The 144,179-nt window shown below is 32.6% G+C and overlaps 2 protein-coding genes across 5 annotated transcripts; both read right to left on the bottom strand.

The window, feature by feature from the left end:
• Positions 1 to 41,343: 41,343 nt before the first annotated feature.
• Chrac-16 (chromatin accessibility complex protein 1) lies at positions 41,344 to 42,761 on the bottom strand. Its single transcript, XM_088229176.1, has 2 exons — positions 42,491 to 42,761; positions 41,344 to 42,367 (listed from the first exon to the last, which is right to left on the bottom strand). The coding sequence occupies exons 1-2, from the start codon at positions 42,632 to 42,634 to the stop codon at positions 42,071 to 42,073; spliced, it is 441 nt and encodes a 146-aa protein (XP_088085302.1). The 5' UTR covers positions 42,635 to 42,761; the 3' UTR covers positions 41,344 to 42,070.
• A 3,067-nt stretch (positions 42,762 to 45,828) lies between these two features.
• LOC148279941 (arginine kinase) lies at positions 45,829 to 139,112 on the bottom strand. 4 transcript variants are annotated; one of them, XM_088229175.1, is made up of 4 exons: positions 138,639 to 139,112; positions 137,803 to 138,199; positions 55,006 to 55,187; positions 45,829 to 47,116 (listed from the first exon to the last, which is right to left on the bottom strand). In XM_088229175.1, exons 2-4 carry the CDS (start codon positions 137,844 to 137,846, stop codon positions 46,215 to 46,217), a joined length of 1,128 nt encoding a protein of 375 aa, XP_088085301.1. In that variant the 5' UTR covers positions 137,847 to 138,199; positions 138,639 to 139,112; the 3' UTR covers positions 45,829 to 46,214. The 4 variants fall into 4 exon arrangements, with proteins under 4 accessions (XP_088085301.1, XP_088085298.1, XP_088085297.1 ...); XM_088229172.1 differs by lacking the exons at positions 137,803 to 138,199; positions 138,639 to 139,112 and adding an exon at positions 56,477 to 57,654; XM_088229171.1 differs by lacking the exons at positions 137,803 to 138,199; positions 138,639 to 139,112 and adding an exon at positions 57,610 to 57,654.
• Between the last annotated feature and the right edge of the window lie 5,067 nt (positions 139,113 to 144,179).

The following is a 144,179-nucleotide window of genomic DNA, read 5'->3' as shown; positions in this document are numbered from 1 at the left end:
AAATATTGTTGATAATATTTTGTGGTTATCATATTACAATAAAAATCAATACAATGTAATAAAAATGCATACCACAAGTTATATTTTTAAAGTAGATTGGTTTTAAGTGTATAAATAATGAGATTTATTGTTCATCATAAGTGCGTATATATATTTTCTTCAATATAACTTGTACCAAGCATTTTATTTACTCTATATCAATTATCATTATAATGAACACAAAATATTTGGTAATAAATGTACTTGTTTAAAAATAAATAAATATATGACATTTTCTTAACTGATGGTTCTCTTTTCATATACATATCCCTCTAATCAAAAGGATTTTTTTTAAAAGCATGCAACCTTTGACTAAAATTTGGTATTAAGGTTTTTTTAAATCAACATTGTGTACATTAAAAATGCGTTTGTGTAAGTTTTGCGAACGCGCCAGCACTAGATAGTCGACCGATGCATAAGCGACTAGATTAAATTAATGAGAAAGAAAAACCAGTGATTTAATCCGTACATTTAATTAATACTATTTCATTTTTACTATTAAGAATCGCAGCAAAATTCATACGAACAAAAAAGCATTCTGTGTATATTTTAATACGATATCACTGTTGTTTAATTTTTATTATAATATTTATTTGTTAACACATTTTTTTTCTTTTTTTGTATTAAAAAAGGAAAAAGGAAAGAAAGATTATTAACAATTTGCTTTTTAATTTTTCTTATTTACTTTATACAAACTGTTTTCCATGATTTTTTTAATGCATTTTTTATACCTATAAGGTTACATTATGTCAATATTTTTATATTTTTTACTACGCAAAGTTTTTACTTTTGATTTTGCATTGCAGTATGCTTTTATGGTTTCTACATGTTTAAAAAAAATATTTTTTTTTGTTTATTTTTAAAATTATTACTGTGTTTGTACTTATCTGTTTTAATTTTGTAAATGCCTCTGGGCGTATTGTAAAATTAAATAAATAAATAAATTAGCAACTAACAAAGCAATAGTTATCTACTCGTATGTCACGCTCATTAGAGCTTCTGAGCACGAGAGAGACAGAGATTATTTTCATAATGCGTATGTCGTTCGATGTCATACCATACACTTATTTACATATACTACACAATGCGTTTGTGTAAGTTATGCGAACGCGATTCCGGCGATTCGGCGGCATCTTTACAAAGGACTAAATCGTAAATATTAATCAGTGTTATTTAAAAGGAATTTCATTAATATTTTTCTCCTAACACTACAAATAATGCCTTGCTTTATTTTAAACGTAATAACTACATGAGTTGTGTTGTTAAAGCTTACATAATTTGTAAATTCACATACCTAATATTGTACATGTAGTATTTAAATAAGATCGGCAAATATTCACACTACGATTTGCAATTTTCTAATATCCAAATCTAAGTTTGTTCTGTGTATTTTTAGTCTTAGGAAATATAACCACATTTCTGATTATCGTAGGCAACTGAAATGGCTCAAAATTAGACAGCGGAGAGACTATCACTCCCTCTCACTTCTGTTCAATGTACTTCATAGTCCTAACGCTCCTTAATATCTCCGTAAAAATTTCAACGCTTATCAGTTTACAGTTTACCAATTCGTTCTAATTCTCAAAGCACTCTCTTAATACTCATCCACGATTCCTCTTTCTTGTCTAACTCATATAGTGTCCATGCGGCTCCACTGTGGAATCATCTCCCATCCACTATCAAAGATGTACTACAGTATCTCTGTTTAAATCACGTCTGAAGATCCTTTTCCTTTTTTAATCTCTCCTTCTTTCCTCTTTCTTCTTTTTTCCTTCTTCCAATAGTATACATTTAAGGTAATTTATTTGCAAATACAGTTATTTCTATTTTTATAAATCTTTAGTTTTTTTTATTTATTTTCTATTGAATATGTTAAGTGACTTGAATTACAAAAATAAAACTTTTATCAATTGGTTGGTTGTAGAAATTGCCATTTGGCAATAAGGCCGCCAATGTGCAAATTCTTACCTTTTACTACTTTTTTTAATAAACTTTTTTAAAATATCACCAAATCTCTAAACTTTATTGTCAAATAAAAAATAAAAAATGTAAGTAGGGGCTAGATTTCTTATTGTCTATGCGCTATGTAGCTGCAAGACGTGCTGTAATCTAGCTCCTATATATCATAATTGGAGACGAGGAACAAGTGTCTCAGCCGTCCATGCGCTCTGTAGCTGCAAGACGTGGTGGGACATTTATTTGTTGTACAGCGGCGCTATATAAATTATCCAAATATACATATACATAACATTATGTAACAAAATAAAATTATATATTTATTTGAATACTAGCTTTTACCCGCGGCTTCGATCGTATAGTACTAGCTCTTAAAAGACTGTGGTAAATAATTCCTTTGTGCACGGTGTTGTAACATCGTGTTACCACAAGCAAAAGACGCAATATTCTAGTGTTCAGAAATTTAAAATAACTTGTAGACATACTGTTAAATAATTATCTATAATATACAAAAATAAACATATAATCTAGCCCTGTTATAGCAACAACAAAAAAAACATTAATACGCCGGTTATCTTACGTGCGTGAGTGCATCCCCCCTCACTGTCAATAACCGACTGAATCTCTTTTCTCACAAACGCGTTCACGGTCAACACAAAAAATAAAAAATGTGATTTTTCTCAAGCCGTTCCTTGATGTAATTCACCACTGTAATTGGGCCTCCTGGCCTGTTGTGGTGCAAAAAAACATATAAAATAATAACAATAATAATAATAAATGAAGAATAATAAAAATAAAAATAATAATAAATGAAAAATAATAAAAATAAAAACACCGACTACAAAACCAGACAACGACAGGTCATAAGCCCTCTAAATGACTCAATTTCCATATTCCCTTCTCATAAATGTTTTTCATCACTGTTGCAACAAATTTATATCTAAATTTTGGAAAGCATTTCAACATAAGCAGGAAAAATCCAATGAGAATTTGTTTATGTAACATTCAAAAGGTTCAATTCTGTCAATCGGTGTTGTTGGTGATGACACTTGTGCGTGCGGGCAATCGTTAATAGGTATCTCATTAATGTCATGGTCCAAAAATGATAACTTAATAAATTTACGCCATCTTGTTGGTTTGTGAGAGCTAATATCGTGTACCCTAAATACCCCAGTGTAGTACCTACATACCAGTGGCAAGCGGTGATTTTTTATACAAGTAATCTACAAAAAATGTTCATGAATTTGTACCTACATATGAGTACGTACATAATATTTAAGTGGCTTTTTATGGATATGGATGGATATTTTTTTAAATATATATAATTCCTCTGTACGTGTGATGTCACCGTACTCCTCCTAAACGGCTTAACCGATTTACGTGCGGTTTTCAGAGAAATAGAGATCTTTGCGCTGAGCGTGTTTGTAGATATTAAAATCTTTAATTGAATTTGTAAATAAGAAGTTAGGAGAATAAATAAATAAATGTTTTACTAAAAATGTTTGTTTTTGAATGTTTATAAGCATAATTTGTTTTTTGTGGATCTCAATCAGATTCTTTCCTTAAATTCTTTATAATTTCTACCCATTTATTTCTTTTTATTGGATTTTTGGTAACACTAAAATAATATTAAATTCAATACATTTTTAAAAATCGTATTCCTACATAAGTACACCACTTTGTTGGTGAGACAATCGGAGTTTGATGTTTGCAAAAAGAATGCTATATTTGAAAAAATATTTATTTTATGTTTTGGAATTCAACCATAAACAAGTACCTAAATTTAATATTTGAATATTAACTATTTTTAGTTTTGGAATTTAATCACAAGCAAGAACCTAGGTACCTACTTATCAATAAAAAGTATTTTTCCTAGGCAAGCCAACGTTTGGGCAGGACAACGTCTGTCGGGTCAGCTAGTTATTTATAAATGGCTATTTTTTCTGTGGTTCTGTGAATATCAACTCAAACAACATTTATTATTCATTTCACGATATACGAGTACGTAGCTTTATTCTACGCTTTTTTAATACAACACTTGTGAGCACTGGCCGATTCCTTTTAAAATTCATCATCATCATTCTCTTTCCGCACCTAATGGTGCATAGGGCACTGCAGTGGTACACCAATCGCAGCGTATCTTGATCATTTTTGTAACATGAAGGCAAGATGATCAGTCTTACGCTTCAGGTACCAGTCCAGGGACTGTGTAAAAACACCCTTTTAAATAAATATTTCATATCAACTATGTCGGGAATCGAACCCGAGACCTCTTGTATGGAAGGCATACGCGCTGACCATTACACCGCGAGGCCAACATTTACAATTAATAATGCCAAAAACGGCCATTTCACGTGTTGCATGTTATGTGATTTGTGACAAATTATATGTCAACGGTAGAAAAATATTTTCCCATAAACATACTTACTATAAAACATTATTATCGAAAGTCAAATATAATTGTGAGCTGTGCATAATCGCGTATTTGGACGATTCGCCCCTGATTCATACCAATCTACCTCACTTTAGCATGGACTTGTATTTTTATAAAATTTTTCCTTTATTTAAACCTTAAACACAAAAAAAAATTGCTCTTTGGCGGGCTTGCTGCTAAAAACAATGTCAAGTTAATCAGTCTTAGATTTCCGTTTTTTTTTTTAAAGTTTTTTTACAAGGTAACTAATATCGCGTGAAAGACAATGTCTAAAAGAGCAAAATTATGCGATTTACGCATTAAAAAACTTGTTTATTGCAAATGTAATAAAATTCCGAAAATAGAAGTTTTCCGCGCGGGAAAATCTCTTCTACGATTACAATATAATAGAAAAATATCACATACTACGAATACTGATAAAAATATACGAAATGGATTTAGAAAAATTAATTCCATTTTCAAAATCAATATGGATATTGTGGAGAAATATTTTTATACATAACTTTTAAAAATATATTTTTTTTAAAAATGAGTCTCTACAAAAACGCGATATGTTGAGCCTTGATAATTGTGAAGTCAAGATTCGTGACGATGTTTTATTTAAATTTAAACGGTCACAAACATAGTTCAAAATTTACCTGAATCGTGACGTATTAGGGGCGTGGCCACTACATCGACCGTTTTAGCGGAAATTCAAAATTATTTTTTATACTACTTACAAGGAGTAAAAAGTTATTTTTTTTACGCGACAGTATTTCATAGACTCTTATTTATTTAAAATTGTAATAAAGTGATATTTCCCTAAAAGGGTTGTATGTACCGCTGTACCTTTGTAGTTTTTTTTATTATACCCAAGGTTACTTTGTTGGGTTTTTTTGTCGTAATAAAGTTCTTTCAATACAATATAGATAAGGTCATTGTTAAGGCGTAACGAAAAGCAAACAAGACATGTTTGTGGGAATCCCGAAAATTCCGGAATTTGCCAAGTACAATTCCGGTTTTTCGGGGCTTGAAAACGGCAGGAATCCGGGACTGTTTTCGCTGATTGCAGCGCAAAAGCGCCTATTCGGTAAACAATTCACGACGCCAACCTTGCCGGTAATAGAACCCGGGACCCCGATGTTTGATCTACCGTGTCGGTAGGCAAGAGGCGAACTAATCTCGACTCGATTTCCTTTTGCAGGATATTTACCTGAGAATAGCCGTCGCGTAGAAAACACTCCAGGATTCTGGTTCTATTTCACACGCAGAACTGTAGATATTGTATACAAATAATATTATGTGCCTTGCCTACCTATTTACACGAAATCGAACAATGTCAATATTAACTAGCCAAAAATATTCGCATGCTAAAAACTTACCTCTGTTTATATAATTAATGGAAATCCATGTACTGATTTACTGATTTTTACATAAATTATTCAGGTATTTTTGTCTAACTTAAAACGATGACATAAGTGGATTGGTAGGTACAGGTACCTACGTGTGTAATTAAACAATCATATACAAATTGTTGAAAAGAGATACTTTACAGTCACATGGCATCTTTTCGCCTTCGAACCAACGATTTTGCATAAACCGAGAAATTAAATAGCACGAATTAAAAAGAGGCAATTCAAAAATATCAGTTTTTTTAAACATTTTTGAAGTAATAAAGGTTCATGAAATACTGTCCAGTAAATTTAATTTAAATTTGTAATTTTGAATTTCCGCTAAAACGGTCATTTAATTGGCCGCGCCCCTAATACGTCACGATTCATGTTTATTTCTTCCTGTCCATTCAAATTTGTTTAGAACATTGTCGCGAATTATGTTGCGTTTTTCTAGCGACGTATTTTTTAAAGTTCTTTTTTAAATTTATGAATAAAATCATTTTTCTACAATATCCATATTGATGTTGAAAATATAATTAATTATTCTAAGTCCATTTTATATATTTTTATCGGTATTCGTAGTATGTGATATTTCCCTATTGAAATACACAAACACCCAAATAACATAAACAAAGACGACGGATTGAAATTAAATTCAACATGGTAACTAGCACTACGTGCTACAAAAATGACACGGAATGTGCCTGCTGCCGATACAAATTACTAGTACATAAACACATATTTTTTTCGACAAAACACTCTGTTTACACTGAAGATTGCTCCTGTGCCTCGATTATGAACGCTATCTTCATCTGTATATATCGAGACGGTATACTTAACTTCTGTACTATCTGTATCTTACCTCGACATGTTCTACCACATCATATGATCAAAACAAGCCAATGGAATGACCGCAAACAATTAGTCCGCGTTCCTTACGTCATTAACATTTAAAATAGTTCTCATTTTTATTTTAAATAGCCTTCTGTAATAAAAAGTGCTCACTTCAAAGCGATTGTAAACATAAATTGTAATAAATCCAATTCAAGCAAAAAATGCTCGCTTGAACATGAATTTTGCATGACTTTTGGAATTTTGCATAATGAAAGGAAAAATTGCTCCGTGGAACAAAATTTTGTCACTTTTTTGAGGGGTTCTAGACTCGTCGGTATAAAATGATGTACTTACATCAAAACTTGATGGTGGGGGTATCGAGTTACCTTTGTAGTCGGTTGGGAGACTTTTATCTTCAACTATGACGTCATACTGAAGCTTTGTCATTTTAGAGCGTAGATATGTGTACCGTGACGTACGCTTCCCCTTGATTCATATCGATGTACCTACCCAAAACTTAAAGGTGGGGGGTTGGTAGTATATCTTTATAATCGCTGGAGGGAATTTATCTTCAACTATACCGTCAAGGTGAAGGTATGACGTCTAATCTTCCCATCATAATTGAGGCCCTGCAATGGTAACTGAAATGTCGGAATGAATCTAACTTAAACGGGATCACCCAAAAAAGATACATGTTCATACTATTTTACATTTAAAAATTCATTGCGTTTCTTTTTCATTATTGTCTTGCTCATTGTTGAGGATTGTGGTCTCAGGACGTCAGGCACTAGATGCATGATACGCTTCCATTACATCCGTCATGTACCAGGTTGATGGCATAGTTTATTGAGAACTCCGTTCCTTTATTTGATCGGTCTATCTTGTAGAATACCATCTTCTTGCTCGCTTGCCTTCAACAACTGTCCCTGTTAGCCCCAAGCTTTTTCAGAATTTTCAAGACAAGCGTTGCTATTTTTACGTAAAATACACCAAGCACGAACAGCGTGCATAAAAATATCAGGTATTATTTACCTACCTTGAAACACCGAGAACTTCAAGTAACGCGTTGCAAAAAAACACCATCTTAAACACTCATAAATAATAATGGTTCCTGCGCCGAATTAACCGAGTATTTTAAATTCACGGGAAACGGTTTCAATGGAAATATTCAGGTGTAATTTTGACATATCATTAATAAAATCGAAGTACCTGATTATTCAGTATTTATACGAGCAACATAATATAATGCGTAATGTGTTTCGAGACAAGAATTTCACTGGGAGCTAGTGAAAGAAATACAAATATTTGGGCAGGTATCGATTTATTGATGCACGAAGCATCGTAAAATAAAATTGAATAAAATGATGTATTGGGAATTTTAAGCATTTTTGTAATAAATCGTGTCATGAACGTGCGCTGATAATAAATAATAAACATGTTTAAGAAATATTTATTTCTATTATTTATTTTATTTTTTATTTTAAAGAAACAAACAGTCGACAATGATATAATAACATTAAAAAGATACGGTTCAAAGACAGATCAGCGAAGTTTCTAAATAAAAATCATACATACAAAAGGATGTGTTTATGTGTATTTGTATGAGACAGAAGCGAACCGTGTATAGAAGCGATTATGCACAGCTTACCATTATATTTTATTAACCATAATAATGTTTTACTATAACTTTATTTACAGAAAAACAAATAAATAATTACCAAATATTTAAAATCATTTCCACCGTTTGTATTTTTATCCTAATATAAATAAAAAATTTAATAAAGCACCCCCAGCGCCTGCGGTGAGCCAAGAAACTAGCCGATTATTCCATCTTATTTTTTTCATACAAATAAGTAAACTATATTTTGAATGTATTAATCCCAGTACGGGTTTTTTCTTCTAGATTAAACTTGCAGATTACACAAATTATTTAAAGCTTCTTGATTTGGAATAAAGTAATTTAAACATTATTTCTTAAGGACAATTTTTCTTTAGATGGTACTTTTGACATAACACCAGAAGTGGGGTTTTCTAGAGGGAGATGACATGAACTACGATTGTGGAGAGGTGCAGGATGATCCTCATCTGCTGCGATGTCCACAAATGCGCTTGTGACGATAATGATTTGAGGATGGCCACTGACAAGGCGATATCTGTCGCTGCACACTGGAGTGGCAAAGTCTAAATTCCGGACCCGATAAATAAGTAAGTAATTAAGTAATCATTGGGAAAAGGGAATAAAAAACAAGAACAAAAGAATATGTGGTAGATATAAAAATTAATTAATATCGATGCTAGTTTTCAATGGGGAAAGGGGAACAAAAGAAGAGAAAGATAGGAGTGGAAAGTATAAGAAATGTTTCTTAAGACACTGTAGACATCTTTGATAGCAGCGGCGACTTTCCCTTAAGTTTATTGGGTCAATGACACCCCACATTTTTTTACCAATTTAAAAAACATGTACCTAAAATATATTATAAAGAAAGTATGTAATATAATACTATTAGGTTTTGGATTTAAAAAAAAAAACATTCATTCAAATATACAGGATGACCGGAGATGTGACGTCCAAAGATAAAATGTAGGTGCCTCATATTGAGGGGTATCCGAATCACCCCTATGTATGTTTCGCGATTTTGCGCAGTTTTCGAGTAATGATTTTTTCAATAGATTTTTAAAAAAAAATTACCTTACCGATTTTTTTTTTGATTTCTGTAAGGTTTTTTCAAGATTTTTTTGTAACACATTTAAAAAAAATTGTACTTTCATGCATAACACAACCAGTTTCGTAACATTAACACTTTGAGTACCGGCCGAATACACATACAATTTACCCTGTGCCCGGCCGATTTCTTACTTCTTATATTTATTCGAAAAAAATTAATAAGTCATTTTTGTATGATAGTTTTGCCAACATTGGCCTTTATGGAGAGCCACATTGCAATGTTCGCACATATACCTACAGCGTCTCACTCCTTTTTTTGTGCTTTGTATCCCGGAGCCGTGTAAACACTTGATTATAGCAACCACGCGTTGTGTCCCGGTCTCGTGTTTTCATGTAGTTTACCAGCAGCGAAAAAGTACTAATAAAAGTCACTAGATATCAATGAATTCCACTTTTTTAAACAGCTGGTAAATCACGTGAAAACACGGGACCGGGACACAACGCGTGGTTATACTTACGTGTTTACATGGCTCCGGGATACAAAGTGTTAATGAAAGCTACAATTTTACTTTAGTAACTTTAAAAATTAGTCTCTAATACCCGTATGCAGAGACAAAACTTAAGGTGAGGAAAGTACAATCTAATTTCAAATGCAGAGAATAACCCGAAGGTGAAGACAATAGAATGTACTCTCCTCACCTTAAGGTTTGTCTCTGCATATGCATACGGGTATAAGTTTTTGTAATAATACAAAAAAGTGGTACTATTATTCTCTGAAATCAGTCATTAAAGATCCTGAGGTCGAAAATTCCTAAGGATAATTTCCTGTCCAGTTTCCTGGACATGGGCAGGACCCTCATATTGATTTGTAGCGCTGAAGACAAAGACGATGATAACTACATCTAAAAGCCAACATTTTTCCATCCACATCAAATGTAATTTACAAAAAATTACTCACATGAAAATGTTTACATTTCTCTTTGACCGAGTTTCGCTCGTAATTGCGACCCACAATCTTTAATGCACTTTAAAGACGAAATTACATACGTAAACTGACTTTTGAAAAGATAATTTGACATAAGTTATTTATTTTACCCACATAGTTAAGCAACGAAGGTTAAGTATGAATTCCGAAGATTTCCAAATGATTAATATGCATCTTAATTTACTTCAAATTACGTAGACAAAAAATAACACACAAACTGTATTAACTGAACGAAATAATTCTTTTTTTTTTTATCTGGTAAGGTATCCAAAATAAAACACTTTATTGGATTCAATTCTACTTGTATTTTTAAAAATATACGTGACACGTTTCGTCTTGTTTATAAACTAACTTAAATATCTACTAACAATAATTGATGTTAAATGTTAAAGGTGCATACAATTAATGAGGGTATTGAGGACTTTTATTTAGACCAAGAAAAGTAACGTCATCAAAAATCAATTAGGAAATACTGAGTACATTTTATTGGGTACATTATGAGTAGGTATATTAGGAAAGCATTGCATTATTTCAAATGTTTGTAGGGGTGGAGCATTAAAATCAATATCAGTTTCAGTGCTGCAGAGCAGCGTTTATTTTATAATTAAAAAATACATATAAGAATTTGTTACCCACTAAGTCTAAAGACTTTTCGGTGGGAATTTTTTTATTTTTATGACAGGTTTATATTAGATTTATTTTATTTGTATTTTACAGATTTATTTATAAACAGGCACTTTAAAGTATCTAGAAGATATTTCTTCAGTGTTTTTTTTTATCTGAAGATTTTTCATGTTAATGATGGTTTGTGGGAGATCATTGAACAATCTTGGAACACCGCAATTTAATGTTCGCTCTCCGAAGTAATTTGTAATTTGGGGAACAGACAGGGAGCCCTTAGTTTTTAATCTAGTGTTGTGAGTGTGGGAAACTCTTTTTTTATATTCCGGATCAACAAAGTGACCTACAATCAATTTGTAGTCACAAAGTTGTTTTACCGGCAGGACATTACAGAATTTAAAAAATATACGCTTTCGCCCATATGTTTCGCCTCACGGATTATGCTATCCGGTACAATCCCCCTCAACAGTCTCACCTGAATATCGTAAATTTTACCCAGATGAGACTGGAAGGTGAGACCCCAGACACGCACTCCGTAAGATATAATGAATTCAATGAGCGAGGTTTATATGTATCTTAACGTTTTGAAAGGTAGTATGCTTTTAATTTCATAAATCACCTTAATCTGTACCTTAATCTGTCGCAGATTCCATCAATATGAACACCCCAACTAAATTTACAATCAATAATTAATCCTAAATATTTATGATTATTTACAACATCTATAATAGGACAATTACATTTATCTGATCCTATATTTAAATTTGAATGAAGGCAAAAATTTATATGAGCTTGTATTTCTATTTCAAATTCACATTTAGTAATGAACAATTTGGTGAGGATACATGAACAATTTTAGTTTTTTTAGTTAATATTTAATTATATTTAAATATTATTTTCATTTACAAATGTTTGTTTTCAAAAATAGTTGAAACTCCATATTAGTGTTTTATTGTATGACTTAAATTTAATTATCAGGAGCATATAAAAATGCAGCAATAGACTCAAAAAGTTACTTTTGTTCACATGTAAAAAAGAGAAATCATTAAATAATGTTCGAAATACTAGTTTCCAAATAGAGAATCTTCAAATAATATTTCTAATCTGCAAGCTTGTTTTAAGTACTAAAAAAGCTGACTTGGGTTAAAGATGTAAAATATAGTTTACTTTTTTGTATGGAGAAATAAGCTGAAGTAATCGGCTAGTTTCTTCGTTCATGAGAACGCGCTGAGCGCACTTCATAAATACTTTTTTGTAGGAAGATATAAACGGTGGTGGTGATAAATAACAATTATTTAATTTATTTCCTTATAAACAATAATTTTATTTATTTTCCCATAAACATACTTACTATTAAAAATTATTATCGAAAGTCAAATTAGTAAGCAATAATATTTTCAGTTTGTCCAAATTTTTGTAGACAAGGACTGGATTCAACTGGAGGAGCTGTCAATATTAACATATTACAACAGAGATGAAGAACATTTTAGAGAAAATTTTCATTGTATTTTTTAGTGTTATTTTTTAGTAATTTCAAGTATTTTCATAAATAAAGGTTTCAGCTCTTTAACTTCACAGACATCAACAGGTGAAAGAATTGATAGAATGTAGATCTTCAAATATGGGCAGAATGGTGAATGTTACACAGTGCGTAAAGTGGCCACTTAAACCAGCCAATGGCAGGTCATAAGCCCTATAGATGCCTAGACTTCTATATTACCTTCTCTAAAATGTTATTTATTTATTTATTAAATCTTACAAAAATTATTTTTTTTGTACTCCCGGAGTACAAAAAAATACATATCTCTGTTGTAATATGTTAATAATGGTAAGCTGTGCATAGTCACTTATTTTGACGATTTGCCCCTGTAATATACAAATAGAGAGGTAGATAGAGATGAAGATGTTATTCGTGTTTGTAGAGAATATTGATGCATATGCAAAAATAAACGTAAAACGAAAACGGCAAGGGTATTTTTAATTTACATCCTTTGAAATGGGATGTAATCAGAAACACACCAGATACGATTGCGTGTGGGAGACTTATCGACGTGAATTTGTTATTATTTCGTATTACGAATTCATTCAATCATGTGTTTTGATCGAATAGAAACTTGCGATCGGATGTTGTTAAGTACTCGGTTATGCCTTGAACAATGGCAAACGTAACAGAAGACACGCCACGTGCCATTATGATTGTTACTGTGTTACGTAAAGCAAAACTTTAAATAAAATCTTATTTCATTTCCTCCGATCAACCTTGATACGTGGAAATAGGTAAATACAAGAATGTTCGCGTGCTTTTTACAGCATTCCTACCCGCCTCATCCGACATTTTCTTATTATAATATACCAGAAGGCGCGTAGACCCATGTTTGCATACATCGCACTGTGTCCAAAAGTCTGACATCCCGCCTGCGGGCATGCGTGAAGTGGCCGCGCAACGTTACCAGACCGCGAATAATATAGAATCATTACACAAATATAAGATAATTTTGAGTAATGTTTTGTTATGTTTTACCACAAAAAAAAATTACTACTTGACTATAAAAAAAAACAGACACTTTTATTGGGCAGACGTAAAAAAAATAATTAAGTAATCACTTAGTAACTAAGTAAATTAAAAACGTTTTCTAAGGTTTATCTAATGATTTATGTAATTTCTTTCCTTTCTAATGAAAGCCGGGCAAAAAAATCGACTGCCCTGGCAATTTTAACAAAATGTCTACCTTGTTTTATTTGACAATCTGACAGACGGTAAAATAATCGAATTTTTAAATGTGAATTCGCTACTTACACGTGAAATGTGATCCCACCCTCTTCCTTTTTAATCCCGGCTGTGCCAAAGTAAGTGCCATACAAACGACACAACACGGCATTTACAACATTGAATTTAAATCGGCAGTAACATCACAAGCAACGTCCACAGAGTAACTAATGGCCAAAACTCTCAAGACGTGATCACAATTTTTTTACTTATGGTTTTATTCCAGAGCCATTTTTGCTATACATACACAGAATCAGAGTTCTAATTCGTATACATATTCAAAAAAATAAACCCAACAACAAAAAAATACATACATACCTAATACCTACCCAGTATGATCAGTTCGTCCATAGATTGGATGGAACCAATACTTCCCTTCTCGGTACAATCAGCTTTTTATCATTTATTAAAATCAGCGATACGGTAACTAATAGTATTAGTAACTTCAACAAATAGATAGGAATGGAGACAGCTTCTGGAGGAAGTCGCCACTGATGATGATGATGTTTAATGGTGGTAAGGTGATCTGTCCTGCACTTCAGGTGCCAGTTCAGGAACAATAAAATATTTCGTTTTAACCAGCTTTAAAATCAATATTTTACGCACATGAGCCAGAAATCGAACCCAGGACCTAAAAAAATGCTAGATGATCGCGCAAACCACCACAAAATAAAGCGGACTTATCTTCACTCGATTTCATTATTCAGGATTTTTACCTGAGATCAGCCATCGAGCCGAAAACACTCGTCCAGGGTTCTGCTTTTATTTCACTCACAGAACTGTACACGCCTGGGCCACGATTATGAACGCTATCTTCATCGGTACATATCGAGACAGTATAAAGTAAAATCCATATTTATGTACAAAAATGTGTATATTTGTATAAAAATTTAAGATATCTTCGTTGGTAACTGTACCCTCCAAACTGCAACTGAACATATAAAAAAATGCACATCTATCATATTTTTCATATAGAAAACTTAAATTTACTTAGTATATAAAATTGAAGATAAATGTTTACTTCGCATTGAAATACCCCTAGACACAAATTTTAATATTTGAATATATTATGATATAACAGTTTACATTTTTTATTTATTTATTAGATTCAGTTTAGTAGAAAGAAGAAACGTTATCCACGGGATTATAGGAATAAAAATTTGATAATTAACATCAGTTGAGTTGATTATAACGAAAAACCTCGGTAATTTTTTTACCGTCTCATTGTAATCAAAAGGCCTAATTGATTTAGCTACACGTCGAATGTGAATAATACTTTAGTGGTGTTGTTACCACCTTTATGTAGGCACCTAGTTGGTGGCCTAATTTTGTGATGTACAAAGTTATGTGGGTGCACAGAATGAGAGCAAGTAAAACAGGGTACTTACGTTTTACACAAAGATTTATTCACGAAACTAAACTACTGAAGCTAACCCATTGAAAGAAGGATTCTAATAACTATATTAGGCAAAATAAAATGAAGTTGGTAAATCTAAATTGGCGGTAATTTTGTGCCTCGAAGACGCGTGCGGTGAGGTCGGAATCCGGTAGTTTTTTCTCTCAGCCGGTTTGGCCCGTTCGTACGCTCTACGTCGGCGTTCGGCAATGTTCGGCTCGTGCCGTCGTTGTCGACCCGCCACACAGCCCCCTTCCAAGTTTTGAAATCTGTTTTTCAAAACTGACGCTGTATCACCCTCCTGCCGCTACGCGTTGTGTATGCCGGTTGTTCTGTTGGTGTTTCCGTTTCTGCTGGACTGGCTCGTTCTTCCGCTGTCTGGAACGCCGGCTTGCACCTGTCCAGCGAAACCTTTTTATGTTCGCCATCCACGTCCAGTGTTACCGTCTTTTCCGCCCTGGTGATGACCTTGTAGGGCCCCTTGTAGTTCGGCATCAGGGGTTTGTACACTCTGTCGTCCCTCAGAAACAAGTGTGTGGCTCTCTTTAGTTCCGGGTGGATGAAAACGTTACCTTTATTGTGGTGCTCGACTGGCCTTGGTTTGACGTTTTGCATGAAATTTACCAGTTGCCTAGTGTAGGAGTCCGGGTCAATGTAGTCGTTCGTCTGCTCCAGGATGTCTGCTGGTAACTTTAGTTTGCACCCATACAGCATCTCTGCTACTGAGTGCTCTGCATTCGTGCGCAGTGTGGCCCTCAGTCCGAGTAGTATGGTGCTGATCGATTTTGTCCACGGAACAGGGTGGTGAGTTTTAATGGCCGTCTTCAGCGTTCTATGAAATCGCTCGATCATGCCATTACTTTGTGGATGGTAAGGCGTCGTGTTGGAGTGTGCTATGCCTGATCTGGAACAAAACAAGTTAAAGTCCGTAGACATGAATTGCCTACCCTGATCAGTTATAATTTTCTCCGGTACGCCGTATCTCGCAATCCAGTTGTCCCAGATGGCTCTGATGATTGTGTGGGTCTGGATATCTGCGATAGGGATTACTTCCGCCCATCGAGTGTATCGGTCGATACATGTGAGGCAGTACCTCAGTCCCTCTGATGGTGGAAAAGGTCCGATGAGGTCGACATGGACCACGCAGAATTTCTGTCTCGGCATGTCGATCTTGATGATCGGTGTCCTCGTGTGTTTGTTGACTTTGCTCTTCTGACAGGGTATGCAGGCCTTCGTCCAAGCTGCGCAGTCTGCTTTCATATTTTTCCAGACGCCTCTTTGACTGATGGTCTTGGTCGTGGCGTCGGCTCCTGCATGGTTGAGGTTATGCACTTGGTTGAAGAAAGATCTCTGTAGCGTTTTTGGGATGTACGGTCGCATGTTGCCTTTGTTGAGATCGAAGACGATTTCTTGTCCCTGCATGTTGGTTTTGATCAGGTTCAGAGCAGTGTTCTTGTCGTCCAAGAGTGCGAGTAGTTCGTTGTCCTGCCTTTGTTCTTTATGGATCTTTTCGAACGATATGTTTGCCTCTTGTTCGATCATGTCGATTCTTGATAAGGTATCGGCGACGACGTTGTCTTCTCCTTTTATGTATTTGATGTCCGTGCTGAACTGTGAGATGTAGTCTAGATATCTGAGTTGTCTGGGGCTTTCTTTGTCGTGACTTTTCCTTCTAAACACGAATTGTAGTGGTTTATGGTCCGTGTATATACAGAATTCTCTGCCCTCCAGATAATGTTGAAAGTACCTTACAGTCTCAAAAATGGCTAGTAGTTCCCTGTCGTACGTACTATATGAACACTGAGCCTTGTTCAACTTTTTTGAGAAGAAACTTATCGGTTTGTAGTTGATGCCGTCTGTGGTTTGTTGTAGCACGCCTCCGATTGCGTAATCTGAGGCGTCTGTCCACACTGACATCTTGCTGCTTTCCTCTGGGTAGCTAAGCTTAGTGGCGTTGATCAGCGAGTTCTTGACCTCTTCGAAATCGTGTGTAGTGACTTCGTTCCACTCTACTTTTCTGTTGTCATTCTTTTTTGCTCCCTTGAGGTAATCGTGTAGTCGTATCAATTTGTGTGCTGCTCGTGGTATGAATCTTCGGTAGAAGTTTCCCATGGCCAAGAATCTTCTCAACTGCTTAATGGTTTCTGGCTTGTTGAGGTTCGTGATGGCTTCCACTTTTGTTGGCGAGGGTCCGATGCCTTCAGCCGAAATTTCATAACCAAGAAATAACAGTGTTTTCTTGGCAAACTCGCATTTAGATGGGTTTACCACCATTCCATGATCTTGAAGTCGCTGGAACAAAGCTTTTAAGTGTTCCACATGTGTTTCTTCGTCTGGTGAAGCGATCAATATATCGTCGATATATGCGTGTACTCCTTCTAGACCTCTTGTGACTTCGTTGATGTGACGTTGGAATGTTTGTGCAGCGCATGATAGTCCGAATGGCATTCTTACAAATTCAAATAACCCGAATGGTGTGGTTATAGCTGTCTTTTTAATGTCAGTTTCATTAATTGGAATTTGGTGATATGCTCGTTGTAAGTCAATTTTGGAAAAAATTTTACCGTTAAATAAGTCATTGCATATATCGTGGATATGTGGCAAGGAATAACGATCAGGTACCGTCTGTGCGTTTAAGCTACGGTAATCGCCACAAGGGCGATAAGTACCATCGCTCTTCTTCACCATATGCAATGGAGAGGCCCACTCACTCTTGGAGGGTCTACAAATACCTTGAGCCACCATGTGATCGAACTCTTGCTTCGCCTGCCTCAGTAGTTCTGGGGACAGCCGACGAGTCTTACACATAACGGGTTTGCCACGGGTATCTATATGGTGGATTGTGTTGTGTTTATCCAGCCCTGCGTATGGTTTATTGATATCTACTAGTTGTGGATACTTCAATATGAGTGAGTGGTAAATGTTGGTTTTGTCTGTTAATGATATGGAACATGTTATGTTGTTGTTTGTGGAGATGTCAAATGCTCTGACTATCTTGCCGTTTGTATTGTCTACTAACCGTTTGTTCCTAACATCTACTAACAGGTGGAAGTTGTGGAGAAAATCTGCTCCTATAATAGGGCGTGTCGTATCCGCTATTATAAACTTCCATGTAAACATTTGTTTACATCCCAGATTCAGTGTTACCGTGGTAACTCCGAAATTCTGGATCGTAGTCCCGTTCGCTGCATAGAGAATTAGCTTAGACTTTTCTCCATGGCGTTTGTGTAAAGATCTAGGAATTAATGATATTTCCGATCCGGAGTCAACGAGGTATGACACACCGGTATCACGATCTTTAACAAAGAGACGTGTTGTGTTGGTTGAATCAGCCGCCTCCGCTATGATTCGACCATCTAGTTTTTTGAAGCTAGATGCGGTTTAAATTCACATGGTGTGACGCATTTCTTAGCTTGATCGCCAAATTTTGTGTGGAAGTAACAAAGAATAGTTTTCTTGTTATTTCCGTTGGCCCTATAGCTTGTTTTGTTGAAATTGTTGTTGTATTTGTTGTTATTGAAATTGTTACTGCTGTTACTTGTTGTGTGTTTGAATCTATTGTTATTGTTGTTGTGACTATGCTGTTTGTTGATTGTGTGAAATAAACTCTCTACCTTATGGGTTAGAGCTTGTACGGACTGTTCTAAACTACAAATGTTATTTTTATTGTTGGTACCTACTACCGCTACATTATCCTGTGTGTACACCTGTATTAGGCGATCTGCTATCGTCGCTTGCCTATCCCAGTCATCTTCGCTTATGGCTAAATGCGCTTGGATCGTCTTGGGCAGTTGTTGTATCCACAAGTATTGCAACGTCGTTTCGTCTATTTGTAAACCTATTGCTAGCGTCCGCATCTCTCTAAGTAGGCTGGATGGGTTTCGATCCCCAAGCTGTAAGGAAGAAAACAGTTTTTCTCTCCTTCTGTCCTGTGGACAGCCCATGCGTTGGATTATAGCTTCCTTCAGCCTCGTATATTTTGCTCGGTTCGGTTCCATGAGTAAAATATCTGAAACTTGTTCTATGTGCGTTTGTTCAAGTTTTGACACTAAGTGACTATAACGTGCGTCTTCTGAAACTATGTTTGCCAACTCGAATTGTGCTTCTATCTGTTTAAACCAAAGTTCGATGTTGTTCACCCATAGCTGTGGTAGTTTAACGCTAATCCTATCCGTGTGGAACATGTTGTTTGCTGTGTTGATATTTGTCAAGTCAGTGTTGTCCTTGTTAGCCATTGTTTACAGTTTAAAAATATTCGTTTTTAAAAAAAAAATTCAGAAAAATGTATGTAATAATGATTACAGTATAAGTTAAAATATTGAAATAAAAGTATTCAATAATGAGTGTAGTTGTATTAAAAAGTTAAGTTTAAATTATTAGATTTAAATTTAAATTTAAATTTAAATTTCAAACAAAAATATTTATTTTTTAAATGTCAGAGTCACTATTTGTTATGTATGTACTGTGCAAGTTATAGAAAAGAAAATTAAAAACAGAAAATTTAAATAATTATTTTACCATACGGCGGGACACATTTTCCAACTATTAGGTATTTGTATTCTCCAAGCCTGAGTGGTCCCCTCAATATTAATATTCCTTTTGATTGTCCGTTGTACAATATATCAAGTTTAAAAATGTTTATGGTAAAACTTCAAATCTGTAACACATAATAACATGCATAGCCTAGGTTAAAAATATAAACATATATAGTACAGTCACACGATATAATGTATATAGAAAAAAAGTATGGATACTAATGTCCACGTACTAAGTTAAACATTCGTCGGCTTAGCCGCCCGAATATCTGTTTGTTTGATAGTTTCAAGTTGTTTACAAAAATAAAATTTTACAAATTGCAAGTATTGTGAACGACTGCGCCAGCTGAAAAATATTTCCGATAGATTTCGCTGGTAAAAAAAAAACTTACTCCCGCAGTGCGTTCACAAGGAGAAAACTTTCGGATGCCTACGTCACGCTTGTCTCGCCATATAATATTTGTCAAAAATAATTATGTACCGGATTTTTGAAAAAAAAAAAAAAAAAACAAAATTTAAGAACTATAAATAACAATTATTTTCCGGTACCCTGTAAGTACCTCCACTCAATCTGGCACCCTATGTAAATGTTCGTGTGCATTGTTTGTGTGTTCGACTCAAGAAAAATAAAAAAAATAAAATTTATATGTGTTGTAGGAATGTATTACTCGGCGTGCGATTTTTGGTGAGCGAGTCGCTCGAACGTATTATATTATGTTTGTTTATAATAATTTTAGTTAAATTATGAATCACCTGTTTGAATTAATCCCGGCCGAGTAATATTGTTAAGAAATTAATCACAGTTTAATCAATTCACTAGTTACATTAATTACATTTACATTAGTTACATTTACATTGAAGATTGGTACCGACAGAAAAATTCACTCGATTCGCTCGGTCTTTGAAAAATCTAATTCTATTATATATTATAATTATTATAATATAATTCTATTATACTAAATTAATTAACCTTACAATAAGTTAACCTTGAAATAGATTAACCTTGATTAATTACAAATAAATTAAAAGTGCAATCAAATTAAAAATGAAATTTTAAATTTTTCATGTACCGACCGAAAAAAAGTAATTGTTGTACAATTTTGTCAAGCGAAGATATTTCTGTCTGAAATTTTGCGCAATTTTTATGGAATTTGAATGGGGTCACCGTGATTGATTGTTTAATGTTGTGTTTTCGTGTTCAAACGTCGGGGTATACCACTTTAGTGGTGTTGTTACCACCTTTATGTAGGCACCTAGTTGGTGGCCTAATTTTGTGATGTACAAAGTTATGTGGGTGCACAGAATGAGAGCAAGTAAAACAGGGTACTTACGTTTTACACAAAGATTTATTCACGAAACTAAACTACTGAAGCTAACCCATTGAAAGAAGGATTCTAATAACTATATTAGGCAAAATAAAATGAAGTTGGTAAATCTAAATTGGCGGTAATTTTGTGCCTCGAAGACGCGTGCGGTGAGGTCGGAATCCGGTAGTTTTTTCTCTCAGCCGGTTTGGCCCGTTCGTACGCTCTACGTCGGCGTTCGGCAATGTTCGGCTCGTGCCGTCGTTGTCGACCCGCCACAATACCTTGATTTCCCGAAGATTTACAAATATAATTAGACTCTTTGCTGATGTACCTTAGCCTTATAAGTACCTATGTATAATTGTGATAAAATCAACGACAAACATCGGTTTGGTACTAATGGCCCTTTTTTGCTGTGTGTTAATAAATAACCTAAACATTATATACAAAAGTATATTTAAACAACTGCGAAGCATCTTCATGGTAATGACACTATATGACACTATGACACCACGAACGGCGGAAGGTTCTAATTCAATTACATAATTTGAATCGACTGGCTGACATCTCAAGTGATGAAAGCGAGCTCATGTAATGTAAACAGGTAGGTTCGTTTATTGCATACCAATAAAGCTGTAGTCTGACAAAAAATATGCAAATCATACGATTCCGCCATTTTTAAACGCATCAAAAACAAATCATCCCATTTTTTATTAACAAAACAAATTTAGATTGAGTAGTAAAAATAATTATTCACCAAAGCAATTGTAACAAAACTAACTGCGATCTCACATGTTCAGTACTTGATATAACAGATAAAATTAAATATCTTGGTCTATAATGGAAAGACCATTTCAGTTAACTAGTTAAACAAATTAGAAAACGTATAAACATATTTATTGGATTAAAGAATATTTAAAAAATCAATCATTTAAAAATAGCTTATTACTCAATTGTACAATCTTTGTTACAACATGGTATTGTAGGATGGGGTGGTGCATATGCCAATATATTAAACCCTCTTAAAATAGTACAAAGATTAATTATTAAAGTAATTTTAAAGAAACTCTCAACATTCAATACGGAAAGTCCATATAAAAATTTTAAGGTTCATATAGTAGACACTCTTTATAAAATAAATTATATTAAACAAATATATAAAAAAGAAAAAAAAAATTGAAATGAATAAGTCACTCAGATATCAACATAACATAAAAATTCCATACAGTCATGGTCAAAATAGCTTTGTCTTCAAAGGTATAAAAAATTATAATAATCTTCCTAATGAACTAAAAACTATTAAAAATAATATATCAATAAATAAATTTAATGTTAATGTAAAGACATTTTTTGAACTCATTTAAAAACAACATTAAATTTTAATTAGTATGAATGTATTATTGTTTTATGTTTTTTCTTTATATATCCCATGTTTTTATTTTTGTTTTCATGTACTCGTATTTAAAATTATATAAACTCTCATAAATAAACAACTAAAACAGTGTAAGTCACTCTCCAAGCACAAGAGTTAGTCTCTTTTTTTGAAGAGTTACAGTGATAAGATTTACTAGATGTGTAAAAGTAGATATGTTTAGAATTTTACAAAAACATGTACTTTTTATGAAATTTATGAATAATTTTTTTTTTTTTTAAAAGTAAATAACAATTCAGGAAATAATTATTTTCTACATTAATATAATATACGAGTAAGTGTATGATTTTCTAAAGTGTTCTGACCAAAAGTATATTTTTTAGGAAGAATGTTTTGGTTGTAAATATTTCATTTCTGTTGCATGTTTTTAGTAATATTTCGATGCCGCCGAATGGCTGATATAAATATTAAAATTTTGCTAAAAACATACTCTAGAAATGAAATATTTACAACGAAACAGTTTTCCTAAAAAAAGTCAAAAAAACAAATTCCATTAAAAAGCGTTCGAACAAAAATACGTTTACTATATTAATTTTTTGAAACGATTCTTCTTCTTCTAGTGCCTTGCCGGGTCTCCCCGACGTAGGCGATCACTGCAGCAAAAGCATATGTATCTGTCCTGCGCTAATTTTACATTTCGCAGCCAGGACGATTGCTTATTGATGTACTCTCTATAGTGATTCCTGGGAAAAGATGACCAGAGTGGTTTCCCGTTGCCTTGTCTGGTGGATTTTCTGTCGGGGTTACCTTCCCTTAGCTGGTTGGTTTTGGTTTTGAGGCGCCAAAAACTCACCTTTAATCCTCTCGTTATCTGCTGTGATCACACCGTTATGAGTGTGATCCCATTGCCCGACGCTAACGAGTTGGACTAGTCAGTAGTGTTGCCGGTGGAATGCAACTGGGCGTTCGCAGCATTTTATAGAATCACATCCTCCAGCAAGATGTGACTCACTGCGACCCTACTGACAGTTCGAACCCCACGATTATTGAAGGCATAATTTAACTTTTAATACCATATTTAAGTTTATTTTTATTTTTGATAGTGCGCTTTTAAAAGGACTGCCTTTAAAAATGACAAATTCGTATGATTTCCTTACTTTTCATCAGACTACATACAGCCTTAAGCCTTAATCAACAATATTTAGAGTTTGTCCAAATTTTTGTAAATGGACAAGGACTGGATTCAACTCCCCTAGGAGCTATTAATATTAACATATTACAACAGATATGAAGAACATTTTAGAGAAGGTAACATAAAAGTCTAGGCATCTACAGGGCTTATGACCTGTCATTGGCTGATTTATGTGGCCACTTTACACATTGTGTAATATTCACCATTCTCCCCAAAGTTGAACATCTATATTCCTTCAAATCTTTCATCTGTTGATGTCTGTGAAGTTAAAGAGCTAAAACCTTTATTTATGCGGGTAAGATTCATATACTTGAATTATTTCACCTGCGTACTAGGAACGTATGAAAATTTTATTTTTTTCAATTTCCATACTTTTTCATGGACCAGGTGGATTTATCAACAGATGAAATAATTGAAGGAATATAGATGTTCGACTTTAGGCAGAATGGTGAATGTTACACAGTGTGTAAAGTGGCCACTTAAACCAGCCAATGACAGGTTATAAGCCCTGTAGATTCCTAGACTTATATGTTGCCTTTTCTAAAGTGCTCTTCATCTCTGTTGTAATATGTTAAAATTAAGCCTTAATGCCCCAACAATGCCGGTACACATTTTGATATTCCAAAATAATGTTTACCTGTAAATGTATACAAATATGTTAATTCAAGTTTTTATATGTTTTTTTATTAGGTAGGTATGAAAATAACTTTTGATATTTTTTTAACCTTTTAAGCCCTTATTAGTTTATCTAAAACCGATAACTAAATAATAAAATCAGTGATGTTAGCAAAATAATTTGAATCAAAGCTGAAATAAACCTTTTTTTAAAACCACTTTTATATTTTTTATCGACCGGTTTTGAGGCTACACAAGCTTCCTTTTCAAGGTATACTTTACTAATTTTTAACAGTATTTTTGTTATTAAAGATTAAATCTAGCTACATGGAGGTAATAAGTCGAGTCTTTTTTGTCGTGTAGTGTTTAGTTTTTGCGGGGTGAGAGGGGTAAGATCTTCATTATTAAAACTAGACGAGAGTGGATTATATGAAATATTGTTTATTTGATTACTTGTTATTTTTTTGTTATTATTTTTTGCATTTTAATTGTTAAATTGTCTAAATTTATTTTTTTGTTTTCGAAATGCAGAACCTGTAACCCAGTCGTTAAGGAAAAAAAACGATTCATTTCAATTTAAATTTATTTCAACAGAGAGGGAAATTTTTTTTGAGAACGGAATATGGAAGTCTAGGTATTTACAGGGCATAAGGTCATAAGACCTGTCAACAACTATATTAAATATGAACAACTCCCTAGGGAGGAAACCCAGCCAGTCTGCAAGCCTTTGGACATAATCAAACATTGTTGATCAATTTCAAAGTTGTTTTATTTTAATTGGAATTATAATCAATAACCACAAAGTAAGTTATTTAAATACATATTTTTTAAACGTAATTTTAATTGAATAATATTTCAATATCTTCAGAACTTACAAAATCACTAAATCTAGAGCGAAAATTTATATCAGTTGTAAAAAAATGAAAAAATAAAACGAAAATTACCTAAAAACTCGACGAACTGTGACAAATTTTCTAGTTACAAATTCCGAAATTAAATTATCATTATTATTAAAAATGTAGAAATCAAGTTTTAAAATATTTCCTTTACCTATTTTTTTCTCAATTTTATTTAAGTGTTAAATCAGTCAATAGTTAAAACATTCTGTGCATTTCATAATCATTATTATACTGGTAATATACCTTCAAGGACCTTTAAAATATGGGCAAATATCAAAATAGGCTGTGTGTGAAAACGTAATGAATAAGATTATATAATAATAAAATATTTTCAAAACGTTTCATATGATTAAATGTTCCATTAAAAAAAACATACTACTTTAAATTCAAATTAAAGAAGACAATATTTGTTGGAATATGTTGGTTTTTATCTTGTTCGAAAGAATGAAAATACGCATTTATTTTTTGAAAATGATATCCTACAAATAATGTTATCCGCGACTGGCAATTATGTGACGCATTCTGACGGTCCAATTTTTCAGCATTTTCAAGTAAATTCGGCATATCTCAGATGGTGTATGTTACATTGTCTTCTAATGCTTGAAGAGTTGTTGGTTGGTTTCCATAGACCATGGACTTAACATAGCCCTATGGGAAATACTCTAATGGCGTTGTGGAGGCCAACCATTTCTGGAAATAATGTTACCGCCAAGTTTGTCACACAGGAAATTCATGGTTTCACGAAGGAAAATCATGGTATGGTATATAACATATAGACGTTCGGCCAACTGAACCCTGATTTGTTAAGTAAGTTTCCACAATTTGCAAGCGTTGTTTGACTGTAAAACGTTCAATGAGGAAGTTCAGTGTTTTTTTATTTGTCAATAGACTATTAAACTAAGCACATTTTTTTTTACGTATCGTAATAATACGATAACAGCGCTTTGTTTTTTTTAAATTGTGTATTTCTGAAATTATCCGCGTGTGACGTCTCAAGTTTTCTTCCGCTTCTAATCGGTCTGTTCTGCCGATTGGCCCGTTGACGGTAAGTAAACCGAAAATCTTCCACAACTCTCTTATCATTCTTTGATTTATATAATATAGTGGCGTCGCTCGAAATTGTTCGTTTTAATTCCATTTTTTTTCTTACATTTACCGAGCGGGAGAAAACATTTTTTCTATCCAATTTCCCGTAGGGCCGAAGATCCTCATTATTGATTTGAGTATTGCCACTAGCAGAGATATTAAAATAATGATAATAAAAACTGTCGTCATTAGTTTGACAACTTCATTAAAGCTCTGGGAATAATCTGGTGCCTCCTGAATGGGTTTTCCGTGGTTTCCTCTTCATGAAGAAAGTGCGGAGAAGTTCTTAAACTAGTTCAAAATCGATTATCTCGTCAGATTCTCACACAATAGTTATAGTCCTTAAAATGACAGTTGTCAGAAAAACGGACGACATAACTTTGTAGTAACGTCTAAGGAGTGATTTATATTGACACACGAAAAATCATTCGTATTTGGTAAGTTAATTAATTTTTTAATACAATTCTTGACACATAAATCAACATAAATATATAAAATCAGCTTTGAAACTTGAAAAAAAAACTAAAATAAACCAAATTATTGACGTCGTTCTTACAAGGTTATATTATTTTGCAAAAACGTTAGAGATGGGACAAATTGATCAATGTAAATTGATCGAATAAAAAAAAAATCATTTGATTATGTTCACGAAAAAAGTATAAATGTCTTATTTTTGGTGAATAATTGTATTCAACACACTATATAATAGGCTTGTTTTTGCGTTTTTTTAATCAATTTTCGGAAACAGAGTTTCATGTTTGCATGAAAAAACTGATAAAATCGATTTAATCGGTACATGATCAGTGATCAGTAATTTCCATGACTATTGATTTGAGTTTAGCTGTCATTCTAATCATCTTACATTTTAAGGACTATGGAGCAGTTAGAAGATACATATCATTGCAGTAAATATAAGCCTTGTACATAATAAGCAAGGCGAAACAGAGGCAACTCCCATATTTAAAAATAATATAATGATAAATAGCGCCGTTTTATGAACTGACAGCGCCATTAAATTGATTAAGGTAGGTACTAAGTGAACTATTAAGGCTATAAGCGTTATAATTATTACTATTGAGTAGGTAAATTTATGTGAGTATCAATTTTGCAGATACGCATCTATGGTCAGCACCTGTGGTTACAACTTTGTAGGGAGGTATGTTAATACTCTGTTGTAGGGAGTGACTGGTATTGGCAGCAAAATGAATAATAAGGTAGGTAGTACCCTACCTGCAGAATAAATTGATAATTAACCAGTTAAAGTACCTACACTAGTTCCTTCCGTTCGTGATCATACTCGGATATCGATTTCGCAATACCACCATACTTACAATGCATTGAAAATATCTAAGTACATTGGCTCCATGTTCGATCTACGGCTGCACCGAGGTTAATAGGAATTTGCGCAGTATGTGTAGATTGTGTAGATTGTGTAGGTACAATTTTTAAACTTTCATCATTATTGGAAAAGGTGCCATTACATTTCTCGTTCAAACTATGGTAATTGAAACATACATTTAAATATTAGTTTATAATTAATATTATATTATATTAGTTACCCAATAACTCTTTTTTTAATATAATAAAATATCATCCCTTTTATCCCGTATATTGGCTTTAATATCACACTATACTAGCTACTTTAGAATAGGTAGCATATTTTTACACCCGGTGGAGACGATATTATTACAAGAATAAATATATTAAACTTTTTGAAAACGCCCAAAAATACACACAAAGAAACTGAAATTTTCGCTTTCAAGCTCGTCTCACGTCTTCATTTGCATATCTTTTCGTCCAACAAAAAGAGTGTTAAGTCATTCGTCTAGTTGACTTATTTTTTACTAAAAAATCATTAGCATTTTCGTAAGTCAACATTTTTCAGTTAGCCTTAACCGAAGCATAAAAAATGGGAAGACTCTTCTTCCTTTTATGGTTTAACTTCTCCAACTCAACGAAGAATCTTTTATCCATGGTCCCTAGCCCTTAGAGTACATTTCAATAAATGGTACTATTAAATCAACGCGACACATTAAAAAAAATCAAAAATCCATGGTAAAAAAAAAAACGTACTAACATGTTTTGTAATTATATTGTAAGCTGGAATAAAATATTTTTTATTAATAAACGCCGCGTCGTTCTTTACGCAACTGAAACTGAAAGATTTTTACTGGTTACGTAATTACCAAACCTAAACCAAAAAACGTTTTTGTGTTGCTTTGTCGTCATAATCCATGATTTATTCAAATTTAGATGTATAAAATCAAAGTTCTGTGAAATCAGGGAATTTAAAAAATGATTATCGGACTAATTAATAACCACTTACTTCACTATAAACGTTCGTATTGTTATAAGGCCAACAAAAACATTTACACAATGCAATTTCGGGTTGCAAATGGTTCGATATTTTTCAAACAGAAAAGGCAAAACTATAAAAATAACTAGGTGATGTTTTATACGAAACTACACGAAAATGTTAGATAAAATGGATACAATTATACTTAGTTATAACACGAATGAAAATTAATGGGAGTTGTACTCCATAAATGGTCATATTTTCTATGTCAATTTGTTTTTATAATGAGTAACATTTTGTACCGAAGAATATATTTATAAAATAATATTTCTGTGGAAATAACGCAATATGCACTTGATTAGTTTTCCCGATTTTCAAGTTTTCTGCCCACTCGGACAGTATCGCATTGCGGGCAGTATAATCACTCACCCGTCTGGACTTCTCAAGGCTGATGCCGCTTAGCATTTGAACCTGCAAATTGAATAATGTTAGTGTAATGCATCTAGCAGCAATCAACTACCATTGGCTTCGGGAACATTCATTACAATTTTCTTGAATTATTTTATCCTACCTCACAAAGTCGTAGCTAGGGGCTTGCTAGGCGGCTTGCCAGGGGCGCAACCCTCAGAGGGGCGCACTTTGCCTTCTTTTCTCTTTCTCTTCTTAGAAAATAAGTTTTAGGGAGCGAAAATTCCAATCTTGCCAGGGGCACTCATGACTAATCGATTTAAAATAATTTTATAAAAACGCATTTTTCATCAAAAATATCGTTTACACTTTAAAGATTTTATTTATTTATGTTTACATATATATTTTTTTTAAAGAAAAAAGAAATATTAGCGTTCTTATAATTTACCTAAATATTTCAATTTTGGCGGCCATTTTCAACGAGTTGTAACTCACTATTAGAAAATGGAAACCAAGTTGGGGTAGAATGGGGTTCGAACCTCGGACCTCTGATCCGTGAGTCTACACTAGCCACGGGACCACAACCCGATTCATACATCATCATCATCATCAGCCGTCTCTTGTCCAATGGTGAACATAGGCCCCCCTCCTTTAGTCTCCATATCTCCCTATCCTGAGCCAACCGCATCCAACCACTTCCTGAAACTCGTCTTATGTCATCAGACCACCTTGTCTGAGGCCTGCCGACACTTCTTCTACCCGTTCTGGGTCGCCATTCCAGGACTTTTTTGATCCATCTAGAGTCTGTGGTTCTGGCCATATGACCATCCCAGCTCCATTTCTGGTTGGCAGCCCTGTGGACCACATCGGTGACCTTTGTTCTCGCTCTAATACATGTATCTGTTTTTCTGTCTGTTAACGAAATAGCCAGCATTCTCCTTTCCATGGAAGCCATGGCTTTCTGTGTCACTGATAATTTGTGTAATTTTTTTCGTGAACACAAAAGTTTCACAGCCATATGTCAGTATAGGGAGAACACAAGCGTCAACAAGTTTCTTCTTTAAGTAATGTGGGTACTTCGGAGATTTCAGGATATATGAGAGCTTACCAAAGGCAGCCCATGCTAGACCTCGCTTTCTTTCCATTTTTACCTCTTGATTATCTTTCCCGAGGTTTATTTCGTGTCCTAGGTATATGAAACTATCAACCTTTTCAATGATTTGTCCATTTACCAAGATGTTACATAATTGGTTTGCATCACTCATTATTTTAGTTTTTGAAACATTAATTTTTTTTGTATGTAACTACACATTATGCATAATTAATATTTGTCATAGAAAAATATCAATGAAAAAAATGTGGTTTTAAGATCAGATGTTATTTCAGTTTTTAGGCTCTCCTGAAAATTCTGTTTTTTTTAGTTACGACTCTTTTTTGTCAATGTGCGATACGTAGTTTTTAAATGTGTTTTTTTTTCTAATTATTTTTACTATAAAAAAAGTCAGGGCAGGTTTGTGTTTTCTGGCATGGCGTATCTAAAATATTTAAAAGCATGTTATTATAATACTGCGTGTCGCGGAGTTCGCTTTTAGCATAAGCGACACCAAATAATAAATATGCAACGGATAAGGCTAGCAATCTCCTCATTTTGTAAATACGAACAGGGCGAATGCCCTTGTCCTAAAGAATTATGTCAAAACAGCATACGAGTTGATTTTTATGTTGGGCAGAAAACTATTTACAACTTGCAAGTTTACAAACATAGATGTGGAGAGATATGGACCCAACTGCGCGATACATGATGTATGTAGAAAATATAAATTATCATTTTATTCGCATATTTCGCTTCAAATTCTAATTATTGAAGTAAGCGAGTATTCAATCGGAAATTTACTACAAATCGAATTTTTAAAAAGACAACAAATATTTACCTTTAAAATTCCTTGTCCGTGAATAAATATAACGCGTGCCTCCTAATTTATGTAAATGTCTTTAAAATTAAACAAAAATAATAATATAAGACTTTGAATAGTACAAATATATATATATTTTTTTAAATATTTCTTGATATAACTCTATAGTTAATGATTTTGTTAAATATCGTTAAAATTCCTTACTTACGTTTAACTTTTTTTAAATATTGAGCATCGAGCGCTTTCGCCTAAGTTTGGCACCTTTAGAGCTGGTAAATTGTTTACAACATTAATTTTTACATTGACATAAGAAGATCAGATTGGTATTTTATTTAAGGACAAACAACTTAAATACAATCACGACTGGTTTGCGAAACGGTTCATTTTTGTCTAGGCAATTTTTTTTTATCGGGATCAAGATATTTATTTAAAAAAAAAACATCCTAAATATGTACAAATTATACATACATACATACATGTAATAATATATGTATGTCTGTGTATGAGTACTCACATATTTATTTATATTTTTATGTATTTGATTATTTTTTAAAAATTTATACATATTTTTAAATTTGGATTATAGGCCCGAGCGTTCTTAACAATTTTACATCGATCCATAAGGTGGTTGATAGGTTTCCTCATTAAGGTTTTTTTTTAAAACAGATATTTTTTTATAATCATTGTTTAATATAAGTCCACTTATATTCACTACACATTGTCACATACATACAATATTCACACGCCCATACACAGATAACACACACCCTCACACCCTCACATATATATATATATGTATATACTCACCCTCACTAACATGTACAATAATAACACCGATACACTGACACAAGTACACAAGCACTTAGCATAAATATCATTATGCTATAGTAAAAGTTATCCTCATAATGTGATTGAGACACATTTTATATATATATTTCTACCGACATACTGAAACCATTGTATAATTTATATAATGTGTTTTGTTTTTACGAAAAAGTAAAATGAAATATAAATATTATTCCATTTATTTTGTTTATTCAGAAATACAAATAAATATATGCAACGTTATAAAAAAAAATAGCCAAATAAGTTTTTCACGTAAATACAATTATAAAAATCCAGTTAAGTTAGATATTAATAGATATTAATGTATGTAGACGTGCATGTGTGCGAGTTTTTGTGTGTGAGGATGCGTGGGTTAGTGAGTGGAGTGTGGTTTTGGTAGGTATGTGAATATGAGGGTGAGTGTATATGGGTGTGAGGGTGAGTTTATGGACATCCAAGTAAACATTTCAAAAAGGCGGTGAAAGAACACACCGAGAAAACAAAAGTGTAAGATTGTGGGAAATACAAATGTTTACAGATTATGTTGGCACTTTTATTTAGCTATTTTATGGATATTTATCAAAATCATTAGAAAACTTAAATTTTAATACGCGTGTGAGGAATTTGAGTTGGAAACACCTTGACAATTTTTCAATTATTTAGATTGGTGATACGGTTCATTACATAAAAATTTAGTTTTTACTTTTGTTGTTTTCAATATAGTAATATGCATGGACCAATTAATGCAAAGACGCACCCTGAACCTTTAAAAACGATGACACTTAACTGTTGCCTAAACGCTCAATGATGCCCAACGCATATTTAGTGCCAGCCAGGTGTGACGTTTAGAATCGAAACCAAAATGCCTGCTTGTGTCATAAAAGAGTGTTAAAACCTCTCGGATAAAGATTTAAAAAAGAATTGTGTAACTTTTCATTAATAAATCAGGTTCATAATTAAGACAACGGATCAATCGGCAAAACTGACTGAGAAGAAGCTGAGAGCACTTGAGACGTCACACGCGGAGTAATTTCAGAATACAAAATATTTCAAAGCCATAGCGCTGATAATACAATACATATTTTTTTTTCTAATGTTTGGCTTAGTGTAATAATCTTTTGACAAATTAAAAAAAACCACTGAACTTCCTCATTTAAGTATTCAATTATCATTCCCTTTCCGCACCTGATGGTGCATAGGGCACTGCATTGGTAAACCAATCACAGTGTATCTTGATATTTCTTGTTACGTAAAGGTAAGATGATCAGTCCTACGCTTCAGGTTCCAGTGCAGACTATGAAATATTGCCGTGAAAAGTATTGACTTACAGTTATGTATGTGAAATAGAACCAGAACACTAATCTAGTGTTTTCTACTCGATAACAGCTACTCATAGTGTAGTTTAGTCCATTTTGTGATATATCAGCTTGTCCATGTGTATACCATGCCTTGAGGTTTTAAATTTGATTCCCGACACGTTCGACATAAAATAAATATTTTATAATTACGTTTTTTGTAGATATTTCTTAAATAGTTAATAATATTTTTATCAAAATCATTACATGTTTTATGTCGATCGTGTCAGGAATTTAACTTAGAATCTTAAGGCATGGCAGACAAATGTGCAAACTAATACATCACAAAATGGACTAATCTACACTTAGAGTAGCCATCATCGTGTGAAAAACACTCTATTAGTGTTTTATCTCACATACAGAACTGTATAGTTAACTATAACTGTAGATATTATATCGATCCACACAGAACATAATATCATAGATAAGTTTGTTTCTCGAAGATTCCTGTCTCCTACTCTCCAACTGCACAACATCGGAGCTCCGCGTAAAAAGCAAAGCTTAGGCTGACTGCCTTGGGTATCACTGAAACGCATTTTGCTTTTCATTGCAGATTACAGCATGTTCACTCCTCGTGTCAACCAATTACTGGACATAACATTCGGCTAATTACATCTGACATGTCGGAAACTCTCCCGCATTGCCGTGTTAAATCGCGGTGTCTATTGGGTCAAGGAAATCGCACGAAGGTTGTAGGTTGGAAACTGGAAACTCGTTTGTCGGATGCTGTAGTGGAAATATCCAATCTTGCTGATACATAATATCCTGTCGGGGGAAGTTTAAGTTCAAGCCTTTGCGTCGTAGAACTATCGATTCGCCACATTGCAATTCTGGAGCTAATTTGTCGCAGTTAACATTACGTAATATTGAACAGTGAATAGATACTCAGACGCTGTAGGTAATACGATATGTTGTTTCTCGTTAGTTGTGCAAGAGTTCACATGTAGGTTTCTTAGCCATAACTTATTGCAAATAGCGAACAAAGTAGCTACCTTTGTATTTCATTTTTAAAACATCATCATAATGATCTTAACTATCCTACTCGCACCCGGGCTTCTATTTGAGACTTTCGAAATTTCGAGTCTTGGGACATTTTCAATATCGAGACTCTCGAGATGCTAGTATCGAAATGTTGAGACTAGGGCCTCGATTATGATGGGAAGATAAAGACGTCATACCTTCACCTTGACGGTATAGTTGAAGATAAATTCCCTCCAGCGATTATAAAGATATACTACCAACCCCCCACCTTTAAGTTTTGGGTAGGTACATCGATATGAATCAAGGGCAAGCGTACGTCACGGTACACATATCTACGCTCTAAAATGACAAAGCTTCAGTATGACGTCATAGTTGAAGATAAAAGTCTCCCAACCGACTACAAAGGTAACTCGATACCCCCCCCACCATCAAGTTTTGATGTAAGTACATCATTTTATACCGACGAGTCTAGAACCCCTCGATACGTTTATCTAAGCACTAAAAGTGACAAAATTTTGTTCCACGGAGCAATTTTTCCTTTAATTATGATTTATTAAAAATTTTAATCGATTTGAGGTTAGCACGTTTTTTTCTTAAAAGCCTATTAAAAATATGAGAGAGAAATAAGTAAGTTTTGAAGTCGAATTAAATTCCGACATAACTGTCACTTTAATAAAAACAAACTCCTAGATGTGGAAATAATGTCGCTAGGTTCTCTCCTATTAACAAATAAGAGTATCTAGGCGTCAGACACAGATTATATGCGTCAGAAAGTTATCACTCTAAAAAAACCATGTAGTTATTATATTTTTTCCATCTGTTTTACTATCTTTCCGAGTGTATGTATCGAGACGTTATAGGAGCCGGCTTTGTAGTCGATCGGTACAGATCGGTAGATACATACCTACAGACGATCGTTAAGTGTACCGTCTAGGTGATTTCCAAAAGTAATGCAAAATTCATGTTCAAGCGAGCATTTTTTGCTTGAATTGGGATTTATTGGAGTTTATAATCGCTTTGAAGTGAGCACTTTTTATTACAGAAGCCTATTTAAAATGAGAACTATTTTGAATGTTAATGACGTACGCGTACTAATTGTTTGCGGTCATTCCATTGGCTTGTTTCGATCATATGATGTCGATATGACAAGTAGGTAGAACATACCAAAGTAAGATACAGATAGTACAGAAGTTAAGTATACCGTCTCGATATATACAGATGAAAAATGAAGATAGCGTTCATAATCGAGGCACAGCAGTACGATTCTGAACGCACTCTAGGGGTAGAGAACTAGCGCGTAATTTACATACTAATTCAAACAAATAACGATGACAATATCATATTATATAGTATGATAATAAAAATGAAGGCAAATTTTTACAATCTAAATGCTAGCGCAGGCAACACGAAGAATCTCGCCAGGTCAAAACCGAGACTGGGGCTGTATCAATGCGGCAAGCAGGGTCTCACAGGGGCAGGGTCACAGGTCTCCTGTCATGGCCAACGTGATATATTTATTTTATAGGTGTTTCATTGCAATATTTCACTGTCCCTGTACTGTCACCTAAAACTTAAGACTTTCATGTGGCAGATGATTGAAATACGCTTAAATCAGTGTCGTACTGAGTGCGGAAAGGTAAATTAATGAAGATGATTGAAAACCGTTAACTTATAAGAACGTTGGTAATAATAGTAGATAGGTCAAATATTTTTTAAAAAAAAACGACAGTTCCTAAGCAAAAAACGAGTTGGATGATGACATACAAATCTCATTTTTAATGATGCGTGTTCTTGGTCTTCGCCAAGAATTTAAATAAAACGGAAATAAAAATTCATGTCAATTTTTTTAAATGTAATTCGAATGTTAGTGAGACATCTATGAATTAAAATGTTAAGTTTCTTAACAAATCGGATCACAGATGTCACTAAACTCCAAAAGAAAATTTTAATTTAAAAATAAATCAAATAAGAAACTCTGGAAATATAAGGAGAAAAATAAAATAGATACGTCCATTTAAATCTGAAATTTAATCTTTGCTTTATGTGTGGGTAATTTTTCGAGCCATTTTTTGCTCTCAACCAAAAATTGGGTTTACGTCTTATCGTCCGATGTTTATTGTCTGCAAAATACGGTAATCATTTAAATGTGCGCGCGTAAGCAAGAAAAATTGTAAGTTTATATGGTTCTACGACTGACAAACACATTAACATTGGCTTAATATTGAACATTCAAACGCACTGTACCAGCATATTGAAATAAAAGTTAATAAATAATGAGAAAAATTATAAATATTTTTATTTTTTTAAACTTGAGAATCAACACAGAGATCGACAATACTTATGAGAATGGAAACTGGAAATCTAGGAATTAACAAGGCTTATGGTCTGTTATTGGCTGACTCAAGAGAACACTTTCCTCACAAACATACACATTGACATTCACCATTCTGCCTATGTTTGAGCATCGATATTTCTTCAATTCTTCTAAAAATCGATGGCTACTCTCAGGTCGAAATCCTGAAAAATAAAATCCAGCAGAAATAAGTCAGCCTTATAGTATAGTGGTTGGCGCATTCGCCAACTAAGTTTAAGGTCCCAAGTTTGATTCCTGGCGTGTTGACATGAAATATTTATCAAAAAGGTAGTTTAAGAATATAATATTTGTCTGTCCCTAGACTGGTATCTGAAGGGTAAGATTGATCGCCTTACCTTCATGTAACATATAAAAAGATATGCTGTATCTAGCTTTTTAATGTAGTGCTCTATGAACCATCTGGTGCAGACGGTATGATGATGATATTGTAAAATAATTTTGTCGTGAGTTTCAAAACCGGCTCTGGATGGATTTTGAGACCAAAAGTTTTTGTGGGACTTTCATTCAATCACGTATACTCTCATTTGTGTACTAACCCTTCTTTAGTAGGTTCATTCCGTTCCTAATTAACTTTGTGGTCAAACATTTTACTAAGCGTTTTTAAATATTTGTATATGAGCACATACCAACTTTTCTATGTCTACCGATTTGTTGACGTATTCGTCTCTTCGTCAGGACACTAATTAACAATTATTGATAATATAACACCTTTATTCAAGGTTAAAATTAGTTTTCTGGTACAGTTTGATGCCGCAGTTGACTTTATATGAAAGGGTTGTACTTATATAAAAACATAACTTATGTGAATTTTTTTTTTTTTAATTTGTGACATAATGCCTTCTTCCACTCATGTCTTCCATTCCAAATTTCACTGCATGATGAAGAATACAGTTCTGTATGAAATATGCTGTAATAAAAATCCTGAATAAAAAGAATCAATTGAAGATAAGTCTGCCTCATTTTCTAGTGGTTGATGAGTTCGCCTACCAATCTTGAGGTCCTGGGTTCGATTCCTGATAGGGTAGACATTAATATTGATTTTAAAGATTTTTTTAAGGGCAATATTTCATTGTTTTTGGACTGACGCCTGAAGCATAATGACATTCCTTCATATGCCATATGATCGAACTCACTACATTTGGTTTACCAATGTAGTGCCCTATGCTCCAAGGGGTGCAGTAAAGGGGATGATGATAATAATTCAAAACTACATATTTCCACTTTGTAAATTATTTTGGAACAGTAGCAAATTACTAGCAACATACAAAAACACATAAAAAACAAAATATAACCGGGCCAGTTATTCTCTAATCAAAAATTATAAGAATTTTATTTCTTAAATGAAGCAAAAAATAAAATAAAATAGAAAGAAATTAAAAATATTAAGAAAATGAAAGCATGAGGCAGGTATGTAGTAATAATCTAGGATAACAACAATTGGAAAACCCTCCTCTTAAAAAAGCTTAACAAGTCTAAAGATATCAATGTTTCTCGCAGTGTCTATATGAAACTTGTTATATTGATTACACATGCGAGATAGACGGTTTATAATATCCTATACTAAAGGAGAAATGATCAACTCTGAATTTATCTGGATTACACAGTTATGAGTTAGTGTGTACAATAATATTACTAACACATTTTATGCGGGCTTTGCTATCATGTAACAGGTTATTGTAGCGGGCAAAAATCGTTAAAAAAATAAATAACTATTACTTTTTAAAAAATCACTATCGCGCTTTAGGAAAACATCAGTTATCTTTTAGTGAAATTTTGCAACACACTCACCATATACTACTTATGATAATCTAATAAGAGAAAGAGTAGAAGTTGAATTTCCAAATATTAAATGTTTTTGTAAATCGTTAGACAGAGTAGATTCAATTAAATATTTAGGCATTTATATAGATGGGAATTTAAGATGGACTAATCAAATCGATAATATTAAAAATAAATTAAATAAGCAAATTTACTTTTTTAAAACTATAAGAAATATAATAAGCCTAAAAGAACTTGTAGAAATATATTATGCAATAACTCAATTGGTTTTGGATTATGGAATAATTGGATGAGGATGTGCAAATGACACACTGATAAAACAAATAATAATTGCACAAAAAACTTTAATAATAATTATCTTAAGAGTCCCTATCAGAACTAGCTCCCTCGGTTTATTCGAAAATCTTAATGTAAAACAACTTTATGTAAAAGCTCTGTTACTATACCCACATAAACATTATTCTCTAACTTCCGTTATAAATACAAGAGTTACTAGATACTGATGCTGCAAAAAAAAAATAATAGAACCTTCGGTCAAAGAAGATTGGTCTACTACTTGGTTAAAGTGTACAATCTACTTCCATTATCCATAAGGACAATTAGTAAGTACTCTCAATATAAAATTGCTATTAAGAAACGGATAGTGGGGGTGGTTGCGCACGGATCGATGAGTGGATCAAGCCAAATAGGTAAAATGTGTGTACTGTTTATGAAATTTGTTCTATTGGTCTGTATAAATTGGTTATGTTTGTTATGATTATTTTAGTTTATATTGTTTATAATGTTAATGATAATTAGGTTGATTAGATTAATTACGTATTTTTATTATTATTATGTTAACTTTGTTAAACAACTAATTTAAGGCATGTTTCACATTTTGTAAAATGTTTCCCTCGGCATGGGACACCCCCCAGTGAGGGAACATTATTCTGTATAAAAAATAGAATACAAGCAATGTAAAAGTAAAGATAAATAAATAAAATAAATAACACAATAAAAAAATATACCGGTGGACAAACAACACTCCATATTATAAAAAATGCAATCAGAAAATGTCGCAATTTTGCTCACCAATCATATAACAAAAATGTAAGGAAAGAAGACATATAATTTATCAACTCATTGAGTAAACAAATCATCTTACACACAAGCTCTCATGTTTCCTATAAGAACTGTTCAAGAGCATGTGTGTATGTAAATGGACACTTATCTTACTTTTTATAGATGTGTGAGTGTGTAATTTGGAGCATCTTGGAACATTGACATAAAATACTTGGACGAAACAATTAAGTAGATCTATCTTTCCCGCCTTTAAAGTTGAGCCGGCATAGCGGGTATTTCTACCCTTCCTGTCGGTAAGCACCAGTCAGGCGTGCGGGTAGAACTACCTTTCCTTACGAAATGTATGAAGGTGGTAGTTAACAAGTTCTGTGTCGACTATCAAAATGTATTTGACACAGTCTAAGTCTGGGCAGTATTTAAAGCAATGCATCAAGCATGCAAAGACTAGCTGCAACATTGAAATGGTGTTGGGTTGGTCATGTTGCTCACAGCTCAGATGATAGATGGGTGGAACGCCTCTGGTGTTGGCGCCCTCGGATCATTACTAGAGACCCCGGACGACCCTAACTCCGCTGGAGAGACGACATTGCGAAGCATGCGGAAAGCGGTGGACACAAAAAACCCAAGACTGTTTGGCGTGGAGGACGATGGAGGAGGCATTCATTCATTTAGGAGTGGACGGAAACAGGCTGAAGAAGTTAATTTTATACGACCAGGCAAGGTCAAATATGTTTCTTTTTTTTCCCAGACTATTTAGTTTGAAAAACGATCTTGATAGTTGCGTAGGTTATTTTTCCCAGACCCGAAAGCTTGTGTTCAAACATTTTGGTTGAACAGATTCTACTTTTTTATAAACATTCCGTAGTGAGGATCCCCCCATATTGGCGAACCATATTCTAAGATACTTTGAATTAATGATAAATATTGAGAGTATCTGATTTTTTTTTAAAAGATAAAGAGACAAATTTCATGCATTTAAAAGTTTTGATTCATTTAAAGGAGTTTTAACTATCAAAAGGTTCGCAGTGAGTCAAATCTTGCTGGAGGGTGTGATTCTGTAAAATGCTGCAAATGCCCAGTTGCATTTTACCGGCAACACTACTGACTAGTTCAATTCGTTAGCGTCCATGTCGCGATCCCTGGACAATGGGATCACACTCATAAAGGTGTAATTACAGCAGATAACAGGTGAAAACGAGAACCAACCAGCTAAGGGAGGGTAACACTGAGAGAAAAATCCATCAGAGAAGGCAACGGGAAACCACGCAGGTCATATTTTCCCAGGAATCACTACGGCGAGCATAGAAATGGTATCGCTGTAGTGATCGCCAATGTCTGGGGGACCCCGACAAGGCCCTGGAAGAAGAAACATTTTGTATAGTATATTTATGTCATATACAAGTATTGAGAAGTGCCATTCTTTTACAACAGTTTAATAATACACAAAAGTTGTGTAATGTTTGACGCGATCGTCTTCCTGGATTCGATTCCTGGCAGGGTGAACGTGAAATATTGATAAAATAAATAAAACAACTTTGTTTTTAAGCACTAATTTTTTTTTTTCTTCTGACCAGTTTTAAAGCTACACAATCTTATTTTTCAAGGTATACTTAACTAATGAATTCTATCTTATTTTAGTCTAAAGTAGTACTAAAGGAAATATTGTTTATTTGGTTATTTTTTTATTTTTTCTTGACTCTTTAGTCCACTCCTGTCAAGTTTTGAGCTAATCCATCTCACATTACAAGACAAAAAGACTTGATTTATTACTTTCATACACACTAACTGATAGACTAAAATAGGATAGAATTCATTAGTTAAGTATGCTTTGAAAAATAAGCTTGTGTAGCTTTGAAACCGGGCAGTAGGAAAAAAAAAGTGGTTCAACACAAAGTAGTTTAATTTATTTTATTATAATGAATAACCACAAAGTTAATGCTTCAAATATAAAATTTATGTGAAATATTGATTTTAAAGATTTTTGAAAGTGGAATATTTCATTGTTCCTGGACGGGCACCTAAAGCGTAAGACTAATTACTTTACCTTTATGTAACAGGTGATTAAATTATGCTGCATTTAGTATGATGGTTACTAATAAAATGCATAAAAATTCCCAATACATTTGGAAGTGAGTTGAATATTATTATTGGGCGGTGTTTTATAAGGCTACAAATATTATTTTAAACTACCATAAATCTCTTTCATTAATAAATAAACAAATGTAAATAAATTCATTGTTTGGTGTAAACGAAGTGAATAATTAAAAAATAATCATATTTATGTTCAACCACAATGTTTTTAATATTCAGAACACTAATTTTTAAATGAATAAAACACTAGTTTATGTTGCACAGATTCTTACAAGTTTAAACCGATTGAATATACAGTAGAGTCCCGCTAATCCGAAAGTCCGGTTAATACTAACATACCCGGAACGAAATAATTAGTTTTTTTATGCGACAAAAATATGAATTTCTTAAGGAATTAATGCTTAAAGGGGTGAAAATAAGTGCATGTTGTCGAATCAATTAACAAACAAATTAAATATTTATTCAATACAGTACACTTTTTTTAATTGATAATTACATTACGTACAGTACAATGTAACTAGGCTATCAAAACAATGTAAAAACTTAGGCAAAAACGTTAGTTAAAAAAATGTATTCTGTACTATCTACATACTATACGCCACTATTAAAACATAAGAGACTCGTTCTTTCACTTCCCGCCACGTCTTCACGGTTATTTCGGCTAATCCGAACAAGGTCCGGTCCTAACTAGTTCGGCTTGTCGGGACTGTACTATATGTATAAATTAGCTCACAATTTAAATCCATAAAGATCTCATAGTATATAGTATGATTTAAAGAAAATTTATAATGTCTATAAAAGGTGTGGTTATTGCATCTGTTTATTTTGAGTATTCAGAGATGTTTTTACATAATAAGCACGGGATATTTGAAAAAATACAATGGAAAGTCCGTTTCACTATTATTTTACACTCTCATTTCTTTTTTCCATTTTCTTCTTTTTCTTCGTCCTCTTCAGCTTCTTCGCTTTCTTCTTCTTCGCTGGCTTCTTCACTACCACTTTCACTAGACTCAGAGTCATCTTCTCCTCTACTTTCTTTTTTCGCCATAAGTTCTCTAAACTGCCGGACGGTTATCTTCCGGGGCATAATCTCTCGAAGAAAATCTAATGTGTCATCATTTTGGACAACTTCGGCTATGTGTTTGTACTCTAAAGATTTTGATTTACTATCTATGTATGCCATTTTTGCTAAATCAGCTATAAAGAGTTCCTGTAAAAAATCGTTAAATGTAACTGTGTTCCGAAAGAACAACAAAAAACATAATATTATATGAGTTCAAGGAATTCAATAGATTTTTTAAGGTTATTAATACATTATTATTTAAATGCTTACGGTAACTTTGGTTACAAGAAATAGAGGAGTTTGTCCAACAACATCAACGTCCGGGGAACTTTTCATGATAGTTTTCACTCTAGAAATAGGTAAGTGCAGTTCTTTTACTTTCATCGGCGAAATATGTTTTTCTAATCCCGCCATTTTCTCAATTCAAGCAAACTAACAAACAAAACAATAGCTGATATACTACTCACAGATTTGGTATACTAAAACAGATACTGAAATCTGAACGACTGACAGTTTAAGTCATAGACTAAACATAAATGTCAAATTTAATGTCGTAGATGTTGGTGAAGTAATTTTTCCATAGACAAATACAAAATGGCTACCCATTTTTACCAGTTCATTTAGAGAAATATAATACATTTCGCTAATTTTTATTTATATTCAGAACAACAACTTACTGTCCTGTATCATAAAATTATTGAGTAAAGTGTAATTTTTATTTAAAGTGCGCAATGTTTGATTTAAATTCATCATCATCATTCCCCTTTTCGCACTTAATGGTGCATATGGCACTGCATTGATACACCAACTGCAGCGTATCTTAATATTTTTTGTTACACGAATGAAAGATGATCAGTCTTTCGCTTCAGGTGCCAGTCCAGGAGCTATGAAATATTCTAGCGTTAAAACACATTTATAAAATAAATATTTCACGTCTACCATGTCGGGAATTGAACCCGAGACCTCTTGCGTGGTAAGCAAATACGCTGACGAAGCTGATAAATTAATTTAATGTAGATTTATAAAGAGATTGATTTTAGTCGATTTAATGTAATATAAGAAACATGTTTTATCGTAAACAATGGTGTATAAAATAATAAATGAAGGAAATATTGAATAGGTATTTACTGCACTTAGAAAAAAAAAAATAATGATACAGAGATTACTTGTATTTACAAGGATAAGAAAATAATAGCTCCCCAACAAAAAAATATGCACTTATAGTAGTGAAATCCGTGTAACCACGTAATAATAGTAGAGATAAAAAAGTTTTTAAAAAACCATTACCTATGGATTCTGAAAAATTTTATAGCTACATTACCAATAATTTTAAAATTTCAAGTACTTAAACAATATTGCAAAATTTGGAATACCCCTAGTAAACCCTTGAAATTCCAGCGGGCTAGAGCGGGGTTTTGACCATTACGCATTATTGTATAAATTTTATTTGTTTGCTTCTTGTTTAGGTGTTATGGCAAAACTAATAATCTACTCATTTCTTTTTTTTTTTGACAAAACCTATCCTAACAAAGATTTTGAAGATTGGAAATGGAAGTTGCAAAAATGTAGTTGTCAAAAAGGTTTTTAAAACAAGATGTAATCATTAAATGGAAGAAGTGTTATAGACTCGCCACTCACAAGTCCGAGGTTTGAACCCAGCTCTATTACAACTCGATTCCCATTTTAAAGCACAGCTATTTCAGATTAGTTAAAAATAACACCAAATGAATTTTTTATGTAAATTGCAGAAAACTCAGTAGTTTCATCAAAAAATGTCAAGGCAAATTATTGTTCTTCGTGTATGTAAGTGCCTAGTCTGAAAAATACTCGGTAATTTATTGTAAGAAAAAAATACAACTTGGGTTTATTTTGTCTTTCTCAATAAAGTTAAATTTGTTTAGCAACCTCGAAAAAGTTGTACAATATAATCAATGATTTATTGAATGTTTTTGGTCAATCAATTTTTACCTTACAGACATTATTACAATGAAAAGTTAACAGAGTTATTAATTATATTTAATTGCCTGTACTATTTTTATTTAATGTACGGTTGTGATTCAAGATATACTTGGTCTTTTTTTAAAAATATTTTTTATAGCTCTATTTTTTAGATGGCCGTAATGGATTATTTTTTGCACAATGTGCACGTTCATTGTATGAAACCAATGTGCTATAATTTGTACGCATAAACTTTTTATTGCTTTTTTTTCGTTAACATTCTTTATATTATTACAAGTGTTTATTTATAGAAACTATGTATTTTGTGAATGGTAAAAGGTACTGCGTGCCATTCATATTAATAAACAAATAAATGTTCACTACAGGTAATCGACGGAGATATTTCACATTTTCAAACAATTATAAACACATTTTCGGGGAGAAAAATCGATTTTACTTTACAGGCAACTGAAGATAACTCTGTCAATATCCTATTTAATCGGGAGTCCAGATTCACTTTTATTACCAACTAGCGGACCCGACAGACGTTGTTCTGCCCGAACGTTGGCTTGCCTGCTATAAGCTGTTTTAATAAACTTTTTTTTCGTAATTAATTACACATGTTGTTTATTTTGGACTTTTTTGAGCTATTAATATTAATATTTATTTCATTTGTACCTGTATTAAGATAAGAAAATGTCTTTCCCATTGTTGGAATGGACTGTATAAGTCCGTCAATAAATAGAAAAATGAATAAAAAAAATAAAAAATGACTGTATCGTGAAAGCGTGCAAAAACTTTTCGTATAAAAGGAAAAATACTTTTCATTGATATGTAGGTACCTGAGTACTTGTTTGTGGTTGAATTCCAAAACATGAAATAATAATTTTTCAAATAAAGAATTCTTTTTGCAAATGTCAAACTTTACGCTACTTACCGGCAGGGATGCATTCTATGTAATAGAATCCGTTTTTCAAAAATGTCTCGAATGTCGGTAAAATTTTTTTGAACATTACTAAAAATCCATTAAAAATATGTTTACATGTAGAAATTAAGAAATTGTTATGAAATTAATCATTTCAGTTTCCATTGAAAATAATTGATGTTTGTAAACGTTAAAATACAAACTTTTTTAATTTACAAAAGAACAACATTCTACAATTTTTTTGGAATATGCATTTCAGTCGAATGCAACCCTGGAAAATCGATGAAAACACATATATGTTTCTAACTTTTTTTCTACTCAATATATTGAAGATGTTATTGTTTGTAAACCTTGAGAACGTGAATTAGAAAAATTTGCAAAAAACCGCACGTAAATCTGTCAAGCCATTTTCGAGTTTTTGCGAGACACAACACAGCGATTCATTTTTATATATATAGAAGATAGATAGATAGATAGAAGATATATAGATAGAAGATAGATAGATAGATGTATTTTATAAGTCCAAATACTTTATTACAAAGAAATTGTTTTATGAATAATCAATAAATTTATCGTAATTTAATTCACTTTGTTTTAATATTTAATTGTACTTTTTTAATGTTTCTTAAAAAAATTTATATGGATACAATACCGATTTGTTGGTTTTGTAAAAAAAAAACATTAAATTTTATTAGTAACTAGTCATGCTTTGTAAATGCGTAAGTAACCAATGACAACAACGGTGTAGTTTTATTAATAATGTCTTTATTTTTTTTTACCTTAAGGTAATGTTACAATAAAATGTAGGTGGTAACAGGTGGTGTGAGTTTCCCCAGCATGTTGTGCACTTCTTTCACGACTGTCCTCACAGAAGACAAAAGACTAGAAAGCCCGATCAACTAGCGAAAATATACCATTTTGGTTTCGGCGTCTACTCGCCGAACTGTGCCTACGAGCGAACGCAAAAACATTCAAGCTAGGTTTGGGTACAAGTTTATCGAGACATCTCCGAAATAAACTAATTTAACGTAACAGTAATAAAAGATAAGTTAAACAATAATTTACAAAATACTGATACACGACATCTTCAGAGGAAACGACGACGCGAGGATGGAGTGTCGTCGGGAGTTCTTACATCTCCTTCTCGATCTTGATGAGCTCAGCGATGCCGTCGTACATCTCCTTGACGGCGTCGTACTCCGTCAGGCCCATGCGCCTCTTGTTGGAGATGTCGTACACCCCTCCCTCAGCCTCCGTGTGCTCCCCGCGGGTTCCGCGCACCTGCAGGTTGTAGCGGCCGGCGACCTCGTCGAGCTTGGCCTTGTTGGCCGCCAGCTTGGGCACCTTGATGTGCACGGAGGCGCGCACGGTGGTGCCGAGGTTGGTGGGGCAGAAGGTCAGGAAGCCCAGGCGGTCGTTGTGAGAGAAGGGGATGCGCTTCTCGATGTCGTTGACGGCGGTCACCAGGCGGCTGAACACCTGGCCCAGGTCACCGCCCATCTGCATGGAGATGAGGCGGAGGTGGTCCTCCTCGTTGCACCACACCAGGAATGTCTTGGCATCGTTGTGGTAGATACCGCGGCCGGAGGGCCAGAAGCGGCACGCGTTGGCGGCCTGCAGGAAGCGATCTCCCTCCTTGAAGAGGAAGTGGTCGTCGATCAGCTGCTGCTGCACGTCCTTGGACATGCCGGTGAGGGGGTAGAACTTGCCCTTGAGCTCTCCCTCGAGCCCCGACAGGGTGCTGGAGACCTTGGTCTCCATCTCCTTGTACTGCTCCTCGGTCAGGCAGGGGTTGAAGGGGTACCCCTCCATGGAGCGACCGCAGCGCACGCGGGTGGACACCACGTACTCGCCGGCGGGGTCGAGATTTCCCAGGCTGCTCACATCTCCCCAGTTCTTGGGAGGGTGCTTGTCGCCCTTCTTGAATCCCGTGTGGTAGTCTTCGATAATGGGGTCGAACAGCTCCCCGAATACTGTGTAGGCCTCGGCGTCAGGGGCATAGATTCCCACTCCGGAGTCGTGGTTCTCCAAACCTGGGCAAAAAATAGAAAAAAATCCATTAAGATCGGTAGGTATACGTTATTATTTATATTGAGACCATTTTCACAAAAACAGCGCTGTATAAATTATCTAACCGGCGAGCTATGAGGATTGCCAATAAGAAGGCGCAAAATTAACGTTAAAAAAGTTATTATTTAGATACATAGCTGATTATTCACTGTAATAATCTGAGTTGTTATTTATGATACATGTAGTAATATCATAAATATGTCGCAAGGCACCTAAATAGCACACAGACATTAATGATTCAACCCCACAACCTAAAGAAATACCGAAACCCAAGTTTCTACCTGAAATAAATATACGGAAGGAGCCCAAACAAATAAAAACACAAAGGCAATGAAACACCTGTTAGTATAACATGTTATTGAAATTTCTAGAGTGACTTGGCTCAAAAAGGTTTACCAATACATTATTATGTTAGAAAAATACCTAACCTAATACTTAAGAAGCTTGTATCTTCGTCTTCTAATTCTTTTATTGGCATGTTCACCTCCCTAAGTAAGACAAACTAAATAGATATAAACTATAATAAAGTAAATAAAACAACTTTGTTTTAAACCACTAATTTTTATTTTTCACCGACCGGTTTCAAAGCAAACAAGCTTCTTTGTCAAGGTTTACGTAACTAATGAATTGATTCCTTTATATTTTATTTCTATCATGTTTACTAAATACTACACGTGGACCCAATAAATCAAGTGTTTTTTTTCTTACCCGGGTGGTAATCTGATATCATTATTTTCGAAGTAAGCCAGGAGAGGACTAAAAGAAATATTGTTTATTTGGTTATTAATTATTGTTTTCTTATTATGAATCGCTTTCTTAATTTCTAAGATTTCGAAGCCCACAAAGTTAGTGCTTCAAATATAAACTATTTTATTCATTTATGAAACACCACAGCGTTGAGCGGTTCCTAGAGATGTCCAATGTCTCCGAGTTTTGGTTTTAGACATTGAATGTTAATTATAATAACGGGTAAATAATTTACATGTATACTTTGAGTGCATATGACACGCCGGATAGCGCCGCGATCTTGCTACACGCGAGGGTTGCTTGTATTATAGGGTCCCTGACTTCCTGTCGTGCCGTGAGTAGGGTAGGGTAATACCGGACGCCCTTGAGGGCTAAGAATAGCGAGTAAGTTGACGTGTCGGGCAAATATTAAATTTCGTCAGGTCAAGGGCAAGATCGCGATAAAACAAACTAGTTTCATGTTTCGGTTAAAGTAAAGAACCGTGCCAAAGAAAATGCAAGTAAGTGTTGAGCATATATTATTTTCAACCTGTTTGTAAAACATAACAGCAAAAATTTTAACGTGTTTTAAATTTAAACAGTCTAGTTAAACAATAATTCTGATTAGTATTATCCAGATTTGGATTAAAGTAAAACGAATAATGCAAAAAAAATATTTAGTAGTTTTAGAATAACGTTTATTTACACAAAGAAACAATATTGGATATGTTCATGTACATGCAAGAAAAAGTTGTTTTACACGAATCTGAATAAAATTATTATCATACCTCGGAATTGGATTTATCTGTTAAACTGAATTATCAGCTTTGAGATAAGATTCTATAAATTCAATACGCATAAAAGCGTGAATGAAATATAAAGGTTTTAAAAATATTTAGCCTTTTTACGCGAAGAGAAAGGCGTTTTAAAACGACACGACATCATTCCGACAATCAAGCATCATTTGAACAATTTTTCTTTGTATAGGTAAATACTGTGCAATATTTTTTCTGTCGACCATATACTTTTTAACGTTTGAATTTGGTTTAGCCATAAAAATTTATAGCAGAAAAGAGCGGTTAATTTTTAGCGATTACCATAGTATTCAAAAGAGTTGAATTTGGTACTTCGAAGAGTCGAGGCAGCGGTCACGTACATCCGAGTAGATAGTTTGTATGAATCATCGCTAGTAACTATTTCACGAAAGGTAAACGACCCGTTGCAGGTAACACCAGACGTATTATTGTGCAACTATTATCAATATAAACTCATTTGAATCATCGTCATGGTTTGATAATACAATATTTAAACGTTCTCTTAATATTTATTCAGCGTTCTTTGCCCCCTAAATTTAATATAAAATTCACGAGAGATATCTTATCACTTATCATATTTTAATTAGATTTAATATTAAGGTGTACTCTGAGACATGTAAAGCCACTTCAAACATAATTATTATTTTAGAAACATGAATCACACCATGTCACTTCTGTTCACTGTACTTCATAATCCTAACGCTTTTATATACCTCCGTCAACGCTTATCAGTTCATAGTTTACGTCTGCGTTATTATTCTTGAAGCACCTCTTAATACCCATCCACAATTCTTCTTTCTTTTCATATAGTGTCCACGCGGCTCGCCCGTGGAATCATCTTCCATCCACTATCAAAAATGTTTTTACGTTATCCCTGTTTAAAATCACGCCTGAAGAATCATCTTCTTTTTTCCCTTAATATCTCCTCTTTTCCTCTCTCTTAATTCCCTTTTCCCATTAGAGACTAGGATAGATATGAATGAATATATATAAACATACGCCGTGGCGCAGTTGGTTAGACGACTGACCGTGAAATTAGCGTCCCGGGTTGGATTCCGGCCAGTTGCAAGAAAAAATCCCAAAAATGTTTTTTTTTTTTTAAATTGGTCTAGGTGTTCATAACTTTTTTCCATATTCCCACCTGCTGAAATTCTTAACAGCTTATTCCTTTAAAAATAAAAATAAAATATTGCTAGTTCTATTTTAGTAGCTATATAATATTTCGTTTTACTATTTTCTTTTTTCCCGCGTATGTTTTGAAACTTTAATTTTATAAATTGCACATTTTATTTTCTTGTTTAGTTGGAAGAAATGAGAACGTTTAGAGCTACGGGAAATTGTATATAAAAAATTTTTTCGCAAGCGCGGTAACTTTTTGAAAATGTATGAAAAAATAATAACAAAGATTTTAATAAAATCTACCTACTTCGAACGACGTTTTATATATTTTTTTAAAATTTGTGTTAGTTTGATAGTTTATTAACAAATATATTTTTATAAAACACTGAACTTCCTCATTTTTATTTAGGAATAAGCTCATCAATGTACTTAAATAATGAATATATAATAATTTATAATCTACCATAGATTATACTTTTTTGAATTATGTAATTTTTGTTTTTTGTGACAATCCCCTTTTTAACAATTTTATATGTACCCCAATAGTAATTGAACTCGGAATCTCTCGCATAGTATCCCAACGTGATAACCAATAACTACTTTACTAGAGAAAATGCGGAGAAGCTCCTAAAACAGGCCACAGCCGAAACATCCCACCAGATCCTAACATATTATAAACATAGCAACTAAATAAAGTTTTTCATTTTCAATTTAATAGAACATCGTTTTTTAAAGTAAACAAATAAATATATATGTACTAATACATGTTTCTAAAAGATAAATACTTCTAAAAGTAAATATAAACCTTGTAGGTACATTATAAAATAATCTAACACCTAAATATATTTTTTTTATAAAAAACTACTTTACCAAGAGGTGTGCTTCTGCCCAAATGTAATTTATTGAAGTTTATAAATCTTAATTTTCCGAACTATCTATGTTTTTTTATGTAATATGGATAAATAATACAAATTATCTCCGACACAAAATCAAATTAGGAAAAGAAAACCAGATAGCAGAAATACCAAGGAGAATTGGACTACGCCGGGCAGCCTTCGGAAAACTTGATCATGTTCTAAAAAATGATGAAATTCCGATAAATCTAAAAAGAAACATCTTCGAGGTATGCATCCTCCCTGTGATGACCAATACCATAAATATACAAACTAAAATGCACACAAAGATCTATGGAATGGCAAATGCTAGCCATAAGTCTGAAATATAAGAAATGAAGAAATCAGACGCCGGACTAATGTTATCGATATAATAGATCGTATTAGTAAATTGATGTGGCAGTGGGCAGGTCATGTTGCAAGAGAGGTGGGCGAGTTCTAAGGTGGAGACTGTCAGATAATAAAATAGCAATAGGACGCGGGCGGCCCCAGAAAAGATGAGCTAAATTTAACGACCCCAGAAAAGATCCCTGTCGCAGGAAGAAAATGGGCTAGTAAAGACCAAAACAAAGAAATTAAAAAATCATTAGAAGAAGCTTATATCTAGCAGTGGAGAGATAGCTAATAAAAAAAAACTTAGTAAAATAACTACAAACTATGTATATATTTTAACATAATACTCACTATGTTAGCCTGTTCAGAGGAACTACATTAATTTATAAAGTGTTAAACTAATCAACATAGGTAAACATATACATACAGAAGCTGAACTTCTGAAGCTACGAGAAATCTATGGCCAGCAATGTCTCAAATATGTTTTTATGCGGTAAAATTTATTTCCTAAAAAATTAATAGATGTAGTCAAAGATTGAATAGTTTAAGTAAACTAAATAATATTTATTTTGTAAAATCAGTTTCAGGAAGCAGAACTTTTGAAGCTACGAGAAATCTTTTGCCAGCAATGTATAAAATATGTTTTTATGACCCAACATTTATTTCCCAATTTTTTTTATGAAACCTAGTCGAAGATTAAATAGTTTACTTGAAATCCCTTATTGTAAATTCGGACTCGGGCAATGACACTAATTTTTCATAGCTCCAAAACTATTCAATGCATTTCATTAATTTTCGATTCAAATTTTTATTGAAATTATGGATAAAAAAAGCAGATTTAAATAGCTTATTTTTTTTAATGAATAGAATATACTTTTATCCAAACTTTTTTATTTTAGCTACAAAAAATTGTGTTTCAATATTAGCACTTATTTTTTCACTTTTTGATATACATCGTATTCTTCCAGTAGCCTTTATTTTAATTTAAAATAAAATATATACCCACACACAGGCCATGCCTTAGTGGGATTATTCTTTCGTGTTAATGTAATAGTTTTTTTTAGTATTTGTAACTTATGTATACCTATTGTAAAAGCAACGAAAAAATTGTAACAAATAAAAAAATATATTACTGATGAACACGTCTGTTATTATTATTAGTAAAAACTCAAAACCCTCACGATTTTTACTCAGAGACACCTTGCCGTTATCGCACCGAGTGTTTAATATTTCAGAAGAGCGATTAACATGCTATGCGGTGTCAGAGAAATTTAATGAATAGGTATTTGAACATAGTTTTTTCTGTCACTCTCTCGTAGATCATCATCATTGCATTTCCGCACCTAATGGTGCATAGGGCACTGCATTAGTACACCAATCGCAGCATATCTTGATTATTTTTGTTACATGAAGGTAAGATGATCAGTCTTACGGTTCAGGTGCCAGTCTAGGAACTATGAAATACTCTACACCCTTTTCAATAAATATTTCGTGTCAACCATGTCGGGAATCGAACCCGAAACCTCTTGCATGGTAGGCAAACGCGCTGACCATTACACCGCGAAGCAAACATAAGAAGTTAGCGGAAGTGTACTTTAAAAAAAAAAAAAATTTCACATAAAACTTAATATTTTTTCTTTTCTATATGAACACCTCACTGGGCATAACCCGTGTCGAGGGCATTCATTTACATTATTTTTGTATTATGTTCTAGTACATAATAAATAAATGTAATATAATAAATAACACTGTATGGAAATAAACATAAAATATAAATAGCAGACATGCAACAATAATTTCGAGTTCAAATAGACTACTGTTTTGGTGGGGTGACCATCTCGAGGCAGTTCTCGGGACCCAAATCCAGAAGCCATTTTTTAACAAATAATTTGTATTTCTGTTTATTTGTATTTAATTTTAAATCGAGAGGTAGAGTGTTGTAAATTTTGGAAGCAAGGTACACGTGACTCCTCTGACCAAACGATGTTGTTATTTTAGGTGGTTATTTTGCCTAAACATTTACTCTATGTCTATTGATAATTTGAAGTGGCGTTAGGAAATTTTTGAATCCTTAAAAGTAATTTAAACACACTTTAGATTTAAAGCAATTTGTTACAGTCGTAAATAACTGAGCTAGAAAATGAGAATATTATCGTTGTACCTACTATTATTGTTGTACCTACTATTATTGTAGCATATTTTATTATTCATCCCAGTTCAATACAGAACTTAAGTTTCAAGAAGTTGGAACTAAAAATATTTTTTACCAGGCACCCATCCTCAGGATGATAAAGTTGGAACTTGTGTTTCAATAAATGTGAATAAAACTATTTGTGAACGGATAAATTAACTAAAAAATTACAGTTGTATAAGTTTATATGTCCGCGTCGTGGTCTAATGGTCAGCATGTTTGCCTATTATGCAAAAAGTTTCGGCTTCGATTCCCGACATGGCTGACATAAAATATTTTATCGGTATACTAGTTTTTTTTTTTTTTTTTTCCATACTGTTACATATTATGCATGTATTAAATAACATATTTTATACATTATATTTATTAAACATTAGAAGAGAAAAAGAGAAAAAATACATATTCTAAAAATAAACATAGCCTTAAATTTGGAAAAAATGCCCACAAAGACTTAAACGTCTGAGCGTGGGCCATTCCTTTTTTAATGTTTTTGGTGAATTTTTTGGTATACAAACACAAATATGACAATGCCATTAAAAATCATACAGAAATAACAGGAAAATGACATAAACAATGTAATTAAGACATCAAAGTTTAGAATATGCTGTTGTACGACTCTTTCACAATATGTGTATTTCTGTACATCTGTACAGTTAAACCCTCTAAATGACAAAAGTTCAGAAAACAAGTTGTAAATGTAGTTATATGTCGTTTTTCGAGCTTTATCAACTGATAAATTCCTCTAAATCCTCAAAGGGTTAGTTTCAATGTAATCATGTAAAACCCATTTGGAAAAAAACGTTTCCTGGTGAAAACCATTATTTCCATTTCCGAGATATTTTTTTTCGAAATTTCATCCATTGAAGCAATTTAAAGGAACTGGATCTGATTTTTTCTCCGACCATTATTAACAAAACTCTCGTCAGGCCGATCATTGCACATAGTGCCGAACCTTGGGTTATAACCAAAAAAGATAAAAACATGGCATCAGTATTTGAAAGAAAAATATTAAGGATGATATTTGGTGCTGTCAGCCAAAAAGAAGTGTGGAGGAGACGGTTTAATCACTGGCACTGTATGGCGAACCCAATATTGCACAATTCATAAAAATAAGATTACAGTGGTTGGGCCATGTGCACAAAATGAATAATAATCGTACCCCCGAAAAAGATTCTTTATACTACTCCGGAAGGCAGACGAAGCAGAGGCAGACCAAAATTAAGATGGCTGGATAATGTGGAAAGTGCCATTAGAGGAATTGGCCTGACAAATCGGAGAACAGCCACAGGGCGCAGGGAGGAACGAAGACAGGTTCTAGAGGAGGCCAGGGCCCACAACGGGCTGTAGCGCCACTGATGATGAATATGACAAAGTAGGTTTTATGAGTCTAAAATATGATATTTTTCTCAATACAGTCAATAATACATTTAGAGGGTTTACCAGCATACCGACGATTTATTTAAAAATTTGTTTTTACATTAAAATATTTCATAGCCCGTTAACTGGCACCTGAAGCGTAAGACTGATCATCTTACTTTGATGTTACGAAAAAAATATCAAGATACGCCACGGTTGGTGTACCAATGCAGTGTCCTATGCATCGTTCGGTGCGGAAAGGGAATAATATAAGTGTTTATGTTGGCAAATATACCGTGGAAAAAGTATTTAGACAGCTACAACATTTAAAATATAATACCTAGAATCAATAAAAATGATGACGACACATTCAGTAAATACACGTAAGCGTGTAAATAGGTAATTTTAACGCAACTCACCAGACTGAATAACATCGAGAAGCGTCGAGCCGAAGGAAGTCTTCTTGTTCTTGAGGCTGTCGAAGATTTCCTTGGTCAGGAACTTCTTCAGCAGGGACTTGGAATCGGAAGCCTGGAGCTTCGCGAATCCGGTCTCCAACTTTTCAAGGACAGCTGCGTCAACCATGGCGTTAGATTTAGTTCTGTAAACATAAACAAAATCCCTGATTAACCCTTGCGCGACAAGAAAACACACCAAGTACCACAGCCGGCGGAAAAGTAACCACGTCATGTCGGATATGACGAAAACACGGCGGTGTCGTAAGCAACGGTAAATAAATATTTACATGTCAGGTCCCTTGGGCGAACATTGAACGACGCGCGGACACGTACTTCTCGAACACATATTGCTCGATTGCAAGAATATCGCCAGATAACAATAACAGCCGATGAAAAAAATCAGCTAGGATACCGTAACTACAGTGATAAATAATATTAATAAATCCCAAAAAAAAATTAAATTTCGAACCCGCTGACCGACTTTAAATTCTTGCCAGAAGGAAATATTTTTTTCTTGCATGTAATTTGGATAAAAGAGTACTTGCTTAGCGAGTACACAAAAGTACCTAAACATGTCATTATCATTCAAATAGCCGAGTTATTTATTTCATATCTACGAAAAAGAAATCTGCGTGAGTGTCCTTTTCTTAGAATACAAAAAAATACTCCGAAATATTAGTCGATTGTGTCATTTCTAATTCTTTTGCGTACCTGATATTAATTTGAAATTAAAAATATTCCTGGTATATTTCAGTTCTGAATTTCGTAACACTTTATAAATAAGTATGACTATAATAAGTACTAGTTTTTCGTGGAATACTTTAATCGCTAAATACTTTTAATATTTTAAAATCATTAGGCGTTTTGGTCACGAGTTTCAAATGTTAACAATAAAAACAGATGTACTTGTGACTGGTAGGTCGGTACATCTGCCTCACGTGATCCAATCATCATCCAGCCACTGCATCGCACAATACAATCCCCTCCATTAATAATAATAAAGCCGGCTGCGATCGTGCCCAAGATGTGTCACTAGCGACTGCCATTTTTTTACAGATAATAAAATTGCAACTACTACGAAGTGAATTACGTCAAGCGAATGGTAATACCTACACAGAAACGCATCTAGCGGAAATTGAACTAGATGAATAAATTAAGGTTATTGATAGCGGCTAAATAAACACGAACGCCAAAGGAACTAGTGAAGGTGGCGAAATGGGGCGGTGCGGGATAACATTTGACAGCTTAGAATGGCGGGCTCGGGAGGCAGCGGCGGCGTCGGCTTTCCTGGGCCTAACAGGTAGCGGGCGTATTGGCAACCTTCGGAAGCGGGAAATGCTCCCAAACACGGGACTATTATCGCAGTAGATGGGACGCGAACCCGTCCGGGTCCACGGTACTAACGAGGAATAGCATGGAGTCAGATACACACCCTTCTGTCGCGCCTTCCACCGTCTTTAAGTCTTTCTCTTTGGACGCGCAGCCACCCATCGTAAATAAAATTGGTTTATTAACTACACTATTAAAAAGTTTCGTAAAAAAACACTACATGTACACTAGGGATGCGGTTTTTCGGACTTTAATCTACACTTTTCCGGAATTAGCGGGAACCGAGGTAAAAACTTAGGGGTAGCGGCGGATAGTCGCCGGCGGGAGAGCAGACAGGTTAGGGGGCGGGGCCTGGAGGTGCTCGGGTAGGGTAGAAGGCAGATGGGGATAGATGTGCACGCAACACGATCGATCGCACGCACACTCGGGAACGCACGAATTCCTCCGACAGACAGTCCCGAATTTCTGGCGGTAATTTTAAAAATATACGTTATCTAGGATATTCGTCCCGACTTGTTTTCGCTTCGGCGTCGAAAGGAAAAGAGAAGCCATTGGCGATGCACTTTATATAAGGTCGGGTCATATCTCGCTTTATTTGTCTTGACTATCACTTTATAGATGCAATCTAAGATATCATAATTAATGTCGCGAAACGACATGACAGTTCGTGAGACGGATATACGGCGCCCGAATATTTATCTTCGCTATCGTTTCGAGTCACAAGACGTCGCTTTTACGGTTTATCAATTAACGAATCACTTTCACTGTTGCGATGGAGATGGGACTTCCTAGTTTGGCAATGTTTTCAGTTACGTAACAGATATTAATCGATATTCAATCCGTTTTCAGAATTCATGAAAACTTTAATTTTCCGAGTCAATTTTATTTTATAAAATAAATCGCGATTGTGAATGTTAAAATTTCAATAGGAATATTAAACTTTAGTCCAGGAATAGTTTCATTGGAATTTAATAGCTTAAAGTTTAAAACCGCTTCACTCGATACCGGCATTACATAACGAAACAAACCCGGCACGTCATAACGCGAAACTTTGGTACTACGAAGAACTTCGAAATTGGGAATGCAATTTCCAAAATCGGATGACTCACTGCGCGAAAAAAATATTTTTTAAATCACAAAATTTTCACTGCGGAAAAAAGTTTTTCCCGGAATTCCGAAGTTCCCGAAGATTTAGTAAAGGATGGTTGAGTTCTCGGTTTATGTGGAGTCTCTTACCTGGCACAGCTCTCAACCTTCCGCGCTAACACCGAAGTGTGGAATGGCACGAGCGCCGCTCGGAGCTGGGGGGCACGCCACGGGCCCCGCGCGCATGCGCGCCCCCCTCGCCCCGCGCCCCGCAGCGCCCGACCGACCAATAGCGCGGCAGCCTTTCCCGCCATCCCGCGCCAGCGACGTCAAATTAAAAACGAATCAAAATTCTCAATCACCGGATACAGAGGCTCACACCGAGAATATTATCCAAAATACAGTTAAAACCTATTTACTAGCATGACGAGTAACTGGCACCACAATTATTATATCACTTCTTCACTCATTTAATATGACGCTTGTTAATAATTTACTGGAACAATACGTACACGAGCTATACGCACTAAACTGGTTATTCAACAGAAGTGACTTCGGATTTTTTTTTGTCGTTGTTACTTGAAGTCTTGGTGATTTAAAGTCGTTAAAAAACGTTATATTACATTTTCTAGTTTGAATGATGAAGTTCAGTGCAACGGAAAATTGGATATAAAAAATGTTTTCTTACACGCGGTAGAAGTTAGAGCATTTCATTGCTCGGCGAATTTTCTAGAAAATGTGTAAAAAATAATAAAGTTGAACTACTTTAAATGACGTCACGAGTTCTTGTGAATCATCCAATGATACTGATTTCAATAGATTTCCAGTATACGTAAAGCCAATTAACCAATCAGCGGAACTCACCGTAGAGAACTTGCGACGTCACAGTCGGAGTGATTTCAAAATGGCAAAACTTTAAAAAATTATAGCGCTGATAATACGATACATGAAAATATTTAAACCAGGTTTTTGGTAGGTTTGGTAATCTACGAACAAATTAAAAAGAAAAGTTAAAACCACTGAACTTCCTCATTATGTTAAAGTGTATTGAAACCATTTTGCATATTGCGCATACTACCGCGAATAAGAAACTCTATAAAGACACTTTTGATGACTCCTTAACCAATTTCGCCTTCGCAGGATTGCAATGAGGATATCCCCTTTATGAGTCACGGACGTTTCCGGTCAGCACCACCAGTAATACTAACGAGTAAAAGGATTGTGGTCATTGTCGTTGGTCGTACAGCTAAACCTATATCGAATCAATAGATCTGAATGCATTTTTTGTTTTTTTCGTTAGCATCGGACCTTTAAGAATTCTTGGCAGCCAAACGCAATGGTCAAGAGCGGCTCTCGCTGTTACGAGATCTTGCTATTCCAAAAATAAATTAATCGTATTGCAAATGCAAACGAAGCTTTACGAGTAATAGCTTAAGTACTTACTAATAAATAATCAGTCAAATGAACACATATCGTGGGCATACAAGAAAAATTGACCAAGTGACAAAATCAATAATGTTCAGGGGAGCCATTTTAGTGTTTTTCTAGAGTTCAATTGCTTTTCAAAGATCAGATTTTTCAAGTAGGTAGGTGGTTAGTAATTATACATTATATTAGGTACGGTATTTTCAACTTTAATATAAAGTATAAATATATTTCAAAAACATTATCACTTTTAAATAAAATTAAAAAACTTAGTCAATTTTGCCTGTAAAATTTGTCATGAAATTTTGCAGATACTCATTTTTGTTTTGTTCATTGAGGGAGGTAGTATTTTATTTTATAGTTATATATTATGCTTTTGGATTTTTTAAATATTTATAAAGGTTAAATAAACACAAAAACACAAAAATACAAAATAAATCAAAAATAACAATTAATGAAAAAGTGTTACGTAATAATCTAAAGAATAAATTTGTTATTTAACTTTTTATAAAAAAAAACATATGTGTCAAATAGAACTAACTAACTACTAACTATTCACTGGTGACATCTACCTACAAGTAAAATGTTACTTAGTCAATTATTTGGATCTTAAATTTACTAATAAAAGTAGAGATGTGTGTTGGTCAGTTTTACTTGTCAAAAATATGTGAGCTTCTATCAAATGGTCACATATTTTATTAACTAATTTTTTTTTGGAGTGTCGGATTGACTTGGCATTTTTACCAGTCAAGCATTACGCTAATACGATGTCAAAAAGTAAATAATCTCAATTTCATCATTTTTGCAAATGGTCACTTTTACTTGTATAACCACAATATTATCTATAACCATTGGAAGCAAAGATGACAACCTCCAAAAAAATTTTTTTTTGTTTATGATATCATTCTTAGTTTATGAAGTTTATTTTTATAAAAATCATGAGTTGAGTTGCAAATGTAGTTTAAAATCATACTTCTGATGGTTTGAAAATAGTGTTTGGAAGCAAACATGGCAATATCCATCAGCCATTTTATTCGTCTAATGACAGGCTTGAGATTTTAATTTTCAAAATGGCCGTGCCATACAAACATTAAGAAAGTTTTTTGAATTCGTGTTTCTATTAAAGCTAATTTATTAGTATCTTAAAGTTTAAGTTCAGTGAAAGTAACATTTCTAACATGAAGAGTCTCTTTGGCATTAGTGTAGCAGTTTTTGTTATTTTTCTCGAAAACACCAAAACGGGAGTTTGCTTTCTTTGCTTCCAATGCCCTCATTTCTACTATCTACTAGTCAACGCCTGAAAATTATTTTTTTATAGGTACTTTTGTAAAGCAAAAAAGCAGAAATTCTTTTTTTAAATATATTGACGGACAAAGTTCATTTTAAACATAAATTAAATAACATTAAACTAGAAATGCAACAATAAAAAGAAAAAAATGTCTTAATCCGATGAGTTTAAGAGATTTGTTTATAATATATTCAATGTGTCCAAGAAAATTATATTTGTTGTCTAGAATCACTTCGAGATCTCTTGTTGAAGTTACAACCGAGAGTATTTCGCTAAGTTTATAACCGAAGGCAATGTTTCTTTTAGTTCTAACGGTTTGATAAAACTTTCGTATAACTAATTAATAGTTAGTTTAGTTTACTATATTATTTGCATAGGATTCATTGAATAACTTATAAACTTCAATAAATGAAGACCATATATTACAATTCAACAATTAGTAAATTAAATCTAACAAACAAATAAATTTAAATCAACAAACTAAAATCAATAAACACGAATCTAATGCCAAGTTGTCTTGTCCTGCAAATATTCTTCGACTCTATAGTAGCTCTTTCTAAACAGCCTGTGCTTGCCAATATCTAAAAAAAAACTTTTAAAAATGTTGGCAAAGCCTGAATTTCAAGAGGTACCTTGTCGTCAAGCGGAGTCGATACGGTTGGCTAAACCATATACTGCGGATGCCTCCTGAGTGTCTTAACCACGCTTGCCTACTTTACAAGGCATCAAGTTCTCGACGTTCTGGACTTCCGCCGCTGACTGTTCTTCGACAGTTTATGTCAGAACTTCGGGACAAGAACCTGACTTAGCAGGACGCAAAGGGCGATACATGGAGGCTCTTTGTGGATACCATATGCTCCAACAAGGAAGCGGACATGGAATGATGATGACCTTGTTGTAGAATCGTATGCAGTCTAGTAGTGGGCACAACATGCATATCTTTAATTCTAGTTTTAAATCTATGGAAATCTCTGTTTCTTCTAAAATCATCAATATTTGTATGTTCATAGATTAAGTTTTCAAACATTATGGGATCCAGGTTGACTATGGATATAAGGAATTTATTGAGTACATTTAAAATATTTTTTAGTAAAGTTATTTAAGATTTTAGATTTATATTTATTTATTTATGACAAAATATATCGTTTTATTTTATTAAACTGAAACCTTTATTTATGCCGGTGAGATTCATCTGATTGAATTATATCACCTACATACTAGGCAACGCATGAAATTTTTATACTTCTTCATGGACCAGGTGGATTTATCAACAATATTTTTAGTTTGTTCAAATTTCTGTAGACAAGGACTGGATTCAACTCCCTAGGAAGCTTCAGCTCTTCAAACTTTAAAAACATCAACAGACGAAAGAAATGAAGGATTATAGAAAGAAATATAGACAGAATGGTAAATGTTACACATTGTGTAAAGTGGCCACTTAAACCAGCCAATGATAGGTCATAAGCCCTGTAGATGCCTAGCCTTCTATATTACCCTCTCTAAAATGTTCTTCATCTCTGTTTAAATATGTTAATATTCACAGCTTTCTAGGGAGTTGAATCCAGTCCTTGTCTACAGAAATTTGGACAAACTCAAAATATTGTTGACGTTAATATTTAAAAAATATTTAAACTTTTTACTCTACTAACTGAGATAGATATGTTCTAATCATCAGAAATGTCACTGCTAACCATGGTTGCATCGTCTGCGTAACGTGTGATGTTAACGACCTTATCTCCCTTAGTTCTAGATTTACCAATTCCTCCATTCTTGATTTAGTTCTAGATTTACCAATTCCTCCATTCTTGAAAGCGTATTTATTTTTTTATTTTTTTTGTGTAAGAAAAGTTTTTTGACTCGCATATTTAGTAACAAAGCTGTAAAACTTTTTTGTTGCTTTGTTGTTCTGAAGATGTGCTCTTTTGAAAAAATAAAAGTATTATTTAAGTCCCGAATTGAGTTGTAGTAACTTCTGAGAATGTTATTCATATGTATTATGCTTTGTAAAATATATTTTTTAATAATATTTATAATTAAATAAAAAATTAAAAAAAGATATCATAATTTCCCTAGCCGCCCGCACCCAGTACAGAAGAAGGCGCTGAATTGGCCCTACGATTGCAACGTTTCTGGATTATTTTTGCCATATGGACGGTAAGTTTTCAGTGTTCAGGCGGATGAAGAATACAGTTTATTGATTTATTTATACTTTCACATTGTTAGTATTCTTTTTTTTATAAAGAATAATGTTCCCTCACTGGGGTGTCCCGTGCCGAGGAAACATTTTACAAAATGAGAAACATGCCTTTAATTAGTTATTTAACAAAGTTAACATAGTAATAACAATAAAAAAACGTATTTAATCCAATAAACCTAATTATCATTAACATAATAAACAGCATTTTTTTTTATTTCTCTAAAATTTTATTATGCACGCGGAAACATTGATTGACACAACCGAGTAGATAAGTAAAGGGTCATTTTAATAAGAGTAATTTAATTAGTGAAATTTGAACTAAAAATATAAAACAAATTTTATTTTACATAAAACTGATATTTTTATATCATGTTAAATAATATTTGATGTTTTTAAGATAATGTCATTCAAATGTCCCCCACGGCGTTGTTTATTCCGAGGTCTAATTTTCATTAGTTCGTTCATTAGATGAGCAAAGTAGGGTAAAAAAAATTACTACCTTGGCAACACAAACGAAATTTCCATTTTGTTTCTTCGACAATCTGACAGATGGAAAAATAATTCAATTTTTAAGTAATGCATTTGCTACTTGAACATTCGTTTGCTAATTACACATGAAATGTGAAAAATGTGGTACCATCCTGTTTCTTTAAGATCCCAGCAGTATTTCTACACGTCTAAAGGATACAATACGGCATAATTGAATTCAAATCAGGAGTTGCGTACTAAGCGACGTCAACAAAGAAACTAATGGGTCAAAACGTAAACCTACTCATTTATGAGTAGTTTAGTCGCCTTCTGTTTGATGTGCGTATGCGGTTTCTCGACTATTCTTAATTCTATGGCCCTAATTTTTACCGCGCGTAAGAAAGCATTTTTGTCAATAGACCACAGAGTATCGAATAGAGTATATTATTATTTTTTCGTACCTAGTCAGAATGAACTTGACGTAAGAAAATTCGAGTTTATAAATCGGTTCGATTAGTTTCCCACGAAAATGCAGTTTTTTCAAAAGCACCGACATAAAATACGAGTAGTATCTAGGTACAATATTCTACAATATGGTGGGTGCGGAATAAAACATGTATGTACATTTTCCTTTGTAACATTGCATGTCGCATTATTGGGAATTAAACGTCCACAATGTTCGTATTTCATTTTATTATACCACTCAGCAATAGCTAATCCAACATCCTGTTCCGCCCTCCATTATCCGATATATCGATCCACCGAAAGACCCATTGATCCATAACACATAATGTACTACGCAATATAGAGCTAATAAGTAATAACCGAGCAAATATTTATAAGAGATGCAGTCATCGTGCGATAACATCAATAAACAGACGCAAACGTATAGAAAAGATGTTGGCTGATGAATACTACATTCTATTAGGCTATTTGTATCGTGTTATGTAGGTTCGCTGGTAGGATTATCGGGTTTAGAAATGTGTTCGTCCAATTTATTTTTACCTACAAAATCTACTATACGTATACTCCTGGTTTATAAAATCGGTTAAAATTATTACCTTTCCGATGAAAAATACCTCTATTCATGCTTAATTTGAGTATTATGACTATTACGTATTTTAAGAATTCAAAATTTGACATTCTAAAATTGTAATTGTATTTATTAATTTATTAATACCCTTAAAATTGTATGGACAACGTATGAACCTGTTATCTGGTCTCCATATTATGATGTTCACATCAAAAATATTTCAGTTTAACATCGTTTTTAAGAAGAATAGGCTGGAGGTTGGGCTTATCCAGAGACCAATCTTCTCTTCAAGACCGTCGAAATAAATGCGACCTTCTAGTCCTTTTAAAAATTCTCAACTCATTCTTTGACCGCCTGAACTACTGAGATCAATAAAATTTAATATACCAACTAGAAACCTCAGACAAAACTTACTTTTCCATACCGATAACCATAGAACTAACCATGGTTTTCATTCCCCTATGCCCAGAATTCTTAGGTCTGCCAACAAACATATCTGTATTGATTTCTTTGATAACAAGTTGTCTTCTTTCATACGATCACTGAATCAAATTCAATTTTAGACACCTCTCTCCCCTTCCACTCCTACCTATACTATTGTGTCTTTCTCCATTTTTTTATAATAATTGTCTATGTATACATACGTCCTTAAAAATGCCCATTGGGCGTATATATAAATAAATAAATAAAATTTATAGGGATGAATATTATAATATAAGAATAGTTAAAAACATTAGAAAAGAATGAAAGAAGCATTAACAAACATATGGGACATCAATACAAGATCTGGACTATTCATTTAGTGCTCGTTTAAATCGTTGTAAACTTAAACCAAAAGAGTCCAGATTTTGTCTTAGTTAACAATACAACAAAGACGGGTCATTGGAGAATTAAGGCTATAGTTTGTTCTATGCTAATCCATGAACAGTAGGTACTTTATTGTTTCTCAACCTACGAGTCGGAATATAGAATTTTACCTGTCCCAGTAATTATGGCACATCGATTATACCATTTGGTATGCTGAATATAAATAGAGTCAATATTAGTGCTACGTTTTTGTAGACTAGAATACATAAAAATGGATTAACCATATTTTTTTTCTGACCTCATTGTGTAGTGGTCAGCGTGTTTGCCTACCATGCAAGGGGCCTCGGGTTCGATTCCCGACATGATTGATATAAAATATTTATTTAAAAAGGTGTTTTTACACTAGAATATTTTCATATTTCCTGGACTGGTACCGGAAGCGTAAGACTAATCATCTTATCTTCATGTAACAAAAGTGATTAAGACACTGCGATTGGTGTACAAATGCAAGTGCCCAATGCGCCATTAGGTGCGGAAAGGGAATGATGATGATTTTTTTTCCCGATTAAAATATATAAATACTGATGATATGAATGATGGAAGAAACAAATTAAAGAATTAAAGATGTTCAAACACAGGCAGAATGGTAATGTGTGTAAGGTGAATATTTAAACTAGCCAATGATAGATCATAAACCTAGTAAATGACTAGAATTCGAAATTACCTTTTCTTTCAAATGTTCTTCATCTCTGTTGTAATGTGTAATTTATGTTATTTGAACCGGGCTGTGGTCCCGCGGCTAGTGTCGCGGACTCACGAATCAGCGGTCCGAGGTTCGAAACCCACTCTACCACAACTTAATTCCAAATTTTTAATAGTGAGTTGTTTTTACAACTCATTGAAAATTGTCTTCAAAGTTTATTTGGGTAAATCAAAAGAAAGAAAAATATTTAAAAATAAAATCTAATTTAGATTCAGATCGTATTAAAAAATATACAATACCCATATTATTTGATTATGTAATCCTTGCCAATATAAACTTGTAGCTGAGTAATACAAATTTATTGCAAATGAAGAAAAACTTTATTCTCTTTTTTATTGTCCTCAAAGTTATTATTACACTGGATAATCCACATTTCGTCGACTTAGATCTGACACTTGTTTTTGAATGACTTTTGGTTCTTTCGATAAAAAACCACAGTTTTTGTCTATCCCGTCATTTTTTCTAGCCACAGATTACCATCTCTTTGTCCCAAAAGTTACACAAAATGTGCATAGGAAATAAAAGAAAAAAATATAAAACATACTGTTCAAAGATATTTTTTTTTCATGCAAAGTCTAAACTGTAAGTCAAATTGTGTTCATACAAGCTGCAAAGTTCTTTTACCAAACAACGGCAAACATTCATATTAAGGTGAAAATTTTTCTGTAGAGAAAAACTTGACGTGATTAAAGAAAATCAACTATAGTTTTGATGTCAGCATGTCTATTTTATTTTAAAACACCTGAAAAATCGAACTCAACAGATATAGTTTTAAAAATTGTTACCAGTGATATTTTATTGGCCAGTTGACAATAATTATTTCCATTTGCTCGTTCTCTATTGAAGCATTTACTAAATAACCCGCTAGCTGAATTATTTATTTGATTTATCCATCTTGTCAAATACTCGTTAAACGCTCTTATCTTGAATTAATTGTTTTGTTGTATTTTCAAAACTGTTGTCATCATAATGCAGCGCTTTCCATTCATTTATGAAAAATTAAATATTTTTTACAGCATACCAATGCATTATAAATACAGAGAATTATAATATACCAGAAGGCGCGAAGAACCAAGTTTATATACATCGTACTGTGTCCAAAAGTCACCTCTTTACCCGGCATCCCACCTGCGCGCATGCGTGAAGTGGCCCCGTAATGTTGCCAGACCGTGAACATTATACACAAATATTAGATAATTTTGCGTTATGTTATGCAATATTTTACAACAAAAAAATATTTGACTGTTCGGACTATAAAAATAACGGGTACTTTTATTAGGCAAACGTAAAAAAAAACATGAAATAATCATTTAGTAACTAAGTAAATTAATACCGTTTAATATTGTACTAAGGCTAATTAATAGAAAGCCGGGTAAAAAAATCGAATACCCTGGCAATACTAACAAAATGTCCACGTACTTTTATTTAACAATCTGACGGATGATGGAAAATAATCCAATTCTTAAATAATATTACTTGTGATCCTACCGTATACCCTTTTAATCCCAGCAGAATTTTGACACTTGCAAACGACACAACACGGCATAATTGAATTTAAATCGTCAGTTGCGTACTAAGCGTCGTCTACAGAGTACCTAATGGCCAAAATGTTAAACTACTCATTTGTGAATAGTTTAGTCGGATTCAGTTTGATGCGAGTATGCGGTTTCTGGACTATTCTAATTCTATGTATAAATATTATCTTTTAAATACAAGAGTGCTGAAGGCGCTTATCCTTTTTCCAGAGGGTATTGTTCGATCAGTCAAATAAGTCATTAAAAAAATCGTGGTTAAACAAATGGTCACCGCGTTGACCAACCATGCCATGGACAAAGGAAATGTTGATTTGAAATTTGAAAAAAAAAAAAGTGTTTTTCCACTAGAATATCCCATAATCCTTGGGGTGGTATTCTGAATCTTCTCCACCCCCTTTGTTACATGAAGGTAAGATGATCAGTCTTACGCTTCAGGTGCCAGTCCAGGGACTATGAAATATTCAAGTGTAAAAACACTCTTTTAAAATAATATTTTTTATCAACCATGTCGGGAATCGAACCCGAGACTTCTTGCATGGTAGACAAATACACTGACCATTACACCACAAGGCCGACAATCGATGTATAAAACTGTTTAAAAAACGGAAAAAAATTAATACGGTTTGGTCAATTCAACCTAATTATGTGTTTTGGATAATGCAATAAGGTTTTTAATTAAAATCATCATGTTTGATTTGACGTGTTCATTATTTATTTGACGTATAATCATAAGTGTGGCCAGATATGCAGCGAAGTGTAAACGCATGCAAAAAAATCCCTAAATTAATCACTCTCTAGGAAATAGAGAAGATTCAGAATACCACCCCTGGAATGGCATTAGGTGTGAAAGATAATTAAATATACAGTTATATGTATTATTCATCATTTTTCTCTATTTGATTCACCAATAATATAATTGAGTAATAAGTTTCGAAAACGTCCAAAGTATGATTTTACAGGAGAAAAAAAATGGATGATACAAATTAATGTTTCATTGACGTAGTATCAAAACTAGTTTGACTTGCATGTACTTCATTTTAAGGTACTTTCCGATATGGTTTTAATGGATATTTTTGATTTTCACTTCGGTCGTTTTCGAAATTAACGATTCAATTATTACTCGTATTAAACGACCCCATTTAAAAAAAAAATTGAACAACATGTCCAAAGTAAATCTATAACCTAATATTATCATGTTCATTGCAAGAATGTTTATACCTACTAATATATCAGATATTTTACACAAATTGTCAATATTCGATTATTAGTGGCCATTTGAGTAATTAATTTCTCACTACGAACTCGAAACCCGATTGACGATTGATATACAAAAATAATATGTTTCCTAGTAATTGAAAAGTATGAAAGAGTTTTTAAATTAAAATGCACAAATTAATTTTATCTTATTTATTAAATTTACGCTTGTAGTACGTGAACGGCACATTATTATTTAAAGCGGTAAATGTATAAAAAAAATAAAATTAAGAAAATAAAACATTTTTATGACATTAAAATTTTATTAATTCGTATTATATTTAAAACAATATGATATAATAAATCCATAAATTCCATTAATAATTAAAAAATTTAATTAATACGTTTTAATTTTTTTTTTGCTGAATTTTCTAGTCCACGTGTACAATAATAAATATTTTGAGGTGTTGAGTTATCATAATACTAACGACATTCACAAAATAGAACCGCTACCCAATGAACGAAATTACCTTCAACTTGAAAACGTATATTTTAGATTAAATGCGAGGTCAATGTAGATGTGGAAACAAATACTAAAATATTTCTTTCATTACAAACTTTCATTCAAAAGCTAATCAATTTTTAAAAAAAAATCATGTTTCATTTTAAACGTGTCTTTTCAATTTACCTTAAATTTAATGCACAAGACAGTTGAAAATTTTACGCGAAATCTGTTATTTAAATTGGTATTCATTTTAGAATAAAAGTTTCTTGTTTTTATTGTTTTTCCGGGAAACGAATTTCTTTTGATGTTATTTTTCGAATACAAGATGTGAAGGAGTCTTGGAGGGCGGTAAGTCAAAGCTAAAAATGATAAAAATTAAATAGCAATAATTATTGATTAAGATTACATATATTTATAAATTTTATTCCAGTAAATTGGTAATAAAAAATAACAACTTTTCTAAAATTACCTCGATGCTCCCCAGCACCCAATGTTGGGATCATAACCATCAGATTCCTTTAAAAGATAAACAACATGAAATATTTTCTCATAAGAAGTTCTCATCTTTAAAAATGAAAAAAACTAATTTACCCAAATATCGTATTTACCCAAATATATGATTTATCTAAATATCCCAATAACACAAATATCTGATTTACCCCAAATATCTGATTTGCCTCCATATCTAATTTTCCCAATATCTGATTTACCCAAATATCTAATTTACCCAAATATGATATCTCATTTAATAAAATATCTCATTTACCCAAATATCTTATTAACCCGAATATCTCATTTACCCAAATATCTCATTTACCCAAATATATTATTAACCTAAGGATTTCGATGTGATTTTCAACCAGTAAATTCATAATTGAACTAGAAAATAGGAATCAAAGTGGGAGAATGCCGGGCTTGAAACTCCGACCTCTGATTACTATTATTAACGTAGGACAAAAAACCTTATTTTTTAAAATTGAATTTAGTATTTTCTATATTTATAAACGCCATGAAACGGTCTACAATTTCACGATATTATATATTATTGAAGAGGTACACCGCAAATTCTGAGAGTAAATTATAGATGATCTTAATAACCTTAGAATCTTAGATAAAACATAGTAGTAAATATTAAATAAATCAAAAATAAATAACTATTTTTTACAGCGCGTGGCCGGTTTAATTCGTTTTTTGTTAGAAGTAAATACTAAACAGAACATTAATCGCGAATTTGGCAATTGCAATAAAAAAAAAAGAAATTGATACAGTTGTTTTTAATTACAAATATTTTAAACACTTACAACTCTAGTAGGTATTGGTACTCCCTTTCTGGATGGTGCAGGGATTTTACATAAAAACAAATAAAACTTTATTTTAAAACAATATTAACCAAATTTAGAGAATGCAATAATAAAATATGCATATATTCGTTTGTTCATATTTTTAGTCGTAACTGTAATGATAATAAATATATTCAAACACTTCAATTTAAACCATAATTAAAATAAATATATTTCAAATGTAAGACAGAAGGTAGAAAATAAACTAAACAAAAATGTAAATAAAAATTAAATTACCCTGCACCGCCGCCACTGCCCCCGCTTCTTCCATCCTTAAAATATGCAAATAATAATAAAACAAACATAGTTATAATAATAAAAATACGTATATAGTTTTATTCCAATTTTATAAATAAAAGAGGAATAAAACTATAAACGTATTTTTATTATTATAATTAAAATGCAGTTCCACCAAGAAATGTCAGTAGAAAAAATAAACATAATTATTTCTATATTTCAATATCGATGGTAGTATGCAATGTTTTGCTGTTTTGACTTGACAATATCGTAATGGACAAAAAAAAATGCCCGAATGAACAAAGTAAACAAAATATTTATAACAGGAAAACCAAAGGGAAAAATAGTCATCGAATATGATTTGTCAAAAAAGTACTTAATAGTAAACAATAGGGAAATACCACATATTACGAATACCGATAAAAATACATGAAATAGATTTAGAAAAATTAATTGCAATTTCAAAATTAATATGTGTATTGTGGAGAAATGTTTTCATACATAACTTAAGAGAATTATTTATAAAAAATGTCCCTAGAAAAACACGATATGTTTGGCACTGATAATTGTTACGTCAAGATCCGTGAAGATGTTCTGTAAAAATTTAAACGGTTACAAACAAAGTTCAAAATTAACATGAACCGTTGCGTAGTCGGGGCGTGGCCAATGCAATAACCGTTTTTGCGGGAATTCGAAATTATAAAAATATTTTGTATGCTACTTATTAGTAGTAATTTTTTTTATTTATTAAGTCGAAATCGTAAAAAAACATGATATTTCCCTATTCTTATTACATATTATTTATTAAGAATTGTCAAAAAATAGCATTTCTTTTAACAAAATAAATAAAAAAAACCTAAAAATTGTTATGTTTCTTATGTGACGTTCTCCGAGAAATAATTTTCAAAAACCAGTGTACTTTTTTTTCTTTAATACTCTACATTTTATCAGTCACTCAGAAACTCGAATACTGAAAAGTTTTCATAAAAATAGTATATAATTGAAATGTTAATCTGTTAAATTAATAATTATTATTTTTTAATATTATTTTGACAGTCTGTAAACGGTGAGGAGAGTAATAACTCTATGGTCAATGGAAAATAAAGAATCCCCACGGGCACCGGTTTTATTAGGAGTTAGGACAGGAAATACCGTCTGGTCGAGTGGGCAATAGGAATAAATTTGCCGAACCAGTTTCGCTCAGTGAGTCATTAGAAACGGCTGAGTATTGCATTTGCCATTTTTATCATTAATAAACCTACTCTCACTGACTGGAATAGTTGGACTCATGTGTAATAACGATAATGGAGCTCGTGGGAAGGAAATTCAAATTCAAAGTATCATCAATTAATTCATGTTTTCAAACCTTTAAAAAAAAGAGCTGAAATAAGTTATTTGGCGGCTTAATCATTCCACCAGTAATTGATTAGCTAAGAAACAGACGCACTCGTCAAGAAAAGGAATTCTGAGTTCGATTCCCGCTAAGAAAGCTTTTTTGTGATCTTTCTAAAGCCTGATAGTTCAATTGTTATTTTGTCATCTAATTTGCCACATTGATTGAACTTATCAGTCTGTCGATGTTTAAACATTTTTACAATTGCGATAGATCTCGTGTTACTTTTTAATTTCTCCCAAAAACAAATTTATAAGAAAATAAACCTTTGTTTTGTAAATAAACTTTCAATATTCAAGCAATTTTATATCACATATTTGTTTTTTTATACCGATAATATGCTTTGCCAAAAAAAACACGAATTGACCTAGTACTCTACAGCTCGATACACAAACGGAAAATGCTTGACATATACAGCAAACACGAGCTGCTTGTTGGAAAATCCAGTTCAAGCTCCACCGCATAGATAAACCAAATACATCAAAACCCATCGACGTAGATGAGCTGAAAATTCCCGCCAGTATACAAAGTTTTAACAGCCATATACGAGAAAATGTAGAGAATATCAACGATAGTTACATCTCCTTAACCTCAACGGAATACAATAAGAGACAGTGCCAGAAACTCAAAACATCAATAATGTTGTCCGCAAAGACGATTTTAGAAGTAACGGAGAGCGTTTGTCCGCGGTGGATGTCAAATGACACTTGGAATGAAATCGAAAAGCGAGCAAAACTAAAATCGGTGAGAGACGGTGAAACAGACTCCGATCGAATTGTTGTTCTTAGAAATAATTACTGAAACCAAGGCAAAACTGTCGAGAGATCTGCTCGCAGGGACAAACGACGCATCCATTCGCAAATAAACGCAGCAGAAGGGGCATCTCGCAGAAATTACTCTAAAAACACTATTTAAAATCACACGCCAAATATCTGACAAGACATCATCCCCGGGAGTGTGACATCTAGAAAAAATATTTCTGCGAGGTCCTTAATCGCCCACCTCACTCGGACTTTTTCGGACACGTGCTGCGGATTCCTCGGGAGAGCCTTAACCCAAGCTGCCCCCATCTACGGGCTAGCGCCGTCCCGGGCCCCAATTACAATGAAAAGTTAACAGAGTTATCTTCGACTGTCTATAAAGTAAAATAGAAATTAATGTACAAAATTGTGTATATTCGTACTGTTTTTTTTTATATCTTCATCGGTAACATGTAATTGAACATGTTTAAAGAAAAAAATATTTGCATATTCTATTTTTCACACAGAAAACTTAATTTTACTTTGTAGATAAAATTGAAGATAATTGTTAACTTGCCATTGTAATCGGGACCCTGGAAGACAGTCGATGACGATCTTTCGGCTTTATTCGGCGGAATAAGGCACTCGGGATTGACGTGGGATAAGGCGAGAGTGCTGGCTAGCGTAGAGACTCCTAGAGAGCGAGGGGTTTGGTGATATCCACATGCTCCACTTAGGACTTAGAAGCGGATGTGGAAAAGAAGAATGTAATATGCTTTACATTTATTGTGTCAAAAAATTGAGGGTAGTTAACGTATAGTCCTCGCGCTTTCATAATAATTTAACTAGATTTTTATAATAATTACGTTTTTGTTCAAAATTCCAAACTCTACTTTGATTAATACATAAATTACTTACATTAGGGACCACAACTTGATTGGCACCTATAGCAGGACCAAAGGCTTTTCTAATAAATAAATTAAATAAATGAAAATTAACTGTGATTTAGAAAGGATGTAATAAAACAAGTAATTAAAAAATGATCGGGTGGAATGAATCATATATTAATGAGGCAAAATTACTTGTATCTATGTTTTTAATCGACACATATTTTTACAAAATCATAATTGAAAAATGCAGACAAAAAATCACATCAGTTTTGAAATTTGACGTAATGCAGCGACGAAGCAAGCCCACGCTCCGTAGTAAACGAATGTGGGCAGGAGACAGTACCTTTAGTTTGTGCTAAATATCTTAATCGTCTAATCCTTTCTTTGGTTTGAACTCTTTAAAACCTCGAAATGCGTAAACGGAGAAAAATCTATTTGATTGTTTAACTTAAAAAGGTCTATTCCCGTCTTCCTTATTCTCATATTTTGGATATGATACTTACTCGTGAAACCATTTCAATTCATTTAAATTGTTTCAATAGATAAGATTTTCAAAAAAAATATCTGGTAAATGAAATTGACGGTTTTCACCGGAACACATTTACAAAAAAGTACTTTTGGTGGGTTTTTATACATGTTAACTTTGAAACTAAACCTCAGAGGATTTAGAGGATTTTATGAGTTGATAGCTTGAAAAAAAATTACAAATAACTGCATTTTTAACTTGTTTTCTTAAAAATAAATTTTTGACATTTAGAGGGTTTTATCAGCGTACTGACGACATTATGTTCGGGAGCTTCTGTTATATTATGTAGAATGTGTAACACTCTGTACGCAGGAATGTATTTAATACTTGACGAATATGTATATTCCCATCTGTAATGTGTATATCTGTTCTGTATGTAATATAATTTCTGAATGTAGTAATGTAAAGCTGGTATGGGTGAGGAATGCAGTTAGGGCCAATGATCTGAGGGGACCAAATATCCCACAATGTATGAAGTGATGCTGTACCGAGTTTAACTTTACTTTAAAATACATACCAATGTGGTGATTCACCGCGAGTTGATGGTGAGCGATACGGCGGCGGCGGTTCAAAAAAAAGTCGTTGTATTAAAATAGTGAGTTTGTATTTCCACTTGTTTCGTAAAATGACGAATTCAAGTCAAGGTCTCTTTTAAGCAATAAATTCAAATGAAGAAGTTTAGTGTCTTTTTTTTATTAGTTAATAGCTCAGAGTAATAATGCACCAAGCTATAGAGGAGCCCAAACGTAAGATAACCATTCTATGACTATTGGGTATTAAGTCAGCTACAGTTCACAGCAAAACAATGGTCCGTACTCGTCGAGAATTGCCGAATGGATATTAATTTGCATTGTTAATGTTTTTGAATATGTACCTGTGTATTTATTATTGCAGGGTTATTCCAATTTATTTTTCCATAATTCGCCTATATTTATTTTATAAAACTGAAAATACACGTGTGTTTATTTATTTATTCATTTTATTCACAAAATACTTATGTTACATTTATTGAGACATAAATCCCAACTCCATGGAACCAAAGTCCTGTGTTGAGTTTGTTTGTGTGTCCGTCACATCTCCGAAACGGCGAATCCTAGCGGCCTGAAATATGGACACGTCATTTTATATGCGATTTCAAGGTTAACTTTGCTATTTTCGAGTAAAATTTTAATCGACCTCTACTCGATAAAGACTCAAACTTTATATGGATGCCTTGTGCGGCCCCGACATATTTCCCGTAATCAACTGTCATTATCAACAGTAAACATACTTTGATTCACAAATGTATCCCCTAAATTGAGAAAAAATAGTATTTGAAGTAAATATGTTGATATAAGGAAAGGTTGTAAGCAATATAATACACGTGTTGGGACAATAAATGCCAAAAACCAATGTAAATCACGGGAAAATATTCGAAATCAATTACCTGTGAAAATTAACTCATTTAACACATTTTACGCTCCTACTGCTGCAGCCAAACATACTGCAATTCAGCATAGTTGATTTTTATTTATTATTACGTAAATATCCAAGTTATTTACAAACAAAGCCAAGCACAGCGACCAAAGCATCCGATAGAACCGTTATGCCTATGTTGTCAAAGAAATAAAATTGCCGCCAATTTGTTGCTAGCCAACATCGCTTGCGTTCTATGAAACATAGTGATAGGGCTTCTCTATAAGTTGTCGCATTATTACTCTAAGATTAATAGACTATTAAACTAAGAACAAAGAATATTGTTAATTGAATCGGCATTCACTTCGTAACACTTCATTATATTGATCATGTTTTCATACCTATAACTATCCATATGCATATATGCTAACACCTTAGATAAGTGGAATAAACCCCCCTGCTTTAGGTTTCACTGATCAATTAGTTTATTTTTTGTTTTAATTCTATGACATCGTGAACAATATTCTGTGTTTACTATATTAGTTTTATATCATCCGTCGATGAGAGGAGTGCTCTCCTAAAACTGTAGTCGTGTTCTTGTAAAATAATATAAATTGTGTAACACTCGTAACCAAGTTTTATTTTCATAACAATAATTAAGTCAAACAAATATATTTTTTATTTTTATATATCGTATTATCAGCGCTTTGATTTTTTAAAGTTTTGTATTTCTGAAATAACTCCGCGTGTGACCGAGAGGTTCTTCTCTGTCAGTTTTTCCGGTTGGTTCGGTTAAGGCCAGCAAATCAGATATCCATCACAGCACTCATATCATTGGTTGGTTCATAAGAACCAGTGACGTCGTTCAAAGTAGTGCGTTTTTATTTTTAAAAAAAATTTTCGGACGTTTTCAAGAAACTTTATCATATACAATTATTTAATGGTCTAATTTTTACCGCGCATTGATGTGTCTGGCGGTCTGAAGTATTACAAACATCGTCAAGCTCAAGAAATGCTAAAATGTCAAATTCAATTAAAATGTTATCCATATTTTAAGCTGTTTATTGTGTGTCTGGACGGATGAATATTAATTCTGCATGTGAAATAAAACCAGAATAGACTACTGGCTCGATGACATCTCTCGAGTAAAAATCCTGAAAAGGGAAATCTAGTAGAGATATGTGCACCTCGTACTGTAGTGGTTGGCAGGTTCGCTTACCGTGCTTTAGGTCCTAGGTTCGATTCCTGATGGGATGGACGTGAAATGGCGGCCCCAGTAGTTAAATGGTTAAGACGCTTAACTCACACGGAAGGTTCCGAACGTGAATTTCTCAAGCATAGGTGTTCTGTGCTGCAACCCACCACTGTAATTGGGCGTTCTGGCCTGTTGTGGTGCAAATAAAAAAATAATTTTTGCCTTTAAACGTGGTTCTACACTGAAACCCGAAGAATAAGACTGATCACCTTACCTTTAATGTAACAAAAACGATCAATATACCTACCTACCTTTTTTTGTTTGTTTAGACTATCAAACTAAGCCAAATTCTTTTGTATTTATGTTCTGATGAGTAGAGCTGACGTTTCAAAAGAGAATCCCCGTACGAATTAAAACACGCAAAACGTGACTTCTCGGAAACCGGAAATCTATCACAACACACAATTGATTCGGTATTATAAACAGCTGTTGACCAGAACCTTTAATGTGCACAAAGCTTTTTTTTTAACTTTACCCCTCAAAGTCATTTTATTTTTTCATTTTTTTTTTTTTAGGTCGTAAAGTAGTTCGTTTTTATTAACACATATTTAAATATTTTTTTTTATACAATTTCCAGTGACTTCACCGTATAATTTAATGCTCACCTTTTTATATATAATTTTCTGTACCACTAAAGTTCCTCATTGGAATTCTCATTCAGTGCCCTATGCTGGTGCATATAATCACATGCTTTTAGAAGCTAACACCAACGTCACGAAGAGACGGGTTTGTCTCGAAACCGGTAGAGATAGGACAGTCGGTATGTGGTTGTGTACAAATATTTACTAACATTTGTTAAAGTGAATGCTTTAAATATTTATCATTTCCCTATCCGCACAAAATGGTGCATATGGCACAGAATTGGAATTCCAGAGAAGAAGTTCAGTGCTGCGGGAGATTTTTTTTTCTCACACGCGGTAAAAATAAGATCATTTAATGTTCTACGAAGTTTCTCGAAAATGTATGAAAAACATTAAAAAAATGAACTATACTTCTTATTTTGTTCCACGAAGTTCGGCAAAAGGTCTCTGGAATACATTGGTCGTATACAATTTAATAAACTGCCTGATGACCTTAAAAATGAAATGTCGAGTGGTAAATCTCAAAGACCAGAAATGAAGACCTATTTCTTGAATCTTCTTGAAAGTGATAGTTTTTAGCTCCGTTTCTGTGAATAGTCTATATATTATGTTTTAGGTCTAAATGTTTTTCTTTTCTTTTTTTAATATTAAGTTCACAGAATGTTTAAATGTTTTTATTTTCTTTTTTAATATTAATTTCACAGAATGTTTAAATGTTTTTCTTTTCTTTTTTAATATTAAGTTCACAGATTGTTTGAATGTTTTTATTTTCTTCTTTAATATTAAGTTCACAGATTGTTTAAATGTTTTCTTTCCTTTTTTAATATTAAGTTCATAGATTGCTAAAATTTGTTTAAATTTTTATTGTTTAAATGTATACTATGTATTGTTACAAGAAATGTACTATTCTTTTTATGTACCGTCCCAAATGAGTTTTCTCGTACAACTCCTGGGAATATAATATCATGATATTCATGTCTTATATGTTTTATTAATAAATAAAAAATAAAAAATGTAACATGATTAGAATGACAGTTGTCAGAAAAAGTGACGACATAACTTTGTAGTAACGTCAAAGGAGTTATTTATATTGACACACAAAAAATCATTTGTATCTGGCGTGTTAATTTATTTTTTTATTACAATGCTTGAAACATAAATCAACAATAATATTTAAAATCAGCTTTAAAACTAAAAAAATAAAATAAACCTCATTATTAACGACGTTCTTACAAGGTTACATCATTTTACAAAAACGTTAGAGATGGGACAAATTGGTCGAATAAAAAAATTATTTGTTTGATGTTGTTCATGAAAAAAGTATAAATGTCTCATTTTTTGTAGAACAATTATGTTAAACACACTATAATAGGCTTGTTTTTTCGTTTTTTATTTCAATTTTCAGAAACAAAGTTTCATGATTGCATGAAATAACTGATAAAATCGAATAAATCAGTGATCAGTAATTTCATATCACTAATAAAATTAGTTTGACAGCTGTCATTCTAATCAAGCTATATTTTAAGGACTATAACGTTACAGTTTCATGTGAAAAATAACCAATCAATTATAGTTGTGTTGTGAATGTTTGCATTTTCCAGGTACCTACCCATGTTTTCCAACGTTTAGTGTGTTTTAAAAGATACGGGGATCTCTTTTTAGAAGTCGGAAAAACTCACCGACTTAAACTCGTAACGTCATGGGTGGAATAATTTCAAAATTACAAAATTTTATAAAATCGTAAAATTACAGTGAAAAATTATAAAATTACAGTGAACTCCTTATTGCTTTCAAAATCCAAGAAAAGTATTCTACTCCACACATGCATATTTATGCATGTGCGTTTGCAAAATGTGAGCTGGTAAAATAATAAAGCATCATGTTACGTCTCGTTCCCGAGGCAATAAAAACCACCACTAGGTCAAAACGTTTGACAAACTCTAACACATTCTTTCAGATTTCAGCGAGTTGGTTGCTCAACTTTGAGGACTGGTCCTGAATTGCAAACAATCACACTACACTTGGGGACGAGGGCCACGAACTCCGAGAAGACCTTGAAATGAAAGTGAACATTGGTTGCAGCTCCCGCGGAAAAAGGACGACAAGATCTTCATCCAGGATATTTAGGAGGGTGTATGTTGTATTTTATGTGGTTGTCAGCATCAAACTGAATGGATTTTGTCAGTGCGAATAATCTAACAGAAAAATAAAAACTTAACCACTAAAGAAAAAAATAGTTTTATAAGAAGTTTGTGATTTTACATAAAATAAAAAAGCTCTTTCACTTCACAAACATCAACAGATGAAAGAATTGAAGGAATAGAGATGTTCAAATATAGGCAAAATGGTGAATGTTACTATGTGTGTAAAGTGGCCACTTAAAAACTCATAAGACCTGTAGATGCCTAGACTTCTATATTACCTTCTCTTAAATGTTCTTCATCTCTGTTGTGTTAATAAAATAAAAATGTTAATTTTTTGGCATAACTATACATTCCCCAGTGAGGTATTTATACAAATAAAATGTATTATTATTATTTTTTTTTTTTTAAATCTTCTAGTACAATAATAAGCTATATCTTCCAGCCAACCAAAAAACGGAATGGTCAAAAGAAGGGTTGGTCAAAAATTGTATTAAAGAAATTAAGTATATATCAACAGATACATGCATAAAAAACCTAATTAATTAAAAATAATATCTATTATTGAAGGGGAGATAAAAATAAAAATATCTACTCGACATTCAAACATGAATACCGAGCGTTTTACAAGAAGGAAGTTTGACTGCTGAAGTTACGATGTCGCATTCGATTTTCGATGTCGAGTACTCGAGATAAAGTCGATTGGTTTTCAATCGACTGCATTCATATGGGTATTTCAAGAATACTGTCACTCGTCGAATTACGGAAGTCGCATACGATTCTAAAGACGAATGAGTCCAGCATAAGGCCCCAGCAAGGCTTGTATTTTATTATCTCTGAGCTTTTTAACCAGTGCAAATCACGAAGATGTGAGATGTGAGAAATTATTTTTTTAATCACGCAATAAGCCTTGCTGCTGCATTTGTTATATACTAAAGGATGAGAAATGTGGAATTATGTATACTTTAGAAGAAGAGACAAAGAGTCTAAGGGTATTAGAAAGAGTATTATTTATTTGTTATAAAAAAAAAATAAAAAAATCAATGGCGTTTTTATTGTATGATTTTACTAGAAGTTAAATGAGTCGCCCATTTCCAAAATTCATCTTGTCCAGTTTTTAACAAAAATAAACCGAGTATTCTATGATACAGCTTATTAAAGGAGGCACACAAATCTTCTACGAAAAATTCCAAAACAAGTATTTAATAAAACTAGTACTAAATTTAATCACCATGCAATGGTTGTTTGTATAAATGATATCTGATATGAAGTAAGCCAAAATATGCAATCTTGGTTTATGAATGCGTGGAAAGGTAGGGCAAGGAAGGATCAGCAGAGGAAGTCATTCATCACACTGATACCGATTCAATAAAGCCAAGTTGATGATCAGTGAACAAAACAAATACATTCATAACGTTTGTATGTATACTCGTATATTATGTTAAATCAATCTCCCCGCGTCGGCGTCGATGGATCGATTGTTAGTTTTGATCTGATTGTTCCTAGAACCCAATGCAATTCAGATATTTTAACATAATGATTAAGGATGTGAGGATTCGAAGGCCAGTGAAGTATACAGCCGATTGATGCACGATTCTCGATCATACGAGTGCATACATCAAATGAGTCATAATATAATGAATGTAACAGTTCATTTCATAATCATTATTATCAGAATTATCATTATCATTCCCTTTTCCGCACTAATGGTGCATGGGGCATTGCAGTTGTACACCGATCGCAGCGTATCTTGATCACTTTTTTGCCACATGAAGGTTAGATGATCAGTCTTACGTTTCAGGTACCAGTCCAGGGACTATGAAATATTCTAGTGTGAAATCACCCTTTTAAATAAATATTTCATACCCACCATGTCAGGAATCGAACCCGAGATCTCTTGCATGGCAGGCAAACGCGCTGACCTTTACACGACGAGGCCGATGAAATATCGGAATTACTTTGTAAATTCTCCAATCGTCAGACTACACCGACTCGGAAACGAGTATGGAGAAATTGACATGTTCGTTATCCATTGTCCGTATTTAGAGTAAAAATTCTAACGGCGATAAAATCTAAAAAATGATTCAAATGCTATAAAAATCTCTCTGACTTTTTCAGTTTTGTTTATCTGCACTAAAATAATATCTACTGTAAAATTAGTTTTTTCCCCTCAAACCGTTATAAATTTTGAACACATTCAATCATGTATCTACCTTGAAATTTATTGCAACAGAGAGGGAAAAAATTATTGAGCAGGGAATATGGAAGTCTAGGCTAGTTACACAGTGTGTAAAGTGGCCACTTAAACCAGCCAGTGACAGGTCATAAGCCCTGTAAATGCCTAGACTTCCATATTCCCTTCTCAACAATGTTTTCCCTCTCTGTTGCAATAAATTTAAATATGAATAGCTCTCTAGGGAGGAAATCCAGCCAGTCTGCAAGCATTTGGACATACTCAAACATTGTTGATGTGTCTACCTACTTTTATTAAGTACTGTATCTTTATATCGATGAAGCATAATGTCATTTGATACTCTTTTTTTTTAATACTTTTTATCATACATACATTTTTTGTACACTTTGCCCAGCTAAATAATGCTTAAATAATATATCATTGTTACCATATCGAGGGATTTGAGTGGAAAACTTCTTGATGATGTTCTAAATATATGACCACCTTTTTTTTCATGAAATGTTAACCAAATGTTTGAGTTCGCTGTTTGCTATGTGCCATATATTTATTTTCTTAAATTATTATTATGTTTCCGATCCTATATAATATTTGTGGTCATATACTCATACGTCTGTGTTAACTAATTATTCGTAACCAACTCAACACAGGACTTTTGATCACATGGAGTTGGGACTTGCGCCTTAAAATATGTGTAGTAAACTGTTTATAAGTAAATAAATAAATAAAAATAAATTTCGTCATTTTTTTTGTGTATTTTTTTATTATTTTCAAGATGTAAAATGAGTAGGTACGCTATATTTTATCCGATCTCTCTATCTATCGCTATCCCTGTGCAAAAAATCAAGTTGATCGGTCGCTCCGTTGAGACGTAAAGGACACAAAAGCAAACAAACAAAAACACTTTCGCATTTATTATATGAGTATAGATTTAGATTAAGGAACGAAGTGGCTATGTTTTGGTTAATTTGCATTTCCTGCTGAGAAAAAGTCTTCAAGCGGATTATTCTCATTTCAGATGCTTGCTTTTCTGTTAATTTTCCCACCAACTGGGCGAAGGCGTGTATTGTCCGGAGGAAGCGTAGGAGTTATGGCGTAAGAGATTTCCCAAAATTCCCCTAGAACTATTATATAACTGCGTTCGGTCCAACCGAAGCTGGGCTGGCTTTGTGCCAACCTGTCCCTATCCACGGTCAGAAATATCCGCTGAGATATAACCAAAATATTGTGTTGTCGGGCACATCCCGCGGTAAATTAAATCCCCAGATAATCGAATCGGTGAAAACATCTTTACAGTCTATTACTTTAACAAATCACTATTAAATATATGCGTTTAATAAGGATTGCAAAACAATTCTTAGCGATAAATCTTTACTAACATACTTTTTTCTAGATAATAACTCAAAATCTTAAAATTTTGAGTTAATGATGCAAGATGATAAAGAAACACTCCCTTTCCAAATTTCAATTAAAAAAATCCGTCAAATTTGACTAGGGAACACTGTCATTAATGTAAAAAAGTCATACATAAATTGTAAAAGAACAAATAAATAAAATAAGTGCAGGTTACTCAAAATGAGCTATTTTGAGTATTATATCGATTTATTGTATCCATGGTAACGAAATATCCAAAAGTAATGTACATCTCCATACACATAGACATGCCCTGAGTTCTCAAAAATGATCATACCCAAACGCTTAGCCATGCCCTAAGCGTATTTAGTCGTTTTTAGACGGCCGTCGCCGGCCAGGCGTGACTTTTGGAATCGAAACCAAAATGCCTGCTTGTGTCATGAAAGCATGTAAAAACCTTTTGGATAAACATTATAAAATAAATTGTGTAACTTTTTATTGGTAAATATTTGTTCACGAGTAATTAAGAAAACTTAAAACAATTAATATTTAAATATACATATTATTATTTGTAAACGTCAAACTACGCCGGGCGGCGCAATTGCGAAGCTCTTCCCAGTTACATGGATGCACTGATATAAATACTTTTTAAAAATATACTTGAGTTAATATTATTTTTGCATTCCCCAAAATCCAGTGAAGAGAAATAAGTTGGTCGAAATTATAAGGAATTTAAGAGTAGGATCTGATTAGGATCCACCAAAAATTAATGTTGATTGTTAACTTTAAAATACCAACTTCTTTATATACCAAAAATTATTATCCTCCAATTTTTGATACCATATGCATGATCGTTGAATGCAGCCTTGGTATAAATAAATTAACTTAGTAACTTTAGGTACGTTTTTGTGTCACTACTTTTAAAAATATTTTACTCTATGGGGCGCGTCTATATATTAATATGTCAATGATGGCGACGCAATATTTTCTATGTCTTGTAGATGTAGCTAGTATAGGAGCAACGGTTCTATTAATAAAGTATGCGTCAGTGATGTTAATAGCATACAAATTGAGTTATTTAATTTACTTACATAAATTAATTGCATCTTAAAGGTGTGGATTGTATTGGACCTTGTGTGTTTTATATAGGAATTTGAATAACACGAATTGAACTTTGTAGGAACACACAATTTAAATTATTATTTTATTAATATATAAAAATCAACATCAGAATACTCTTCAATTCTCATCGAAATTGCAGTCAAAATAGAAAAACTTTGAATATTTAACAAACTAGCCGAGCGTTAAAGATTTTTATGACTCTTTTTCCACTTTTCCACACACAACGATTAATAAATGTGTTGTTTTGAACACAAACTATTTATAACTTATTTTTGGAAGCGCGTGAATCTAAATTAGGTTGAAAACATTACGACATCTCAGACATGACTTTATGCAGACTTAAGAGTAAGTTTAGACTTTAGCTTCTTGAAGTCCTTAGGTAGTGATACCTGGATCTCAGATTTAAATAATCAGTTCAGTTCGATGCTAAAAAACGGCGTGCAAAACAGTGAAAAAGGGTTGAATTAAGTTATATTAGATGTTGTATAATTATGTAAAATTAAATTTTAATAAAATAAAAATAAATGTAAACATATTAGATACTGTCTATCCTCACTAGGTATAGTAAATACCTGTTCTGAGGTAGGCAGAATTCATTATCTTTTATTAAATGTATATAATTCTTCTGTTCGTATGATGTCGCTGAACTCCTCCTAAACGGCTCAACCAATTTACGTGCGGTTTTCAGCGAAATGTAGATCTTTGCACTGCGCGTGTTCGTAGATATTAAAATTTTCAATCAAATTTGTAAAAAAAAAGTTAGAAGCATAAATCTTTTTTGTAATCATGTATAAAAAAATGGAAGGATGTTGTTTTTTTGTGTTTAAAAAAGTTTGTTTTTGAATGTTTACAAACAATATTTGCTTTTTATGAATCTAAATCAGATTCTTTCCCAACATTCCATATGATTTCTTCCCATTTATATTTACTGACATTTAATACATTTTCGAAAATAGCATTCATGGATAAAGTGCACCCCTGTTGGGGAGAAGAGCCGAGTTTGGCATTTTCAAACAGGGTTTTATAGTTAAAAATAAATTATTTTATGTTTTGGAACTCATCCATAAACAAGTACCTAGGTACCTACTTAAATTCAATATTTGAATATTCATAATTTTTAGTTTTGGATTTCAATCATAAACAAATACCCAGGTACCTTACCTTACTTACCAATGAAAAGTATTTTTTCAAGCTAAAAGCAGGCAAGCCAACGTTCGGGCAGGACAGCGTCTGTCGGATCCGCTAGTTTTTTTTATATCTATAACGATGATTTAAATATGGAAATCTTAAAAATGATAAAAATATTAAGAAATCTGAAAATCTTACAACAAACTGTATGATACTGAAAAAATATGTAGAAAAAAGTCAAAGAATGTATGCAATGTAGCGTGGTCCTTTTTAAGTACTTTGAATGTTAATCAGAGGCTTTAAATATGTTTTTTTTTGTGCTCAACAAACATTTGGACATACTCGAAACATTGAAGATATTATAAATAATATTTCGAATAATATAATGTACATAAGTGTTGTAAATACACGTACGTAATTTTGTTTTTTTTTGTGATAATTTATAATTTTTGTTTTTTGTCCGTCTCGTGGTATAATGTTTGCGCGTTTGCCTACCATGCAAGATATCTCGGATTCGATTCCCGACATGTTTTATATGAGACATTTATTTAAAAGGTGTTTTTACACCAGAATATTTCATAGTCCCTGGACTGGTTGGTACCTGCAGCGTAATACTGATCTGAAGCGTAATACATCTTACCTTCATGTACCAAAAATGTTCAAGATTACGATTGGTGTACCAATGCAGTGCCCTATGCACCATAAAAAGGGAATGGTGATGAATTTCGTTTTTTAAAAAACCGTATACGTTTTTTTTTTCAAAAGTGAAAGTATCTTGTGGCCCCGTCCGCCGCCCCCCGCCCGCCGCCTGCCTAACTACAAGGATCGTCCGAGTACCATCGTGTGTTTTCATTGAACTTGACATTGCAAAATATTCATGTCGGCTAAATTTAAATCTAAACGAGCATGCGTTCACACCCGTACCTACCTACGCCTTCATAATACATACCCACAAAAACATACGCCGAGTTAAAAACATCATGTCACTCCTTTTCGAAGAATCTCTCGCTAATCCGTGTTATTTGTGTTGAGTATTCCGATTTTTCTCCAGCAGAAACACTGAAAACGATTCAGCGAATGAATGCAATTAAAATAATAATATGTATTATGAACATTGAAATAATGTCAAGATAAAAGGCGTGTATATTTTTGTCGGGCATGGTATTAAGAATGTACCTTAATTACTTCTTATTCACAACAATGGAGATACCAATACAAATAGAGTCACGTCATTTTCTCGTCACATTTTGTTGTCCTGTTCAGAAATTATATTATATAATACGTATAGCGTATTTCAATCAATTGTCCCGTAAAGTCAACACGACAAGTTCATTTTTTTAATAATTCATTGCCCAAAATAAAAATGTTTAAAACTCGTTTATCCTTTACTCGTAGCTGCTCCAAATTTAATTGACTTTGTGTACAGATATTACAGCGATGCAATAAGAAAGTTTAGTGCTACGGGAAATTGGATGTACAAAATGTTTTCTTACGGAAAGTAAAAATTAAAGCATGGAATTGTACGGCGAAGTTTTTTTAAAATGTGTTAAAAAAATAATATTAACAATTTAAATTAAAACCGACTACTTTGAACGATGTCACTAGCTCTTCCAAATCTACCAATGCTAAGAGTGTTGTGATAGATTTTCGGTTTACGGGAAGCCAATCCACCAATCAGCAGAGCTCATTGAAGAGAGAGTAATTTCAAAATTACAAAACTTTAAATAATAATAGCGCTAATAATACGATAATTTTTTATTTTTTTTAAATGGCTTAGTTAGAATAAGTAACTGAACTTCGTCATTATATTAGAATTTTATTTGATCTCACATTCGTACCTATCACCCATATTACTTTATTTTATTTATTTCTTAGTTAAGTTTTTAGAATTAGTATTACGTATGACTTATAATTAAAAAAATATTTTGTTATGTTAAGATTTTATCGACGAGTTGGGCAAAGAAGATATCTTTACTATATATTTTTTAATTCTTTGTTTGAAAAATTTCGTTCTCTCTAAAACAAAACACATTATATAATTTATACAATAGTTTCAATATTTTTTTATTTAATATATATAAAGATACAAAATGCCAACAAAAAATGTCTGTTAATATATATATGCATCGTAGTTAAATGAATTAAACTTTTGAATCTATGTCTGTGGGTACCACGATGCTTTTTCGGGTGCATACTCAAATTGGTAGGGGACTTAACAAGCCTCAATTGAACTTAGTTATGCAGAAAGTAGCCAACCCTCAATTTTGAAAAATGAGATATTTATGTTATCTGGTTCAGGGCCCCAATTACAATGTTACAGAGTTATCTTCGACTGTCTTTAAAGAAAAACCGATATTGAGTACGAAAATGAGTATATTTGCATGAACATTTAAAGTATCTTTGTCGGTTACCTCTAATTGAACATGTTTACAAGAAAAAAATGTTGGCATATTTTGCTTTTCATACAGAAATTTTAATTTTACTTTGTAGATAAAATTGAAGATAAATGTTAACTTCCCATTGTACTTACTTACTTATCGGGTCCGGACTTTAGACCTTGCCCCTCCAGTGTGCAGCGACAGATATCGCCTTGTCAGTGGCCATCCTCAAATCACTATCATCACAAGTTAACTGCGTTTGTGGACACCGCAGCAGATGAGGATCATCCTGCGACTCTCCACAATCGCAGTTCATATCATATCCCTCCAGAAAACCCCACCTCCGTTGGTTGTATTTGCACCTAGACACCCCTACCCTTCTATTGAGAACTTCCCACGTAGGGAAGTCCAAATTGTGGGCGGTATTTGCGCTTTCAGATGGCATTATCCAGAGCCTATCGCCGAGTTCTCTCCGCAGATCCTCTCTACGTTTTTTTGCAGAGGTTCTCATTGTAATCGGGGCCCTGGAAGATCAATTCTATGTTCTGCTAAAACCACCAGGCCGCCTTCGTACAAAAACACTGTAATAATCACGTTCTGAAAATGTCGTGAAAATGAGTGTTACCTCATACATCATAGGTTTACTATTAGAGCTGGCTGTTGTCCGCAAAATGTACACCTTAGGTTGTGTGGTCAGCCAAACTTTAAAAATCATTGAAACTTGTCAAATACATAATTATATCCTTTTTTGTACTATGAAAAAAATGTAATGTGTGTATTGTTTATCATTTCTCAAAGTAAAAAAATTAACTGTTGTGTAGATTCGGTTATTCATTCTTTTCACTGCAAGTGCTATTATTATCTTAGTGTCACTTTTATATGGCTGGCTGCTTTCTGCATAACTACGTTCAATTGGTGGTGGCTGTTTCTAAATAATCTAAGTAATTCAAATCATTAGCGCAGTTCGTCTTCAGAGTAACAGATGTTACGTGACTAACAATAATGTTGGCTCTCTTTACATAAGCCGGCACATGGCGGACTCGGTTGGACGGCCAAATGTACAACTGGCGTCGGTCAAGAGAGTTTGATTCCCGCCAGTTGAAAGTTTTTTTTATTTTTTAATTGTTCTGCGTGTTGAGGTATATTTAAAAGACGATTTTTGCTCACTGCGACGGCGGCACTACGCAAATTATGTAAAAGTTAAAATATTTGCGGAATAAATTACGAGCCTATAATAAAATAAATGCGAAATTGAGTTGACCGATAAAAGGCTTCGAAAGCAGCTGTAATTTTTTATATTTAAATTTCATTGATAAACCCTTACGGGTTACATACATTTAACAAAATATTTTCACTTTTAAAATTCACATTCTACTGTTAATAATAATATTTTAACATCTTTTGTAAAGGTTGTCTGAGTCTTTTGTTTAGTTTTGTCTGGTAGTTTATTGTATAATTTCAGTCCATGGTTTATAAGTCTCGATTGTCCTTTTCTCGTTTTAAAAGATTGTATATGATATTTTTCTGATATTCTCGTATTGTGTTCATGTTTATTACAGTTTTTTTCAAGTTTTAATTCTTCGTCTACAATTACATCAGGGGCTAATTTATGAATCAATTTTTAAGATTCTAGTTTAAAGAGTTCAGTTACATTTAATTGTTTAGTTTGTTCAAAAAGTTCTTTAGTTGCTGTTAGATAGGAAAGGTCATTTACTAACTTTAATATTTTATTTTGCTGTCTTTGTAGTCTGTTTATGTCATTTTGATTTCATGTTCCCCATAGTAGTTGCATATAACATATTTTAGTTTTTACATAGGCTTCATACATTTTTTTTTCCTTTATTGGAACAAAGTTTTTGATTTTTAAAAATAGACTCGATAAATTCGCCACTTTGCTAATTAAATTGTTGATATGAATTGTCCATGTCAATTGGCTGTCTATTGTTAGTTCTAAGTATTTAACATGTTCAAAATAGTCGTCGCCAAAGACGAGCTTCATCTGTATCGTCTGCGTGTCATGAAAAGGCCTAGCGCAGAAGTGATTCGGTGTTGAAAAATCCTCAAATGTCAACCACCCATAGCAAAAGCACGCCGCTCTTTCATCCAAAGTATAATAATCATTTTCAAATCTGCAACTTCTGTTACTTCAACGCCTTTCTCTAAGTTTTTTAGCTGTTTGCGTTCAGTTAAACTGTTTATAACAGTTAAACTGCGATAAGGCTCTAGAGATTTGAAGGAGCCAATAAAAAGAGAGAGTAGCAATTTTAGAGAGTTCTAGGCAAAATTTCACCTTCGTCTACTTTGAGTCGCAGCATAGTACCTAGTTGTTCTTAATGCTCGCGTAGAAATATAATTAACATTGTGGGCCTTGCATAAAGTTATGCCTAGAAATAATGGAAGAATACGGATGGGAATACCATCCTTATTATACTGGTAGACTAAGGATGGTCCATCCTTATTTTACCACCATGCCTAATCAGTAACTTTATACCAGGTTTATAAATAAGCCCCATTGTGTTTTAAACCTAGAATTCCCGAGCTGTGTGCAAGGCAAAATAAATTTTCATATAAAATGTATAAAGGTCTTTATTTTTGATCAAGATTCATAAGTCATTATTATTATTATTATTTTTTTTTTAATTGAATATGTCAATACTTTATACCTAATATTAAGAATTTAAGTTATTCTAGATTTTATTCTTAGAAATTTGAACGCTCCTATCTATGTACTTCACCTTGTGTTCCATTATATTATAATATCTAATGCATTCTTTGCTATCTATTATTCTTTAAGAACATTGGTCATATGATCGGCCCGAAGGCGAAGAGTTTTTTATTGTATCTAAGCGAACACAAAAGGAACAAAAACGATCTATCTGAAATCTAAGGTATTTAAAAAAAAACTCGTTACTGTGATATTGTATATAAAATTGTATATTTCAAATAAATTGGATCAAAAAACTAAAACCAGGAGGGCGATTACAAACGTTATCATCATCGATATGTATTGAGACGGTATATTTAACTTACATATCTAATATCTCTATCTACATCGGTATTACGAAGCCAGCTCTACCGGAATGTTGGTACGTGTTTTTAGGAAGATATGGTAATATTTATTTTTCACTGTCGCAACATTTCTTCCGAAGTGTTGCCATTGCAACTTACGGCGCATGCGCATTATGTCACCTTAAACGTCAAAAGGTCTGACGCATGCGCATAACCACAATGAATTTCCAAATCTTAGCTATTAGATGGCGTTATCACTGCTGTTTTAGGTGTCAAACTTTACTCTTCGTACATTGTCAAATTAAAATCTGCTTATTTCTCTTTCGTATTTTAAATAGGCTTTTGTGATAAAAAGTAGCTACCTATAACTATATTTTTTTAAATAAATCTAAAGAAAATAAATAATACATATATTGTATGCGGGCCCTTGATACTTGTTGATTTACTTTCCTCAAAACTCGCTCGACATTGTATCTTCATAATTCTTGGAAGCCTAAAATAACTTAATAATGCACATACTGCTCACCTATCTACATAAATTTAGTATGTATATATCAGGGGCAAATCGTCCACATAAGCGATTATGCACAGCTTACCATTATATTTTACTTTCGATAATAATGTTTCATAGTAACTATGTTTATGGGAAAATAAATAAAATAATTGTTGTTTTTTATAAATCACCACCACCGTTTAAATATTCCTACAAAATAAAAATATCTGTAAAGTGCGCCCAGCACCTAGCTCATTCTCAGTGAGCGATGCAACTAGTCGATTACCTCAGCTTATTCTCCATACAAAAAGGACACTGTATTTTATTTAGTATTTTAGAATCGCCTTGTAGTCTTGTGGCTAGTATCGTGGACTCAGGAATCAAAGGTCCGAGGTTCGCACCCCGCTCTCCCACAATATGATTCCAATTTTCAAATAGTGAATTATTTACAACTCGTTGAAAATGGTTACCAAAATTGAAATATTCGGGCAAATTGTAAAAACCCAAACGTTTATTTTTACAAAATACTCATTTTTTTTACATCTTTAATTCAGTCGTGGTTTTTTAAGACTAAAGCAAGCTTGCAGATTAAACATATTATTTGAAGATTATCTATTTGGAAACTAGTATTGAGTATTTTTCTTTGATAGGATACCATTGATATGTTATGTATCACATAGGACATGTGGCGTTCGAAGTGGCCGTTTTTGGCATTATCTATTTTAAAAGGAATCGGCCAGTGCTCAGTGTTGACATTTTAATTATAATGGAAATATCTGCTGAATGTCGTTGAGGTATTTTTTAGTAAACTTTTGTACGTGTTGTATTAAAATAGTGTAGAATAAAGCTACGTTTATCGCGAAGTTAATAATAATTTTTGTTTGGGTTGACTTTCACAGAACCATAGAAAAAATAGCCATTTATAATTATATTACTTATATATTGTGTACTTTTGTTTTAAATTGAAAAAAAATATATATTTGCATTCTTATGATTTACCCAAATATTTCATTTTGAGGGCCATTTTTAGCGAGATGTAAATAACTCACTATTAGAAAATGGTTATCAAGTTGGGGTAGAGTGGGATTCGAACCACGGGCCTTTGAGCCGTGAGTCCGAGACGCTAGCCATGGGACCACAACCCGATTCAATATAATATATATATGTAGGTACAAATTAATTAACATTTTTTGTAGACTACATACCCATAAAAAAAATTACCGCTCGCTACAGCTTCTATAATAATCCATACAATTCCATACAATATATAAATCTAATCGCGTTTTTATTTCATTTTGATCTCAAAGAGTAGCAAAAGTAATGCAATAAAAAGTACTCTCGAATAGCAAGCTAAGGATAGCAATAGGAACCAATTTCCGTGGCGGACAGAGTAATCAAAATTCTTGCACGTCTACCAGACTTGAGTCGGTAAAGTTACGAGTTTCAGACTCAAGACAACCCAAAGCGGCGCGGTGCAACGCCATGCGCCATTTTGAATCACTATGTAGATTGGTAAATAGGGACTGATTGTTTTTTTTTAACTCATTTTAACTCCGTGCCCGGTATGAGTCACATTAAATTAACTTGCATTAAAAGTCGTGTCTTATTTAACGGATAAAATAAATTTAACAAAAAACACTTAATGTAATGATAAGGGCACAGTGGGATAACTCATGAAGCTAAATAAGCGGGACGTTATGGCGGTGTATTATTTTTTAGAACGCGAACTGTTAAATTACATTAATTATATTATGTTTTTATTTGCAAAAAAAATACAATTCGTTTGCCTCAGAATGCATTCAGAACGATTCTACAACAAGGTACCTCTTGAAATTCAGGCTTTGCCAACACAGAATTTCAAAGATTTTGTCAGGCCTGGCTGTTTGGAAAGAGCTACTTTAGAGCCAAAGAATATTTGCAGGACAAGACAACTTGGCATTAGATTCGCGTTTATTGATTTTAGTTCATTTATTTGAATTATTTGTTTGTTCAGTTTAATTGACTAATTGTTGCATTGTAATATATCGTTGTAATTTATTGACGTTTATTAGTGATTCAATGAATCCTATGAAAAAAATATTCTTAACTAAACTTAGGAAAATTTTTGTTTCAAGACGCTTGACTCACACGTGGAAGGTTCCGGGTTCGATTCCCGATGAGAACACAACAATTTAATTTGATTTTTCTCAAGCCTGGGTGTTCTGTTATGTAATTCACAACTGTATTGGGCCTCCTGGCCTGTTGTGGTGTAAAAATAAAATAAAATAACCTACGTTTTATAATATATTCATATAACAAAAAAAAAAATTAAAATATATGTATCGAGTATCACAACAATAATTATGTACGTCAGAGGACAAAACACGGGAGTCCACTTTTTGCCGTTTTGAAGTTAAAAATGCAGAAATTATCACAATAAGCTATTTTATGCTTGAATAAACCATCGAAATTCACGTTCGTCGTAAAAATGTTTTTTTGAATTAAAATAAAAATCTGAACATTGTTTTGATGTAAAAAAAACAGGCGTCCCAGATACACATTTTTAATACATATGTACATACTATTATGTAAAGCTTGTACTCATGGTAGAAAATATAATTAAATTATAAAGTGTGATTATTAATATATCCCTTATTATTAGCATCTTCAAATTAAAAAGCCACGCCTATAAATCAACATATTTATCTCATTTTATTGCTCTGTTTTGATGCTTATTACTTTTTAGCTATATTATGTTGATATAAGTACGATTCAACCGTAATTTGGCAAGGGATCAAAAATGTGCTTGTTTGTACGAAGAGAAAATAAACTTTACACTTTACAGAAAAACACCGCGAGGAATACAGATATTTGTTATTCCTAATAAATAATCAATAATAAAACTATTAATGGGAATAGTTAATTATCATTTCATAACCGTATTATGGATTTTAGGGCTGTGCCCCGTGGTTAGTCATAATAATTAACATGGAAAAAACTGTAAATTAGCAACACGAACAATATTTAGAACTGCAGTCCAGAAATAACATTAAATACTTCATATATCTTGAATATCGAATTGAATTCAAGATATCTGAGATCAAGACTTGCCCATGCGATGATGTTACTCTCCAAGATGTCTCCCATCTATTGATGCATTGCCCCTTTTTAAGTTTACAGAGAATGCAACTAGAGGCGCGATGCAGAAGTCTAAATAAGGATTTACACGATGTTCAAATAGTAATTAGACATAAAAACTTGTCAAAACAGGTAACATTACACATGATAGATATAGTAAAGGCAATAAAAGGTATTAATGATGGCAGGACACCAAATGCCGAACACTCTTCAAGTGGATCGGAAGTTCTGTTGACGAATGACAACAGTCCGCCTTCTCCTGGCGAGTTTTCTGTGGTTTCCTTGTCACTAGAGCAAATGCGGAGAAGCTCCTAAAACAGGCCACAGCCGAAACATCCCACCGATCCTTACATATTATATCAACTAAATAACTGAACTGAGTTTTTTATTAAAGTAAATTTTATAGTTTTTTTTTTTTTTTGAAGTTAACTAATAAATAACCATCCCTTTAAAGTAAATATAAACCTTGTACATTACAAGCAAGGTAAAAAAATAATGCAACTCTCATTTTTTTTTTTCATAAGTACTAAGTACCTATATAACCTAATCTAGAAATCAGAAAAGCAATGAAAAAAATACATAATTAATTATGTAGTTTCGACTGTCCTGGAAAGGGGTTGATACTTACTCCTCGTAGACAGTCAAAGTAACTTAATATGAATGAAATGATTTGAAGTCGGTAATAAAATGTCGTATTTATGATTTCATTTGTATCCGGGCAGGAGGAAGAATGCAGTTCTGTGTGTGAAATAGAACCAGAACCCTGGACGATTGTTTTATACTTCATGGCTACTCAGATAATAATCCTGAAATAGGTAAACAAGTCAAGAAGAGTCCGTCTCGTACTGTAGTGGATGGCTTATTTATCCACCATGATTAATATTATTCGGTAACATGCTACATTTTTAAGTATACTGTATTGCAGTGTCCTTTTAACATATTTGTTACTATATCTAGGAACAGCTAGCCTTTCCATACTAGTAAACCTGCGGTGCTATTCTGAACCGCTCTCGCGGCCATAGAAAACACTTATACAAAATACGCGAGATAAAAGTGTTTTCAACGGCCGCGAGAGCGATTGGAATATCACCCCTGGTGTTGTAATCGTGTACCGATTTGTGCTCATTTATTTATTTTCTTTTATTTGTTCTTTTACAATGTATGTATGACTTTTTTTGCATTAAAGAAAATATTAAAATGTTTAATAGTGTTAGATACTTTTTTTATTTAAATTATTTATTGACAATTCTTGATGGAATTCCATTGTAATAATATAATAACTTATATTTACATACAAGTTATTATTTTACTAATTAGTCAACTAATTGGTCAAATATTGGTCAAATAAATAAGTGGCAGTGTACCAAGTATTTTTAAATTAATAACTTATATTTAAATATAAGTTATTACATCATGTTAGATAATTTTTACACTCGGGAGTGCGACGCATGCTGACAAATTAAGTAATACTAAAGTAGCGTCCTAAGTGCTAATTTATTTACAGATTTATACACTAATGATATTGACATATTAGACTAGGGGGGCTCACCCAAGTAAATAGGACAAACAGCCAGGAAGAAGAAGATGATATTGAAATATTTTTTCCCTGGCGGTATACATCTTTACGTACTAGCAATTTGATCATCGAGTTAAGAAAAGTTTTTTTTTTTTAAATCGGGAAAATTCTTATTGATAAACAAAACCTCTTATTGATAAACGACACAACTAATCAATTACCTACCATACATTCACGGAGACTGGACCGCTGTGCACGTGCAAACCACGAGCCCAATGCGTGATATCGCATGATCGGCTCATTTCACACCACGGCATGATAAAATACGGTACGGTGAATCGATATGTATTGTTTTACAATTTTTATTTTTATTTAATGCCTGACAAACGCAATAACCAGTACACCATGAGACTGACTATTCTCTTGTCGATTTTCTTTTTCAGGATTTTTGCCTGGAGTACTAGCTAAATTTAAATAATGATTTTGATAAAATTATCATTAAAATATATTTTGCTAAGTTTTACTACAATATTTCAATCGGGTTGTGGTTCTGTGGCTAGTGTTGCGGACTCACGGATCAGAGGTCCGAGGTTCGAACCCTACTCTACCCCAACTTAATTTCTATTTTCTAAAAGTGAAATATTAGGGTAAATTATAAGAATGCTAATATTTATTTTTTTGCTAATAAATATACTAACCGAGGCGTCTTCATTGATATTTATATTTAAGTCACTAACTCCATAGTTTTATAAAAAGAAGACAAAAATATAAATATGATCAAATTTAAATAGGTACTGACAAATCTAATAAATGTCAATCCACTATAATTTTACCGTGCTGTTTAGATTAAGATTATAGTGTAAAATAAGCTTTTCTCCGTCGGATATCACGCGGTTGGATTGTTTATTTGGAAATTCATGTAATAATGAATAGACTTTAAATAATTTGTGAACAAAGCCGCGGGTAAAAGCTAGTCGTAGATGTTTCTAGAAAACGATTATTTTATTTATACATTTTTAGGCGTTAATCGTGTTTTTGTTTATACAAGTAGACGGTAGGCGGTGGAACGTAATACACGTATATTTGGTATGGGCGCTTAAATATTAAACTTCGAAGTTATCTGAAGTTACCAGTGATCAGGGCACGACGGCACGACTAATGCAGCGAGATGCAAGTCCAGTAATAGAATCCATCTCCGCAACCGCTAGCCGGGGGCAAAACACATCAAAAGATATAACAGGCCAGACTTAATACTTTTTATTCTATTATCAACCGTCGGCTTTATCTTTACCCGAGAATACCCGCATAATCCAGAGCCGCCATTATAAACTTTCTAAGCATTGGGAGATCAGAAATACACAGCAAGGGTTACTCCGTACTAGGATGGCACTGGCACGGCGCTGCAGTGTTGTTGCAACGAAGAAAAAATGGAGAAGAGGCTACTATTGAAATACATATTTTATTGGTCTTATACATTGAAATATTATTACACATACACATGCCCCGAGCCCTTAAAATTTATGACACCTTAACTCATGCCCAAACGCACAGAAATGCCCAACGCGTATTTAGTCGTTTTTTGACCTCTAGCCAGGCGAAATCGAAAATTCCCGCTCGTAATATAATTATAATTATGGATAACTTATATAGCGCCATTTTCGTAATATAATACCTCAAGGGCGCTTTACAAAGTGATTTTATAAAGATATCAATTAAATTTTAATTTTTTAATTTAAGAAAAATAATTAACTTTGTCACCACATGCTAAGAATTTATTCAAATGATTTAGAGAACAAGTGGGTTTTAAGTTTCTTCCGAAACATTACTTCACTCTCACAGTTTCGGACTTCTGCTGGGAGAGCATTCCATGCTGTAGGGCCTGCGACCGCAAATGCACGTTCGCCGAATTTAGTGCGCTGTTTGCGTAGAGGTATAATAACTTTTCCTTTCGACGTAGATGTAGCTGATCTAGCGTAAGACGTCTGTCAGCTAGTTCATCTGGAATGCAGAGTTCCCTTAGATATTCTGGAGCAGAGTTGTGCAGTGACTTATACATAAGCCAACAGAGTTTGTATTCCACCCTCTGTGGAAAACGTAGCCAGTGCAATTCCCAAAGTAGTGGAGTGATATGACTGAACTTAGAGATTCCAAAAGTAAGTTCGCTGCGGCATTCAATACAGACTGTAGGCGAGTCATTTTATTTATTGGTAGACCTGCGTAGATACCATTACAATAATCGACTCTAGACACGTGTCATGAAAGCGTGTAAAAACCTTTCGGATAAATATGTCTTCTTGCTCATACTGATCATCGTGGTTTTGGATGTGACAGGGTTTAAAGAACACCCTGTATACTCGTAGTAGTGTTTCAGGCGTTTCTTGAAGGTGGCTAGAGAAGGTGCATTTTTTACATAAAGATGTAGCTCATTTCTAAGTCTAGCACCTTGAACGGAAAATTACAGTTGTTGGCGCATTTGCCTACCATACTTGAGGTTCCAGGTTCGATTCCTGGCAATGTCAAAATGAAATGCTGTTTTAAAAGTTACTAGTTTTACCCGCAATATTTCTTATAATATGGAACCAGAAGCGTATGGCTTACCTTCATGCAACTAAAAATTGAGATACGCTTTATTTGGTGTGCCAATGCAGTGCCCTATTTAAATTCAAATTCAAATTTATTCTTAACCAAAATAACATTTTAAATAATAAAATATTTAAGGTGTTATATTTCGACAAAATATCAAACCCAGAACCCTTGAACAATAGTCTAACATTATTAAGGTATAATACTCTCCAGTAGCAATAGTATTTGCCTCTTAAACATACTTTCACTGACTTGAAAGACGCCGATCTTCAAAGTGATAATGTTCAGCTGATTGAATGTTCTTCCAGTCAGCCTATGCACGACTGGGTGCAAAAGGGAAATATATTAATGAAAAAAATCGATATAAAATGAAGTGTGCTAAGGTTTTTTTAAAGGACAAAAATGATTTTAAAATGTATAAATCTGAGAACCTACTCATGAATGAGTAGGTTAATTTAGATGATCAAAACCTCATGTACGAGTATGTTATATGTAGGAGTATTTCCTAAATAAATTATAATTATTATTTGACTCGATTAAATTCGATGAATCATGAACTCCTTTTTTATAATGCATTAAATATTTTTTTCAATAGCAATTTTGGATGGTTGGAAGACTTACAATGAGCAATGACAGGCAATGAGCCCGATATTTGAAATACGTACATAACAATTATTGAATAAATCAATTCAAATAATCATTTTAATTCGTAACTCATCAAAATATTTTTTTTATGAATTAACGACAAGATAAGTATTTTTATCGCTCACACAATTGAATCAAACTAAATTATTATCATTTATTGGTTGGCAAATAATAGGCTATATTTGATTAATACATCCACGTCAACTCATTCAGAGATAAAATGATTATTGTATCAGATATCAGACTATCTTCAATTTACCATCACCACTGATACACCATCTCAACAAACCTAAGAAACTAAGCGGCATTATTTAGAAGACATCTAGAATTTTCGTTGGTAATTAGAAAACTGGTTGGCCAAAATCACGGACGATCGATTGATCTCGATTAATTACTTCGACTGAAATAAATTATTTATTTTATGTATTTTTAACGCCCTCGGTGGACTTTAACATTTAAAAAATCAATACATAAGGTTTATGTATTTGTAATTTGTCAAGTGACCTACTATCTATACAAAATAAACTAATATAAAAATGCAGATGGAGAAATAAACATAATACATAAATAAAACCATGAGAACATTATTGCAACCGAATACAAAACGGCTCAACGACCCAATAAATTAACCTACGGTTAATTTCTAAGTTTTTATAATGTTAACAAAGAACAGAAAAATATATCTATACCTCAAGAGTAAAATTACATTCTCTTATCATAGTTTTATTCTTAATTTTTTGAAAATTATTGTGTGAAATATTGATGGTGTAGCAATTTGATTATATCGCCCATATAGATATCTCTTTAGAAGAAATACCGAACCTTGTTCAACATGTTTTGCGCAAGTAACTCATTAAAAACAATAATTATGAATAAATATTATATACGCTAATTCCGATTTCGATCACTGAATACCTACATATTTACTGTAAAATTTTTTGTATGTACATAAATATTTATATTAAAATAAAACAAATAACTTTGTTTTTAACCACTATTTTTTTTAAGTTAAAGCAAAAAGCTTTTTAAAATTATTTCCTATTTTATTTTATCTATGTTTACTAAATACTACACGTGGAGTCAATAAATCAAGTATTTTTTCTCTAAAAGGGTGGTAATTTGAGATAAATACTTTCAAAACTAGACAGGAGTGGACTAAAAGAATTATATTTAATTTGTTTTTTTTTTTTTTTTTTATCTTAGAAATTAAAAAAAGCGATTCATAATAAGAATAAAATAAGAAGTAACCAAATACACAATATTTCTTTAAGTCTTCTGCTGTCTAGTTTCGAAAGTATTCATCTCAAATTACCACCCTTTTAGGGAAAAATGGATTTATTAGCTCCACGTGTAGTATTAAATAAACACGGATAAAAAAAAATAGGGAATATCTCATTAGTTACGTAAACCTTGACGAAGAAGCTTGTTTGCTTTGAAACCGGTCGGTGGAAAAAAAATATAAAAATAGTGGTTAAAAACAAAGTTGTTTTATTTGTTTTATTATAATCAATACCCACAAAGTTAATGCTTAAAATATTAAAACCGGTATAAATGGCATTTATGAGAAGAGAATATAATAATGTGTGGTAATTAAGACATTACAAGAGTGATGAAAAACTCTTTTGAGAGAGAATATAGAAGTCTTGGCATCTACAGGGCTTATGACCTGTCATTGGCTGGTTTAAGTGGCCACTTTACACGTTCAACATTCTACCTTCCCGTCAACGGAATTCGTTATGAAATCCAACGTTCGTAATTCGGCTTCACCCGAATATGAAGAATTATAGAACATTCAAATTTCTGATTGTAATCATAGAAAGAGATACAAAGTTGATATTTTTTCTACTATTTAGAATACATGGTTAAAATACGTATTTTCAATCCCATTTCCTCAAATAAAATCTCTCTTCTATTTTCAATATAACGATACGTATCTCGAGTATTTCGGTCGACACATGTCATGTCAAGTAAAAAACAAATAGGAAATATTCAAGATGTGCGACCGCAGTTACAGCTGGAGTCTCACGCTTTTCTCGAAAATATAAATATGCCTATACATACACAACATTAGAAAGCAAAAAAGAAAAGAATGCGGAGATAAAATAAAAGCAACGTTTAGCTTCTACAGAAAAAATCACTCATTAGGTTCATCATAGTTCAGAAAAATTAAGTGATTACCAAACTAAAATATGAATACCAAAACAAAAATATAAAGCAAAATTTTATTGAAATCTACGTTTAAAAATATGTGTGTGGGAAACATGTTATTACTTTTTAAATGTATCTATATTGTGTATTGTTATCATATAATACCATTTTTTTTGATAATTTGGTTAAATTTAATATGATAATAATAAATAATAATAACCTAATAATACAACGGAGTCAAAGAACATTTTAAAGAAGGGAATATAGAAGTCTAGGCATCCACAGGGCTTATGACCTGTCATTGGCTGGTTAAAGTAGCCACTTTACACAGTGTAACATTCACAATTTTGCCTTTGTTTGAACATCCACATTTCCTCAACTCTTCCATCTGTTGACTTTTGTGAAGTAAAAGAGCTGAAACCTTTATATTGTGGGTGAGGTTCATTCGGCTGAACCAATTCACCTACTAGGAGAACCAAACAGAGCAAAACTGTGAATGCTATACAGTGTGTAAAGTAGCAACTTAAACCAGCCAATGACATGTCATAAGCGATGTGAATGCCAAGACTTCCATATTCTCTTCTCAAAAATGTTTTTGTTGAAACAAATTTAAATATGAATAACTCCCTAGGGAGAAAATCCAGCCAGTCTGCAAGCATTTGGACATACTCAAAACATTGTTGAATTATTTTGTAGTCTGGTAAAACGAACGCAAAATTAGGAATTCATACGATTTTGCCATATTAAAACGAATGTTTTTTTTTTTTTAACAAAAAAATTAAAAAACATTATGAATTTAAAAAAAAATTTTTTTAAAGGTATTTCTTTTAAAAAATAAACTGAAAAGTTTTATCTTACTAAAATATAATTACTTTTAGACTGGCAGATTACGCCATTTCAAATTTAGACTAAACTTAGGTATCTGGGATCTCAATAAAGACTAAGTATTGAACTAAAATTTGGTGTAATAATTTAAAGATAATAAATCTAACATGAAAGTGGCCGCAGTCATATTATGATTTTTTGTTTTTGAAAAGAAATAAAAGCATTTTAAATTACATCCATTTTTGTGACATTTTTTTTATTCCTTCTTAAAATTATGCCTTCGGTAATACTTTTTTTTATAGAATTTTAATATTTTTTTTTTTAAAAAGAAGATAATTATGGTTCTATTATTCAATTTAAAACAATATCTTATTGACTTTTTTATGACCTTCAGACCAGGATTACCGAAAACGATTAGGGCTGGTTATTATCTTCTCTTTTCAAAAAAAGAGAATACAATTCTAAAAAAAATGTTTCAACTAAAGTATTTTTCAACAATATTTTGAGTTTGTCCAAATTTTTGTAGACAAGGACTGGATTCAACTCCCTGGGGAGCTGTTTATATTAACATATTACAACAGAGATGAAGAACATTTAAGAGAAGGTAATATAGAAGTCCAGGCATCTACAGGGCTTATGACCTGTCAATGGCTGGTTTAAGTGGCCACTTTACACACTGTGTAACATTCACCATTCTGCCTATATTTGAACATCTTTATTCCTTCAATTCTTTCATCTGTTGATGTTTGTGAAGTTAAAGAGCTGAAACCCTTATTCATGCGGGCGAGATTCATCTAACTGAATTATTTCACCTTCATACTAGGCAACGCCTGAAAATATTATTTTTTCAATTTCTATACTTTTTCATGGACCAGGTAATTTATCAACAATATTTTGAGTTTGCCAAATTTTTGTAGACAAGGACTGGATTCAACTCCCTGGGGAGCTGTTTAAATTAACATATTACGACAGGTCATAAGCCCTGTAGATGCCTGGACTTCTATATTACCTTCTCTTAAATGTTCTTCATCTCTGTTGTAATATGTTAAAGTATTTTTCATTTTTTTTAGTATTACCGAAGGCAAAATTTTAAGTAGAAATAAAAGAAAATGTCACAAAAATGTATGTGATTTAAAATGCTTGTAATTCTTTTCAAAAACCAAAAAAATATTTGACTGCGGCAACTTTCATGTTTAATTTATTATCTTTCAGCAAATTATTGTTCAATACTTATACCCGTATGCAGAGACAAACCTTAAGGTGAGGAAAGTACATTCTATTGTCTTCACCTTTGGGTTATTTTCTGCATTTGAAATTAGAATGTACTTTCCTCACCTTAAGTTTTGTCTCTGCATACGGGTATTAGTCTTTATTGCGATCCTAGGTACCTAAGTTTAGCCTAAATTTGAAATGGCGTAATCTGCCAGTCCAAAATTAATTATATTTTAAAGTAAAATACCTTTAAAAAAATTTTTTTTCTAATTTACTTGTTTTTATTTTTTTATTATTGCGCTATTAAAAAAAAAAACATGCGTTTTAAAATGGCAAAATCGTATGATTTCCTAATTTTGCGTTTGTTTTACTAGACTATAGCTGAGTTAGCACAACTGTTTTCGATACAACTGGCCGTAAGAGGGTTTTACCAGTATACCGATGTTATTGAAGTATTAAAATTTCAGTTTCTCACGAAAAAAAAATGACTAATTTAATTTTTCCTATGTCGACATATCAAATGACTTGGCACCAACCGCAGTTCTAATGAACGCATCATATTACCATGGTAGTTTTACGTTACATTACTCATTTTGTTTTGCTTTTAATCTGAGATTTGATAACGAATCATTTACACGTTGTTAGTATTATTTTCAACACCTATTTACACAAAAACATTTTGCTTGATTGAACACGAAACATTTTTAAACTCTACCTTTCCGGTGATGTGTAGCCAGTAGGTACACATTGCATCTAATAACTTTTACATATCTGTAAACATAATAAATACTGGGTTAAGATTTTCGGTATTCCTTCCTAAGAACTAACGACGTCGTTCAAAATAGTTTGTTTTTATTAAAAAAAAAAATTTTTCAAGGAACTTTGCCGTATGATTAAAAGCCCTAATTTTTAACGAGCGCAAGAAAAAAAAACATGTCCAATTTTCCGTGGCCCTGGACTACCATTTTGAAGAAATATAGGTCAATGAAACGTCGGGAGAATGGTTAATGTAAGTTAATTATTTAATTAATAGAAAGCTTAACTCGGGGATATAATGCGCAGAGCAATAGTGGAGCCCAAACGTAGGAAAACCATTATTAGGCCTAAAATGCGATGGATGGACTGCATCAGTGCAGTGCGACAACCTTGGAAGTGGGAAACTGGAGACGAATAGCAGCAGACCGACAATAGCAAAGGAGACTCCTAGATATCGCTAAGATCCACCCAGGGCTGTCGGGTTTATGATGATGAAGATATATGTGCAATTCAAAGTTCATCGCCAGATGAGGTATTAACCTCTGAAAAAAGTTGGTGGACGTATAACTCACTTAATGTGAATAATATATTGAGTTTGTCCAAATTTTTTTTACAACAAAGTGGAGAACATTTTATAAGGGAATATTGAAGTCAAGGCATTAACAGGGCTTATGACCCATTATTGATTGGTTTATGTGGCTACTTTGACTACTGTGTAGCATTCACCATTATGCCTATTTTACGGCATTACACTGTCCGTAAATTTTTACCTCAAAACGGTGGTACCTGTCTAATAATTCTTCCTGGCACCATGAAGTTGACGAGGGATAACAGTTTTAGTTAATATGACACTAAGTTACAGCACCGTTTGCAAAGGAATATTTTATTGCAGAATTTAAAGAATTAATTACATATTTAAACGGGTTATTATTTTCTTTCTTCGTCAGAATAATTCTTAAAAGTTTTACGTGCCTCCTATGCTGTTATAATTTTATATAATATTTATCAATGGTCATTATTAGTAATACTAGTAAAAATGTACGACGGAATCTTAAAACAACATTGTATGGTTCAGTCTTGGGTCTTGGGTCTTGGGCCTTGTTCAGTATGCTGAGTAAAAATAAAACAAGTGCAATGTATTAATGACGTGTTGACTTTGACACTAACTGGGCTTCGTTGCATAATGTTCATAAACACACCACTGCACTGCGATACGGTACTTTTATGTATTCATGACAAATATTCTATTTTACACAATAGAAATATGTTCATATGAGTAAATAAGATAGCATCCATATGCAAAAAAACTAAAAATATACATTAATGCAGTATGCCTCATTAGATATGCAAATTATCAGTGAAAATAAATTCAGAAATGTATAATATAAAGCTTCCGAAGAATATTTTCGTATCACAAAATATAATTATGCGATTAAAACTGGTAATTTAATGGTTACGCAAAGAGTAATTTTAATATAAACACACTATAATGTAAAGTTTATATTTGAAGCACTAACTTTGTGGTTATAATAAAATAAATAAAACAACTTTGTTTTTAACTTTGTTTAAAATTAGTGGTTAAAAACAAAGTTGTTTTATTTATTTTTTCTTTAGACTATTATGTCTTTATTCTCGTAAAATTACTATTGGACACTAGCCCGGATGACGGACGATGCAATGCTGACCGAAATATCTGCAAAAACTGACTAAGGTTAAGACTATTCTTTCTGGCTGCGATACGATCCAACTTGCTATTTAATCATGCTCACACTTACACACCTGAAAACTTGCTCCCACATACACACAAATACACCTATACACCTAGAAACTTTGCTGGTCTGTCCTTAAACCGTATCTTTTTATGTTTTATATTATTGTCGACTGTTTGATTCTGTTAAATAAATAAATAAAAACCACATTGACACTCAGCACAAAACGCTACAACCATCAGAAATGCCAAGAAGTTTATTCCTGGTAATTTAGAATCAAAGTATTTATAGTTAGTTGGTCGAACCTTAGATTACATCCTAGTTTAGGAATATGTTAAAGCGAAAACAATAGCATGAAATTTTATAAACCTAAAGTTAAACGGCCATAATTTTTATTTTAACCTTAAGTAAAATGAAAGAATTACAATTTATTTCATACACAAAAATGCAGTGGATTCACAATTAAGATGAATACAAAACAGAGACGCTAACAATTTGTAAACAGGAATGCTGGAGGCAGAAAAGTTATAGGACACCTAGAACAAAATGGTACATACATATACCACCATAATTGAGGTAGAGTAAACCACCAATGATTGGCACTTTAAGCCTATTGATTGAGTCAATATTTATTTATAAATTAAACATTCGTCATTTGAATAAAATTGTTTTTTTGCATCAACAAATGTTAGTTAATTTTAAACTTTTGATGGATATTCTGAGCATCTTTCATTTTTTTAGGATAAATAAAAATGATTGAAAATATACTATTTCAGCCATTTATTGGCACCTCTAGTTATTAATTAGCAAATAAATTTTGTCAGTTATTGGCATCTTCAAAATTTCCGTGTATATGGAAAAAAATAAAAGATGTGGTATTTTTTAAAATTATTGAATAGATTAATATTATTACAAAAAGACAAAGTAAAACTCAATCTGAATCAGATGAAGATAGCAACGCTCTTTCTATTTAAAAATTTGTCCTAAAAAATATTCTTCGGAGTATTTCTTTTTGTATATAAGCCAATCTTTTTTGTATTAAATGCTAAAATAATTTACTTTATTTTTCGCAAATAATAAACAAACAAAATATCAAAAATGCATTTAAAATACTGATTGGCATGTGCCAATAAATCAAATATCAATGAATAACACTACAACATGTTAGTTATCTGCACAGCCAATCCCTGATTTTGCACATTTATTTCTTTGTATAGTTGGCAGCCATTAAAAATATAATGTCTTAGTAAAATAATCACATTTAAGACAAAACTAGCTTATTAAACATGTAATATAGTTAAGTTGTGTAGTAACCTTGCTTAAAATTAAAGTTCAACAAAGCTCTGTCCTTAAAAAATCTTAAGAAACTTTTAATTTCTCGCGCGTTTCAGTAGAACATTGACAGATGGTTTTAAATTGAAATACCAACATAATAACAACGATTAATTGTGGCCAGTATTCAAGAATATAATCAAACTTGATAAATTTAAGTACTCCGTTTTCAATACTAAAATTACCAACAATCTCTCTTGAGTTTGAATAAGAGAGTGCCAGTTACCGGGGGGGGGGGGGGTTGCCGACTATACCCTGGTTTACCCTAGTTATTTTCTAATATTTCGTATTAATAATAAGTCTTATGTCACAAGAGTGTTGTAATAACGTAAACTAATAGATGAGTCTTCCACTCAGACGTTTCGAATGCAATAGGGACATAATTTTAATAGTGAACATATTTTATTACGTTTGCAAAACGTAAATTAACACATAATGTGTCCGAAAAGGGTTAATGGTGGATTGGGTACCGCGCGCATAGACAATAATTTCCTGTCGTCACTCTATCTCTGGTCTCCACTCATTTATTTATGAGTTAATTATGGCTACAATTGAATAAGCTTAAAACCAATTCATTTAACCTGTGTAGAGTACACAAGAGGAGAAAATGCCGGTCAAAATAAAATTTAAGGACTATGTGGGTAAAATATCTTCCAAATCGTGCCAAAACTTTATATCTCTTACCAAAAAAATCCTAAAATAATAGGCTACTAACTAAGCTTTCTTGATAATGATCTATTTTCCAACACCTGAACGTGAGAGTGTCTCTAAACTTGGCACTAAAATAATAGTTTAAGCGGCAAACTCAGACTTTATTTTTATTTATTTATCCTTTATTCAGTTAATTTAAACTACATTTAATATTAAAATTTAACAAAAACTTTTCAAAATATTATTTTAGATATTTTTTAAGGCTTTCTATTCCTTCATGAAGCTCATCGTACAATTTTAAACCCATGAACAGTGCGTTTGAATGTTCAATTATCCCATGTAAATGTGTTAATACCTGTCGGTGAACTAAGCAAACATACATTTTTTATTTTTTTATTTTTTTCTTTATTATATAAGACGAGTGATACTTTAATCCACAAATTTGGAATATCCAGTGACCGGTTTCATCGCTTTCGCGACATATTTGAGACTGGTATTTTTATTAAGGAGTTCAATGTATTACAAAACAGAGGTAAGGATAGATAATTAAATAAAGTTATTTTTATCTTAAGGATCGTTATCAAAATTTTTTCGGGTTAACTAATGAGTTTATATAATACTATTTTAATGAGTTTAGGTATTTTATTTTTAGTGTCCCATCCTTCGTGAGTGTGATTTTTTTTGTGGATTTAAGTATCACTCGTCTTTTATTTATATAATAAATTACAATGAACTTCTATCAAGAATTTTCACTTACAAACATAAATGTTTTCATACAAATTTTGTTTGTGTTAGTAGACACACTATAATATTTTATTTGAAATCGCACCATATGACATATACAGTGAGTTTTGAGACTCCTCATTAGTAGTCTTATCTTTTTTATCACTCAGTTTATTTTAGTTGAATTTCATTGTGTTTTTTTATTTGATTTAATTTCTGAATTGTTTTATCAATGAAAATTGCACCATTATATTTTATTTGTCGCTTTACTACGAGAAAGCCCATTTATTTATGTATTTTTTCTACGTTTGATCTGTACAAATTATGCGTTCATCATGTGTCTAAAATATGTTGCTGATTAATCAGAATAGAAATGAATTCATTTATCAAAGAATGTCAATTTAAACAAATTGAGTACTTACATTATGTGGGTTGTGCGATACTCGTAATGCATCACGCATTGGCAGCACCAGAAAATCGTTTGTACATTTTGTGAGTTGTTAGGTCACAAGTTTATTTAACTACGCCAATTGACAGTAATTATTACATTGCCTTGGTAACACCTGCTCGCTAAATAAATTCATCAAGTAGCTGGGTGCAATCGATCATGAAAAAGATTCAGAAAAAATATTGCACAAGACATTTTGCACGTAGCATATCGGAGTTTGAATCGTCTTGTGCAAATATTTTTTGACATTCAAGATTGAAAATAACATTTCCTTTATCAAATATCATCGTGTAAAATTGATTTTTATTTTATTTGGAATATCAACATATTAGTTTTACAATGTACGTAAATAACTCCTACCCTGAAAAAAAAATTGTAAAATGTATGACTTCTTTAAAATGGTATATTTTAAATAACTAAGTATATAACTGTCAGTAGGGCCGCAGTGAGTTACATCGTGCAGGAGAGTGTGATTCTATAAAATGCTGCGAACGCCCAGTTGCATTCCACCAGCAACAATACTGATTAGTCCAACCCTTCCAAACCTTTATTATGTGGGTGAGATTCATCCGGCTGAACCAAATCACCTACTACGGGTAAATGTTACACAGTGTGTAAACCAGCCAATGACATGTCATAAGCCCTGTAAATGCCTAGACTTCCATATTCCCTTCTCAATAATGTTATTTTTCCCTCTCTGTTGCAATAAATTTAAATATGAATAACTCCCTAGGGAGGAAATCCAGCCAGTCTGCAAGCATTTGGACATACTCAAACATTGTTGATTTATAATTTGATTTAAATTATTTATTGACAATTCTTGATGAAATTCCATTGTAATGATGTAATAACTTAAATTTACAATTTACATATAAGTTATTAATTTAAAAATACTTAGTACACTTCCACTTATTTGTTTGACCAATTAGCGCTTTCACCTTCTAGTGGGCATCTTCAGACCAGTCTAAATAAGTGGAAGTGTACCAAGTATTTTTAAATTAATAACTTATATGTAAATATAAGTTATTACATCAAATATATTTTCACTCTCATATCTGTACGTATTTTTTATATCTCGATATGTAAAGTTTGATAACTTTGTAAATTATATAATAAAAAAAAAAACATGTTTTTAAAATAAAGTTGTAACGGGGGCAGTAAAGGAAGACTAGGATAGAGAAATCATGTATATCGTAGTTATGCAAGTAAAGGTGACTATTTTCAAAAATGACGAAATTAAGATTATTTATTTTTTGACATCGTACTAGCATTATGCTTGACTGGTAAAAATGCCAAGTCAATCCGACACTCCAAAAAAAAATTGTTAATAAAATATGTGACCATTTGATAGAAGCTCACAGATTTTTGACAAGTAAAACTGAGCAACACACATTGTCACTTTTATTAGTAAATTTAAGATCAAAAGAATTGACCAAGTTACATTTTACAAGTTGATAGATGTCACCAGTGAAGATTTAGTTAGAGTTAATAGTCAGTAGTTAGTAAGTTAGTAGACGTTTTGTATTTGACATATATGTTTTTTTTAAATAAAAAGTTAATTAACAAACTGTTTTCTTTAGATTATTACGTAACACTCCTGAATTATTTGTTTTTTTTCATTTATTTTGTATTTCTGTGTTTATAAATTTTTAAACATTGCAAAAACATAATTTATAGTTATAAAATAAAATAAACTAAAATACTAGCCCCCCTAATGGACAAAAATGTTAATCTGCAAAATTTCATGACAAATTTTACAGTCAAAATTGACTAAGTTTTTCAATTTTTCATTTTATTTAAAAGTGATAATGTTTTTGAAATACGTTTATACTTTACATTAAAGTTGAAAGTACCGTACATATAATGTACAATTATCAACCACCTACTTGAAAAATCTGATCTTTGAGAAGCAATTGAACTCTAGAAAAATACTAAAATGGCTCCCCTAAACATTATTGATTTTGTCACTAGGTCAATTTCTCTTACGATATGTGTATGCCCACGATATGTATTTATTGATTGCCCGCACTCCCTCAATGTAAAAATGCAGTTATCCTAAGAACAGGTTTCCCTATTGAAGAGAACTTTCAAATTAATTTTGTATATAAAATAAAATATGTTATAGGTCCTGTCGGATATACAGATCTGGTGGCGTCTAAAAATAATTTCAAGGCTTTTAAAAAGTTTTGTAATCATTTCGGCGAATTGATCATGTCCAATCAATTTAATCCCAGTCAGTGAAGAATTCACTTCCCTCTGTTCTCAATCCAATAAAGTACATATTATGTACTACTGGATTACTTTCTTTCTGCACAAAGATGCTAAGGCTACCAGATTTCAGAGAGCTCCTTCGGGCAGCTTTTCTCGTTTGGCAACGAGCAAATTTTCCGTGTATGTGGGCACCGCCAAGGAGACTTATGTCCTCAGATGCGGTGTGCGGTATGTGGTGGACAAGCTGTATTTAAAATATTTCATTCAGTATTAAATAAAAAATAAAAAAAATTGTTACGATTTTCTGCAAATCATTTGTCAATTTTTACGAAAACGGAATAATTATTTATATTTATATTTTTTATTACTTTTTTTTGTGCAACTGGCCCTAAGTAGAACGTCAGGCGAGTTCTCAGAGAAATATTATACTACAGTTCCGCTCTTAGTAATACTTATGTGAGCACTCCCAATGTGTTGGAGTTACATAATAATTTACCAACACTGGAATATTTCCAAGTTCAAGAGAACAGACTCGTTGCGAGATCATAAACAGAAAAATTAACGTCAATCCGTGTGTCAAAGTCCCCCCCGCCGGCATTTTTTTATGCAAAAGATTCGGTGCCAATTTTCTAAATAATACTCCGGGCAAGCTCGTGCGTAACTTTGAATGAGATAATTCATTTTTCTTCTTTGAGTAGTAACGCTTTACAATATTTCCCTGTCAGCTTTCATCGCGAATATGACGTAGAAGCGGTCCCGTCATGTTAAATGTAATTTTACGTAAAATATTAAGATTTCTATAGGGTACTGGAAAACAATATTGTTATGTAAGCTCTTTATCACAAGTGACTATGAGTTCCTAACACTATTACTTTTAATATAATAATACATTACATAGATTTTACTTTAATCACAAGTTTTTCAACTAAATTATGATTTATTATATAAATAAAAGACGAGTGATACTTTAAACCACAAATTTGGAATATCCAGTGACCGGTTTCATCGCTTTCGCGCCATCTTTGAGACTGGTATCTTTATTAAGGAGTTCGATGTATTCATACAAAACAGAGGTAAGGATAGATAATTCAAAATCATATTAAAGTAAATTAAATAAAGTTATTTTATCTTCAGGATCATTATTAATTTTTTTCGGGTTAAGTAATGAGTTGATATAATGCTATTTTAATGAGTTTAAGTATTTTATTTTTAGTGTCCCATCCTTCGTGAGTGTGATTTTTGTCATTTGTGATTTCTGAAAAACAAAGGGTAAAAAGTCGTTAGTAAAAATATATTACAATGGGTAAAGTAATTTGTAACGACTGTAAAAATACATGCTACGTAGGCCAAACGGGTAGAGCCTTTAAAACACGCATAAAAGAGCACATACAATCATGGTCTAATAATAAAGGCAATTAAAATTTTGTCAATCATTTAATAGAAAATAAACATTCCTTTGAATTAAAAAATAATGTTAAAATAATTCATATTGCACCTAAAGGCCAACTTGACAAACTAGAAGTGCTCGAAATTAATAGATTAAAAAATAAACCCGACGTAGATAACACACGTGCATTCTCCATTACTTTACCCATTGTAATATATTTTTACTAATGACTTTTTACCCTTTGTTTTTCAGAAATTATAATTAACAAAAATCACACTGTCGACGGATGTGCAACTAAAAATAAAATAAAATACTTAAACTCATTAAAATAGCATTATATGACCTCATTAATTAACCCGAAAAAGTTTTGATAATGATCCTTATGATAAAAATAACTTTATTTAATTTACTTTCATATGATTTTGAATTATCTATCCTTACCTCTGTTTTGTATAAATACATTGAACTCCTTAATAAAGATACCAGTCTCGAAGATGTCGCAAAAACGATGAAACCGGTCACTGGATATTCAAAATTTGTGGATTAACGTATCACTCGTTTTTTATTCATATAATAAATTACAATGAACTTCCATAAAGAATTTTCACTTACAAAATGTTTTAAATTATGATTGTAAGTATTATTTTGTGCCTCAACGTGAGTTTTAATTATGTCTGATTTCAACGAAGATGTTCGATTATTTGTACGTTTATATATATATATGTTGCTGTAATTACTAAAAAAATATCTTTTGTAATAAATTGAGTACTCAAATAAATAATAACGTAAAAAATACTTCTGCAGATGATGGTTGCATTTCACGAGAATAAAGAAATAGCCGTCTGTAATTTAACAATTAAGTATGTAAAAAGATAATTACGCATGCGTTTAACCATAACATTAGTGAATAACTTGAGTTCAAGAAAAAGCATGGGTCAAAAAATATATCTTTCGGACCTTGTCGAGAATCGTACTCATGACCTGAAGCATGTTATTCCAATACGTGGGTACCGCGCCACGAGACGTTAGATCTTCATTACCATCATTCACAAGACGATAAGATATTTTAGCATAAGAACACCTCAGTATCAGGCATAGAAGAAACATTCACATTCTATCACTTCTTCACAATATTTTAAATAATCCCACTTCGCCTGTTTATCTGAGAGAGCTCATCCAACCTCTTTCACAACACGGACTATCTCTTCGTTCTAGTAACGAGAGAACCCTTTTAATACCCTGTCATCGCTCTAATTATTTTGCCTCTTCTTTCACAGTAGTAGCCGCTCGATTGTGGAATAATCTACCCACTAATGTTAGAGACGCCCCTTCATTATTTACATTTAAGTCAAGATTGAAATGTCACTATCTAAATATTTAAATTGTTCCTTTATCCTTCTTCTTTCCTTCCCATCCCCTCTCCTCTCTTCATGGTATAGTGTTATTTTTTTATATATGTATATTTATTTTTGTTAATCTTTGCTTTTAATTTTTGTATAAAATTGTAAGATTCAATATGTCCATGTATTTATAATTTTCTCAAACTGAACAGTTTGAGTAGGTAGGAAGAAATTGCCTTAAGGCAATATGCCTGCCCTTATATGTATATTTATTGTATATGTATATAAAGTGTCAAATAAATAAATAAATAAAACACCTTTCAAATAAATATTTCATGATAACCATGTCGGGAATCGAACCCAAGACCTCTCGCGTGGTAAGCAAACGCGCTGACCATTTGTTCACGAGGCAGGTATGTTAGATATTTATGTACAAAAATGAGTGGCGTTAAAAACCACCCCCACAGAAAAATGATACGAAAATAAAAAATCTAATTTGAACATTTTTTTTCTGTTACTCTCTCGCATGTATCTCCCAATACTGCGCGTAAAAGTCAACTCACGTCAGACTAATTTTGTCTAACTGAAATCGACGTTTCACTGTCGTGTTTTCCGCACCCCAAAACTGAACCGATTTGGTTAATTTTTTTAAGAAAGAGTATTCGAATAAAATTTTCTGTGTCGATACCTTTTTTGTTTTACAAAATTATTTATCTACATATATACCGTACATCCGAAGAAGCGCTTTTTTAGGTTTTTAGATGGGCTTAGCTTCTGTAAGAATTTTTTTTTCAAAAAAACAAAACAATAGTGACACGCCAGCGGTAAATATCTATAGTGTGTAAAAAAAACATTGCTCTAATGCCATAATCCAGGGAGAAAATACGGAAATATGTTTGTATGAAGTAAAGGAAGACTGCGTTTCCTCTTAATATATTTTTAAATTTAAACTCAGTCTTTCATTGAAGTTTAGCAACTTTATTAGTTACGGAAAAAATGCTTCTCGTTCTTTTTAAATTACTTAATTGAGCGAGAAGTTAATAAATTAGTACTGGCTTCTCTTAGTTAATGACTTTAATTAAAGACAGTAATAACCATGAAATAATGCCAGAATTACTTCCAAGTTTCATCGATGCTTACATTTTAATAAAATAAATTTAAACCAAAATAGTTCTCATGTTCGTGCATAAACATTTTGATGCGAATCAAATTGATTTAAATAAACCAATCTATATGTTACTGTCAATGATATAGTGTACCGTTCAAATGATTATTTCAGAGATTTAAAATGAGTGTTAAAAACACACTCCAAAACATTTTAAAATAACGCTATCATCATTTTTAATTCTTAATAAAGCGACGTGAAAACCATGGACAACGATTTGATGAAAATGAAGGAAATTTCAATTTGCATATTCTACAACAAGGTACTCTTTTTATTTTAAAATCGCTGTACTTTTTTTTCTTAATACGTCCCATTTATACAGGATGAAAATATAATTTTTTAATTTATTTCAACAGAGAGGGAAAACGTTTTTGAGAAGGGTATATGGAAATCTAGGCATTTACAGGGCTTATGACCTGTCATTGACTGGTTTAAGTGGCCACTTTACACCCTGTGTAACATTCACCATTCTGCCCATGTTTGAACATCCACATTTCCTCAACTCTTCCATCTGTTGACTTTTGTGAAGTAAAAGAGCTGAAACCTTTACAACGTGGGTGAGATTCATCCGGCTGAACCAAATCACCGACTAGGCAACGCCTGAAAACAATTTTCCAATTTTTATACTTCTTCTTTTACCGGGTAGTAATTCAACAATGTTTGTATGAGTATGTCCAAATGCTTGCAAACTGGCTGGATTTTCTCCCTAGGGAGTTGTTCATATTAAAATTTATTTCAACAGAGAGGGAAAAAGTGTAAAGTGGCCACTTAAATCAGCCAATGACAGGTCATAAGCCCTGTAAATGCCTAGACTTCCATATTCCCTTCTCAAAAACGTTTTCCCTCTCTGTTGAAATAAATTTAAAAAATATATTTTCATCCTGTATAAATGGGACGTATTAAGAAAAAAAAGTACAGCGATTTTAAAATAAAAAGAGTACCTTGTTGTAGAATATGCAAATCGAAATTTCCTTCATTTTCATCAAATCGTTGTCCATGGTTTTCACGTCGCTTTATTAAGAATTAAAAATGATGATAGCGTTATTTTAAAATGTTCTGTAGTGTGTTTTTAACACTCATTTTAAATCTCTAAGTTTTCCCGCTCTGTTGAAATAAATTTAAATATGAACAACTCCCTAGAGAGAAAATCCAGGCAGTCTGCAAGCATTTGAACATACTCAAACATTGTTAAAAATATTTTAAATTATTTTTACCGTGTTGTATGATATATAAAATTACGCCACGTAAGTTAATAAGTAGCAAAATGTAAAAGCTGAAAGTTATTGTCAACCTGAAAAAATATCACGTAACACCTACCAGCTGCAAAGCCTTCACAAAGGACAGAGGGGGCAAGTCACGAGGAGGAAGAGGGGAATAGTTGTTATGTAACCCCTAATGGTCCGCTCGATAAGCCAGATACTAACTATTCCTGCTGCAGCCAAATAGTCAAAAGGTTACGGGGAGAAAATTTACATTTTCGTACAGTAAAAAAAGTGTTATTTTGATTAAAGTCCCCAAGAATTTTTTTTCTTGTTACGCCGCGCTGTCGCGATGTTAACTGTCAAAAAATGGAGTTAAAATAAGTTCATTCGTCACTTGTACTAGTTGATAACTGGTGACACTTCATCCCATTTGACAAGTGATCGAATTTGTATTTTTGATCGACAAACGTTCAGTAATTTATATAATTGAGATGCATTACTGGTGATTTTCATAAGAAAACTAGGAAGGTAAATAATGGGCGGAAAACGATAACCATGGAAAACGTGTGTTCGAAATGTAAGATTAAACAATTTTTCTGATTTTATCTTACATTTTACAACAGTTTCGCCATATCATTGTATGATTGGGTTGTTTTATACCATAGCTAGAGGATAATTCAAATTTAATTTACGATATCAGTAAACTTCCTCATTAATAATAATTTTCAGTATCGATGGATTGTTTTCATCGCCGTTTCATTCCGTGCCGTGAAAATGTTTGTGCAGTTGCAAATGCAGATCTCGCGGGAGTATCGCCTTCGGTGTTCTGCGCAAGTCGATGGCGACGGTCAAGGTAAAAACCGAGTGACGATGCATCTTGCATGTACCAAGTGGTTGTCGTGGTGTTAGTGGGCGGCTACATGGCCCCGTGAATGTGTGGGTGATTGCATAATACTCGCGGCTCTCGGAAAAGTGCACTACAATTTTTTTTTGCGGTGGCTTTAAAAGTGTGGTGACATATTTTCAATTCATTTTGAATTGTAACAATTTTGATTTCAGGATTTATGTAATTCAAGCACGGGCAGAATAGTGAATGCTATGCAGTGTTTAAAATAAAACCAGCCAATGAATGGTCGGTCATAAACCCTGTTAATGTCTCGACATACATATCCCTTCTCGCAATCTCTGTTGTGATATAATATGTATGTCTATCTTGATAACTCCATAGAACATGGAACCCAGTCATCGTCTAAAAACATTTGGACTTAGTAAATGAATTATTGTTTTAAAGGTGGCTAAAAATAAGACTTATTTTGATGAGGAGCTCAGTGGTTTTTTTACATTTTTTATTTGTTAATAGACTATTAAACCAAGCCAAAATGTTTAATTTTTGTGTACCGTATTATAAGCGATACGAATTTTTAAAGTTTTGTATTTCTGAAATAACTCCGCGTGTGACGTCAGAGGTTCTTTTCCACCTTTTCTCCCCATTTGGTCCATCCACGGTAAGCACACCTGAAATCTTCCATAACTCTCATATCATAGGTTGATTCATATGAACCAGTGACGTCATTCAAATTAGTTCATTTTTATTAAAATGTAAATTTTTTTTTCGTACATTTTCAGGAAACTTTGCCCTACAATTCAACGCTCTAATTTTTACCGCGTGTCAGAAAACATTTTTTATATCCAATTTCCAGTAGCACTGAACTTCCTTACCATTAGTACTATTAAGAGCGAATAAAGGAATGTTAATAATGATTGAAAATGAAATTTATAATAAATTACATGAGAGATATTTTATTATCATAATCATTTATCATTTCCCATCCGGACGTAGTGGTGCATTCAGACTCCAATTTCAGCGTATCTAGATCATTTTTGTAACATATAGAAGGTAAAATTACAAGTCTTATGCGTCAGGTGTGAGACCGGTAATGTTAAAATATTTCACTATAGAACTACCTTTACAATCAATCCCCTGCCATGAATCGAAACGAGGACTTCAAAAATAAAAATAATAAAACGCCACACAACCAGTAGTCTCGTTTGAAAAAATCCAAAAGAAGTTTCTGAGATATCTCTTCATGAGAAAGTGCGGGTATTATCATTGGCTCTACCCGGCCGAGTTTCTCCAGGGTATGAACATACTTGACTACACATTTTTATCGATTATTGCGCGGTATGGTAAATAATCCTGAGATTATGTTGAACACTGGTTTGTGTGTTCCTGATAATTGTCCCAAGACAGCGTCAGCACACATTGTTTCATATTCCAATACGCAGGATTAACCTGCCGATGGTTATGCCTGTTAAAATTTGGAAGGTCTACTGCTATGTTGAACAACATCGCTCTAGATGTTGATCTGTTCCATGTCTAATAAGGGGTTTTCCGGAGCAGAATTCTCCTACTATGACAAGAAATTCAACTGTTTTTTTTATGTTAAATTTAAGTTATAATATTTATGAAATAAATTGAATCGAACGAGCTGGACTCATCTCCACTCGATTTTCTTTTTTTGGGATTTTAACCGGCGAGTCAAAAGCGCTTGACCGGGGTGTTCTGGTTCTTCACACTCAGAACTGTATTCTTTATCCTTATTATCCTTTTAAAGTTTATTTTATTGTATTATTATTTTGTTGCTACAGAAGGTAATAAATTTTTAAATGTTTGTGTTTGTGCTGCTGCCTTTTGCCAATGCCGTTCGTCGTTTGTGAGTCATGACAAAAACGAATCGATTGTTTATTTTGCTTACATTTTGCGACCGCCAAAACCCGGCAGTGGAGATGTCGGTAGTCGGTACCACGATGGCTGTACAGCATACTGTATACTCTCTGTATTCGACTGCTGACGTTTCATGGCTTCTTCAAACAAATAATTGAAAAATTGAGACATGTTCTCATGAATAAGTACGTGGACATTTTGAATAGGTTTTCGCATACTTACATAATAAAATATAATCCTATTGCGCATGGTTACACGAAGCTTATAAGCCTGTTCGATAGGCGAACGTCAAGGCAGCTCTACGCGTTGGCCAAGACGTTCACCAGTACGCTGGTGCGCGTATTAGTAACGAAATCGCTACACTGCCCACATGTTTGTGAGTCGCTCAGTGTCTCTCGGCGAAGGCCAATGTGCGGACGTGCATAATCACCTGGTGCATACGTTAGAAGAGCACAAAAAATACGTGGCTCAGGTGTCCAGATGGACATTGAAACTGTGTAAGCCTCTATGTTCTTTTATTTAAGATTTCAAGAGAAAAAAAAAAACACTTTGGCGGACTTCCTGCTAAAAGACTATCTCCTAGCCGACCAAAAAACAGACAAAATTGATAATTTCTTTTACTTAATAAAATTAATAAACATATTTTTGAATTACGGCTGTTATTTATTTCAAGAAAACAACAGACATTAGAACAAAAAAAAAGCGATATTTACAAATAAACCAAAATTAAAGGCCAATTATTTCATTTGTGGGAAGATGCAGCTTGCATACGTAAATGTATTTGTGAAATGCTTTTAACATCCACAATTAAATTACGAGGTTAAAAAAGGAGAAAGAAATATTAAAAAATGTTTCCATAGTTTCCTTCTCATTTAGTTTGTATTGCTTTTCATTTTTTTTTTGCACCACAACAGGCTAGGAGGCCCAATTACAGTGGTGAATTACATTACAGAACAACCAGGCTTGAGAAAAATCACATTTTAATTTTTGTGTTCTCACCGGGAATCGAACCCGGAACCTTCCGTGCGTGAGTCAAGCATCTTGACCACTACATCACGGAGGCCGTATTGCACTCATAATTGTGCAAATATAGGGTTTTAGTTAAATTTGAAATATTTTATTTGTATTCTTATGAACAGTCTCTTCAATGGTACGACTAGATAAATTAAAGAACTTCTTTGTCCCTCATATTCAGGGGCCGTCGAAATCCGAGGCCGTCGAAATCTTGTCGAAAACTTGAGAAAAATAGTCGAAAAATTACCAAAAAAAAACGCGTGCGCTCTCTCAGGCAGTTCTTGGCCGTAAACAACTAAAAACTAAAAACTTTCCATCAGTAGACGCTTTGACAGTTTTTTCGGCCTGCGCGCCTAGCGGCCTTTGATCCGTGTCAAAAAACCGACCGTATTCCTGCCAGGTGCGGGCGCATATACCAGCGCGTGTACCAGCTCTACCAGCCACAAATACCCCCCTCTACACATTTACCACATACCAATACGTATTTGCCAGCGTACTGACCAACGTGTAGAACTGCCTTCAGAAAATAAAACATTGATCACAAAATTCCTTGGCCAGTATTTTTGTGTTATTGATCCAATGATATGATATAATCACACTTTCAATATTATCTTTTATGTATCCGGGCAGATGAAGAATACAGTTCCAAATGTAAAATAGAGCCAATGTATTTGACTCGATGGCTGCTCTCAGGTAAAAATCCTGAAAAAAGAAATCAAGTGGAGAAATATCCGCCTCTAAGTGCAGTGGTTGGCGTGTTCGCCTACCATTTTTGAGGTCTCGAGTTCGATTCCCGGGAGGATTAACGTGAAATATTTGTTTATAAGGTGGTTTTACACTACAATATTTCACTGTCACCTGAAGCGTAAGACTGATCACCTGACCTTCCTGTAATAGATGGTCAAGATACGCTGCATTTTATTTAACAATGCAGTGCCCTGCGCACCACCGGGTGAAGATAAGGGTTTGATGACGATATTTTTTATCTTATAAGCAACGTGATGATAAACTCGCGTGTTACTGAAAGTTTTACTTACTATAAAAAATAATTAAAAGTTAAAATAGGACGCAGATTAACATCCAATGAAGCTATTAAAAAATATCACGCCGTTTCCCCGTAGGAGTGGGGAGAGAGGATAGAACGCCATATCACTCTGTCCTTGTATGCAGACCGGGCTTCCTCTACATTCACACATTCACACACACCGATTATTCCGACTTTTGAGATGTCCATCTTAAAGTTTTCGTTGGGTTTTGTAATTTATTTATTTATTTGACGGACTAACGCAGTCCATTCTAACGATGGTAAATACGATTTCTTACAATAAATACAGGTAATAATAAAATAAAATACAAATAAATAAAATTAAAGCTAGGACAAAAAAAAATTACTACCTCGAGACAAAATCCGGTCTATCTTAGTGATTTTTTAAATTTACAAAGACTTACACCAACAAAGTTCAGATCTTATCTCGAGTTTACAATACGACACAATCGGGACATTGGCGGATGCAAGCCATAGATCGAGGAACAGTGCATTATTATTTATTTAATTAATGCAATTTCTTTTTCGGTCTTCCTCGTTATCTGCATCTGTCGTCGTACGTTCATTGTAAATCTTTTTAGCCGCTCTCTCGCCGTCCAATCGCTCCTCATGTCCAAACCGCCGGAGAACTCCTTTCTTGGTGTTGTCGATAGTGCTTATCTCAGCCTTACATAATGCGCGGATCTCTACATTAGTTTGTGCACCAATCGAGCACAGTTTTAACACACATTGCCCTAGATATCCCATTTCGACAGCATTCAGCCTACTCTCATTTATGCTACTCCAAGTACATTACCTACTTCGCATAAACTCGTCCAAAACAAGATTTTCCGCCGAAATCCAATTTCAGCTGAGACCGAAACATTCAATAATAATGTTCATTTAAATAAGTGTAAAATAAAATACACAATGAAATAAAAGGCATAAATAAATTAATAATATTTATTTAATAAAATGATTAAAATCAGTAAATTTGTTTATATTTAGCGCTTTTTGATTTGTTGCTGTTGTGCATTTGTTTGCACCACAACAGGCCTGGGTGGTATTCTGAATCTTTATCCCCTAGAGAGTGATTAATTTGAGAATATTTTTTTGCATGCGTTTACACTTTCGTATATAACTGGCCACACTGATAATTAAACGTCAAATGAATATTAACACGTGAAATCAAACATAATGATTTTCATTAAAAACATTATTGCGACCTTAAACATTACCTAAAACACCTAATTTGGTTGAATTGACAAAATCGTATTCGTTTTTTTCAGTTTTTTTAACAGTTTCATACGTCGTTTGACAATTAATCATCAGTGTGGACATTACATGAAGCAAAGTGTCGTCGCATTAAAAAATAAAAGTCCCCTAAATTCAAACTCTCTGGGGGGTAGAGAAGATTCAGAATACCACCCCAGGAGGCCCAATTATAGTGGTGAATTCCAGTACAGAACACCTAGACTTGAGAGAAATCACAAATTAAAATTTTTGAGCTCTCAGCGGGAATCGAACGCGGAATTCAAGCGTACGGGAACTTTAACTTATTAACTATAAATAACTAGCACATTGTTTTTGGTTGCAAAAAAATACTCAATTTAAATGTAGATTATAAAATAATGCATAAATGTATTAACCCAAAGGCGGAGGCTGTTTTCATTATGTCGATCTCTGAGTTTTTTATATCTTAGGCTTCACTTAAGTATACAGGGAAAGTCGAGGGCGAAAGCAACGTGAAGCTCACGTCTATATAGCAAGTACGTGTGTGCACAACTCATCTCACTCTGACGAGGGGAAGGCGTCGTTATATGCACTCAAATATGCACAGCATACTTACAACACAAAACACAAGGAATACACGTCAAGAGAGCACATTCGCGTGACAACGGCAAAATGCGCTAAGATTAAGACACCAAGACTCACCAACTATTTATGTATTTTTGATTATGATTCGTTATGCACACAGCAATATTGTTTTTTTTTTACATTATATATAGAATATGTTTCTAGTGGTTTAATCTTAAATGACCGTTCATTCATTGATTTACTAACTTGCATTTATGATTTTTGTTGTTTCTACAATACCTGCGTAAAGATACGAATAAATTAAAACAACAACAGCTACCAGGGCGAATCGTCAAAATAAGCGATTATGCACAGCTTACCATTATATTTTACTTTCGAAAATAATGTTTTATTGTAAATATGTTTATGGGAAAATAAATAAAATAGTTAATAGTATTATAAATCACGACTCGCCACCGATAGTTTCGTATTAAGAACATGCGTTCTTTCCTGGTTATTTTGCATGAATTCATACCGACTTATTAAATTTGATTATAGCTCGGTTTGTCCTCGCGAATCTCACATCATATTCAATGTTCACACACCTAGCAACTCAATTCTAAGAAGGCTCAAATTAGTTCTCATTTCAGGTGACTCGGTTTCCCTACCTAATACTCGCTATCAATCCGTCAGAAACCATACGACACGCTGGCTTCTAGCGACTAACATAGTGCGACTTGCTTTCCTCGCTATAAATATTTATATTGACATACGGCGGTCACAAACAATATACATACATTGAAGATGCGTCAAATAAAAAGAACAACTATTTTGGGGAGACATTGGCAAAATGTTTTTGGTCTAAGCTTGCACAAATCGCGATGCTAGGATTCCTATCAGACCCGCCCGTAAACATGAACAAATATTGCTGGTAACTTTCATAAATTGAAATAAAAAACGTGTGTAACATATAATGCAGTTGACTGATTTATTATAGAAATAGAAGAAGACGAGTGATACTTGAGCCCGCAAATTTGGAATAACCGATGACCGGTTCCATCACTTTCGCGACATCTTCGAGAGTTTATTATAAAATTCAATATTTGTAATATTTTTTAATTCATCAAACTTATAATTATAACACTCGATTCACATATAATTACACCACCCGCTGACTGTGACTTTTTGTCGCCGTGACTTTTTGTCACTGTCACGTTGTGTCACTGTGGGTGCGCTCACTACTCACTACTCACTACTGGTGACAAAATGTTCATTTAGCGATAGATTTCGAAGAGGTCGCAGTGATTTGCGCTCTTGAATTACGCAAAAGGAAAATTAAACAAAAGAAACACTACTGGGTACATCCCATATATAATGAACGATTATTAAAAGGAAATTTTTACTCCTTGTATTCTGAATTACGTTTAGTTTTTAAAATTATTTTCGTATGTCAATTAACAGTTTTGAAATAATTGAATTCAAATCTCGTCCCACAATTTCCTTTTTAAATAAATATCAAAGAATTCCTTTAATTTTTTTGAATACAATACTGGCCTTTTCTCTGTGTCTTCTATTAACAATTCGTTGTCAATATCATCTTTTTGCAGAGAAGCAGCCATCTTAAATCTCGCCCGCGTAAATAAAGGTTTCAGCTCTTTAACTCTTTTGACTTTGAATCGGGTTGTGGTCCTGTGGCTAGTGGCGCGGACTCACGGACCAAAGGTCTGTGGTTCGAATCCCACTCTACCCCAACTCGATTCCCATTTTCTAATAGTGAGTTATTTACAACTCGTTGAAAATGGCCCTCAAAATTAAATATTTGGGTAAATCATAAGATCGCAAATATTTATTAAAAAAAAAAAAAAAAACTTCACGAACATCAACAGATGAAAGGGCTGAAGGAATATAGATGTTCAAATATGAGTAGAATGGTAAATGTTTTACAGTGTGTAAAGTGGCCATTTAAACCAGTCAATGACAGGTCATAAGCCCTGTAAAAGCTTAGACTATATATTTTCTTGTCTTAAATGTTCTTCATCACTGTTGTAATAATATATAAATCTTAAATATAACTGCGAAATTCACAACACACGTCCGTTCGGTAGGCGACTACCGGCAGAGTGATAAAAAGTTCCTAGTGAGCGCACTCCCATAGCAATATACAGGCCGGGTGACGGGGTGACAGTCACGTCACGCTAATGTCGCCAGCCGCAGGAACTTTTTGTCACCGTATTGTCATGTCGCCACAGTGAGCGCACTCTCATATATCTCCATAGCACTTGACACTGTGACAAAAAGTCACCGTGGCTTTTATGGTTTAATACAAATGAACTATCACGCCGTTTTCCCGTAGGCAGAGAGGATAGAGTTCCAAATCACTATCTGTTTGCATACATACCTCGCTTCCTCTACAGTCACACATCTACTCATGCAAGCACGCGTGTTATTCCTACTATTTTACTCGGTTTAGTGATTTCTAAAATTTGTAATAAATATGATAGTCGAACTTTAAATTATACTATACCTTGTATAATTTATTTTATTTCTACTCACCTTAGATTAAATATTAGATGTAACAATAATAAAACATGAAATTAGCTTCTCAGTCATGAGTTTTTACGTATAAATGTAGCATAAAATAATAATGTATTTTTAAATATTTTTTTTTCTTTTTAATTAGTCTAATGTTTTTTACTTCGACTGTAATTGTATAGATTCAAAGATATTTATATTTAAATGGGATTAATTTTATATAAATAATCTCCACCATCAAACCTTAAAAAATGGTTTTGTGGGATTTTTGTATTTACAAGTGATATTTCTTTTTACGTATCACGAGCTGAACCCGATAATGCTTTGCTATTGCTAAATCACAAAACTATTGGGAAACGCCAATGGTAAAGATTTAAAGTGCTATGGCAACCAGGGTGAAAATACGGGAATTACTTACTACGGGTACTTGTTTATGATTAAATTCCAAAACTTTAAATGATTAATTTTCAAATTTATAATTATTTTTACAAATGTCAAACTCTGTTCTTCTCGCCAACTGGGGTGCCCTTTAGTTAGGAATGTGATTTTCAAAAATGTATTGAATTTAAGTTAATGTATTATTTTAGTATAGACAAAAACCCATTAAAAATAAAAAAAATGTGAAAAAATTATAAGGAATTCAAGGAAATAATCTAATTGGGACCCATAAAAAACGAATTATCTTTGTAAACATTCAAAAACAAACTTTTTTTACACATAAAAAAATATATTTCCATTTTTGTATATGCATTCTCGGCAAATGCAGCCCTTGTGAACGATGAAAAAACATTTAAGCTCCTAACTTTTTTTCTACTCAATAAATTGAAGATTTTAAGAGCTCATCTACATTTCGCTAAAAACCGCATGTAAATCGGTTCAGTCTATCGAGGACACACATACAAGCATTGCCTTTTATATATATACTCGCATATATATATATATTATCTTTTGTCATCAGATAATATATTTTAATCATTTTTTTTTTAATGTTTCTTTACAAAAATAGTAAGGATAGAGAATTAAAAATAAAATAATAGTTATCTAATTAAATTCAGTGTTTGTTTGAAGGACCTTTTATAGAGTGTTGCATTTTTACAATAAATTACTAAATTGTATAATAAATTACAAAAAACCAAGAATTTTCACTAACAAACTTGAATGTAATTGACTGAAACTAAAAAAAATTATATAAAAATTTAATCAAGGAAAAAAAGATTCTGGTTCATTTTTATCATTTTTTATGGAAAATATGTGTTACCTCAAGTATTTTATATTTTCGTGGTTACTACTGCTTTAAAGTAAAGCTGCTTGCGTTAAAAGTAACTTGCGGTTATCCGATAAAGCGAGTTCGGAAAATCTGCCTCGCGCCGTTGGCGGTTGGCCAATATTCAGTTATGAGGCGAGAAGTAGTCGGGAGCGATTTAGCATTCTCATAATAAGAGATCAATACCTTTCTTATAATATTAACGAATAAAAGCCCAGATTTCTAAGGTTGGTTTATTTCAACGGGTTTTAAAAATAAAAAATCCAGAAATACGATATTTTTTTGTATGCAGAAATTTTCTTTATAAACGGCTCAGTCCGGGAGCATGGGTAAAATTGGACCACGGGTACATTGAATCGTTCGTGTATATTGGGCGCACAGAAACAAACTTTTGTTCAATTTACACTTTTTCATACCCCCTTCTGCCACACTAGTCACCTTCGCGACATTAGAGCTGGAGGACATGCTGCGATGCTTCGGTCAATATGTTGAGACAAAACAATTTTATTACGTGCATTTAAAGAATGTTTTTTTGCTAATATGGGTTGGAAATTGAAAAGGTTCGAATTTTTTCCTTCATTGGACACTGTTTAATATTGAAGTACACTATTTTAGTTTGTTGGGGGCAATTTTAAAATATTTTTATATTTACGAAAACTGTCACTAAGGTTACAGTGAATCATTTGATCTTGGGTAGCAGTGGATTGTTTTTTGTCATACAAATAAAAAGCGGTGAGCCGTTTCAAGTTTCGTAGATTACTAAAGGCGAGTCCAATATAATTGGAAAGGAGCATCAAGACGGAACGGGGAGTCTATTATTTTAACCGAAACTCGAAATTGAAAATCTGATTTTTTAACTTTTTAAAGCTTGGTAAAATGTAAAATTTACATAAAGTACAAATAACTAAAAGTAATTTTTTTAAATAAACGCATTTTATTTTATGTAAATAGCATAATTCAGTGTTTTCCAGTCTGATCCGCTGTAATCTTAAAGTTAATCAACTGTGGCACTTCTGATCGATTACCTTTAACTAATTAAAAATAGTATCTAATTAAATAAGCTATAAAGTGGCAAAATCGAAACCATTGCATCGAAATTTGAATGCCTCTTTCGATTTCAGAGATACCAGAATTTAATTGTAAACTTCAGAGCAACGGAGGTAAAAGAAAAAATCCATTTTAATCAACGCTCCCCTATATGAATAAACAGTCAAGTGATTTAAATAAGATGTATGCTTACTTTGTTTTTACTAATTAATATTTGAGGATTTTAGTGGGAAATTGTCTCAAATATTTTTGTATTGTACTAGTGTTTTATTTATTTATTTGAAATGTGGTTTTACACTGCAAAATTTCATTGTTCCTGGACTGGCATCTAAAGAGTAAGGCTGATCACTGATCATCTTATCTTCAAGTAACAGATTATGCATAGACGCTGCATTTTCTGTACCGATGCAGTATTTTATGTAGGGTGCGAGTGGGGACGTAATGTTTAAGAATATATGCATCGTTAGTTGTGGATAAAAATGTGAAAGATGTAAACTATGTGCTTTTTATTTAAAGTAAAATATTCAATTATTTAAAGTTCTGTACCAAAATCCTGCAGGATAAAGAGAGTACAAAATAACTGACACTGACGCATTGAAAACTTTTTCAAAGCTAACTCTAACCACTTTTTTATATAACGATTGTATATATAACAATCGAAATGAGAGAAATCGATAATAACGCATATGTAGATAAAATATTTTGTACCTACTAATTAAAAGTGGAATCTAATCATTTGATAGAGTTAATAAGATTTAAATCAGGATAACATCAGCGGCCTCCGTGGTGTAGTGGTCAAGGCGCTTGACTCACGCATGGAAGGTTCCGGGTTCGATTCCCGGTGAGAACACAAAAAATTAAATGTGATTTTTCTCAAGCCTGGGTGTTCTGTGATGTAATTCACCACAGTTATTGGGCCTCTTGGCCTGTTGTGGTGCAAAAATAAATAAATAAATAAATATATCGGTACGAGTTAAATCATATTTAAGACATTTGGTTTTTCACGGATTGATAAACATTCAGTACTCAATGCTTGATCCAATTTTCAAAAACATATACCTCTACGTTTTACAAACATTTATTACAAGTTGGTTAAAAATTTCTCAATTAAATATTCACCATTATTTTTTTAAGGCTGCAGCCTAATATAAAATCAAAATCACGGCAGTAAAAAACCAAGTAAATAGTCATATAATAAAAACTTTTTTTTTTTTCTGATAAAATTTATGCTTTAAAGTTTTGTATAACAATAATTTATTACTTTTCAACCGGTTGATTATAAGCGTATATCTTGATTTTTAAAAATGAAATAAAAGCATTTTAAAACACACAAATTTTGTGGTATTTTCCTAAAACTCTGTATTACAATAATCGATAAAAAGCTTTGACACATCAACAACAAATGTAACAGTTTAAAATTGGTTATTATTTGATATCTTTGTTTACAGATTGCATAATTGGTATCGTCGAAAAGATTTTTAATCCATCTATTTAATTTGTTAATTCATCTACTCATTTTGTTTATCTCCTCAAAATACAACAACTATCAAGGAATAATGATTAACTACTGTTAGTAAAGGCCATCTATTATTTTTTTTTAAAGGGCAAGGTTTTAGTCAAAATAACTTTTATGTTGTTTGTTTTGCAAACTATTTAGTCTGCTAAACTTTGGCTGTCCTATCATATCATTAGATTCGATATAAACACTACCAAAAAACCTTGGCCACTAACCAAACGACCTATCTCAAGGAGATATGGTGAAATAATACCCTGTGCCTTTCTGGTCTGGCTGAAAATATTTATTTTCGCTTTGTTTATTACCTTTCAATAATGATGTTTCAAGAACTTGCCAGATCTTTAATTACAACTGTCTCATGATAGTAATTGGATTTATAAAATATTTCGGTTTTGACACTTTTGGCATTCAACATAATCTCGTAAATTAATTGTATTGTAATTAATTTACTTGTAATAAAAATATTTGCGTGTCATAATTAGTCAAAAGAATCATAACTTTATTGGGAATCGAAACCATCATGAGAACATGAATATTATGAATTATCTATCCAAAAGTTAGAATAATTAAATAACATTGATCATGTTAATTTGTTGCAACAGAGAATGAAATCATTTTTTAGAAGATAATATGGAAGTATATGCATTTATAGGGCATTTGACCTGTCATTGGCTTCTCAAAAATATTTTCCCTCTCTGTTGCAAAAAATTTACATCTAAATAACTCCCTAGGAGGAAATCCAGCCTGTTTACAAACAACATTGATTTTCTTCAACATTCTTTCCTCTTTTTTCCTTTTTCCCATTGAGTAATAGTTTCGATTTAAGGTAATTTATAAACAAATACGTTTATTTATATTTGTATTTATCTTTAGCTTTTTAATATTTATTTTCTATTGAATATGTTATGTAACTTGAATTATAAAAATAAAACTATAATTTTAGTGGTTGGTTGGAAGAAATTGCCATTTGGCAATAAGCCCGCCAATTTATAAATAACATTATGTACAAAAAGTTAAATAAATAAAATTGATCATGTTTGCCGATGAAATTTCGTGCAAATACCCTATTCGACATATTTTAATATGCTCAACATTGAACAAAGTTAAACAAATATTATATAATTTTATTTTCCAAAGGTGTGAATAAAATTTTGAATAACCTGAAAAAATAATATTTACATATTTTTAATATCAAAAACATTTTTCACTTTGTGGTATGACATTTCACAATAACTTATTTATAGATTTGTATAAACCACTTTAACTTTAGAGTTATAGGTCGGCCGGTTTACTATTTTAAAAATATTAATGTTTTTTTATATTATCCTATTTTTCTCTCCTTCTTTCATTCTTCTGTTTCTTTCATACAATATTTTATAACATAAAAAGCAACGCGAGTAATTCTAAGTTAGTCAAAGTCCTGATGATAAGGAATTAACCTCGAAACCAGTCGACGTACAACTCTAAATTTAAAATGGTTTATACAAATCTATAAATAAGTGAGTGTAAAATAATATTTATTTAAAATTTATATTTCATCGTTCAAGAATACTACGAGTATCATCGTTTTTAAAAAAAAAACCATATTAATCAGTCACCTTTTGCAGGTGCTTATTTCACATACAACCTCTTTAACATATGACACATTTCACAAACGTGAGAAATGCAATAGCAATAAATAATTAAAAGTTGCTCTAGCAAAATATGTTATGTTATATATTAATTTATTGATTTCACGCGATACTTACTCGAAACAAAGTTAGTTGTTTCATATTTTAAAAGTTTTCATTTTAGTATAAAGCTCAATTAGTCGAAATATTTGGGTTATTATAACATGGATTACAATATTTGGAGTCACGCGAGACCCGCTTATTGCATGCACAATTTTCCTAATCGAAGTAGACAGGAAAATGGAACTTAATTCTTGTCACGACAAAGAACGAATGAAAAGCAGAAAGTACCTCTATTTTGTATTATTTAATAATAATGTATAATACCGTTTATTTGTTTATTAATTACTAACAATTTCAAAAAGATATATTTTATTAATATTTGTCTATACCGGTATACTTAGCTAGCATATAAAGAAAAACAAATCAGATTTATTTCCAATACAAGAAGTTAGAATAACTCAAATTATATCAATATGACCTGCATATTAACTTTAGTAATGAAACTCTTAAATTGTAATTCTGTACCAGTCACGTGAAAGTCCTCTGGGCGTATAGAATAAATAAAATTGTATTTTTCCATTTTATTATATTTACCTTTCTCTAGCAATATTCTAATAGCTCTATTTTTATATGCTTCTAATTTATTTCAATTTCTTTCATTGGCTAAAAATAATACTGTAGAATACTAATCTATATGTGTTTTATAGTTTTAGCTACGAGTTCTGTAGTATGTTTAACTAATTTATTCCTTAATCTACCGAGAAATATTTTTTTTAAAGATATTTATTTTTGAAAACATGCGAGAAGTTTGTATTCAAAGTTAATTTCGAGTTTGATATTATACCCAAATACTTCGTTTCATCCACTTTCATAATAGTTTTGCAAAGACTCATGCACAAAATCTCCCGGCTCAAATCTCAAATGTGATTTTTCTCAATGAAAAAAAACTTTTGGTGGGTGAATTTTTAAATATAATAACTTACATTAATAATATTCATATTTAGTTCTACAATAATGTTACCCTTCTGTATCGATTTAATCATCAGTGCAAAGTATGGATTCTAAATAATAAATTATTGACATATATTCGCTATAACATAAATCTATATTTCTAAAGGTCGTCAAGTTAGCATTGACCTTCCTAGATTTCGAAGGTAATATTTGACGCATATTTTTCATTCTAACCTCTAACCCAACCGTGCATGAAATGAAAAATGAGGTAAATGGGTATTCACTCAAATAATAGTGGATACAAAATACATAATACTTTGCTACTAAGGTTTAGGCAGAATTTAATTTTATGTAATCATGCAGTGTTTTACGGACACGAGTCGACAGTACCTAAACTCAAATTACTGACGCATTAGTGTAGAAAACATTAGGACAAATAAACACATTATACGATCATACATAGATAGAGTAATGTATGTAAAAATATACGGTCAATCGAACAGCGCGAAAATGTTCGGACAAACTGGTATCTAAATTGAGTGGGTACGCGAAGGAAGAGCTTTTCTTATCAACGCAATGGTACAAACGATGAAAACAATTAATTGAGAAGGTTTTTTTTAATTTTGTTTGTACACGGAACTATAAAATTTTAGTTTTTCATTCAAACTCGTCTTACTTCCTTTTACCGGGCAATCGATAGATTTTTTTTTATTTAACTCTGTGTGGCTGTGATGTCACACTAGTCTACATACGATGCAAGACTTAATATATCTCTTCTTTTTTTTTTTAATAATGAAGTTGTATTTTTTGTAATCTTCTAATGGACATTTTTACATCGTATTTGGAAAAAAAATGTGTATAAATATTGGATTTCAAAAAAAAAATTAATTTATCCTTGCCATAGGATGAATGTGATGCTAATGCAGCAATAAAGCTGTATATGAAAGAGCACGAAGATAGAACTCTTAACATTTGGTTTTTGTGTGAACGAGATTCAAACGGTGTTTGGCAGTGAGGGGGTCGCAAGCATGTAAAATGACCGACGTACTTATGATTTTTAATTTATCTTGCTAAAACAGAATAGAATTATTTTTGTATAAATCATGGAAAAGGAATTATTTAACTCTGTTTTTTTTAAATGTCTTAACTTGAGAATATTGCGACTTATGCTTGTGGTAACACGATGTTACATAACTGCGCGCAAAGATTTTTTTACCACAGCTTTTTAGGAGTTAAAAACGTAATAATAAAAATAATAATTCAACCGGGTTGTGGTCCCGTGGTAGTATTGTGTACGGACCAAAGGTCCCAGGTTCAAATCCAACTCTACCACAACTCGATTTCTATTTGTCTAGCACAAGTTATTTAGGACTTTTGGGAAATGGTCTGAAAATTTAAATATTTTAGTAAATAATAAGAACTCTAGTATTTCTCTTTTTAAAAAAAAAAAAAAAATGAATTTCAGCTCGATTAGGCGGATGATACAAATTACTTATTTAACTTTAACGTGTCTTTTGTTGGTGTAACTGGCTCTTAAAAATGAATGCGGGGATGAATAAGCATTTGAACATAGTTTTTCTGTCACTCCCTTGCAGATCCCTCCCCGATATTGTGCGTAAAAGTTAACTGCACGGCGGACTGATAATGCCTAACTAAAATCGACAAAATCAAGGTTTCGTAGTCCCGTTTTCTGCACCCTAAATCTGATCCGATTTTTTTGATAAAAAGTATCATTAAGAAATTTTCTATGTCGGTATTTTTTCCGTTTTTCAAAATTATTTATCGTATTTGTATACCGAATGTCCGAAGACGGCAGATAAAGCTGGGCGCTTTTATGGATTTTTGGGTGGACGTAGAAATAATTTATAAAAAAAACGAATCTGTAGAGAATAGTCCAGAAACCGCATACGCACTTCAAACAGAAGGTGACTCAACTACTCATAAATGAGTAGGTTTACGTTTTGACCCATTAGTTTCTTTGTAGACGTCGCTCAGTACGCAACTCCTGATTCTAATTTAACCATGCCGTGCTGTGTTTAAAGGGTAGAAATACTGCTAGGATCTTAAAGAAACAGGATGCAATCACATTTCATGTGTAATTATCAAATGAATGTGTTTGTCACAAATGCATTACTTAAAAATTGAATTATTTTTCTATCTGTCAGATTGTCGAAGAAACAAAATGGAAATTTCGTTAGTGATGCGAGGGTAGTAAATTTTTTTACCCTACTTTGCTCATATAATAAGAGAAATAATGAAAATTGAACCTTGGATTAATCAACGTCGTGGTGGACATTTGGCTGACATTATCTTTAAAACATAAAATATTATTTAACATGATGTAAAAATATCCGTTTTATGTAAAATAAAATTTGTTTTATATTTTAAGTCCAAAGTTCATTAATTCAATTACTCTTATTAAATGACCCTTTACTTATCTACTCTGTTGTGTCAATTAATGTTTACAAATGCACAATAAAATTTTAGAAAAATTAACTAATTGTTTTTGAAATTGACAAAGATCAAGGAAAATTGTCAAAAACTGATTAGGTATTCCCATAGAGCAATAACCTAATCGAGTCGCCCATACGGAGAACACCCATTCTACGATTATTGACCACGACGTTAGCTACAGATTACAGCAATACAACAGCCCGTAGGTACTAGGGTAGAGAATTGCGAGCGCTAACCAAAACCGTTCATTACAGTTTGCTGTTAAAATAAAAACCAAACTAAAACCAAATCAAACATTTGGAACGCTTTTGTTTTATGCGATAGAGCTTAAGGGCTTCTCTAGGGAATTATTACTCTGAGGGTATTTCCGTATTTTAACAATTCTGCGCCATCAAGGACACTCAATTTATTGCAGTAACGGAATACTCTGCGTTTATTGTCGTATTATATCATAAAAGCAACCATCCTCGCCGACTGTATTGCATTAAATAATAATCTTAATATAAGATAACTTATTCCATAGTTTTAAATTTATTTAGATATACTTTTACAATTTTTGTATTATTTTTTATACAGAATAATGTTCCTTTCTCTCACTGGGGTGTCCCGTGCCGAGGGAAACATTTTACAATAAGTATAATGAAACATGCCTTAAATGAGTTATTTAACATAATAAGAAAAAAAAACGTAATTAATCTAATAAACCTAATTATCACCATAAACATAATAAGCCATATCAATTAAAATAATCTTTTTTTTTTTAAATCATATAGACTTGTAGACAAAATTTCATAATCAGGACACAAATTTTTACATCATCCATCCGTGCGCAACCCACCTCCACTATCCATTTCTTAATAGCAATTTTATATTGTGAGTGCTTACTAATTGTCCTTATGGACAATAGAAATAGATTGTTCACTTTTACCGAGTAGTAGGCCAATCCTCTTTGACTGAATGTTGTATTAATTTTTAATTGTTTTAATTTGTATTTTTTGATTTGCACCGGAAAATCGTTCTTTTTTTATGTCACCCAACTTTATTAAATAATGTTTTAGCGTAATAACACATGCAGTTTTTTCAGGTACAAGAAAAAGAAAATACATATTATATAATAGGTGTATTATTTTATTTATTTATTACTATGTAAGATCATATTTATCGCACGTCAAAAGTAAAAATATTAAACGAGAAGTGAATACACTTCTCTAGTTTACCCAATGAGGAAGTTTAGTGTTTTTTTTATAATTATTATTTGATAATAGAATTTTAAACTAAGCCAAAAAAATGTTCCTGAAATTTTTATATACTTATCGTATTATCAGCGCTACGATTTTTTAAAGTTTTGTATATCTGAAATCACTACGCATGTGACGTCTCAAATTCTCTTTCGCTTCTTCTGGGTCAGTTCTGCCTATTGGTCCGTTGACGTACCGTAAACCGGAAATCTTCCACAACTATCTTATCATTGGTTGATTCATATGAACTCGAGACGTCGTTCAAAGTAATTTGTTTTTAATAAATAATCATGTTTGTACATTTTCAAAAAACTTTGCTGTATTTTTTTTTTGCAGGACTCCAGTTCCTCATTATAATTTTATTCTGTGATTAACTAAGATATTATTTATTTATGCGGATATTTAACCATCCACCCCCGTAAGACGATTCCGATGTTTGAAGAAATTGACAACACACTAAAAATGTTATTTATTTACATTTTTATACGAAAAGTGTTATTTATTTACATTTTTATACGAAAAATGTCAGTTATTGTTTGAACATATAATAATTTTGACAGATGGTATAAATTAATTGAACCTAATAAAAGTTTACTAGCGACATCTGCCAAGAAAACATCCAAACGCGGAATAGCAAATATTTAACAAACAGAATCACTTAGGAATCCACCTATCAGTGGAAATTGGAACTACAGTATTTTTCATTAGTTTTGTTTTCGTGAAAAACGACAAGATAAAAAAACATATTTTTTTAAATACTTGATATAAATAATTCGAGATTATTTTACTGAGAGAGAAGGTTATTTGATATTTTTTAATAACCTGTGTAAAAATTATAAATAATAATATAGAATCAACGAAAATAAATGTTAAAGTAGTTGATTGATTCACCAGAAATTTTTTTTAAATGTGATAATACTTTGAATAATATATGTTTTTCGGTGCCATGCGAACTGCCTACTTTTAGGAGCAACATTGAAAAAAATAATTTTATCTACGTATGTACTAGGTACTTACATAGAGGGCCTTAGTTATAAACCTGTCATAAAGTTATGCCTAGGCACAGTGGTAGAAGTTTTTATCACTATGCTTAGGCATAAATTTAAAATTTATTTCAAATTTTCAAATTCAAACGATAAAATTGATAAATATTGTAATGCAAGTTTACAGTATTCAACAAGATCATGTGTTAAATTTTAAAAATATAACAATATGTTACTATAATACTTAATTATGGTTTTAATTTCGTAGGGTAAAATGTTGAATTATTTTATGAAGCCCGTTTTATTTTGTTTTATTCAACCATAAGTTAGGAAAAAAACAAAATCACAAAATGGCTTAATGTATAAAGGGTTAAAACTGTATGATGAGATGCCTGAAAGTATGAAGAATGAAAGAAAACTTACGGATTTAAAAAAAAAATGTTATGTTTATTGTAATAATGTAGTTATGTAAGAAATATTTAATAAGTATTTGTTATAATTGTAAATATATTAGTTAATATACAATGTAATATTAACTAACTTAAGTAAATAAATTTAAAAAAATAAGTTTAAACTAGGACAGTCGAAAATTTTGTAGTTATTTTTTTCAGTTTAAAAATATTGTTATAAGATTTATTTACTTATGGACGACTTACTGTGTAAGGTATTGTAAAATAATATAATCTTCATATATTACAACTTTCGTTGGTTAGGACCTGATGATATGTCTAAATTTTTTGTAGGAATAATTCAGTATATTTTATGATAAAATTTTTGGTGAAATGCTTATACTGACGTATTTTTTAAATACATTCTTCTTGTTCTTCGTTTTTTAATGGCCTTTTCACCTCTCAAGTTTTAAATACATTCAAAATATTGTAGAACGTATGAATAAGTATTGAGATACGAACAACATACTTAATGCAAATGAACGCCATTTAGAAAAGTCAATTCAGTGTAAATATGGTGTGTTTTATTTAATAGATGACTTAACACGATTACAATTTTTTTGTATGTAACTTGTTAAAAACATTAGTAAATATGTAAAATTAAACAAAGCCAGGTTTTCCCACAAAGCAAGGTTTTGTTACAGATAAATACAGAAGAAACAAAACGTAATTTTGTCATTTTAGTATATACGTATATAATATTAGCATTGTATACCTAAATACACATTATCAAAATTTCATTGTTTAATTCCTTTCCATAATCAATTTTATTTGCTCATCTATTTTGTGTGTTGAATTTATACGATTGAATTGGATTACCATACCCGATACACAAAAGCAGCGTCAATTCAATAAGTGCACGCTGAATACTTTATTGTAAACTCCATTCAATATGTTTCTTTTTGGATGATACCGTGTGTGTTGGATTTGTTCCGACTTTTCGGCTACCATTGCAGGAGCCATGGTAAACTGTGTGTTTTGTAGAAAAAAAGTGTTTATTTACTAGTAATTTGTACCGTGTCGCAGTCGGCAGTAGGCACATTTCTATTCGTTTTTGTAGTATGTAGTGCTGGTAACCATGTTGAGTTTAATTTACCCTAAAAATGGCTCCAGCAATGGTAGCCGAAACGTCGGAACAATTCCAAAACACACGGTATCACCCAAAAAGAAACATATTGGTAACAGTGACCGTGAAAATCTTCGCACCTATTTAAACTATGTTTGCGAAATGGCGTTCCAGCTCGGTTTTACTTACAGAGACAAAACTCATCTTAAGTGTGGATGTAAAAGTAAAAAATAAAACAAATAATTAAACTCACCGAATCTTCTGGGCAGCAAACGTTGTATACCAGAGTGCAAACATTTCGGAAACTTTAAAAGATAAAGCGGTAAAAAGAAATGTTGCTAAGCAGACTTTAAGTAGAAAGGGGAATTTCGATCCCTTCTTTCCTTTTTTTATCTCTCTCGAGTCTTTGTTTTCCTTGGCCACAGATTTTTCTTTGACTTTTTTTTTTATATCGCGCTCTATTTTTGAAAAAGTCTGCTCTTTGATTATTTTATCTTCGCCTCTGGCGTCAAGGACTGCTGTTTCGATATATTTTTTATTATATCTATGTACATAGGAAACAGCGCGATGTCGTACAATGGTGGATGGCGGAAACCCACGTGCTTGGCACGTGGCGATTTCTCAAGACAATTTCATTCGCTAAATAAAGCCTGAAACAAAAAGAAACATTACTGACGAATATTAAATGATTTTTCGGGACCCGGTAAAACCCAACTAATAAACGTCATGCTGTAAAATATTATTTTAAGATCAGCGACAAAATCATGAATTTTAAATTAAGATCACTAGATCGTGTCACTTTCAATACTCGTAAATGTTAATATTTTGGGTTATTTGTTATGAATGAAAGTTACGCAACGTGTCATGACATAACACCTCCCCCGCCCTGTAGTAAACACCACACTAAAATGTCATCATTTTGACATTCGCTATCTGTACGCAACAGATCATTAGAAAAACATTATTTAAACAGTTAGGGGGGAAATGCACAATTTTACACAGGAAAATATAGTAGTGACATCAACATGTGGTGTGATTAAATATAATATGATATTCCTAAAGCATTATGTTCGATTCACTTTATATTACCTAGAGACGTCACTTTTTGTTTTTGCGTAGCGCGTTTGATATTTTGTGAATGTCTCCCACTGTGGTCGGTACCGCGGTGACTGTCACCAGTTATTAATAATACCTTTCGCTGAAATTGCCAGGAAAACTTATGCGTATTTCAGTGCTAACCGGCACAACACCCAATTGGTACTGTATTCAGTATTCAGTATTGTGTGTATTGATCGGCAGAATCTCTTTACGGCGAGGGATGACAGCTGGGTAGTGGGTATATGGGTCGAAAGTCGAAACACTGAGGACCAACTACCCTTCAGTCGAGACGCGAACCCCGGAAAACTGTTTATTTGAACTTTAACTGTTATTTTAAAAGCGTTTTTTTGTTTTGTTTTATAATGAATAAGAATATTTTACAACCACTGGTTACATTTGATAACTGAATTGAAAGAAAAAATATTTTAAATGCATCCGCTTTCATACCATCGCATACTGAACATCGTTACAAAGTAAAAAATATGTCCGGCGCATTCACAAATGGTATTTATAATAAATTATGTATAAAAATAAACATCGAAGTAAAACTGAATTAAAATGTTGTTATCGTGTAGTTGTAGTAGATAAAATAAATTAATTAAAAATGGTATACGAACATAATCGTAAAATTATTTAGTAAAACACAGAAAGATGCGATTATTTCTTTTCAAATACACAGATAGCATTTACGTAAATTATTGTGAACGATTTTAATTGATTAAGTGAAAAAGTATGATCCGACGTGACTTTTTTTTATTCCTAAATTACTCGATGCATTATGAAAACAAAAGTTCATTTCAATATATTCCTCAAATTTAAAACAAAACATGCGGTCCTATCCGTATTTACAGAAATAAATTATGATTATTTTTATAAAGCTACGATACGTTTTATTAACGTTACACACTGTTGATATATTTTAAGATTTCATAATCATAATCCACAACCAATTGTGCATAGGGCACTGCATTGAAACACAGAATGCAGCTAAATTTTGATTATCTTTTACATTAATGTGGTATCATGGAAACAAGGTGATCATCAGTTTTACACTTCCGGTGTCAGTCCAGGGGCAGAAAAATATTTCAGTATAAAAAGCATAAAAACTTTTTTTTTTTTTTTAAATCACATCGACCCTGCCAGGAATCGAATCTAGTACCTCAAGCACATTTTTTTATCTCTTTTATTTATTAAATGCAAACTAAATGTTGGTGCTTTCTTTTTATCATATTGATGTGCATTTAAAAAAAAAATCATGTTTCTGATTCTATTTAATATTTGTGGTTATATATGTATATCTGTGTTAACTAATTATTCGTCTTAACTCTCTTATACCCGTATGCAGAGACAAAACTTAAGGTGAGGAAAGTACATTCTAATTTCAAATGCAGAGAATAACCCGAAGGTGAAGACAATATAATGTACTTTCCTCACCTTAAGGTTTGTCTCTGCATACGGGTATTAGTCCTATGGAGGTGAGACTTATGTCTCAAAAATGTGTAACAAGCTGTAAATAAATAAATAACCCCCATACCTTCACAGCGGGAAGCTACAAATTTAAGATGATCAAGTCGTTTACATATCTTGGTTCCACAGTCACCAGTGACAAAATATACATTAAGGAATCAGGAGGAAAATAATGTCTGCCAGCCGTTGCTACTACGCGCTTCAGAAACAATTACAGTCCAAACTAATACGAAAAAATACTGAGATAATTCAGTACAAAACTTTGATCAAACCAATTCTGACATATGCCTTTGAAACCTGGGTTATAACAAGAAATATTGAGGGAACCATTGCAGCTTTCGAAAGAAGAATCCCCAGAGTTGTCCCTGTGAGAGAAAACAACCATTGGCATCGTCACTACATCAGGGAGCTATATGAAATCTATGGAGCGCCCAATGTACCTAATCAACTCCATCAAGGTGGGGCGCTTGAGGTGTGCTTGCCATATAATTAGAATGGACGACAAAAACCCCATAACACGCCTAACTCTCTCTATGCCACAAGGACGACGAAGACCAGGAAGGTCTAAAATGCGATGGATGGACTGCATCAGTGCGGATGCTACAATGTTGGAAGTGAGGAACTGGAGAGAAAGGGCAGCAGACCGGCAAGAGTGGAGGAGACTGCTAGATTCAGCCCAAGCCCTCCCAGGGCTGTCGAGCTTGTGATGATAATGAAATAAATGAATAAATATCAGGCTAACGCGCCAATTATTACCACGAGGCGGACTTATTCCCATTCGATTTTCTTTTGCAAGATTTTCACCTAAGACTAGCCATCGAGTCGAAAGCACTCGTCTGGGGTTCTGGGTCTGATTCACTCACAAAACTTCATTCGTCATCCGCCTGAACATGGAGAGTTTTACTAAAAATATACCAGTACTTACATTGAATTTATTTGTATGGGGTACTGCAATCGGAAATCCAAAAATCACATGTAGGTATAAAACAATAAGCACAGATATTTATAAAGTCATTAAAATATAATATAACAAACTCATAAAAGACATCACTCACCCTTGAACTTATAATAAAATATTAAATGGAATTAATGTATGTAGATATGCATTTAAAAAAATTTCATCATTATTCCCTTTCCGCACCTAATGGTGCATAGGACACTGCATTGGTACACCAATCGCAGCATATCTTGATCGTTTTTGTTATGTGAAGGTAATGTGATCAGTCATACGGTAACCCTTGTCGGGAATCGAAACCGAGACCTCTTGCATGGTAAGCAAACGCACCACTACACCACGAGGCAGACTCAAATTTGAAAAATTACATATATAGATAGTTCATTTTTAAATGTTTGTAAAACTGTAAGTGTAAAATAACGCATTAAGAAAATGAAATATTTTTATGCCTCAAATAATTACTAACCGCTCAAATGCCAAACTAGCAGGAGGCAAAATGTATCCTACTACCGAGCACTGTTTTTTTTTAAGCCTTTTTTGTGATCACTGATGAATTACAATTCTTAATTGGCCTCTATATGTATAAACTATATATTTACGTGCTTTAAACTCTGCAACAACGTCTATATAAGATTATAACATCTCTTATAATGATATTCTTAAAACTCTTATCATGATATTCTGAATCGACTCCATATACTATGCAATAACTATTCTGACGCTGCTGATATTTTTAACCAAAAGTGTTCATATAAATCAACTCTAGTTAATCATTTCAATGATGGTGAACGGTAATTTACATTTTTTCGATTATTTTGCTTTCTATTTTTACTTTTGTACATGTACTTTATTTTATTAGATTATTTTTTAATTATTTTTACTATATTTTTTTTTTTAAATTGAGATTTAAAAGAATTTTGTTGCTCTTTGTATTTAATATACTTATATTTTGTACATACCTTAAAAAACACCTTTTATTTTTTTAATTTAAATTTTTTGTAATTTAATTTTTTTATTCTTTTGCTTTTTACAATATATATCTAAGCATGTACCCTATATGAAACTGATGTGTTATAGTATTTATGTAACATAATAGTTTTTTTTTGTTTTTCACATTTATTGAAGTGTTAAATATATATTATATTAAATATGTATTTTTGTAAGGTAAAAGGCACTGCGTGCCGTGTATATAACATATTCTTACTAACTAAATTTTCACCAATGATGAGCAAAATTTTGTAATTTGTCTTAGAAAAAACTAACGAAACAAAGACTGCATCACAAATCTGTTTTTTTTTTCAATAAAAACCAATATAGGATATGCATACTATAAAAAAATTAAAAATAGTACGGTATTTAGATAAATACTGGATTAAATGGGCACCTTCTTTAGTCTGCGGCGTTCATTTTCAAACGAATCTACCCGTTTGCTTAGCTATTTGTTTGTAAAAAGCGTATTTTTTGCTATAAACTGACGTAAACGGTGTATTAACTTTTTTTAAAAGCACACGTTGAACTTATTCCACCAGCTGTCGCTTCCTTTTAATTCAACTAACGGAATACTGACAATGGTGGCAATCTTATTACTTAAATCAATCCCTGAACACAATCAATAATGAAAAAATACTTTTATTTATCGCATCTTTATTAAAAATATCTTTGATTTTTCAAAATCACTAAACCTTAAAATCGCGATCCGTTGAATGCGGTTTTTGGTACAGTTATGACGCCAATGACGTTGTTTGATGTATATATTGATGTATATATATATATATATATATATTATATACTTTATTCAAAAACCAGTGTGAAAAATCCGTTTCAGACCCTAAAGTCCACGATAACAAGGAACATAAGGCGTATCCCGCAGGAAGATTTTAAAGCGTAGATCTTAGCTCCGGCACTCAACGGGTACCGAAATTGAGAGTTAAGATCTACCCCTGACACTCGAGCGGTTAAGTGGTTATTCATATTCCCTTCTCGGAGGTCTATATTTAAATATATTTGTCTGTGTTTACATAAACGTCTTTTTAAACAGTATTTATCTTTTTACATAAACATATTTCTCGTGCAATGGCGGGATTATTAAAATTTTCAAGTAAGCAATAAAACGATTTGATACATTTTTAATGTGTAGGTACTTTACAAAACTTTCCGTGATTTATTTTTTATTACGTCACAAAAATCAGCAGATAGAAAGACTTAAGAAATATAAATATTTAAACATAAACATAACGGTGAATTACATAATGTGCAAAGTGATGACTTAAATTTAATTTGCCAATGAGGGGTACTTCATGCATTTTCTTCTCTCTCATTCTGATTCTCAATCACTCTTAAATTGCCTTTCAACTCAACTTCTTTTCCATTGTGAGATTTGCTGATGGGTGCGTAACAATTTTTTTTTCATATTAATCATTCAAATGTGCGTGCTACACAATCACAAGTTGTAGGTATGTTTACTTGGTTCACCGACAGGCACTAACACATTAACATGGGCTTATTGAACGTTCGAACCTACTGTGCTTATGTTTTTATTGATTTGACTATCACCGTGTTATAGTATAAGACATTAAAATAATTGGGAAATTGTTTTACACTTACAAAATCGATATCCTATCTTCACCATTAAATTATTTTTTAAATTATATGAAAACCTTACACGAAAACTGAAAATGTGATAAAACTTCACGCTGTAAAATCAAATAAATGCAAACGATTGGGAGCGTTATCAATTTTTCTTAGATAAAAAAGTTTTAAAATGATTACCTACCGATGTTCTACGGCAATCGATAAAAAATATTTTTATCAAAGATTTCGTATTGAATTATGATTGGTTTTTTTCTTGTCAAATAAAAACATTCGTGATTTTAAGAAACGTTCTTTTTTAACACCAATTAAATTATTTAAGTAGGTAGGTACTTTCTTCCACCTTTGATATTTCGATATTGTGCTTTTTTTTACAAAATACCCTTTTAAATACGTTGAAATATGCCGACCTGAGGTGCTATTCTGAACCGCTCTCGCGGTATGAGAAAACAGTTTTTCTCGTGTATTTTGTATGCAAATACGCAAGATAATACGGCCGCGAGAGCGTTGGGAAAACCACC

Source organism: Micrasema longulum, unplaced genomic scaffold (genome assembly GCF_059751315.1).
Source record: "Micrasema longulum isolate JH-2025_06_02 unplaced genomic scaffold, ASM5975131v1 h1tg000640l, whole genome shotgun sequence".
Classification (NCBI taxonomy): Eukaryota; Metazoa; Arthropoda; class Insecta; order Trichoptera; family Brachycentridae; genus Micrasema; species Micrasema longulum.
The sequence above is the reverse complement of the archived record's forward strand: the minus strand, read 5'-3'. Positions and strand labels throughout refer to the sequence as shown.

What these genes read in the sequence shown, in the direction of transcription:
- Chrac-16 (XM_088229176.1), bottom strand. Translation starts at nt 42,634, where the DNA reads ATGGCGGGATTAGAAAAACATATTTCGCCGATGAAAGTAAAAGAACTG. An exon ending in TTCTTGTAACCAAAGTTACC is followed by an intron (nt 42,368 to 42,490) that starts GTAAGCATTTAA and finishes GATTTTTTACAG; the next exon opens with GAACTCTTTATAGCTGATTT.
- LOC148279941 (XM_088229172.1), bottom strand. Translation starts at nt 56,535, where the DNA reads ATGGGTGGCTGCGCGTCCAAAGAGAAAGACTTAAAGACGGTGGAAGGC. An exon ending in GTGGAAGGCGCGACAGAAGG is followed by an intron (nt 55,188 to 56,476) that starts GTGTGTATCTGA and finishes TTATGTTTACAG; the next exon opens with AACTAAATCTAACGCCATGG. An exon ending in TCTCGATGTTATTCAGTCTG is followed by an intron (nt 47,117 to 55,005) that starts GTGAGTTGCGTT and finishes TTTTTTGCCCAG; the next exon opens with GTTTGGAGAACCACGACTCC.